Here is a 144179-nt window from a genome sequence, read left to right on the forward strand (position 1 = left end):
TACTCAAATAACTTGTTCAGGAGGCCTGGTATTCCAGATTGGAAGAAAGATAGTTCAGGTATCTGACAAATGGCGCTTATCAGACTGAATGGAGTCAGCTGGGCAACTCACCTTGGCACACATAATTAGTTGGTAGGTTTTTGTGCAGACTCCTACAAATTCACACATACACGGAATTCAATATGAACCGTAATTAAAGCAGAGTAAAAAGACAGACTGAAATAATTTTATTTATAAATAATCACTCTCCATGTGATGTTTGCATTTTGCTTGGTGAGATTTTCTGTAATGTAGACATTGGATTCTTTCAGTTGGGCAATTTTGTGCTTGGCACTTGTGAACTTCAATATGACCATGCGGTTGTCACTCACCCTACCTCCAGTTGCACTTCTCTTTGGAAGAAGTCGGCAGTAATCTACATTTGCCATATCCAGTGATATATTTTTTGTTGTAAAGAAATCCACCACTTGTCATTTTCGTCTCCACCATCTGTTCCATTTTGATGCCTCACCAATGCAGCATAATTTTTGGGTGAGATCTTGAGCCCAGAGACGACCACATCATTTTGCTTTGTTGGTTGACATCTTCTAATTTGTTGGTGATAATTATTATCAGCTGGGCTTTCTTAACATTCTCAAGTTCGAGAAATGCAATTTCTTCTATCTTCGTTTCTAATGCGAGCAGTCACGTCTCCATTGTTGTTTCCAGCTTTTTCACAAGAGCAGTCAGTGAAGCTTCCATAGTCTTCATCTGATCTTCCATAGTCTTCATCTGGTTGTTGAGCATTTCCGAAGACTCAGCCGTAGCATCGTCCTTTTTTGTCCCCATAGTTTCAAAAAATGTTTTCAAAAGGTTTTACTGTGTCTGTGTGTCAGTATGCTGTTATCTCTTCAGTTGCAGCTATAACAACTGGAAGCAAGCACAGGTAGCAAGCACACGGCGACTGGCACAGGAGGGTGGCGTACGTGGACAAGCTGAAAAGGACTCACTGGCGTGTGGTGCTTAAAAAGGGGAATTAATGAGCCGAGAGCAGGTGTGGCGATTATTAACAAGGGACAGGTATCAGGCAATGAGCGCTGATTGCTCTGGGGGTGTGGCAGTGACTGGTGTAAACAGAAATGGGGCACTGACCAGGCTAGAGGAGCTGGAGCGTGACACAATCCTATGAATCATTGTATAAATAAGTTAATAAATCAGACTACTATCGTCATCTTAAAAAACGTTTTAACAGCAACCCCTTCGGGCATCTTATCAGGATGCCTCCTGGACGCTTCCACAGCGAGGTGTTCCGGGCATGTCCCACCGGCAGGGGACCCTGGGGACGACCCAGGACGCGATGGATAGACTATGTCTCTCGGCTGGCCTGGGAACGGCTTGGGATCCCCCGGGATGAGCAGGATGAAGTGGCTGGGAAGAGGGAAGTATGGGTGTCTCTCCTAAAGCTCCTACCCCCGCAACCCGACCCCGGATAAGCGGTAAAAGATGGATGGATGGATGGATGGATGGATGGATGGATGGATGGATGGATGGATGGATGGATGGATGGATGGATGGATGGATGGATGGATGGATGGATGGATGGATGGATGGATGGATGGGTTTGTGGGTCCAGTTTGGTCTCCAATTGCCCATGTATGACTAAATCTGATGCATTATCATGATTGTTGTTATTATTATTACATCTAATATAAGGGGAGATTTTGCAGTTTACATGTCAATATTATGCAGGGACACCAGTGAATCTATTCCAAGCACGACGTACGCGTACTGCACCTCCGATTGCTCTGATTTTAATACAAATGAAGGGTGGCCCAAGGATTAGCCGGGAAAGACACATCCCACAAACGCCATGTTATGTCCCATTCTACCTGTGCTAAGTCTAGCAAAATACTAAATCAAAGAAAATTTCACCAATGTTCAGCCATTTGTTTTAGACAGTAATACCTTAATTGAACCGGCGTCATTTGGGGACATTGATATATGCTGCGTACCATCATCACCGTAGCCATAATAACCAACATTTGTGGTCTGAAAGAAAAATTACGAGGGAAATACGTATGTATATTCATCAAACAAAAGCAGTCAAAGAAGCTAAGTCATTGTATGACTTACTGCTCATACCATGTGTTTGAGCCAAATGGAGCGAATAGCTACACAGGGCTTGTTAAGATTTATAGTAGCCTATATTAAAAGGAATATATTAGTCTGAAAGTAAAGTCCCAAGGGAAATACCTATGTACCGTAATTTCCGGACTATACGCCGCACCGGACTATAAGCCGCACCAGCTAAAATTCAGGGATATTTGAGGTTTTTTTTCTTACATAAGACGCCCCGGACTATAAGCCGCACGTGCACATGAGTTTTTTACAAAGAAAGACAGTACACAGAAAGCCGTAAAAATCCATAAATACGCCGCGCCGCCATTTAAGCCTCAGGGTTCAAAGTAACCTTCTGAATAAAATGCATTAAAAGTTCACATTCATTACAACTTGTTTTTGGTGAGCAAAATGTCAGAAGAATTGAATTTAAATGCTGATTGACTGGGTTTGAATACAATGCAGATGGTCCAAACAGCGCCACTGCTTTGTGTAATCTCTGAGTCACATGGCAGCGTAAGAGAAAGGGTTTAGAGCCCTTTGACGCAGGTCACCTAGCGTGCATTCATAATAGTCACAAGCAACACAGCCAGAATAAGCAGCAGCCATAGTTGTGTTTCAAAATAGTATTTTTGTTGTTTTTTCTTCAAGATACCGCACAACAGTGGTCCACAGCCTTTTTACGAGTGTATAAAAGTGATCAAGTCATCACAAAAATCACGAAAAAAAATCTTATATAAGCCGCACCTGACTATAAGCCGCAGGGTTCAAAATTTTGGAAAAAAGTCACGGTTTATAGTCCGGAAATTACGGTATATACAGTAATCCCTCGCTACATCACGGTTTGTTTATCGCGGTTTCACTACATCACAGATTTTTTTTCCAAATTAAAAAAAATGTAAAAGTCAAAATAAAATTTCTAAATTGAGGGATTATGGCACAAAATTTACCCACACGCCAGCAGAAGGCAAGGCGTGCCCACACAATTGCCGTGCGTCCACTTGTACCTTTTTATAAAAAAATATTATAATAATAAGAGTTATAAAAACATATTTACAGTGTTGTACCTTATAAAGATTTTTTTACAATAATAAAAGAGTTCTAAAAACATATTTACAGTATGTACAGTTGTACCTTGTTATAAAAAAATTATAATAAAAAAGTTGTTCTAGAAACACATTTACAGTATGTGTTAAGAATTCTCCATGTTATTTATGTTATTCAGCCGTGCTTTGATTTGAGGTAGGGTGATTTATTATGAAGGCCGTTTTCAGGCGATACCACTTTTTTTTTTCTGTTTTACGTTCGTGTACATATGTCGGTTACAGTGGTACAGGAGTCATTGACGATGTAATTGGGTCTTCTAACAAGAGAAATGAACGATCACATGTGTTTAGCCTTTAGGACAATGTAAAATTGCTACAAATGTTCGTTTAAATTCCTTTAGAAGTCCGTTTTCGTGTGTTAGCACGATCGCAAATTAGCATCTTTCCGCTAACTCGTTAGCCCGCCCAGTACTTCTTGTTAATATGTTACACGCACACACGTATAATATTTATATTTTCAACATAATTTTCTATGTTATTTATACTATTAATGTATTATTTACATGTTTGAAACAATTATTTAATGTTCTAATAATAAAATGTGCACTTAATGGTTTCATGTACATTTATTGATTTTTGGAACCAATTATCCGCGATTAATGAGGGATTACTGTACACCAAACAAAAGGAGTAAAAGAAGTTAAGTCATTGTATGACTGACTGCTCATACCATTTGTTTGAGCCAAATGGAGCTAATAGCCACACAGTAGCCTATATTAAAAGGAATATATTGATGAAATTACTGCATTGGAAATACATTGTTTCTTATGTTGTTAGGATTTGTTAATTGTTTCATCTCAGATGATTTTTGTGCAAAAAGTGTGTGTTTGTGTGTGTGTTTATGTGTGTGTTTTGTGTGTGCGCGCATATGTGCACGTGCGTGTCAATTGCTGGCAGATAATCCAGACAGGAAATAAAAGCTGGGTGGGCTTCTATTGCCTTCTGTCTCCTCCACTCAAGATCATTGGCAACAGTTACCTGATCCTCATAAAAACAGTTTATTAGCCACTCTGAAGTCAACTAGGTGTATGTTACTGGGTAAATACCAAAAACGCTTATCAATATGTATGCTTATGTACTTTTATTCAATGAGGTGTGAGCATATCTGTTTTCTAGCTAGGCGGGACTTTTTGGAACTCATTTATTTCAACAGCAAGACTTGTAGTGTGTGTTATAGTTCTGTGGACAACATGAGGCTCAAGAGAGTCAACACCGTGCGAAAGTTGTTCATTCATGCAGACATGCAAAAGCACCTATGTGCACACGCGCACGCACACATGCATACCCACATCCACCCACCCAAACACACACACACACACACACGCACATGCGCACATGCGCGCACACACACCAAGAGAGCAAAAAAGCAAAAAAGGCACGTCATTCCACATAATTTCGTCTCACATAAAAAATTAACTGGTCCATATGTGTATTTGTCTTTTTACTTGACTTTTTGAAAAACTTATAATAGTCATTGAAAGTTTCCCTTTAGTAAGCAACAGAGGTGGACATTCCGTCCCAGTGACGGAAAGGTCTGTCTGTATGTACGCGCCCGAAGAATGAGGGACAAGAAAGTAAAAAAAAAAAAAAAAAAAAAAATGACGGACTGAACACGGACGGAAGTGTTTTTTCATCTGTCCATGTTACGATTTGTCGCTTACTTGCCTTTGGAAGGAGTGAAACCACAGGTGACCGACCATTTTACATTGCCTATTTTGAAATCTGCCTAGTAATTTGAATACATTCCAAGGCATTTTCATATTATTTTCTGTCTCCACAGCGAAAATTCAACTGTGTTTGCCCTGCAGTTATACCAATAAGTATTGGAAATGCGTTACATCCACATTTCATCTGTAAGAAGTTTTTTTTTTTTTTTTTTTTTTTTTTTTATGACTGAGTGCTTCTCAATTTTTCGCCTGCACCATGTTGTCAGAACCATTAACAACAAAATGAAAGCAAAGCTTGTCGGGACACAATTTCTTCAAAGTTTAAATCTAATTTCTGGAGGGCACAATTCGCAAGACTGAGATATTACTGTATATAATAATGAATGCTCAATGCAACTGGTGCAGTTGGTTCTTTGAGATGCTCTCATTCCTCCATACAGGCGCCTGAAATGCGCACTTAGAACAGAGTTTATACCCCCAAAATTAACAAAGGTTGGCAGTAATAGTGCCAACATAAAATGGCTGTCCTCTGGTTTCAACCACAAGGGGCCTATTGTTAGTCTGCTTTATATACTATGCCTGTGTCCCTACTAACTAAAGGCCTCCTGCGTTTATACGGCCACATTGCATGACATTGTGTTGTGCAGCACCTCTGCAATATATACCGTATTGGCCCGAATATAAGATGGTGTTTTTTGCATTGAAATAAGACTGAAAAAGTGGGGGTCGTCTTACATTCGGGGCCTAGACATTATACCCATTCACAACGCTAGATGGCGCCAGATATCTTCAAAGTGAATGATGAATTTACCGTATTTTTCGGACTATAAGTCGCGTTTTTTTTCATAGTTTGGGTGGGTGGGCGACTTATACTGAGGAGCGACTTAGTATGTGAATTTTTTGATAAATAAAAAAAAAGTGAAACCGCGATAAACAAATCGCGATGTAGCAAGGGAGTACTGTAATTTGAATTGCAAGTGATGTCAGCAGCGCGGCGCGGCGGTTGTTTACATAAAGGACAAAGATTAGATCACGGGATGATGAAGATGACGAAGGGCCCCACATACTACCGGCATCATTGGCGGCTTTGTTTGTAAGTGACATGGAGGATGAAGGGTTTGAAGGATTTAATGATTTGGAGTGACACAGAAGGTTTGAAAAACTATTATGGCTAGGAAGTCGGGGCCGGTGCTCGGCCGGTGCTCGGCCGGGTGGCTGTCCGGGGACGGTGGATGGGGCGCGGACATGGCTTTTACGCATGCCCGGTCCTATTCTATGGAGCTCTCTTCCACTTCCGTTGCTGGAAGTGCCACCTCCGGGGATGGAAGTCCACGCCGCTACACGCCTGGAAGTCCACGCCGGTGCTTGGGGCCGCGTGGCGGTGAACTATTTTATGTTATAGTTATTTGATATATTTTATTTCGTGTAGCAACTTGTCTATGTTTTTATTGTTACAGTTCAGTAGTTGTTGGCTCGTTGAACTCTTGTTTTGTTAAATAAAGAGCCGTTTACCAAACCCACATCTTTCCTTGTACTTTGTTAATGTCACATCTCGTCCCCAACTGCTCCACTATGTGTCTGTTGTCTTGGTTTTTGTCTGTGTGCTCGCCCCTCCCCTCCTGTGTGCCCATGATCAGTGTGATTATTCCCACCTGCCTCTCGTTACCTGTCGTGTATATAAGTCCTGTCTGCCCCTCACTCCCTGTCGGATCATTGGTTGTGGTTGTTCGGTGTTGGATTTACGTTGAGTGTTCCTGTCATGAGGTTTTTGGTTCCTGTTGTCGTCCGGTCTTGCTGTCGCCATGTCCTGATGTCATCTGGTTTCACGTCCCGGTCAGTCATCCATGTTATTGTGGTTACGTCGTGTCAGTTTGCCTTTTTTGAGTTCACCAATAAACCCTGGTCCAAGCTGTACTTGGTCGTCCTGCTCCATGCCCCACCCGACCGTGACAGAATGATCCGACCACCAAAACGACCAGCGCTTGGATCCCCCTCCACCACCAGCTCCCGCTGCGACGCACGATCCACGTCTGAGCAGGTTCCAGCGCCATGGGCTCCACAGCTGCCGTCTAACTTGCTCCCGCAAAAGCGGACCCGCGGCTGCCACCAGACTTCGCTCCAGCGACTCCGGACCCGCGCCCGCCATCAGACTCGCGGCCACCATTGGGCCTCACCCCGGCGTCACTGGACCCACGGCCGTCGTCGGACTTCGTGCCAGCAACGCCGGACCCGCGGTTGTCGCCGGACTTTGAGCCAGCTGCACCTGGCTGCACTCCCACTGCTGCGGCGCGTGATGGCTCCTGCCGCTACGCACAGCCACGCCTTCTGAAATGCCGCCGATCGCGGTACGGACTGTCAGAGTTGCCGCCGATCGCGGTACAGACTTCCAGAGTCGCCGCCAATTGCATTCTATGTTTGGGTTGCCGCCCAAGTGCGGTTCATGTTTGTGTTGCCGCAGATTGCGGTTCATGTTAGGGTTGCCGCCCGAGTGCGGTTCAGGTTAGAATTGCCGCCCGAGTGCGGTTCAGGTTATGGTTGCCGCCCGAGTGTGGTTCATGTTATGGTTGCCGCCCGAGTGCGGTTCAGGTTAGGGTTGCCGCCCGAGTGCGGTTCATGTTCGTGTTGCCGCCCGAGTGCGGTTCAGGTTATGGTTGCCGCCCGTGTGCGGTTTATGTTAGGGTTGCCGCCCGAGTGCGGTTCAGGTTAGGGTTGCCGCCCGAGTGCGGTTCATGTTCGTGTTGCCGCCCGAGTGCGGTTCAGGTTAGGGTTGCCGCCCGAGTGTGGTTCAGGTTAGGGTTGCCGCCCGAGTGCGGTTCATGTTCGTGTTGCCGCCCGAGTGCGGTTCAGGTTAGGGTTGCCGCCCGAGTGCGGTTCATGTTAGGGTTGCCGCCCGAGTGCGGCTCAGGTTAGGGTTGCCGCCCGAGTGCGGTTCAGGTTATGGTTGCCGCCCGAGTGCGGTTCAGGTTAGGGTTGCCGCCCGAGCGCGGTTCTGTTCCCCAAGTCGCCGCCCGAGCGCTGTTCGGTTCCCCAAGTTGCCGCCCGAGCGCGGTTCGGTTCCCCAAGTCGCCGCCCGAGCGCGGTTCGGTTCCCCAAGTTGTTTGGGGTTTTTTTTGGGGGGGACGTCGGGAGCAGTCCCTTGTGGAGGGGGTTCTGTCACGTCTCGTCCCCAACTGCTCCACTATGTGTCTGTTGTCTTGGTTTTTGTCTGTGTGCTCGCCCCTCCCCTCCTGTGTGCCCATGATCAGTGTGATTATTCCCACCTGCCTCTCGTTACCTGTCGTGTATATAAGTCCTGTCTGCCCCTCACTCCCTGTCGGATCATTGGTTGTGGTTGTTCGGTGTTGGATTTACGTTGAGTGTTACTGTCATGAGGTTTTTGGTTCCTGTTGTTGTCCGGTCTTGCTGTCGCCATGTCCTGATGTCGTCTGGTTTCACGTCCCGGTCAGTCATCCATGTTACTGTGGTTACGTCGTGTCAGTTTGCCTTTTTTGAGTTCACCAATAAACCCTGGTCCAATCTGCACTTGGTCGTCCTGCTCCATGCCCCACCCGACCGTGACAGTTAACGCTACAATATAGTAGTTATATACTAGATCTGTGGAATAACGACGCGGCTGACGTCAGGGCACACGCGCGACGTTGACAAAGGACGAGGAATTTGATCGATGGATTTAATGATTTGGAGTGACACTAATGGTTTGAAAATATTATTGCTTATATAATAGTTATTTGCTATATTATTTCTATATCGTTATATGGGCCTGTGGAATATTTTGAAGTGCAAGCGCCTTCAACGGCACGCACCCATTGTTGACATAAAGGACAATCGATGGATTTAATGAATTGGAGTGACACAGATGGCTTTATAAACGTGTTATTTATTTAATAGTTATTTGAATAACTCTGAATGTTACGTCAGGCCCGTTCTCAGCTCTTCGTTTGTGTTTATGTCACGTTAGCATACCTATTGCCTGTTGTTGCTCGTTCATGTCTGTTCTTGGTGTTGGATTTTGCCAAATAAATTTCCCCCAAAATGCGACTTATACTCTGGAGCGACTTATATATGTTTTTTTTTTTCACGTTATTGTGCATTTTATGGCTAATGCAACCTATATTCTGGAGCGACTTCTAGTCCGAAAAATACGGTAACTCCCTAGGCCAAAGTGAACCCCTGTCCCGAAAAATAAAAATAAAAATAGCAGAAGCAGTTTGCAATATTTTATTGCAATGTTTTTCCTTATTCAGATTTGTTTCAAGACTACAGTTACAGTTAGACTTTACTTTGCTGGTTAATATAATGGTTATTGCAATTTTGTTATTTTATCACAGTAGATTGGTTTATTTGCATTTCAAAAAACAGAAGCCATTCATTTACAAATGTGATTGCACTTTAGTTTACATATTTAAATGTTCAGATATTGCAATGTAATAATGTAACAGTTTTTGCATGATTTGAATGAGGCAAAATCTCTACAGACCACTCTCACCCAGGTTGCAGTCTGTTTGAACTACTCCCCTCCGGACGGCGTTATAGAGCTCTGTACGCCAAAACCAGCAGACACAGAGACAGCTTCTTCCCCCAGGCTGTTGCTCTGATGAACTCACACCACTCTTAGAGTCTCAGAGTCACTGCTGTGCAATAACATCCTGCTCCCCACACCCTTTTTGAATTGTCTACACTATTTGTACTATGTGTCCTCTCTGCATCCATTGCAGCCTGGTCATCCTGGAAGAGGGATCCTCCCATCTGTGGTCTCTTCTCAAGGTTTTTAATTTCCCCTAGTTGGAGTTTTGAGTTTTTCCTTGCCCTCCTGAGAGTTTAAAATCAGGGGATGTTTTGTCATTTTTAACACGTCCTGAGTGTTGTTAGTCACCTAAATGTTGAACAGAGGCTGTGATGTACCGAAGTCAAATTCCTTGTTTGGCACGCCCAAACATGGCGAATAAAAATTATTGAATCTTGAATATATATATATATATATATATATGTGTGTGTGTGTGTGTGTGTGTGTGTGTGTGTGTGTGTGTGTGTGTGTGTGTGTGTGTGTGTGTGTGTGTGTGTGTGTCCACGTACAGTGTGTGATGAGCAAAAAAGTCAAATCACAGAATACCACTCTGGTTCAGATCAGGGGCGGGGACGTTTTTCACAATCACACCCTTACAGGTCTCTCTGTTCTTGCCTATGTGAGCTCTGAAATCTCACAGAAGAACGAGGAAGTCCCCAGGGGGTATGTTTTGTTGGAACTTCTCTGCCAGCTCAGGTTCCTTCCGTGCCAGAAAGGAACGTTCCATATCCCTTGAGCTAGCTTCTGTAGCCAGAAACCATACCACCAAGGTATGCTTCTTTGCACTCTGCCCAGCTCACAAGGCACCCGAACACTATGGCCCCTCTCATAGGTGGTGAGCCCTCGGGAAGTGGGACCCACTTTGCTTTTTCGGGCTGTGGCCAGCTGGACTTCATGACTGTCGGCTTCAATGGGCCCTCGCAATCAAGCCCCACCACCAGGCCTGTCTCCAGAGGGGGGCTTCGATGACCCGGGTCTTGACAAAGAAAAACTAAATCCATTTGTATCAATCATCATTCGGGGTCTTTTGAGCCATCCTATATCTGGTCCCTCACCGAGGACTTGATTGCCCCGGGTGAACCTACCAGGGGCATAAAGACCCACACAATTTTGGTCCTAGGATTGTTGGTACCCACAAATCACTCAACCACTGAAGGTATAACACTGAATATCACTGCAATGTTATGTAGAAATATCAATGTATAATATAACCTACATGTTGTGTCCATATACTACATGTATACAACATATTTCTTATAATCTCACCCATATCATAAATGCTGAGTCTGCATATTTACTCATTCTTGTGCGGCTTCTCTGGAGGTATCCTGACTTCTTTTTCTAGCCTTTAACATGTACGTACGTTGTGTTAATTGGAAACTCTAAATTTCCAGAAGGTGTGAATGTGAGTGTGAACGTTTCTAAGTGTCTGTGTCTCAGTCCTATGGTTGATGAATTGTAATCTGTCCCAGGCAGGGTTGTTTCCAGACCCCTGGGGGCTAAAGGCAAGAAAGACCATGATTACCCACCACCCACATCCCCCTGCCTGACCCCCCCTAAAAAAAGAATCTTAAGCAAAGATACAAGATATACTGAAGTAACCTACTTGCAAAATAACAAATAACTACCACAAAAAATACAATTGTGTCACGATCAGCGACATTTGAGACCTGTACTAAAAATTAATGCATTAAAAGACGTTGATGCATCATGTTAACATTTTATTTAATGTAACATAGCCTATATCAGAAAATTCAAAGAGGCACATCTTATTTTTCTGTGCCAAACAAATTTGTTTAATGAATGGTGTCTATGTGCAGTAAATGTTTGTGTTTGGACTGGAAAAAATACTTTACTACCTTGGAGGTAAACATTCGCACATTACACTCTCCTGTTTGTCATGCTCAGATTTTTTTCTGTTTGCTTCATTCTATTGATTTGCTCCCAAAATGTCATTGTGGTGTCTGTTTAGAGTTGTGTTGATATAATGACACAATAATAACTGTCTGTGGGACGTGGGTTCCATCCTCCCGCAATGGATAGTTGTTTAAGAGTTGCAGACGGTGTGTCACATTACTGCAGCGCTAAAGTGATGCTTTGTCATTGATATGGTCCAATGTCAGATGTCTCCTAGGTCCCCCTTCAGCATGGGGCCACGAGGCAATTACCTGCCCTGCCCATCCCGTTGCAGCACCTATAGGTTTGTTGTTGGCCTTCTGGATTAAAAAAAGACAACTAAAACTGTTTTTAGTACAAGGTATTAAATAGAAAAATCTATGTACAGATTCAAGTTTCAAAGGAATACAAAATCATCTCGTGCAAGAGAGAGAGAGAGAGAGAGAGAGAGAGAGAGAGAGAGAGAGAGAGAGAGAGAGAGAGAGAGAGTCAGACAGACAGACAGACAGACAGAGGGAGAGAGAGAGAGAGAGAGAGAGAGAGAGAGAGAGAGAGAGAGAGAGAGAGAGAGAGAGAGAGAGAGAGAGAGAGAAACATATGGTTCCTGATGACAACTATTTAAAAGTGTCTGACTGGAGCCAAAGAAAATTATCAGACATACACACACAGACACGTACACGCACACACACCTCATTCCTCTATTTCAGTTTTTTTTTTCTCAGCAGTCTAAACAAGTCTGTTATCTTTGCCCCTTATTAGATAATGGATGACAACAGGTCACACGACCCACCCTAACAAGGTCGCTACTAAGAGCGACATCTTAATGGCACCTCAAAACACTGCTAACGGAAATGACACAAGTAATAGAGGTAAGTACTTATTATTCTTCCACAAACACCAAAGGTCTTATTTTTCCATGTTTGTAGTTTGATTTAACCTATCTTTAGAAGTTTATTGAAGAACATGGAATTTTAATAATTCTGGGATGGCAATTGCAAACCATTAATTAATCAACCATCATTATCAACTATGGCAGTTGCTGTAAGATCACTATTCATTTGAGAATTTTTCCATAAACACCTTTTTTGCACTAAGATAAAATTGATCAAGCTACTGTGAATAATAACACAACTGCAATAACCCAGAAATAAAATTTATCGGGGATCACCAACCTGGTGCCCACGGGCTGCTCATATGATCCTTGTGGGCCTCTTTTAAAAATAGGAATGAACATTGGGATTTGTAAGGAGATAAAAATAAAATTGATCAAGCTACTTTGATTAATAACATAACTGAAATAACACAGAAATACAATGTATCTAGGATCGCCGACCTGGTGCCCACGGACCCACAAGGATCACATGAGCAGCCCGTAGGGCTCTTTTAAAAATAGGAAAGGAGATTAGCATTTCTAAGGAGAAAAAGATAAAATTGATCAAGCTACTTTGATTAATAAAACAACTGCAATAACGCAGAAATAAAATGTATTCAAGATCCAAGATTCAAGAGTTTTTATTCGCCATGTTTGAGCGTGCCAAACAAGGAATTTGACGTCGGTACATCACAGCCTCTCTTTAACATTTAGGTGGGGTTATTATGAGAAATGATGAAAATGGTCGGAGCATTCACCAATAACAATACGTATTATTAATGATGAATAACACTATAATACTGTATCATGATTAAAGGTAATTTGAAAACATTTGTCATATCAGAACTATATATCCAATTTGCAGCCCTTCACAATAATCAGGATTCTCTGCTTTACTTGAATACTGTTGTATTGTTAGATTTTATAGAAACGTGGGGGGTCGTATAGTCACTGTACAACAACAACACTAACTGTACAAGGAAAGAATACTTACAATATATCAGAATGTGGTGCAAGTAACAAACACAATACAAAACAAATGTTAAAAAAAGATTGGTTCACAACAATTTGCAGGTTTTTTGATCATTGATTGTGCCACACACAGAAAGACATAACCACACGCTCAGTGCCACGGCTGGCGCCAGTGATTACGCTGTTAAACAAAATACGTTTCCTGAGTTTTGGTTTGATGGATGCCATCATTCTCATGGATCTAAAACAGGTAAATGTGCCCTCTCCCAACCTTTAGCCCTATTATTACCACTGACTTTACCCACCCCCATGAAATTCCTTTGACCCTACGGAATGCTTCTGCAGAGTTGTGTCTGTGTGTGTGTGTGTATAAGTGTGTGTGTGTGTGTGTGTGTGTGTGTGTGTGTGTGTGTGTGTGTGTGTGTGTGTGTGTGTGTGTGTGCGTGTGCGAGTCTGTGTGTGCGTGTATATATGTACTATATATTCTACATGTATGTGTGTGTGTATATATATATATATATATATATATATATACATATATATATACATATAGATAGATAGATAGATAGATAGATAGATAGATAGATAGATAGATAGATAGATAGATAGATAGATAGATAGATAGATAGATAGATAGATAGATAGATAGATAGATAGATAGATAGATAGATAGATAGATAGATAGATAGATAGTGGTGGGCTGTCTATATATATATATATATATATATATATATATATATATTTATTTTTTTATTTTTTTATTTTTTTTCATAGTTTGGGTGGGGGGGCGACTTATACAGAGGAGCGACTTATATGTGCATTTTTTCAAAAATGTTCAAAATAAATAAAAAAAAAGTTAAACCGCGATAAACGAACCGCGATGTAGCAAGGGATTACTGCCATTTGAATTTCAAGTGATGTCAGCAGTGCTGCGCGGCGGTTGTTTACATAAAGGACAAAGATTCGATCACGGGATGACGAAGGGCCCCACGTACTACCGGCATCATTCGCGGCTTTGTTTGTAAGTGACACGGAGGACGAAGAGTTTGAAGGATTTGATGATTTGGAGTGACACAGAAGGTTTGAAAAACTATTATGGCTTTTACGCACGCCCGGTCCTACTCTACGGATCTCTCTTTCACTTCCGTGGATTAAAGTCGGGTGCCGGCGCTCGGCCGGGTGGCTGTCCGAGGACGATGGATGGGGCGCTGACATGGCTTTTACGCACGCCCGGTCCTACTCTACGGAGCTCTCTTTCACCTCCTCCATAGATGGAAGTCGGGAGCCGGTGCTCGGCCGGGTGGCTGTCCGGGAATGGTGGATGGGGCTCGGACATGGCTTTTACGCACGCCCAGTCCTATTCTATGGAGCTCTCTTCCACCTCCGTGGCTGGAAGTGCCACCTCCAGGGATGGAAGTCCACGCCACCACACGCCTGGAAGTCAACGCCGGTGCTTGGGGCCGTGTTGCGGTGAACTATTTATGTTATAGTTATTTGATATATTTTATTTCGTGTAGCAACTTGTATATGTTTTTATCATTACAGTTCAGTAGTTGTTGGCTCATTGAACTCTTGTTTTGTTAAATAAAGAGCCGTTTACCAAATCCACGTCTTTCTTTGTCTTTTGTTAACGCTACAATATAGTTATATACTAGATCTGTGGAATAACGACGAGGCTGACGTCAGGGCGCATGCGTGGTGTTGTTGACAAAGGACGAGGAATTTGATCGATGGATTTAATGATTTGGAGTGACACAGATCGTTTGAAAATATTATTGCTTATATAATAGTTATTTCATATATAATTTATATATCGTTATATGGGCCTGTGGAATATTTTGAAATGCAAGCGCCGTCAGCGGCGCGCACCCATTGTTGACATAAAGGACGATCGGTGGATTTAATGATTTGGACTGACGCAGATGGTTTTATAAACGTGTTATTTATGTAATAGTTATTTGAATAACTCTGAATGTTACTCAGGCCCGTTCTCAGCTCCTCGTTTGTGTATATGTCACGTTAGCATACCGTATCGTTTAGCCTGTTGTTGCTGGTTCATGTCTGTTCTTGGTGATGGATTTTGACAAATAAATTCGCCCCAAAAGTGCGATTTATACTCCGGTGCGACTTATATGTGTTTTTTTTCACTGTATTGTGCATTTTATGGCTGGTGCGACTTATACTCCGAGCGATTTATAGTCCGAAAATTACGGTATATAGACAGCCCACATTTATATACTATATAAAAACTTTTTCCTCACTCCCCGTGGGTGGTCTCTTTTTCCCTTCAAGCTCGGGTCCTCTACCAGAGGCCTGGGAGCTTGAGGGTTCTACGCAGTATCTTTGCTGTTCCTAGTACTGCACTTTTCTGGACTGAGATGTCAGATGTTTTTCCTGGGATCTGTTTCAGCCACTCCTCCATTTTGGGGGTTACTGCCCCTAGTGCTCCAATGACCACAGGTACCACTGAAGTCTTCACTCTCCAGGCCTTCTCCAGCTCTCCTTTTTCCTAATGTTACCATCATTTGGGATGGCTATGTCAACCACAACGGCTTTCCTCTGTTCTTTGTCCACCACCACAATGTCCGGTTGATTCGCCATTACCATTCTGTCTGTCTGGATCTGGAAGTCCCAGAGGATCTTGGCTTGGTCATTCTCTACCACCTTTGGAGGTGTTTCCCACTTGGATCTTGGGACTTCCAGTCCATACTCTGCACAGATGTTCCTGTACACTATTCCAGCTACTTGGTTATGGCGCTCCATGTATGCTTTACCTGCCAGCATCTTACACCCTGCAGTTATGTGCTGGATTGTCTCAGGACCTTCTTTGCACAATCTACACCTGGGGTCTTGTCTGGTGTGGTAGATTTGGGCCTCTATTGCTCTGGTGCTCAAGGCCTGTTCTTGTGCAGCCAGGATCAGTGCCTCTGTGCTGTCCTTCAGACCAGCTCTTTCTAGCCATTGGTAGGATTTCTGGATATCAGCCACTTCAGCTATGTTTCGGTGGTACATCCCATGTAGGGGCTTGTCCTCCCATGATGGTCCCTCCAGCACCTCATCTTCCTTTGATGCCCATTGTCTGAGACATTCACTGAGCACGTGATCCGTTGGGGCCTTATCCCTGATGTACTTATGGATCTTGGATGTTTCATCTTGGATAGTGGCTCTCACGCTCGCTAGTCCTCGGCCTCCTTCTTTACGGCTAGTGTACAGTCTCTGGGTGCTGGACTTGGGATGGAACCCTCCATGCATGGTTAGGAGCTTCCGTGTCTTGATATCTGTGGTCTGTATATCGTATGTTAATGGAGCTGTAGTGTATCCTTCAGGCAACACTTTTGTGTTGGCTTGTGTTGATTTCTAAGACATGGGGCCAGCTGAACATTCTTCTGCATGCAATGATGAACTGAGGGTGACAGCAGCTTCCAGGAATAACTGATGAGCTGGGCTTTATCCGGTCAGAATATTCCGAATGGGATACATGAAGCATTTCTATTCCGATTGAGTTTTTAATCCAAACAAATGCATCCATGTAAACGTGGGCCCTGTCTCAAGCAGTCTAAAATCAACTTAAAAAAAAGTATTCAATTTGTTCTGAATGTGTTTGTACATATATGTGTATGCGTGCGTGCGTGCGTGTGCGTGAGTGTGTGCATGCGTGTGTGTGTGCTTGCGTGTGAATGCATGTGTGTATATGGGGGTGAGAAAGAGAGAAAGAAAAGTGAGACAGCTGGACTCTGTCAAGACTGACGAGAGACATTCCTGTTAGTGTAGCATAACCTTCTACTACTTTGCTGATAACACTGGCACCTCTCTCTGTCACACACACAGACACACAAACACACACACACATGCTCTTATATCTTCTGCACTGCACAACCACTACTAATGCCATGGGAACCAGACTTTGTGTTCATTTATTCCACCGTGCACTTGTGATACACACACACACACACATGCACGCACACACATGCATGCATTCACAGACATACGCACAAACAGGGCTTGTATGTTTCAGTGACCTCACTGTGGAAAGAGTTTAAGATAGCATTTCGTATCTATTGTACTCACACACTAACATGCTCTTGTGTGCCTACAAGCACACACAAATACACAGATTAGTGATTAAATAAAAAAACAACAACATGAGTTTTACATTATGGAATGTTGATTGTTAAGTGATGTTATGTAACAGTACATTATGTGTTGAAGTTGGTGTTGATAACATTGTTGCTAACACTTTATTATTTTCTCTCTCTCTCTCTCTCTCTCTCTCTCTCTCTCTCTCTCTCTCTCTCTCTCTCTCTCTCTCTCTCTCTCTCTCTCTCTCTCTCTCTCTCTCTCTCTCTCCCTTCCTCCCGTCCCGTCCCCCCTTCCTCCCTCCCGACCTACCTACCTACCTACCTACCTACCTACCTACCTACCTACCTACCTACCTACCTACCTACCTACCTACCTACCTACCTACCTACCTACCTACCTACCTACCTACCTACCTACCTACCTACCTACCTACCTACCCTAGCTAGCTAGCTAGCTATCAGACATGCACAAGGTGGCCAAAGCAGCATCACATCATCCAATACCTGAGATCATAACACAATACATATTGTGGTTATGTATATAAAAGTCAAATTATCTATATATCAAAATAAAACATGTAATTTATAATCTGTTAATAGATTTATGACACTAATAATATTAGCCACAGTTTGTAAGAATTAGCTAAGGATTTAGGCCAGAGGTGTCGAACTAATTTTTGTCACGGGCCACATCATAGTCATAGTTTCCTTTGGAGGGCCAAAACTGTTAAAATATTTTTAAAAATGAATGGAAATAAAAAATTACTAGCAATAACTATTTATTTTTAAGTGAACTCAATTTTTAATTTAGTATTGACACATGAAGTTGATGCACAATTTGTCTTCGCGGGCCACATAAATTGATATGGCGGGCCGTATCTGGGCCCCGGGCCTTGGGTTTGACACCTATGATTTAGGCCATTGATATGATATTGATACTGACTTGGTACTGATATTATTGCTATAAGGATCGATCTGACTGCAAAGACACAAACCTTTCTTCTTGTATTTCTTACTGGTTGCTTCTATTTGTCTTTTTTGCGACTGTTTTTCATGTGTGCTTTCTGTGAGTCAACTAACATGTTGAAAAGGCCTTGTGTACAGAATATAGCCCCTGGCAAAGAGTCCTATTAGAGAGAGATATGGGAGACATCCAGAAAGAGGAGCAGTGCTGACCAGCTGCCTCAATGATGATGTCCAGACAAGACTCTGGACCATCCTTAATTCAATTAACATATACCAATGGGCCCAGGGGTGTGTACTTTGGTGTGTAGCGTTGTTGGAATCTGATTGGCGCTTAGCCCTTGTCTCTGGCCAAAGAAACAAAAGGTTAACTGAATTTGGTCAAGATGTGATTGATATGTCCCATTTTACTGCCTTTGTTTTTGTGCATGAGTGTATGTGTAATTGTTTACATTCAGGGAAGGAGGGATCTCTACATATAAGTACTTCAACATATCACAAGCATTAGCCTATGATGCATATGTTGGTGACTTGTGAAAGTACAGACAGACCTGACAGGGTACTTCAGCTGCAGAGAGGCTGCACATTTCTCTTAAATCAACCACGGAGAGGCTAATCCTTGTGATGGGTTTAAGTAGTCATAAGTAGAGATCTTCATGTAAATTTTGGTGCCAATTGATATGTAGCTGTTTTTGGACATTTTGAGTAATCGTCTACAATGGTTTCCTAAGGGGAAATTGTGATCGCTTCCTTCCTTCCTTCCTTCCTTCCTTCCTTCCTTCCTTCCTTCCTTCCTTCCTTCCTTCCTTCCTTCCTTCCTTCCTTGCTTCCTTCCTTCCTTCCTTGCTTCCTTCCTTCCTTCCATAACGTCATCAACCAAGGCAGAGAGGGAAGGGGTGTGTGGCCCTATTCCTCATTAAAAGTGGGCGATTTTAAATGCATTCATTGTTTCACAATTTCTTCAAAATGAATGGGTAAAACAGATCCTCCCACATCCCAAAAACATGCTTGGTAGGCCAACTGAGCACTCCAAATTGCCCATAGGTGTGCGTGCGGGTGGTTGTTTGTCTCTGTGTGCCCTGCAATTAGCTGGCAACTGGTTCAGGGTGTCCCACGCCTACTGCCCGATGACTGCTGGGATAGGCTCCAGCATGCCCGCGACCCCGTGGGGACAAGCGGTATAGAAAATGGATAGATGGTTATTTTTGCAAAAATTTTTTCATTTCCCTGATTAAAAAAAATTATATGAACCAATGCTAGTTAGTGAAAAATAAACCACCTTCCCTTTACTGGCCCTTTAGTTTTGAGTTTCATGTTGACAATTGGGCAATTGCCATTATAAGCAAAATTAACCAGGAAAAACTCAGAGGAATTTAAAAAAAATGCTTAAAACATATTCATGCCTAATTTGTGTTTACTACATCCAGCTGACAACGAAATACCTTTGGTACCACAAGATTTATTGCGTGAGCAGTTCAGGTAAGTATCCCCATTAAAAAAGAACAGTTACTAACCTGACCCTAACATGCTCGGGTGTCGTGTGTGCGTGTGAGTGTGTGCGTGTGCACGCGAGTGCATGTGTGTATGTTTGTGGGGGTGTGCGTGAGCGCCTGCACTTTTCTTATGTTGTAAAACTACTGTGGTGGTCAACCATATGATGCTGCTGTTGAATATCTTTTAGTTTGTTCTTTTAGTTTGTTCGACAACTTCAAACATCCAATGTGCTACTTCTCTCACTATGTTTAAATTTAACTTCATCATAACAGTCTATTGTCTTTCTGTAGTGGCCCAGTTGAAATATCTAATATGCCTCATGTGTATTAAATTAGGCTCGGGAGGAAGTTGTTCACCACACTGAAGCCTGTTTTTCCCCAAGGACTAAGGGATGCTTTAAGGTACAAGTGTAAAGGAAATGTCGAATAGCTTTATTGTAGACACAGTACGTATTGTAGACACTCATGGCAGTTTGGGATTTAGGTTGGGATGTGAGTCACAGTAATTTTTCTCAGTTTGAACCTCATATGTTCTCCCTGTGATTTTATTTGAAGGCTGAAAGGCTCTATATTCACTCTTAAGTTGAAAGGTTTTTGTTTTCCTGTGACCTTATGTGTCATGTTGTGGCATGATTTGGCAAGAGCATTGGCGAGATAAGTTTGTTAGTTTGTTTGTCTATGAAGTGTTTGGTTCTTTAATTTACTGACTAGACAATAAACAAGAGAGAGAGACAGAGACAAAGTCAGAGAGAAAGAGCGACAGTAGCAGAGAAAAATAAATTGAATATGCAGCTAAGTCTAGGTACACACATAAAGCCAATAATGCTTGTGCTAATTTTGCCCCTAGTCATAACTTCTTTCGGAGGGCCATTATGACTGTCAACCCAAATAAATGTATGAGCACCTCATATTATATACAGTAAAAGCTACAAAACAAACTGACAAATAACTCGTTTTCAAATCACACAAGTAACAACTGATCAAATATTTGAAAAAAAATACACTATATTATTAAAAGTGAAGACAATTTGCAATTCTAGTAATGAGACATGAATTTGATGCACAATTTGTCTTCATGGGCTACATAAAATTATGTGGCGTATCTGGACCCCGGGCCTTGAGTTTGACACCTGTGCACTAGTCTAATTGTGATATTCTGCTTGATTAAATTTGCATTGCTAGAAGAAGAATTTAGTAGCTATATTCACCCGTTCTCGTCCATCAAAAGACATACATACATACATCTTCGAAGGGGGTTTATTTCACCTCCTGCTGGTCAAAGTGGGAAACCCATACGGACTCAATCACAACTGTATTTCTTCAAACTCATCAGGATCAGATTATTGCGTCAAACTAAATCTCGAAGACACGATTTTTTTAGAGCTAAATAAACCCATTATTTATTGTACCAGCAGCACTTGTGTTATAGCAAAATGAAATGTTTTTTGTATTTAAAAGTTTTTATTATCTCTCTGTTCCAAACAGAAAATTTCTGAAAAAGACTATGTTGCAAAGTGATGCTCAACATCAGGGATACCTCTTTGTACTTAAAAGGCCTTTGTCTTATATGTTTGTATGTCTGTGTGTGCAAATGTGATCAGGAATTCATTAGCTGAGAGGAAGCTCGATGTTGCAGTCTGTTTTCTGTCAGTCTATCGCACGCTGATTTTTCCCAAGGCCAAGAGGATATCCCATTACGTGCGCGCAGGCGCACACACACGCACGCACGCACACAAACACACACGCGCAAAACTGACGATGTAACCACACGTGGAAAGAGACTTAAAGTACAGTAGAAGAGAACTAGTTGGCACAGGCAACATAAGTACAAACTAGAAAGGGGGGGGGGAAACATTTCCAACACGTCAGATAAGGTAAACATGATGCTCGGGAGATATATTGTAATATTTTCGTAAGATAATTACAAAGGTTATGGAGAGGGGACAAAGACTATCCATCTCGTAAAATACTTAATAATAATAATAAAGTTGCAGTAATGTTGTTGAAGTAATCATGGATATGTTACAAAACTCCACACCAGAAATTGACGACACAATTTGTCGTATCAACCCCGATCTAACCCAAAATATATACGGGACTAAATAAGATAAATAAACGGTGATGTAGGCACTCCGGCAATTTTGAAAATAACCTCCATTGACAAATCTATTTATTTGTGCCGCCTAGAGCTACAAAATAATGTTATTCTTGGACATGGGGCACAATTTATGTGATTTATGCGTTCATAGTAGAAAAAACATGTAACTTTCTTGGGAGGGGTGGGGAGTGGTGGGTAACTGCACTTTAGCAGGAAGAGAATATACAGTGTAACGGTGACTGCATGTGGGATATAACCTCTGTGCACTCACCTCATTTATCTGCAAGGAAACTGTCTTCGGCGGCGCACTTGCTGTTGTTGGTTGTTTAAACGGCTGAGCGTGTTTTTGCACCTTTGTCAATCATAATCCAGATATCTCTGTAGAACCTCCCAGCACTCTGCAAGGATGTCTCGGCACCTCAGGACTGGACTGGAGGTAGGTTTGAGAGACAAATAGCGAGCGATTTTAAGCAATAGTACAGCGATCAACCAACTAACTAACAAACTAACAAACTAACTAACTAACTAACTAACTAACTAACTAACTAACTAACTAACTAACTAACTAACTAACTAACTAACTAACTAACTAACTGCGTGCATACACATACGTACGTACGTATGTACGTACGTACGTACATACATACGTACATACATACATACATACATACGTACATACATACGTACATACATACGTACATACATACATACTACATACATACTACATACATACGTACGTACGTACATACATACATACATACATACATACATACATACATACATACATACATACATACATACATAAATTGGCGCATTAACTGAATGTTTTCATTTGTTACCTTTGCACATGCTTCGCATGCAAAGTCGCAGGAGAGAAAAAATACGTGGCTGTCACATTTTCATTTTGCTCTTCTCGGCGTTCTCATGTAAACATTTGTTGTCACAGCTTTTAATTTGTCGTTATTCGCTAACTTAAGGAGATAAGGGAAAGAGGATCAGGAATGAGAGCGGGTGTGCGTGATGAATACCAACTAAAAGTGGCCTAATAACTATAATCGCTCCGATTAACAATTTTGTCTACCTTGTCAACTTACCCGGAAAGTGGGCCTCCCACATTAAATAATTATTAGGCCTACAAATATGTTCACGAAATGCTGTCTTTGGACCAATTTAAAGTGCAACAAAACAGCAGCATAAACATATACTAATACTAATCACTCTCTTAACTGATTGTGAATTCAAAGCTGATTCTGATTATTTCAAAGGATTTAGTATGCGCCAATTATTTGTTTCAGTTGAATATTTTTCATAGGCTACCACTTGTGAATAAATCGTAATTAGGCCACTGTAAGCTATTTTGTGCAATTACATAGGCTGCATACTACAGCCATGAAGCCGTACATTATTGTATTTTATTTTTCATTTGAATCGAACGTTGCAGATCGCGCGGTTGCTCAGTTTTTTTTACTCCAGCCATGTGATTGCGCATATTTCAAACAATATGCAGTAGCTTATTTTGGCTGCAGGCCTACCATATGTCATCCACTGCACTTTCCATAAATCACACCTGTATGTTCTTAAAAAATTATAATAAAATAAACTATTTTCACCTTAAACCACCCATATACAAAGTCAGGCCCGTGGGCCAAATGCGGCCCGCGTCTAAATTTAAACTGGCCCGAAGCACTGTGTCATAAAATCAATAATAAGTGGCCCGCTGGCACTGTCGCGGGGACCTACGCGCCCCAGAGCGAGCCACAGAAATGAAACTCGTACTCACGGGAACGCGCACATGAGCCATCGCTCATGATCGGTTGCGAGCGTGTCTCCTCCGTCCCTTCCCAGTTCATGCGCACACAAGTGTCCGTTTGCAAGATAATCAGTGACACAGACACTTCCTCATTCAAATGTCCACACACCAAGGTCTAAGGCGACGCTAAAACCAGAGACGCTGCAAGTGACGCTGCACAGGGAAAGGCAAAAAAAAAAAAACCCAAAAATACCACGGACTACTGGTGAGAGCTGTCTACTTCTTACTAACTCGACACACTACCACGCGTCTGCGCCGCCCACTCACAGTGATCACAAACAACAAAAATACTATGGATTATTATTTTGTGTTTATGAAGTCATTTGTTGCGTATGAAGTTGAAATAAAAAAGATAAAATGGAGAATGATTTCATTTGGATTAAAAATCGGACATGATGCAACCTGGCCTGTTTACTGCAGTCATAAACACCAATATCACCCTTCTTATTAATACAACAATAACAATAATAAAACAAACTTAATACATCTAGTAAAAAAATCATTCAACTTTCATAAAATTGTTCATTTGATTTAATTTATTATTTTAATCTTTAACGTTTTTTTTTACATTTACCTCTAAAACTATTGACCCTTAACATCTGTTAACTAAAAAGAAAACCTCAGACCTGCTGTGCATTTTTAAAAGTGTCAGATATGAAGGATGGCAATGATGAATTCTTCGCTGCGTAACATGTGCGAGAGGCAAAATAATCATTGATGTATTTTGGTTTATTATAAGAAGGTGACCGCACGATTATTATTCAGCGTTTGTCTACCTAATACATTGATGATACTACATCCATTAATTACGTTAATAGATATAGTAACATCATCAATGTAGTAGGTAGACATGCGCGTGGAAGAGTGTGCAAATGCACCCGTTCGTGTGAACGAGTGTAAGCGCGTGCGAGAGTGTGTCTCTGCGTGTGTGTGTGTGATTATAGTCTGCACAAGAAGAAGGGGTTAAAGTTATTGTTCTCCCATTTTATATATTTTGCAGTTAGATGCTTGCTGTGGTGTTCATTCCCCATTTTATTTGCAAGTCACCGGACAAATAAAAAAAAACGTAGTAGCAATGTAGGGGTTGAGGCTCTCCAAACTACCCTAAAATTATGAAGAGCGAGACACAGTGGCTAAGGGCTCAAGTCTCATTCAGAGAGATGCTTGTTTGCGTCATGGCTCAGGTGCTCTTGAGCAAGGCAATACTCGTACCTGCACCGGCTCCAGGGGTTCAGCCAGTGCTATTCGATGTCCCGTTCACTGCACTTGCATACGTGTGTGTGTGTGTGTGTGTGTGTGTGTGTGTGTGTGTGTGTGTGTGTGTGTGTGTGTGTGTGTGTGTGTGTATCCACGCGCGCAGAGACAGGAAATCCAGATGCAGAAAGTAAAAAAAAACTGCCACGGTTTGGCTTCATCTCGAGGTGCTTCGATTCAACCAGCAGGTAAGACTCACATGCTCAAGCTTGTTTACCTGCTGGAGAAACACCAGTGGCTAAAGCCAAACTCTGAACCTGAAATTTGGGTCACACAGTGGTCGTCTTGTTAGCACATCTGCCTCACAGTGCAGAGGATGCGGTTCGTTCCATCCCTTGTGTCTTGCTTTACAGCTTCACAGTTATTAAAGGACAAATGGTAGACAAAGTGTATTCATATGAATGTTTCAGAGATTTCTTGTTTATTATAAAAAAAAAAAAAAAAAATCATGTCCTTGTCTATTAGAGATATATTCTGTTTCCAAATAGTTATGTGCTATACGGTGGTTATTGTTGGTCTTATTTATTGGCTAACATTAGGCAATAAATGTCAGTTTGTCAAAATGTGTTGCTTCTATTTAAAAAAAAAAAAATGTTTTTCTGGAGTAGATAAAATTAAATCATGTACCAATGTATGCACCTTATTAGCTGGTAGGATATGTTTATAATAAACAATTTCAAAATACTCACCTTTAGATACGGCATTTAACTGTTAATTTCCCAACAAATTGAAATTCAAAAGTGATGAATAAGAGTGAGATTAATTTGCCACAAGACAGCATCTTGGAAGTGTAAATAGTTGTCATAATGACAATATACCAGTTAGCAAGAGCCAAGGGTTCATAGAACAAATGGGGTAAAAAATGTTTAACCCTTCATCTTTGCCCACCAAACAAGGGGCTAAAGGAAGAGAAGAAAGGGGAGAAATGGGATTGAGCAAAGTCTGACAATTACTTCTTTTTCATTAACCAGGATTTTGGCACCCTCTTCAGGCATCTTGGGCACTGAATAGGGTGCCCAAGATGCCTGAAGAGTTTGGGTTTGTATAGAGGAGAAAAAGAGGCAAAAATCCACATCAATGCTGGGATATCAAAAATGCTCGTTATTCATTCGCACGCGGGGAAAAAAAAAAGATAACACAAGCCCAGTAGAGAGTTTTCTTATTCACACATGAGCAGCAGACTCAACCACACTTCACTTTGAATCACAAAATAAGTTGTGTAGACCAGGAAATGAGTGTAGTTTGCATTTTTCTCCCCCTCATGTCTGGCCAATAAATGGCGGGAAATCAGGTGACAACTTATACACAGGCTCTAGTTGATGACACACCTACATAAAGGACCAATTTCCCTTTCATTTGTTACATCGGGTTCCAAAGAAAAAAGAACTGCTATGAGGTGGGGAGTTCTCTGTATAATCAGTTACGCAGAGCTTTGTGCTCTGGCTTCTATGTCTCAACCCATGTCAGATGTTGTGCAACACACAGCGGCAGATGGCAGAGCCACACTACATAAGTGCAGGTGTTGTCATTCATGATTTATTAGTTTAAAAGAAGTGCAAAGACACAACGTTGTTAGATTACTTTTTTTTCTCTGTCTGCCCTGTGTTCATCCACGAGTAGATTTACTGCAGTGAGAGCAGCTTCAGACAGCCAAGAGTGGAGAGCTTGTGTTTTCATCACAGACAGGAAAGAAGGAGGAAATTGAATGAGGTGAGAACTGAGCATTATGGGAATGGAAAAATATGTTACAGGCGACGAGACAGACAAGGAAAAAAATTAAACGATGTATACGTTTGATAATATACAAGTGACAAATGATTTAAATAGAGGTTAAACATATCCAAAAAGCTAAAAATTAAATACAATTTTAACATTTCATAGATTATGAAGAATTTAAATGCACAGAACCTCCAAAAATATAGTTGAGACTACTAGAGCTGCACTTACTGCAGGAGCTCTGGGCTAGAGGGAGCACAAAGCAGGATAAGATGAAAAAGCCCTTGTTTCCACTAGAGACACACTTTTCTGGGAGATCCACTCCAGACCATTCTTTTCCATCATAGAAGTCGTGAGTTGAGACACTTCAAAAGCTGTCATGATTGCTCATGGCAACAGTTTTTTTACTTAATACAGCCTGCTTTACAGATGCCAATCAGGCAGTAAACTCTCAAGGGGCATTTGACACGTCAGTTTTGATGTCTTGAATGCATTTGCTAGAAAAAGGAATGGCATTATCCATTAAATGCACGTGTGCCAAATATTGTGATTTCTTTTGAAGATATCAGAAACAATGAGCGATAATACAATGAAAGGTGTAATAACAGAATATTTTCTGCAGGTTTGTTTATAATAGAAAAAAAGAACCGCAGCCTCTTAAAACTGCTGGTTTAACTATTGCACTGAGTCGGGTTTGGTATTTTACTAAATTTGGGGTTGATTTGCAAAAGACTAACCCAATTTGCTGGATTATTTTGTTCAAAATTGTTTGTTTTGTGCAAAAAAAAAAAAACCCAGCAAGTTGGGTCAATTTACAAGGAAAGACGTGGGTTTGGTAAATGTCTCTTTATTTAACAAAACAAGAGTTCAACGAGCCAACAAGTACTGCACTGTAACGATAAAAACATATACAAGTTGCTATACGAAATAAAATATATCAAATAACTTTTACATAAATAGTTCACCACCACACGGCCCCAACCACCGGCGTTGACTTCCAGGTGTGTGGCAGCGTGGACTTCCATCTCCGGAGGTGGCACTTCCAGCCACGGAGGTGGAAGAGAGCTCCATAGAATAGGACCGGGCGTGCGTAAAAGCCATGTCGGAGCCCCATCCACCGTCCCCGGACAGCCACCCGGCCAAGCGCCGGCCCCCAACGTCTCTCCACGGAGGTGAAAGAGAGCTCCGTAGAGTAGAACCGGGCGTGCGTAAAAGCCATAATAGTTTTTCAGACCTTCTGTGTCACTCGAAATCATTAAATCCTTCCAACTCTTCGTTTTCCGTGTCACTTACAAACGGAGCCGCTAATGATGCCGGTAGTATGTGGGGCCCTTCGTCATCCCGTGATCGAATCTTTGTCCTTTATGTAAACGACCGCTGCGCCACTGATGTCACTTGAAATTCAAATTACAGTAATCGCTTGCTACATCGCGGTTCGTTTATTGCAGTTTAACTTTTTTTTGGGGGGGAATTTTGAAAATTTGTGAAAAAATTCACATGTAAGTCGCTCCTCAGTATAAGTCGCCCCCCCCCCCAAAACTATGAAAAAAAAAACCTGCGACTTATAGTCCAAAAATTACGGTATTTAAAGGCTGGACTTAGTATATAAACCAGCCTCAATGGTGGATGTGGGTGTGTGTGTTTGTGTTAGCATTAATTGTGTGTTCGTGCGTGTATACATGTGTGTTTTTGCCTTTGTGTCAGCCCATCCTGATGAAGTGCAGAGACTTTGAGCTCAGGAGGCCATCCATCATCTCTTTCAGGCTTAAGTGTGCCTCTCCAGACGGAGACGCCACCAGACGACGACCTGGGTTCACCGCTGTGGGTTGGCCAAAATAAACATCAGGCCCTTCGTCGTCATCATCATCAGTATCGGTATAATTGGATCAACATCATTATCATCAGAAGAAAAAGCACAAACAGTGCTAATTGCTCATGTGACTTCCGAGATATAGCACAAAACCCATGAATTCAGAACGCACCAGGAGGTGACATTAATAGTCATAACTGAGTAATTTTACCTTCTTTTTTTCTGGTATGAGTACTAATATTTGACACCCTATGCCATTTTGCTGACTGTGTATACTGAGACAAACAGTATTCAAATTTACTAAAATTATCGTCAGCCCAGATTATGTTTTACTGTATATCATATCAACATTTTAATTTTTTAAATCACGAGCATCCCATTGTGAAGATGATCAAAGCATAGTCAATGAGAAAAGATAAAGATACCAAGCTTAATTTTTAAAATGAACAAAATAAACTGAAGGGAAAGGTGTGTCTGTTTGATGTTAGGTCACGTAGCCTTGCCCTCGACTCTCCTCTCATTTGCTGTGCATAAAATCACATATTGCCCTGATGCTCTCACTCTCACACGCTCATGCACACACACACACACACACACTCACACACACACACACGCACGCACGCACGCACGCACGCACGCACGCACGCACGCACGCACGCACACACACACACACACACACACACACACACACACACACACACACACGCAGAGGTTGAGTGTCAGAGGTCATATTGTGTCTGGACAGGATTTAGTTTCGGGCTGCTTGATCTAGAACACACGAACACATACAATGCACACACACGTTTGTAATACAGGCCTCCAAATGGGGTACACAAGGTTGAACAGCCTTACTGAGAAATTATTTACAGCAGAACTAAGGTGCAAGGATTAAGGACCACCCCTGCATGTTTGTTTCATTTATATCTACATCAGCTACATCAAATATATCATCTACTAGACATTCAAGTTTGAAAACATTCTACAAAATTCTACATTCTAAACAAATTTTTCATATGCTACATATCTTAGCTAAGGTATAAAAGTACAGAAACTACAAACATGTTAGCAAATGCAAGATTTAATAACTAGTTACATATTTGTGTGATACAAAGCATTCTAAACAAAAAAACACCACATAAATGTCTTTCATAATTTCAAAAAGCTATACTTCATTAAGAGTTTGTCTTTATTGGATCGTCAACAAAATGAATGTAATTGCAAGTAAGCCTTGCTTTTCAATGAAACCAAGATGGTATTGACTTCAATGACTTGAAGAGGGAACAAACAAAGGGGGGGGGGGCTACATGGCTATTGACCTTTAATGTAAATGTTAAATAATTACTATATTTTCCGCACCATTAGGCGCACTTAAAAACTTAAAATTTACTCAAAAAACCACAGTGCGCCTTATAATGCAGAGCGCCTGATATATGGATCAATTGATGAATTTGTTGATCCATACTGGTTGTACACAGCGCTTTGCCAAAATGTTTCAGTACGTTTTAGTACGACTAGTAAATTACAAGGTCGCATCGCTTCCCAGCATTACGGCAACGGTGGTCAGGGGGCATCACTGAATAGCTGTTGTTCCCGTGAGGCTATTTCATTTCAAAATAGGCTGTTCCGTTAATGTTTTCGAATACGTTTACGGATCAATATCCAACGGAATCATAAATAAGCAGCACCAATGTGTTAATCAGTCTTTAGTCGGTTCCGATCACTTTTATGGGAGAGAGTTTGAGAAACGTGATTGTTTACAGCAGTGTTTCCCAACCTTTTTTGAACGAATCGTTCACTCACGAGCCAACACTAACAGCAACACACACATAAATTGAGTATGTGCCGATGCCACAACATGAAATCTCAAAATTCTCCGATTTGCCAAGCATGCACGATTAGCCTTGCGGAAACTGACCTGTGGTTTGGTAATCCTGTTTACAATTCACTCGGTATTTAATGTTGGACAATTTCCCACGGAACATCTCTCACGTGACACCGGTGTGCCGCGGCACACTGGTTGGGAAACACTGGTTTACAGGGGGCTGCCACGATACTTTGCTGAGGCTCATGGGAGTCTGCGAGCTGAGACTCATGGGAGTTTGCTGGCGGCTAATGCTATAAAGATAGCTGCTATACGCACGCGGCTATTTCGTTTCAAAATAGGCTGCTTCGTTAATGTTTCGAGTAAATTTCCGGATCGATATGGAAGGGAAACATAAGTAAGCAGTACCAATGTGTTAGATCGAACTTTAGTCAGTTCCGATCATTTTACAGGCGATAGTTTGAGAAACGCGATTGTTCATTGGGCTCATTGGTTATTGGCTAGTGGATGCATACCGCAACCCTAGTCAACCTCAGTTTGTTGCAGTATAGCTTCTATTTTATGCGCCTTTTAATCCGGTGCGCCCTATATATGAAATGATTTCTTAAATAAAAAATTCAATGAGGGTGCGCCTTATAATCCTGTGCGCTTTATGGTGCGAAAAATACAGTACTTCTCAACAACATAGTGTAAGATCTATTGTCAAGCTAACATTATTGATGATCAATGAAATATCTATTGCTAATAGTTTTAAATTAGTAGAAGGTATAATAATCTTATTATTGACAAATTCATTAATTAAAAATTCTAATCCATACGCGAGTATGGACATTTCTTAAGTATGGTCCTCAGTTTTGATTTGTGAAGTTTTGTTTTAGCATCTAACAAAGTATATACAGTGGAGCCTCGGTTTTCGAATGTCCCGGTTCTCGAACAAATCGGTATTTGAATAAAAAATTCGAGATATTTTTGCTTCGGATGTCGGACGAAATTCAGTTGTCGAACCTTGCGAGATGAGCAGAGAGGACCCGCATGCCAACTGGCTCCGTTCATTATTACGTTCTCGTTACTCTGAGGATTGCATCAACTCTAATCATGCCTCCAAAGGAAGCAAGTGGGAGCAGTAAAGCCATCCTAAAACACAAAGACGCTCCTAAAGCAATGCGACACTGAGCACCCGGCGCACTGCGGTTGCGCCATCAGACCAAATTAAGCTCCCTGCGCACTGAGGTCCACTTAAATTTTGGAAAGTACATTAGGACTTTAAAAATATTTTCTAAATTTTAGCGACTCCTCTGTCACAATAATGCGACCAGCGCGGTGCAGTTGCGCGGTCGTCGGCGCGCAACGGTTGTGCGTTCGGCGGTGCGGTGCAGTTGCGCGATCAGACAAAATTAAGCTCCCTGCGCACTGATGTCCGCTTAAATTTTGGAAAGTACATCAGGACTTTAAAAATATTTTCTAAATTTCAGCGACGGCTCTGTCACAATAATGCGACCAGCGCGGAGCAGTTGCGCGGTCGGCGACGCGATTGGACAAAAATTCGCAAATGAAAAAATGCTTAAAAAAGGTGGGGTGTTTTTGGGGATTGGAACGGATTAATTATTTTCATTATCTTAATGGGAAAATATGATTCGGAATTTGAACGATTCACTTCTCGAATAGCCTTCTGGAACGGATTGTGTTCAAAAACCGAGGCTCCACTGTACTTAAAAAAAGTATCTTAACTTACAACTGATCCTGTTTTTACTGCAATTTTGCTCCAGGGGTAATTTTCTTCTAGCTTTAAACAATAAAAAAGTACATACCAACATTACTACAAAGACATTCTAACGTTCTCTGTGACGTTGGTTACAGTTATTTTATCTGTAATTGAAAGTAACATTTTTGAGATACTTATGGCATGGAACTGAACTACACTATGACTGCAGTTCAGCAGCCATATTTTCAAATATGTTAAGATTGAAAAAGGATTATGCACTAATTTACAGGTAGCACAAAGCTTCTAATTGAGCCATTGCACTGATAACAACTGCAGAAAATCCATCCATTTATTTTATAAACCTCTTGTAATCATGAGAGTCGCGAGTGAGCTGGAGCCTTTACCAGCTCACCTTAAATGAGAGGTGGGGTACAGCCTGGACACCATGGTGTACTGTATAAAATGTCAGCTTTACTGTAAACAACTCAAGTGTGTTATGTGTGCGTGTGTCTGACGCGCGCGCGTAGGGACGCACGCACGCAAATACGCATAGACCCGCACACGCACGCAAAATCTAGTGGCTCATATTTTTGGGTTAAATATAATTGTCCAACCGGTGATTATGAAGCAGTCAGTAACAATCTGAGGGCAGCTTTCTAGTTCATCCTTCCACCACTTAGTCATAATACTTCATCAGTGCAATGTAGAAACTTATCTTCATGGTTTTAATTAAAATCATCCTGCTCTATTACAAAAATGTCAGAGCATTCAGTTAATTTTGGTGGCAGCATCTCTCCCACAGTACAGTGGTAAATTTGATTTGTTTGAAAATTCTGTATAAATATTCCAAACATTCCAGAGATATTATATAGGAACCAAAACACAGATTCCTATTCTTCAGTGCATTGTGAGAATTGCTAATAAATAGCTGGTGAAGTGAGCTATGCAGCCACATGGCCAATTAAATATATATTGTCATAAAGATGGCCCACAAAGTCATCCGAGACATTATGGGCTGCTCTACGAGTGTTCCTGATGAACTCCCTCTTTGACATTTTGTTTTTGACATGAGGACTGGTCAGATCAATGGACAGCAGGATGAGACTGTAGCATAGCACATACACAGCATCTGCAAAGAACATAATAGTACACTGTAATATCTGTCTAGAGGAAACCAAAGATAGAACATTGTTGGCATGGCCATAAATATCAAATGTTACATTCTCAATGTTAAGCTCGTAATAGTACATGATGCTGGACAATTTAGCAGGCTATAACACACCAGTAAATAACTGACTGCACAACTCAAGTTAAACTCAAGAACATTAAAACAAACCCAAATTTGATTTAAAATAAATGTAAAGACATACTTTTGGAATTATTTTTGTAATTCCATCTCTTTGCTTTATATGACATTAATCTTGTATATTTGTATATTACATGTGTTGTTTAAACTATGTAAAAATTCACTTTTATTTAGATAGGAAGAAGTACAGAAACATACGGAAATGTATTGCTTGCAGAATGCTGAAATTCTGCTCTTCTACATTTACATTTTAAAATGTTCCCAAAGTAAATTGTGGCTATAGGCAGCAGTAAATTGAGAGATCAGTGAGGACCAACCATCAATCCTTGATCCAGTACCATTACACTAATCCCACTAATCCCACAAGGAAACCCAGGCAGTATTAAAGTAAATTCCAGCATGCTCTCGTGAGAGTAGCAGTAGCACATTAGGTAGATACATAGTCCATTGATATTTTTGAAACTGGAGATTTGTTGCTGATGCTGTTAATTTGTGGCTATGGGCCATTAACATTTTTGAAACTGAAGATTTGTTACTGATGCTGTTAATTTTTGGCTATGTTGTGCCTCTAACCAGAAAAAGCCATTTTACATAGCCTAATAAATTTGTTTTTGTATTAACATTTAATTTTAGCATTCCCGAAACTTAAAAGTCATAACACAGCCACAATTTAATCTGTACATTCACACGCATGCACGTTGACAACAATCTCAGCCAAATTTACATTTAGCTTGTGGTTGTGGAATGCATTCTGTGTTCAGAGGCTTATTTAATGGATATCTCAAAAAGGTTAATGAGTAATCAACAACTTTCAACAGTAAGTGTATTTCTTAACACATATTTTTTCATAATTGTGTTATTTATTTATACCAATATGCCTAAAACAACACAATTACTGAGCTGAAGCATTTATTTTAGTTGTTTAATGGTGTGTGTAAACTAACCAGGACTGAGCCCCAGCTCCCGGACAAGACCAGGGTTACAGGTACAAAACCTGTGGCTAAATTTGGTGATGAGTGTTTCCAGATACTCTCCTCTCTCCTCTGGTGCATGAATATGTCTGAAGAAATCCCTCAGAGCATTGGGGAGGAACTGGTTACTGAAGTTGTGAAGAGTCACTAGCTCGTCCAAAACATCACGCCTGCAAATACACATAAGATACAATATCCAAGTGTTTTTATTTTAGGGGAAGGGTACTACGTAAATATTGGAATTGTGATAACTGCATTTGGTTGCCATTACCTTATTCCGACATCAGCTGACAAAACATCATAAGCCTCCTGTTCATGAATGCCGATGGCAAACTTAAACGCCCTGACTTTTGAGCAAAAAAAACAAATAAAAAATTCTCACTAAGGGGCGAGTGTTTCTGAATGCAGCGAAGTTTGCATCCATGTCAGGCTTTGTTTAATGTTGCAAATGTTCGCCAAAGGTTCGCCTGTACTTTCTTGTCACAAGGGAACTATGAACATGTTATAAATTTCCTTGCATGAAGAAAAATGCAAAACGTTCGCCAATGTTTTGTGAACATTTGCAACCGTGAATGATCCCTGAAACAACGCTGATGTGAACACAACATTCGCTGCATCGAAAACACTCGCAATTGTTGCTGAGGGGTAACTTATTTCATTTTTTTAAATTGTTGTTTCAAAGTCAAAGTCAAAGTCAGCTTTATTGTCAATTTCTCCACATGCCAAAGACACACAAAGAAACCGAAATTTCGTTCCCCCCTATCCCACGGTGACAAGACATGGCTCACAACAGACAAACAAGTAAACAAGTATAACAAAAGCTTGCTGAATTGTTTGGTGCTTCTACAGGAATATTTATATGTATTCTATATTTTCAATGTCAAGTCAAGTCAAGTTTATTTGTATAGCCCTAAATCACATAACGAGTTTTTGCTAAAATAAGCGCATCTTTATATTTCAGGAGGCTGTCCTTCCATGCCTGATGGAAAACCTCAAGTTTGGTTAAACGCCATCTGCGCTCATGCTTTCTACATAATTGTTTAAACGTACGTGTTTCATCTGTGAACCACGGAGTTGGCCATCTACGGCGAGTTTTCAGACGTAGCGGTGCCACAGAGTCGATGGCTTTTAATAATGTCGCATTGAATTCATTTGTAAGATTATCGATAGAGCCACTGTACGCGGGAAACATGGCGGTTGCCGGCGACAGTAACTCAGATAGCGCAGTTGCAGTCATGGAGTTAAAATTACGGCTGCTATAATTCTGATTGCTCTCTTGTCTTTGACAAGGAACTAAAATTTCAAATTTTATTAAAAAATGATCAGACAGAACAGCAGTGTATGGCAGTACTGTTATATTTGAGGTTGTTAGTCCTCGGGATAATACCAGATCTAAGGTATTTCCATTCTTATGCGTTGCTGCCTGTACAGCTTGCGTAAAACCAAACGTATCGATTAAAGTTTGAAATGCCGAAGTCAGTGGTTCCGACGGTGAATTCATATGGATGTTGAAATCACCCATGATAACTATATTATCTGCATTTGTCACTAGATCAGCCACAACTTCTGAAAATTCATCCAGGAAGCCAGAGTAAGCCCCGGGTGGGCGGTAAATAACAACAAGATAGAATGACGGTAACGCAGTGGATCGCACAATGAGAACTTCAAATGTTTTAAATACGTGAATTGAGCGAGGCCTAAATCTAAGCTCAGAATTTGAGATGAGGGCGACACCCCCACCCTTTTTTCGAGGACGAGCCACATGCGAGCTCACAAAATTTGGAGGCGAGGCCTCGTTAAGTGGCAGCAGTTCATTAGGTTTTAACCAGGTCTCGCAAAGACCAAAAACGTTTAGATTATGTTCCGTGATAAGGTCATTAACGAGAACTGCTTTCGTACGAAGTGATCTAATATTCATAAAACCGAATTTAAGTGTAATTGGTTGATCAGGGTGCGTATCTATCGAAGGAATGTCATTATTGTCATTATTGTTTGTTATACAGTGATCCCTCACGACTTCGCGGTTCGGTAATCGCGGCTGCACTGCAGCGTGGATTTTTTTCAGCCCCCCCAAAAAATAGTTGCGATAATAAGAGTTCTAAAAACATATTTGCAGTGTTGTACTTTGATATAAAATAAGTTGTTATAATAAAAGACGTTTGAAAACATATTTACAGTTGACTTGTTATAAAAAGTTGTCACAATAATAAAAAAGTCCTAAAATCCTATTTACAGTATGTATACTTTAGCTACATATACATCTACAAAATGCGCTATGGTAACTTGTGACCACTAGAGGTCCCTGTTTAACCAAGGTTAACAACAGAACGTCACATCTACATGTTACACACACCCACACACGTATAATATTGATATTTTCAATATTTATACAATATTTTCAGTATGTTATTTATACTATTAATGTATTATTTACATGTTTGAAACTATTATTTAATGTTCTAATAATAATGTATGCGCTTAAATGGTTTCATATACATTTATTGACAAAAAATGCGGATTTCACTTATCGCGGGGTGGTTTTGGAACCAATTATCTGCCATAAACGAGGGGTTACTGTACTGTTATAATATAATTATCATATAAACACTAGCATCAGATGATACTTGCTGTTGAATTGTTTAAGAAGTGATATCATTATTATTGGAAACATATTTGCAATTGTTACCAATTAAATATGAATAATTTAAAATATTTTAAAATAATTTAACAGAGTAATTTAAACTAATTACCGTATTAGCCCGAATATAAGACGACCCTGATTATAAGACGAGCCCCTCTTTTTCAAAACTCAAGTTTGAAAAAATACTTTTTGAACACCAAATTTAATTTTTTATACAGAAAATAATTACAGTACATCTGAAACAAATGATTATAATATATTCGAGAGACAAAGCATGTTATTTTGCCTCATTCAAATCATGCAAAAACTGTCCATCACATCTTAATATCTGAACATTTAAATATGTAAATTAAAGTGCAATCACATTTGTAAATGAATGGCTTCTGGTTTTTTGAAATGTAAATAAACCTACTGTTTCTCCATTTTCTGTTATCTCTTCTCTTATTTATGTTCTCTTTTCTTTCTTACCGCTATTTTTTATTTTTCTTCTTTGTGACAGGGGTTCGCTTTGGCCTGGGGAGTTAAGTTCAGCATTCACTTTAAAGATATCTGGCGCCATCTAGCGTTGAGAATGGGTCTAATGTCTAGACCTCGAATGTAAGACAACCCCCACTTTTTCAGTCTTATTTCAATGCAAAAAACACGGTCTTATATTTGGGCCAATACGGTAAAATTCTTACAAAATATGCTTACCAGTTAATGTCAGGCACAACGTGCTTATTTTTTTAATGACAGTTGATAATTATTGATCTGGACTAGTGGGTGCATAATATGCTCGTGGATAAAACTATCCTCAAGGTCTACATGTCTCTGTGCCTGTGCGGCACCACAATGTCTACATTTTCCGTAACGTACACCAAAAATTTGGTCCACACTAAAACACATGGAAGAAGCTGGAGTAACCAACAGTGTTGTCTACTTCACAATTATTTTTTGTTTTGTCTAATGTATGTAAAACGTCCACCCCAAACAGTTGTTTTCCATAGTTTATAAAAAATAAAATGAAATTGTTTTCTACTTCCAGTGGTGAAGTATTGTTCGTTCGAGACGTCACGTAGATGGCGTCACAGCAATACCGGAGAGATGACCCACATTCGACATTCTTTTTTTTCTAGTTCCCCTCATTTGCTTCCTACAATTTCACTTTTCTTTTGGGAGTGTACTATCTTTAGTTTTGTGTAATCCGCAAACAATTAATCATTGCCAGTTTCGATCACGTCACTGCTTAGAATTCATTCAGCAGGGCTTTGTTGCTACCGTCGTTCACCGGCCAGTCCTCTCGCCCGGTTAGCATTAGCCTGAAGCGGCTCGCAATCTCACTTGGATTTCGTTTGAAAATTCATTGATGGGTACGAACTCTGATCAACCTATTAGACTCAAAATCAGTTTTATGAATATTACAAACCGGATTCGGTTGAAGTTGGGAAATTGTGTAAAATGTAATAAAAACAAAATACAATGATTTGAAAATCCTTTTCAACCTATATTCAATTGAATACACAACAAAGACTACATATTTAATGCTCAAACTCATAAACTTCATTTTTCAAATAATTAACTCAGAATTTCATGGCTGCAACACGTGCAGTAGAAGTTGGGAAAGGGCATGTTTACCACTTGGTTACATCACTTTTACAGGGGTTTACATTTCCAAACTTTACGCTATGCCGCCCCCCAAAAATGAGGGCTACGATGAACTCAAATCATCCATTGACTTGATACGGCAAGACCTGACCACACTCTTAGAGCAGCAAGCCACCCTGCTCCAGCTAACGTCTGAACTAACCTTTCCTTTTAATAACACTCAATAAACGTTTTGGAAGAGAGGAGACTAATTCTCTTAGCTGTGGAATTCTTTCCCATTCTTGCTTGATGAACCGCTTCAGTTGTTCAACAGTCCAGGGTCTTCCCTGTCGTATTTTACGCTTCATAATGCGCCACACATTTTCAATGAGAGACAGGTCTGGACTGCAAGTGGGCCAGGGGAGAACGCTGAACGAAGCCACGCTGTTGTAACACATGCAGAATGTAGCTTGGCATTATCTTGCTGAAATAAGCAGCGACGTCCATGAAAAAGACGTCGCTTGGATGGCAGCATATGTTGCTCCAAAATCTGTATGTACTTTTCAGCATTTATGTTGCCTTCACAGAAATGTAAGTCACCCATGCCATGGGAATTAATGCACCCCCATACCATCACAGATGCTGGATTTTGAACTTTGCGTTGTTAACAGTCCTGATGGTCCGCTTCCTCTTTGGTCCGGAGGACACGACATCCAGTGTTTCCAAAAACAATTGGAAAAGTGGACTCATCAGACCACAAAACACTTTTCCATTGTGCATCAGTCCATTTTACACGAGCTCGGGCCCAGAGAACCCGGCGGCGTTTCTGGATGTTGTTCATAAACGGCTTTTGCTTTGCATGGTAGAGTTTTAACCCGCACTTACTGATGTAGTGACAAACTGTATTTACTGACAGTGGTTTTCTGAAGTTTTCCCGAGCCCATTTGGTAATATCCTTTACACACTCATCGGTTTTTAAGGCAGTGCCGCCTGAGGGATCGAAGGTCACGGTCATTCAGTCTTGGTTTCCGGCCGTGGCGCTTACGTGCAGTGATTTCACCAGATTGTCTGAACCTTTTGAAATCCCTAAATTCCTTGCAATTTTGCTTTGAGAAATGTTGTTCTTAAACTGTTCAACTATTTTCTCACGCAGTTGTGGACAAAGTGGTGAACCTCACCCCATCCTTGCTTGTGAATGACTGAGGATGTTTGGGGAGGCTCCTTTTACCCAATCATGATACCCACCTGTTCCCAATTAGCCTGATCACATGTGGGATGTTCCAAACAGGTGTTTGATGAGCTTTTCTCAGTTTTCTCAGTATTTTTTGACACCTTTCCCAACTTCTACTGGACGTGTTGCAGCCATGAAATTCCAAGTTAATTATTATTTGGCAAAAAACAATTAAGCTTACCAGTTTGAACATTAAACATGTTGTCTTTGTAGTGTATTCAATTGAATATGGGTTGAAGGATTTTCAAATCGTTGTATTTTGGTTTTATTTACATTTTACACAATTTCCCAACTTCAACCGAATCCAGTTTGTAGAAAGCGCTACTAGTTAAGAACCTCATTGGAGACCATAATCTTAACATGATTGTTTTTAGCGACGCCTTGTGAAAACCTAATGAATTGCTGCCGCTTAATGAGGCCTCACCTCTAAACTTTGTGAGCTCTCATGTTGCGCGTCCTAGTAAGAAGGGTGGGGGTGTAACCCTTATCTCTGATTCTGATCTCAGACTTCGCCCTCACTCAAATAATGTATTGAAAACCTTTGAAGTTCTCGTCATCCGATCCACAGCCTTGCTGTCGTCTTATCTTGCAGTTATCTACCACCCACCCGGCGCTTACTCTGGCTTTTTGGATAATTTTTCTGAATTTATGGCTGACTTGGTGACCCGTGCTGGTTATATAATAATTATTGGCGGGTTTAATATTCATATGAATTTACCGTCAGAACCTCTCGCTCTCACTGTGACATTTCAGATAATAATTGATACATTGGTTTCACACAGGCAATAAATGTTCTGTATTTTCCACACAATAAGGAAAAAAACAAATTGCGCTTTCTAATGCAGAGCGCCTTATATATGGATCAATTGATGAATTTGTTGATCCATACTGGTTGTACACAGCGCTCTGCCAAAATGTTTCAGTACGTTTTAGTACGACTAGTAAATTACAAGGTCCTATCGCTTTCAGCATTATGGCAACTGTGGTCAGGAGTGTCACCGAAGTAAGCTACTACTGGTCGATCGCATGCCATTTAAAAAAAAAAAACATTTTTCTATAGCCTAGAATCCATCCCATCGCTTGATTGACATACAGGTAAGCCTGTCGAGAGGCAATTACAGTGAACCGCCCACCCTCACCGCAGCAAGTTTGGCTGCGCATATACAAGTCCGGCATCAAAACTAACAAGCTAATCAACGCATTACACGCGCGCACTCGCTTTTTTCTTTTAAACTAAAGAAAGTTCATGACCATCAAAAATGTGGGGTTGCAGGACCAAGTAAGAAGCCAAACCGTATTACTTTCATACGGAATGGGCGCTGGATTTTACCTCATTGACTGGGTTGACATTCCCTGTAGCACAGCTCCATCTAGTGGATCCAGAACGCAACCCTAGTCAACCCCAGTTTGATGCAGTAGCTTCTATTCTATGCGCCTTTTAATCCGGTGCGCCCTTTAAATGAAATAATTTCTAAAATAAAAAATTCAATGAAGGTGCGCCTTATAATCCAGTGCACCTTATAGTGCAAAAAATACTGTATACTAAATATTTTAGATTTAGCATTATCCCGAGGCTTGGCAACCTCAAATATAATGGTACTACCGTACACTATTGTTATGTCTGATCACTACTTCGAAGTGAAATATGAAGTTTTGGCTCTGTCAAAGTCAGGAACGCAATCGAAGATGGTGCAGCCGTAATATTAACTCCGCAACCTCGACTGCGCTCTCGGAGTTACTGCCTTTGGCAACTGCCTCTTTTCCCTCTTATATTAGCTCAATTGATAATCTCACAAATTATTTCAATGCTGCTTTGTTAAACGCCCTCGATTCAGTAGCGCCTTTATGTAAAACTCGCCCTAGAAGGCTCACTCGTACACTTAAACAATTATGCAGGAAGCTTGAGCGCAAATGACGTGTAACTAAACTTGAGGTTTTCCGTCAGGCATGGTGTGACAGCCCGTTGAAATACATAGATGCGCTCGTTTTAGCAAAAGCTATTTTTTTCTCTCAAATTATCGGTCTCAATAAAAATAAACCTAGATACCTATTTGACATTGATGCAAAGCTAACACAACAGCAGCCGACCGGCGATAGTTCCCCCCACTCAGCCGACGATTTCATGGAATTTTTCCGCTTGGAAGATTAAATCCATTAGGAATGAGATCATGGTGACAGTTAAAAAAACACAGAACAAGACCTGCGATTACCGAAATTATTATAAATAAGGGTGAAAATCATGTGGCAACCCTCTCTGATTTTAAAACGGTGTCCCTTGAAAGCCTCACAGAACTGGTTAGCGCGGCAAAACAGACAACTTGCTTACTCGACCTGCTTCCTGGCAAACTCGTTAAATAACTGTTTCAGATTGTAGGACCATCCTTCTTAAATATAATTAATTTGTCTGTCTCCTCTGACAATGCGCCAAGAGCCTTTAAGACCGCAATCATTCAATGATTATTTAAGCGACCAAACTCGGACTGTTTCAGTAATTATAGGCCTGTTTCAAATCTCCCGTTCATTGCAAAAATTCTCAAAAAGTCATAGCGCAACAACTTAATGATTATAGTGGTACCTCTACTTACGAATGCCTATACTTACCAACTTCTCGAGATATCAACCAGAGCATTTACTTACAAACCAATTCTCCACTTCTGAAATGACGCACCAAACTGGTCGGACACAAATGACAAAAAATCGGCCTCTCCATCACAGAGGTCATCTCAATTTTGAGAATATTTTCCAAGCGTCAGCTGTCACACAAACTGTCCGAGCCTCGCTGGTTCCCTGGTCGGACTCAAATGACGAAAAATCGGCCTCTCTGCCCTGGATGTCGTCTCAATTTTGAGATTATTTTCTAAGTGTTAGCGTTGGCTGTCACACAAACTGTCCGAGCCTCGCTGGTAAACGAGGGTCTTTTAGTGACCTCAAGGCCCAAAAAAAGTCCGCAAGGTCAAGCGCTTTCTCAATTCGGGGTCAAAAGCTTTGGAATTCTCTACCGATAGATATCAGAGCTGTTACCTCAGTAGAAGCATTTAAGACACGATTACAAATACATTTTTATGCTATGGCCTTTAATTAACCTGTGCTGGCCAATTCGGCTGCAGTTTGTCCTCTCTGTTTGTTGAATTATGTTGTTCAAAAGATAGTAGAGCCACAGTCCTTTTTATTTAATTAAATGTTTATTCATTTATTCAAGATATTTTGTTGTTTTATACTTCAATGCGAATGTCCCATATCCTTGAGAATTGAAAGATAAATTGCACTTAAAAAGGATGTACTCTAAATGTTTTTGCTCTAAAAATATCAGTTTATCAGTTGCATTTAGAAACAACAATGAAATACTGGTTACCGTGATAGTTTCTGGGTGAGTATAACGTCCGGAAAAATGTCTTATTGTGACAGGCCTACCAATAAACATTGTAAATAAAAACAGTACACAAACTAAACTGAAGGACTCGATTGAAAATATCCTCCCAGGGCAAACCATAAACGGAGTGGGGGCTCCGACCAGAGACACAGGTGCACTAGTCAAGGATAAGAACAGCAAATGAAAAAAAAACACTGAAAAGTAGCCGGGGTCTGGGGGCCGCATGCCCCCCCCCCCCCTCCCCCCTAATTTTGTCCGATCGCGCAACTGCGGCCACCGCCGAACGCCCAAACGTAACTCGTCGCCGACCGCGCAACTGCACTGCGCTGATCGCATTATTGTGACAGAGCCGTCGCTGAAATTTAGAAAATATTTTTAAAGTCCTGATGTACTTTCTAAAATGTAAGTGGACCTCAGTGCGCAGGGAACTTAATTTAATCCGATCGCGCAACCGCAGCACGCCGGGCGCTTACTGTCGCAGTGCTTTAAGAGCGTCTTTGTGTTCCGAGTTGTAAAATGACGCTGCTCTCGAGCCATGCCCATCTGAAGCAGTTCCTGATCCCGTTCGCCCCACGATTCACAAAAATGATACTCCCGACGGAAAAAAACACGGAAATCCGCGGACGATTCTCATCCCTGACTAGTGCTGGTCCTGTTCGTAAATGAATGGGAGTTGAGCGCATTTAACCTTTCCGACCACACCCACTCTCAGACGAGTGCCAGGGCATCCGAATGAATTTTTGAACGCACATTAAATATCGTTTATGAAGCTAGGTTGGCTTATCTACCACCAGGCAAGTTTTCTGGGGGAAACCCTGATAAGAGTATGAACATAATGCATTAATATATTTAATTTAATGCAAATGTCAGATGCAAGGTTTACTTTGCCTATTAGGTCATTGTTGGGTATATATACATATATTGAAAAAACATCATATAGTAGATGTCAACTTTGCCTGCAATAAACCTTTGCACAAATACTTTTTTGTGGACATCTTTTGTGTACATCTCTCTGCTTACCTCTCATCCAGGTAAATTCTCAGCATCTTCCAGTTGAGCCGTCTAGTGTAAAAGATGAATTTAGCTTGCTCTGTGGGATGATCTACAAGTATTCCTTTAGACATGAAATAAGAGATACCCTATTGAGAAGGCAGGAAAGGGCCACAGAGACAGGGAGATCATAGATTGGCCTTAGTACTTTTGAAGATCTAGACACACGCGTGTGGTGGGGGTCTGTGTGACTTATGATCTTTGATGTTTGGCATGCATTACCTCCTGTGGGTTTGCGTTGAATGTAAGGCTCCCTTCATCTAGTTGTAGATATAGTCTTCTATATGAGAAACCAGCAGGCAGCCTTCTGTTGTATATGGAGCAGTGACCCCATGTGGACTTGCAGAGCCTAGAAAATCAACACGGGAGGATTACCAAAAAGACTCATTAAGAAAAAAAGCAAGAAAGACATTTATTGCAAACATATGGCAAAGTACCATCACAGACACCAAACTTAAATCTCCTTACCCCTGCCACAGATATTCATCATTGCCTAGGTCCTGCCATACACACCCGGCCAGACACAGATCGGTAGCATTCAGATACGACAATATGGTTATTCCCAACTCTGGTGGGAGCATCTCCAAATCTATAAAACCATTTTGTGTTTTACCTACAACAATAAAGAATTACAGAGCACATTTTAATAAACATAACAAAGAATTACAGAGCACGTTTTAATAAACATAAGGCATATACAGAAAATTATAGAGCAAATTTGAATAAACACAAAGCACATACGGAAAACTGAAAATGTTATTTACACATTGTCATACACAGTCTTATGACATTCAGTTCGGCAAGCATCAAAGGATTGAATCTGGGCGAAGATTGTGATTTTCTGTTGGGCATCGATGACGTCACGCAATATGTCAAGTTAACTCTCGAGAGTTAGAGGGACATTTTTTAATCTTTAATGTCTTGTACACAAATCGTTATATGTATGCAGTGCCTACAAACCAATCAAATCTAAAATTAATGTTCAGACAGAATAGTGTGAGTTAACAGTGTTAGCCAAGGTAAGACTATCGGAGTATCGCTTGATTTTGATGCAACAGATATGCCAGACAAATGTTAACTGTCATGGTCGATTTTAGGTTCTCTCGATGCGTAGCCCGCGTACTATGACATACTCAACGATTGGTTATTTGCCGTTTAAGATTTCCACGAAAATGCTGAATATCTGGCACGTCAGAATCTTTGTTGGCCTTGCCGCATAGTGTGGCATGTCCTGCAGCGATTCATCTGATTGGACTTTGCACTTCTTCACCCATACACATCTGCACAGTGCCTTAGGTCAGCGGTCTTAGATGCTATTAGAGGTACAGAGAACTATGTGAAAGCTCAGTGGGGATCGAGCCCATTCCATTGCCTGGCCCACTTTTTGGAATGACCTCCTGGCTTAACTTCAGGCAAGCTGAAACATATACGTATTCTATTTTTTCTAAGTATATAATTTAAAGTGAGATGTATACAGTGAATTTGAATTGCCAAGGGTTACCTATGACCAGGGATGATAAAATTCATCACGTAGGTCCAAAACGACACTTCACATACAAGAAAGCATGGAGTGAAACAGCTGCAGCTCTGGGATGTAGGCTACTGTTGAGTTTTTTTATCAGCTTATCTATAAATATGCATTAATCTAAGTGAATGTGAACAGTAACTTGACAAACCCCCGTGATCCTGTGGTCTTTTGGGTGTAGTGTTATGGACACGTACAGCTCACGCGTCACAGTCGATATGAACTCAGCGTAAATTATATTAGTACAGTGGAGCCTCAGTTTTCGACCACAATCCGTTCCGGAAGGCTGTTCGAGAAGTGAATCGTTCGAATTCCGAGTCATGTTTTCCCATTACAAATAATGGAAAAAAGTTTAATACATTCCAATAAAAAAAAAAACGCCTTTTTTTTTAAGCATTTTTTCATTTGCGCATTTTTGTCTGATCGCGTAACTGCAGCGCACCGCCGAACTCGCAACCGTAGCACGTCGTCCACCGCGCAACTGCACCGCGCTGGTTGTATAATTGTGACAGAGCTGTCGCTGAAATTTAGAAAATATTTTTAAAGTCCTGATGTACTTTCCAAAATTTAAGTGGACCTCAGTACGCAGGGAGCTTGATTTGGTCCGATCGCCCAACCGCAGCGCGCCGGGCGCTCACTGTCGCATTGCTTTAGGATCGTCTTTGTGTTTTAGGATGGCTTTACTGCTCCCACTTGCTTCCTTTGGAGGCATGATTAGAGTTGATGCAATCATTAGAATAACGAGAATGTAATAACGAACAGAGTCAGTTGGCATGCGGGTCCTCTCGGCTCATCTCGCGAGGTTCGACAACCTAATTTCGTCCAACATCCGAAGCAAAAAAATCTCGAATTTTTATTCGAATGCCAATTTGTTCGAGAACCGGGACGTTCAAAAACCGAGGCTCCACTGTACTTTGAAATTGCTCGTACAGTAAATATAGGTTTGATGAGCGTAGTCCTGGTATAGATTGGTCTCAGAGGTTACACAGTACACATTTAAGTCATTAGTGAACAAAAGCAACAGTTTATTCAAGAAAAAGGAAAGTAACGCTATAATTATGCAAACCAATCAGTTAAAATGCAAAGCAAAGGACTGTTTAATAAGATAAATAAAATGACCGAGCAGTATTGTTAGTATAAAATATTTTCATCCTACCTCCTCTGCGTGTTTTCAATAGATGGTAGATGTCAGGGCCATAACAATGTTGAGGCATTCTTCGAAGTGTGCCGCCATCCCTCCCTGGGGAAATTGTTTTTATTTACAAATCTCAGTTACATATCTTGAATTTACATTTACAGATTAGATAACAAACCCTTTGCCAATGAATTTAGGATGTGAAAATGTAAATAAAAACAGAATGCAATGTTTGCAAATCCTTTTCATTTTGTATTCAATAAAATACGAAAAAAAGACAAGACATTGAAAGTTCAAAATGATAACTTTTTCTTTTTTTTTTAAAATATTCACAAATTTTGAGTTTGATGCCTGCAACATGTTCCAAAAAAAGCAGGGACAGGGACATGTTTACCACAGTTCTACGTAAACTTTCCTTTTAACACTCAATAACTGTTTGGGAATTTAAGTGGATTTCTCAATTCTTGCTTAATGTACAATTTGAGTTTGTCAATAGTCTGGGGTCTCTGTTGTCCTAATTTACGCCACACAATTTCAATAATTGAGAAAAAGTGTGTGATCCGTAGACTGATCAAAGCCTTTAATTGTCAATCATCTATATCCGGTTAAGGAATGACAACCTTTCCTTATCCAGTACTGGTTAATGAATCTCATAATTTCCTGGATAATTTCTTTCAGATTAATCTTTATCTGTCCAGTAAACTTTAATAAATTTGAGATTGTCGCTGTCCCAACATAGTGCATCAATAGTAACCAGCACTGCACAAGTCATTGCAATTTAAAACTAAGAATTTACCTGGATGTCACTATTTCCACACAGAACTTAGTTAAGTTTTGTAAAAAAAAAAAAAAAAAAAAAAAAAAAAAAAAAAAGTGACAGCATTTAAATATGACACACAGAGACACAAGTATTAATGCCCTTATATTAATTGTAAAGTGTATTGCGGCAAGCACTCCACTCTGGAAACTGAGTGGCTAGATCATATGACACGCCTGTGCAGTGTCGCTGCATTCTGTTCATCGGCATCACAAAAACAAAACAAAAACATCAAGAATGATGCTCTGTATTATAAGACAAAATTTGGTAATAATAATAATAATAAATTATACTTATAGTGCACCTTACATTTTTTTTAAAAATCTCAAAGTGCTACAGAAAATGCCTTTTTAAAAAGAAACGTCTTAAGAACGTTTTTAAAAGTGTCAACCGACTGCGGTGCTCAAAAAACTCAGACTCATGAAAATCATTTGATAACCAAGCTAGCCACGGTTCGTTCGTTCATTCATTCATTCATTCATTCATTCATTCATTCATTCATTCATTCATTCATTCATTCATTCATTCATTCATTCATTCCTATGGAAATGTGGATCGGAATGCCGACAGAGGACTAATATAGCATCTTGCTTTGTTCAGCAGTGTCATAAACCTTCGATGGCCGCAAAGAGTTTCAGAATGGGCAGCGGGTGCTGTCTAGACTTGTTGACATTCAAGTTTGATTACTGCAGTAATCTCAAGAGTCAGTTTTGTAGGACATTGACATCATGTTTCACTCAATGCACTGCGCCAAACATTAATAAAGCTCCTTTAGCAGCATAGAAAACACGTCACTCCTTTGAGTAAATGCAAAAACCACACTTTGAAAATGGTAGACATAGTAGACAATCATTTTTGCTTTCGACCGATACAATACATATTGATATACAGTAAGGTCTAACGATTCGGCATAAAGCGATATATCACTCTTTTAAAACAATAGAATTTGATACGATGAAGGAAATTTCCATGTGATATTTTTATAGCCTCTAGTAGCGATGGGTTTTCTGTCGATAATATACGTATATGAATTAAAGGTAACTTTTCATTGAGTTTTATTTTCAAAGTTAGTCACCTTCACTTACTCCAAAGAGTAAAAATCAACAACCTTACAATAACCTACTGTATTTTCCGGACTATAAGGCGCACCGGACTATAAGGCGCACCTTCAATAAAGGGCCCATTTTAAAACTTTGTCCATATATAAGGCGCACCGGACTATAAGGCGCACTATTAATGCATTAACTTTCTGAGACAGTCCTGTATAGGGGCCGACCATTCGCACCAACATTCCACGAACCATTACCATTGTGAATGAACTTGTAAATACCGTATTTGCCGGTGTACAGGTCGACTCGGTGTATAAGTCGACCCCCTAAAATTCGACGGAAATTTACGATTTTATGATATATCCTTTGTATAAGTCGAGCTCAATTGTTGCATTATATTAAACTTCAAAATTCAATATGCGAAATTTATTGACGAAATGTGTTCAAATTCCGGGAGGCCGTGCGCATGCGGCTGTTTATAAGCACCGCGGAGGAGATCGCGGAGCCTCATTGGACTTCCAGCGGCCGGCGAGCTCGCGCACGCCGCCCGGCACCAACGGGAGGCCGGAAATAGCTCCAAGCCAAGCGGATCGGCACTTTATAAGCACCGCGGAGGAGATCGCGGAGCCTCATTCGACTTCCAGCGGCCGGCGAGCTCGCGCACCCGCCCGGCACATCCGGGAGGCCGTGCGCACGCGCCAAGTGGCCGAAAATAGCCCCCGCCGAGCGGATCGGCTGTTTATAAGCACCGCGGAGGAGATCGCGGAGCCTCATTCGACTTCCAGCGGCCGGCGAGCTCGCGCACCCGCCCGGCACATCCGGGAGGCCGTGCGCACGCGCCAAGTGGCCGAAAATAGCCCCCGCCGAGCGGATCGGCTGTTTATAAGCACCGCGGAGGAGATCGCTGAGCCTCATTCGACTTCCAGCGGGCCGCGCACTCGCGCACGCCGCCCGGCACATCCGGGAGGCCGTGCGCACGTGCCGAGTGGCCGAAAATAGCCCCCGCCGAGCGGATCGGCTGTTTATAAGCACCGCGGAGGAGATCGCTGAGCCTCATTCGACTTCCAGCGGGCCGCGCACTCGCGCACGCCGCCCGGCACATCCGGGAGGCCGTGCGCACGCGCCGAGTGGCCGAAAATAGCCCCCGCCGAGCGGATCGGCTGTTTATAAGCACCGCGGAGGAGATCGCTGAGGCTCATTCCACTTCCAGCGGGCCGCGCACTCGCGCACGCCGCCCGGTTCAAATTTTCTAAGTGCAACGCAAAATGAGATGCATGAGAAACGGCCTTGGTTACCATCACATTTGAAGCGATGAATACGAAGTTAAATTTTATGACTCAGTGTATAAGTCGAGGTCGATTTTTTTTGGTCGATTTTGGATCGAAAAAGGTCGACCAATACACCGGCAAATACGGTATGTAACTATATCCTTTGCAGATAGGTTGATATTGCAAATGAGAATCTGTTGTCAATTGCACTACCAGAAAAGTTAATAATAACAAATTAACAATTTTATGAAAGTTGAATGAATTTTTTATTAGATGTATTAAGTTTTTTTTATTGTTGTTATTGTTGTATGAATAAGAAGGGTGATAATCCAAATCAAATCATTCTCCATTTTATCTTTTTTATTTCAACTTCGGACGCAACAAATTACTTGATAATCACAAAATAATGATCCATAGTCTTTTTGATTAATGATTCATAGTCCTTAGTGGGCCACTTATGATTGATTTTATGACACAATGCTTCGGGCCAGTTTAAATTTAGACGCGGGCCGCATTTGGCCCGCGGGCCGGAATTTGGTCCATATACAAGGCGCACCGGACTATAAGGCGCATTGTCAGCTTTTCAGAAAATTTGAGGTTTTTAGGTGCGCCTTATAGTCCGGAAAATCCGGTAGTTCTCTTACTATTGTAGCATAAACAAAGTGCAACAGAAATAGCTAGGTTGATTTTTTATACACTAACTTACATTACAATAAGCTAGTTCTTTTAACAGTGGGGCACAAAAGTATTTAGTCAGCCACCAATTGTGCAAGTTCTCTGACTTACAAGATGGCTGACATTTTCATCATTTGAACTATGAGAGACAAAATGAAAAAAAAAAAATCCAGAAAATCACATTGTCTGATTTTTTAAATAATTTGCATATTATGGTGGAAAATAAGTATTTGGTCAATAATGGCCTCGATCTGGGGCTCCACACACTCACTCTGTGGGATCAAAATAATCACCAGAATGGTGAACAAAAATCCCAGAACCACAGGGGGACTCCAGATCAAGGCCATTATCGACCGAATACTTACTTTCCACCGTAATTTGCAAATAAATTCTTTAAAAATAAGTTAAGAGGGATACTGCTGCCACAGCTCCACAAACTAGTACTTTATATTGTTGCTCCACCAGTGAATTTCTGTTCCCTTTTTTGTCATTGTGTGTTTGTTTTTTCTCCTTTAGCGGTCTCTCGTCAGAGGAGGATCACTGTATTCCTATTAGTCAACGCCGAATTAGCAGTCAAAGGATTTTGTAGTTTATGTCACATTGTTCAGCAAGACAACATTTCTGACATGCCAGATTTTCATCGTGGTGGTCGTGAGCCGTTGCAGGTGCCAACCGTCCAATCATGGATTTTGTCACACTACACGGGCTGCAACACATCAAGACAATTCAAAATTGGCCACGACAAGCTACGTTTCTCTGACATGTCTGTCGGCTCATTATCGGGCTACATTCGTGCAGTCTGACCTTGGCATAAGACTATAAGATACTCAAAATCATAAAGAAGCATGGAGAAAGCATGTATTGTCGAGCTCACGATGGAGTATATGGCCAGTGTTGTGCAAAGTAGGAGACCATTACCCTCGTGAAAATCCCTTGCTACAGGAACGCACAGGCAATGAGTGAACAGCGGAAACCGTTGTCGTGCAGCAGACAGTAATAGCTTGTTTTCAATAAAAACATGAAGAACACACTTTTGAGTTTGTCAATTTCCATCTTTAGAAGCGAGGTTCTTTCATTTTCTTTTTTAATAACTCACTCATGTTCTGCGCGAGGCGTGGTCAATGACCATTCAAATAGTAGAAAAATTCATTAATTGCACGAAAAATTAATGACGAGTATGTGAGCACCATGCAAGGAGTAAGTGGAAGCATACAAGAATTGATTTGCCTGACCTTTTCTGTCTTCTGGGGTGTACTTTTAGCAAGTGTAGAAAATTAGAACAGGTTCCCCTCCCTAGCAAAAATAGGAGGTCAAAAATGCGACTTGTCCTTCGGTGTGACTTACATAAATAGTTTTCTTCTTTATTATGCGTTTTATGGCTGATGCCACGCATTTTTCGGACTATAAGTCGCGGTTTTTTCATAGTTTGGGTGGGGGGGTCGACTTATACTCAGGAGCGACTTGTATGTGAATTTTTTCGCAAATTTTCAAAATTCAAAAATCCGTGATGTAGTGAAAGCGCGATAAACGAACCGCGATGTAGCCAGTGATTACTGTCATTTGACCTGCAAGTGACGTCAGCAGCACGGCGGTTGTTTACATAAGGACAAAGGATTCTATCACGGGATGACAAAGATGACGAAGGGCCCCACGTTTGAAGGATTTAATGATTTGGAGTGACACAAGGTTTGAAAAACGTATTTATGTTATGGTTATTTGATATATGTTATTTCGTGTAGCAACTTGTATATGTTTTATCGTTACAGTTCAGTAGTTGTTGGCTCGTTGAACTCTTGTTTTGTTAAATAAAGAGCCGTTTACCAAACCCACGTGTTTCCTGGTACTTTGTTAACGCTACAATATAGTTGTATACTAGATCTGTGCGGCGCGCACGCGGCGTTGTTGACATAAAGGACGAGGAATTTGATCGATGGATTTAATGATTAGGAGTGACACAGATGGTTTGATAATATTGTTGTTATATGATAGTTATTTGAAATATACTTTATATATCGTTATATGGGTATGTGGAATAATTAGAAATGCAACTTACGAGTCCGACGTCAGCGGCGCATATGTGGCGCATAAGCGGCATTGTTTACATAAAGGACGATCGATGGATTTAATGAATTGGAGTGACACAGATGGTTTGATAAACGTGTTATTTATGTAATACTTATTTGAATAACTCTGAATGTTACCCAGGCCCATTCTCAGCTCCTCGTTTGTGTATATGTCACGTTAGCATACCCTATCGTTTAGCCTGTTGTTTCTGGTTCATGTCTGTTCTTGGTGTTGGATTTTGACTAATAAATTTGCCCCAAAGGTGCGACTTATACTCCGGTCCGACTTATATATGTTTTTTTTCACTGTATTGTGCATTTTATGGCTGGTGCGATTTATACTCCGGTGCGAATTATAGTCCGAAAATTAAGGTACTCCGGAGCGACTTGTAGTCCGGAACACAATACTTTTTCTTGACTTACCTGAATTAAATAATTTTGTCAATATCAGTTTGCTGACAGGAGCAGATGCACTTCACCATAGATACACACGTGTCAGGGTTACCTTGCTCTTGTCTGGCCCCTCCCGTGTCAGCCAGTCGGTCAACAAGCTCTTCCTGAAGCTGCTGTTGTTGTCTGGGTGGCAGCCTCCACAGTGCCTGACCCATCTGTATGGTAGTAGTACCAGGCAGGTCAGTTATAGTCCATGATGCACAGTAATCCATTATCTGAACCGCAAACCAGGCTTTACTGTTGTGCCTATAATGGCTGTCTGAAGCCTGTCCCAGCTGACTTTGGGCAGTGGGCAGGGTAGACCCTGAACAGGTTGCCAGCCAATCGCAGGGTACACATAAACAAACAACCATCTACTCTTGTCTTAGTGTGCCATGCGATTCGCTGGCAACTAGTTCAGGGTGTCCCCCTGCTTACTGCCCAAAGTCAGCTGGGACAGGCTTCAGCACAACTGCAACCCTTGTGAGGATAAGCGGCTCGTTCAGATGATGGGTGGATGGACAGTCTGGAAAGGGTTACAAAGCCATTCCTAAAGCTCTAGGACTCCAGTGAACCACAATGAGAGCCATTGTCAACAAATGGAAAAAACATACAACAGTAGTGACCCTTGCAGAAACGGCTGTTCTACAAATATTACAGTGATGACTCATCCAGAAGGTCACAAAGGATCTCAAGATAATATCTGAAGAACTACAGGCCAAAGCTTGGTTCAACCTTGATGAGTCAACAATAATAGAGAGACTGGGCAAAACAAACATCCATGACAGATGTCCAAGGTGAAAACTAGACCCAAAGAAAAGGCAAAAAGAGAGAACCAAAAGAACAGGACAAAGAAAAACACACAAAAAATATCAGAATGCTTCCAAACGCATTTGGAAAAATAATCTACAGACCGATGAGACAAAAGCTGAGCTTTATGGAAGGTGTGTAATTGTATCTAATTATTACGTGCGTCAATGTGACAGCATTACATCAAAAGAACATCAAACCAGCAGTCAAACGTGGTTGAATTGTAACGTTCCATTGCTGCTTTGCTCATTTAGGACCCGGACAACTAACTTATTGACGCTGAATGGTTTGCCATCAGTTTGTGATTTCAAACTGAAGCCCACTTGCGCTGGACAATGATCCAAGTCAATTTCGGGATGGATGATTTAAAAATTAAGAAGTTTTTTGAGTGGCCTGGTCTGGACTTCAAATGCAAAAACCCATTGGTAAATTAACAAAATATCCTGCATAGAAGAATATCTTTTCAGGGGTGTGAAAGTCTCATTGGCAGTTATACTTAACACTTGATTTCAGATGTTGCTCCTGAGCGTGACCCACTCCATTATTAGATTTAGAGGTTAATAACATTTCCCCAATAGGTCAGGTAGCTTTGAATATTAATTTCTTTTTAATAATTATAAATCATTTATAAACTGCATTTTTCTTTACTAGGGTTACTTAGTTTTAATATTTACATACATTTGATTACCTTAAAGCTTAAATATTAAAAAAGAGGAACCTACAAAGAGAATTTCGAGAAAAGAACAAATACTTTTTCATGGTGTTGTACAGAGGAGGCACGGTGACGCATTGGTTAGCACGTCGGTGCATTGCTTAGCACGTCCGCCGTACAGTTCTGAGGGTGTGGGTTCGATTCCACCACCGGCACTCCTTGTGTGGAATTTGCATGTTCCCCCCGTGCCTGCGTGGCTTTTCTCAGAGAACTTTGGCCTTCTCCCACATCCCAAAAAACATGCATGGTAGGCTGAATTACCATAGGTGAGTGCGAGTGAGGATGGTTGTTCGTCTCTGTGTGCTCTGCGATTGGCTGGCAACCGGTTCGGGTGTCCCCCGCCTACTGCCCAATGATTGCTGGCATAGGCTCCAGCACGCCCACAACACTTGTGGGAACAAGCAGTACAGAAAATGGATGGATGGTATTGTACAACAATGTGAAGATTTTAACTTATACTGAGGAGCGACTTATATGTGAATTTTTCACAAATTTCCCCCCCCCCCAAAAAAAAAAATAATTAAAAAAAAAGGTGATACCGCGATAAACGAACCGCGATGTAGCAAAGGATTACTGTAATTTAAATTTCAAGTGACGTCAGCGGCGCGGCACAGCGGTTGTTTACATAAAGGACAAAGATTCGATCACGGGATGACAACGATGACGAAGGGCCCCATGTACTACCGGCATCATTAGCGGCTTTGTTTGTAAGTGACACGGAGGACGAAGAGTTTGAAGGATTTAATGATTTGGAGTGACACAGAAGGTTTGAAAAACTATTATGGCTTATACGCATGCCCGGTCCTACTCTACGGAGCTCTCTTTCACCTCCGTGGATGGAAGTAGGGGACCGGCGCTCGGCCGGGTGGCTGTCCGGGGATGGTGGATGGGCTCGGACTTGGCCTTTACGCATGCCCTGTCCTACTCTACGGAGCTCTATTTCACCTCCGTGGATGGAAGTCGGGGGCCGGCGCTCGGCCGTGTAGCTGTCTGGGGACCGTGGATGGGGATCGGTCCTATTCTATGGAGCTCTCTTCTACCTCTGTGGCTGGAAGTGCTAATTCCGGGGATGGAAGTCCACGCCACATGCCTGGAAGTCGACGCCGGTGATTGGGGCCGTGTGGCGGTGAACTATTTATGTTATAGTTATTTGATATATTTTATTTCGTGTAGCAACTTGTATATGTTTTTATTGTTACAGTTCAGTAGTTGTTGGCTCGTTGAACTCATTTTGATAAATAAAGAGCCGTTTACCAAACCCATGTCTTTCCTCGTACTTTCTTAACGCTACAATATAGTTATATACTAGATCTGTGGAATAACGACGAGGCTGACGTCAGGGCGCACGCGCGGCGTTGTTGACAAAGGACGAGGAATTAGATCGATTGATTTAATGATTTGGAGTGACACAGATGGTTTGATAATATTATTGCTTGTATAATAGTTATTTAATATACAATTTATATATCGTTATATGGGCCTGTGGAATAGTTTGAAGCGCAAGCGCCGTCACCTGGCATTCTTGACATAAAGGACGATTGATGGATTTAATGAATTGGAGTGACACAGATGGTTTTATAAACATGTTATTTATGTAACCACTAAAATGCGACTTATACTCCGGAGCAACTTATATGGGGTTTTTTTTCACATTATTGTGCATTTTTTGGCTAATGCGACCTTTGTTACGGAGCGACTTTTAGTTCGAAAAATACGGTATTTCATCTCCAATAAAAACAAATAAATAAAAATCAAGAAAACAGTACATTGGCAATTTTAACTCTTTTTCTATGCTATCAAAATGGAACCATTTTTGTGCTAAGTTATCATTAAGAAAAACAATCTACAATTTCCCATTAGTATGTTTAAATGGTCGAGAGTATTGTTTTCAGAATTGGAACTACGTAATCTATTAGTTATAGTGCTGCATAAATATATACCGCAGCTCCCAAGTGACTAACACGTTTCAATTAAATTGTTATTACTGTGACTATTACCATAATTTCCGGACTATAAGTCACATTTTTCTTTCATAGTTTGGGTGGGGGGGGGGCGACTTATACTCAGGAGCGACTTATATGTTTTTTTTTCACAAATTTTTACTTGATCATTAAGACATCACTTACTTACAAGTATAGTTGACCACTTCCCATGTTATTTTTAGTATAGTTGATCACTTCACATGCTTTTATATCTTTATCCTGAACATATTCAAAACATGAAAAATAGAGAAAACATCAAATAAAGCAATTAACACTTTAAAGCATCATATCCAAGTCCACTGTCTGCTGTATGTACACTTGCTCCATTTTTGCTCCTCTTATATTTATTATTATTATTTATTATTATTTGTTTATTTGTCTTATATTCAACACTCTTATTTATTCATTGTTTGTGCCTTCTTGTTTTTTTTTTGTGTGCTTGTATGCATATGTGTACTATCTCATCGAGGGATAGTGGAAACGTAATTTCAATTTCTTTGTGTGTCTTGGTACATGAAAAAAAAAGACAATAAAGCAGACTTTGACTTTGATAAAACAACCAAATAAACAAAACCAAAAACTACATCTGAAAAAAATATATTTTCAGACGAAACTGGATGAGGGCGCTCTAAATTTCACCGTTGGCCGTGACTCAGCAACTGGGTGGGCTTAAGAAAAATGGCACCAAAAAGAATATTTTGCAGGTTACAAGCTTCAAGTTGTAAAATATGCAGCTGAAAACAGTAATCGAGCAGCAGAAAGAAAGTCTGGAGAACCGTGATGTACCAATGGATTACTATTTCAAGTGACGTCAGTGGCACGGCGTGGCGCAGCGGTTGTTTACATAAAGGACAAAAGTACCCAAGTAAGGACTACCAGCATCATTAGCGGTGATCATTTTCTAAGTGACACGGAGGACAAAGAGTTTGAAGAAATTAAGGATTTGGAGTGACATAGAAGGTTTGAAAAACTATTATGGCTTTTACACACGCCCGGTCCTACTCTACTGAGTCGGGGGCCGGCGCTCGGCCGAGTGGCTGTCCGCGAACGGTGCATGGGGCTCGGACATGGCCATTACGCACGCCCGGTCCTATGCCATGGAAGTCCACGCCGCCACACGCTTGGAAGTTTGTTTTGTTTAATAAAGAGCCGTTTACCAAACCCACGTCTATCCTTGTACTTTGTTAACGCTACAATATAGTTATATACTAGATCTGTGGAATAAAGAGGAGGTGACGTGAGGGCGCACGCGCGGCGATGTTGACAAAGGACGAGGAATTTGATCGATGGATTTAAAGGATTTAAAGTGCACGGCTGGTTTGATAATATTATTGGCTTATATTATAGTTATTTGAAACATAGTTTATCTATCGTTATATGAGCCTGTGGAATATTTTGAAGTGCAAGCGCCCTCAGCCGCGCGCACCCATTGTTGACAAAGAACGATCGACGGATTTAATGAATTGGAGTGACACCGATGGTTTTATAAACATGTTATTCATGTAATAGTTGTCCTTAATCACTCTATATGTTACGTCAGGCCGGTTCTCAGCTCTTTGTTTGTGTTTGTCACGTTAGGATACCTATCGTTTAGCCTGTTGTTGCTATTTAATGAAATGGAGTGACACCGATGGTTTTATAAACATGTTATTCATGTAATAGTTGTCCTTAATCACTCTATATGTTACGTTAGGCCCGTTCTCAGCTCTTTGTTTGTGTTTGTCATGTTAGCATACCTATCGTTTAGCCTGTTGTTGCTATTTAATGAATTGGAGTGACACCGATGGTTTTATAAACATGTTATTCATGTAATAGTTGTCCTTAATCACTCTATATGTTACATCAGGCTCGTTCTCAGCTCTTTGTTTGTGTTTGTCACGTTAGCATACCTATCGTTTAGCCCTTTGTTGCTCGTTCATGACTGTTTTTGGTGTGGGATTTTGTCAAATAAATTGCCCCCCAAAATGCGACTTATACTCCGGAGCGACATATGTTTTTTTCACTTTTTGGGTCATTTTATGGCTGGTGCGACTTATACTCCGGAGCGACTTATAGTCTGGAAAATACGGTAATTTGATTTGTTTATTTCGACAAGTACATAGTCAACACACTCATTACAACTTCATTTCACATTTTGTTTTCCATGCCTTTTCAAAAAGGGAAGTGGGTTGAAGTTCTGCTCATCTAGTCCCATCCCAATTTCAACCAAGCATTTCACTGCCAGACACACAATCTACATATCTACAGTACTACCTATACCACCACCATAACCAATAAAAAAGGAAGAAACAAAAGAAATAGAAATTTGACACAGGATAACATGATTTGAATACAGAAATGACAAGTTAACTGGAAGTTTGATAACGATTGATAGCAGTTTGATTTGAATACAGCAATGACAACTTAATTGAGTTATAACTTTTACTAACAGTTTGATTTGAATACAACAGTTTACAAATGAATTTCGAAAGAGTTGGAGTCACAATCTCAGAGGCTCTCTGTCCCCAACAACAGTCGGCACCTTCACTGACCAATCACAGCTAATCGTCTCCCATGCTGGCCTCCTGTAGCTGGACCATTTTCTTATTGAGTTCAGACATCTCAAGACGGAGCATTCCATCATTCCTCTGGCCTCTCAGCCTTTCCCAAAGCTGGAAGTCGCTTGTTTCCAAGGGCGCCAAACTTTATTCCTTTCAGTTTATTTTACAGGTGCAACCCCATGAGGGTCAGAGAAAGCCAGCCGGTGACGAAGAAAATCAAGATGTACACATCTTCCGTGTACAACACGTCGAGGCACATGATACGCCATGTGCGTCAGCTGTCCATTGTGTACCCTTGCGAGAGGTACCGTGGGGCTCCCCAGCTCTTGGACATCGAGTGGAGATGGTCTGGTCGATTGCACTGAAGCTCCCAGTGCACCCCCAAGACTGCAACTCACTCTCATTTATGTATACATGCTCAGCAATTTAACATTCCACAATATTGTTTATATATTTTGGTATCAGCATTTGACAACAGTGTTCAAGAGCTTTTGTATCAACATTTGCATACATCAGCAGCACAGGCCTGTATTGTAGCTATAATACAAGATTTCAAAGCACAAGTCACAATAGATTTAATATGGAATGCGTCTCATGTGACGTATTGTATTTTATATCTGTAGGCTCATTTAGTTTGTTCCAGTATTTGACGGCCGCCACTGGTAGTGCATGGCTCCTTAATGTTGTGCTTATTTGCAGGTGTTCAGATATCAACAGTTCTCTGAGCGCAAGGTTATTTTGTCTCAGTCTGATTATATTTTGTATGTTAGTGTATGCCCAGTTTAGCTTTTCATTTTTTTTCTTCAATATGGAAATTCTTTATGATGTGTGTGCCGTTTGTTTTCATAGTTATAAACAGAAAAGTCTGATTTCGACTGTTACACATTCACAAACATTTTCAATCACCATTGACAGTGTTTCAAAAAACAATATTGTTTTCAACATAGCTTGCGACTCAATCACCTGTTTTGTTGCTTCTGCATCTATGAACTTGTTTATATTAGTCCAGGTGGAAACCCGTTGACTGTAATTTCTTTGATCCATGTTTTCGGTATTGCAATGACGTTGAAAAGTTTGTCCAATGTCTAAAGATAGTCCTGTATTTTTTCAAAGTTGGCATTTAACTCCTGCTGTTGAAGTTTTCTTACCATGTTTATGAAGTTGTTAAATTGATCTTCCAAGTAGTATTCACATTTGTCTCAATTTGTGTATTTCTCCAGCTCATCCATTGCATTGGTCAACACTGGTTTAGTGTTTTCTGGGAATGATCTATTCAGCTTTATGTAAATTTTGCAGCTTGTCATCCAAGTGCTTTTTATTTTTCCTTACATTTTCAGTTGACGAGCTCACCATGCAATGTTGGCATTTTGTTTGTTGAGATTTTTGGTGATGTAGATATTGGATCCTCTTAGATTCTTTCACTGTTTCAGCAGAGCAACTTTGTGCTTAATACTTATTAACAATATATTGTTGGTCCATATCTTCTACTCTGTGAGAATTTTTATCAGCTGGTCTTTCTTGGCATTCTCAGCTTTGAGAAATGCAATTTTTTCCATCTTGGTTTCTAATCCAATCAATCGAGTCCCCATTTCCATAATACTCTTCTTAATGTCTCTGATCTCCCCTCCAGAGTGCCTTTGGGATTGTGACTCCAACTTTCTCGAAATTGATTAAACGGTCACTGTTGTATTCTAATCAAACTGTTAAAACATATTTTAACTACATCAGCTTGGCATTGCTGTATACAAAAACTTATACAAACTTCCAGTTTGTTATTGTTGTATTAAAATCATATTCAAACTTCCAGTTTATCTGTTTTTGCTGTATTCAAATCATTGCTGTATTAAAATCATGTTCAAACTTCCACTTTAGTTGTTATTGCTATATTCCAATCATTGTTATTGCTATATTCCAATCATGTTATCCTGGTCAAAGTTCTGTTTTCTTTTGTTTCTCTCACTTCATGATGATGGTAGTATTATGAGTAGTACTGTAGTAATCTAGATTGTGTGTCTGGCAATATTGCAATTGGTTGTAATCAGGATGGGACTAAATGAGCAGAATTGCTTCAACCCACTTCCCTTTTCGACAAGTCATGTAAAACAAAACGTGAAATGAAGTTGCAATAAGCGTGTTGTACTTGGCAAAATAAACAAAATAAAATCAGTCTTCACGGCCATGGCTCTGCCTCCTTCGCCAGAAACGTCAGCTGTGCTGCATAAACAATCCTCCACTGTTGTAAAAAGGAACGTTGGAAGTTACAGCACCATGAGTAGGTAGACGCGTAGTCTCAACTCCCGTCCAATTGAAAACGACTTGCACGTCACATGTACATTCTATTTGTAATTCTATTGGTTATAGACGCTATCACTCGCTCTCAATTTGATGACTTAGCATCGTAAGCTATCTATCAATAAATTGTTTCGATTTATGGAGCGTTTTCTGTATCAAATGTAATTTAGTTGGTAAGGGGTATTTAGTACGAATTGGGACGTTTCTGTAATGAATGGTAGATTACATTAAAACATGAGACACCTACCTGAGTTCAAAGATTCCTGTTAGAGGCTCACAGCTCGGCTTGCACACGAGCACAGCAGTTAAAATTGCTTTGGTGTGAGATTTATTCGACATTCATTCAGCCACATAAGAATAAATAGACCCAAGACTCCGCGATTAAAGCAGACGTTTCTTGGTTCTTGAGGAGTCCTCCATTCTGCCGACAACACCATTATCTGATGTCAGCACCCCCCTCCCCCCCCCCCTTTTCCTAGGTTATCACAACTACTAAAAATACCGTAAATTAAAAAAAAATGTAATAAATAAAATCTATATTTTTGAAATACACATTATTCAGTTAAAACCTATTTGAACAACGATACAATATTTGAATTTAAGATAAACATCACTAAACGGCACGTGACAAGAGGAGCCAATAGATTTTGGTCTGTTGGTAACCCCGGTCGAAACAAAAATTCAAATTCCGCGTTGTCATTCAGACACGGTGAAAAGACTCGGTTAACCTAAAATAAAGCTGCTAAGGTAAGCACTTTGGTTGGTAACGTTATCATATGTGCTATTTTATGTTAGAAACTATAGCTGCAGAAAATGACAAAACGCTATTTATTGACGTTGTACAAGGCGAGAATGCTGCCCACTGGTGATGTGCAAGGCTGTCTTCGTAAATTGGAAACTCTCTTACGAATCGTAAAGTACCCTGGACATATCGACTACAATGGGTAAGATGTCAACTCTTTATCTTGTCTTGGGGGCACCGTTCCCATAAAACGACTTTCAAAAGTTTTTTTTTTTTTTTCACATTGAAGGTTTGGCGATTTTACAGCATACAATATATATTTTTAATTGTGTTTATTTTCTTGATGTGGCCAAATCTCTTTGGCATAAAGACATTACATTAATCATTACCGACTTTGATTGCACGGTAACCGGGTTGAAGCAGTGTTTAATACATTGATTTCCATGTTTTCATGTTATCTTCTGTCTGTATACGGTGCAAATTTGTGCCGCCAGAAACTAAATTTGAATAAGTTATGTTTTAATTTGAATCGATAAACTTGAATTATTGCATTGAAAAACAGAATTTGAATTTCGGCAATTGAATATTTGTTAGTTTTGAAAAACGCATTAAAACAACGGGAAACACAAAAAGACTAAATATTAAATATTAAATAAATACACTGTTTACAATCCATTCATTGGCATTTATGTCACCACCAAGGAAACAGCAGTAGTTCCTCAATGACTAATGTTAATTGTTTGACTAGTATCACTTGATCAAGTCTCTTCTATCATTTCATTCTAATAAATAAATAAAAACAAGTGTCATTTCTGCTGATATCATATCAGAATGATGTCTGCATTGGACAGTACTCTAGGCTTCAATATTGGTATCGTATCAGAAGTGGAAAAGTTTAGAATTTGACTTTTGAGATTCGCACAAGACATGTTCTCAAACTTACATTACAGTAAAGCTCATTATTTTATTTTATTTTTAAACAATTTCAGTTTTTTATTCAGTTTATTTAGGTTGCTATCTACATTTGCGCATAAAGACCACTTTGCTCGTTTACCTTTGATAATTTTATAAAACAGCAATAGGTACAGATGATTTGATACAGGTGATCTGAAATGTTACTTCAAAAGTACAAAAATATAAGCGCTCATGAGGTGTGGTATAATTCTTTATAGAATAACTGAATTACCGTAATGGCCCGAATATAAGACGGCCCTGATTATAAGATGACCCCCTCTTTTTCAAGACTCAAGTTTGAAAAAAGATTTTTTGAACACCAAATTTAATTTTTATACAGAACATAATTACAGTACTTGGGAGCTTAAGATCAGGGGATGCTTTGAGAATAATTGTCAATTTTTGTCTACGTGAAGCCCTTTGAGACTGCTTGTGAATTAGGGCTATACAAATAAACTTGACTTGACTTGACATCTGAAACAAATGATTATAACAATATATTCAAGAGGCAAAGCACGTTATTTTGCCTCATTCAAATCATGAAAAAACTGTCCATCACGTCTTAATATCTGAACATTTAAATATGTAAACTAAAGTGCAATCACATTTGTAAATGAATGGTTTCTGGTTTTTGAAATGTAAATAAACCAATCTACTGTGATAAAACAACAAAATTGCAATAACTGCATTAACCATCAAAGTGAAGTGTAACTGTAGTCTTGAAACAAATCTGAATAAGGAAAAACATTGCAATAAAATAATGCAAACTGCTACCGCTATTGTTGAGGAGCCTGAGGACTTTATAGGGCAGACCCGGGCAAAATACGGCCCGCAATCTTTGTGCATCTCTGTCCGGCCCGCAATCATAAATTACTTTTGATTACAACTTAATAAATAAAAAATAATCAGTGTCGCACATGCAATACAACTGTGCTGCTTTTATTTTGAAAGCCGTCGCTTTTCCGTGTAGCGTGCGTGCATGTGAGCTGTGCGTGTAGGTGAACAGCGCGAAGTAATGCTGCCCTCAAAATGTGTGCTGACGCGAAGAAAAGAAAAGTTGACAAGGAGTGCTGTGTTTTCAACAAAACATGGACTGCCAAGTATTTCTTTACAGAACTGAAAGGTAAAGCCGTGTGCCTGGTTTGTGGCACACAGGTCGCTGTGTTTAAAGAATATAATTTGAGTCGCCACTACACGACCAAGCATGAGGAAAAATACAGAAATCTGTCTAATAAAGAGCGCGCAACAGAGACTGATGCATTGCTAGCAAAACTGCAAGCCCAACAAGGACTTTTTATCAAACTTCACACCCACAGAGATGCAGCGGTCAGGACAAGTTTTGTCATTTCCCGCAAAATTGCCAGAAAAAGTAAGCCGTTTACTGACGGAGAGTTTATTAAGGAGTGCTTATTGGACTCTGTTGCACTGATATGCCCGGAGAAAAAGAGCGCATTTGAGAATGTGTCACTCTCCCGACGTACCGTAACAAGGCGGGTTGAGGACACATTGATATGTTTCTATAAATGTGTTGTAATTCACAGTTTGAGGAAAAGTTAAAGAAGTTAAGAATAAATTGTACTGATTAACAATTTTTTATTTGACCTATACACCACAATTTCACATAGCCAAATATAAATATGAACAGAATAATTGTAGTCTTCTAATTACCAGTACCAGCTATTTAAAATAAATAATTTAGTGCATATTACAATGGAATAAAGTTGAGCAGGTTTAAGTTATTGTTGGTGTGGCCCTCTGACATAACTCAGGTTTTTCATGTGGCCCCTTGTAAAAATTAATTGCCCACCCCTGGTATAGGGGGTTGGCTCAGATGGTTACCGTATTTGCCGGTGTACAGGTCGACTCGGTGTATAAGTCGACCCCCTAAAATTCGACGGAAATTTACGATTTTATGATATATCCTTTGTATAAGTCGAGCTCAATTGTTGCATTATATTAAACTTCAAAATTCAATATGCGAAATTTATTGACGAAATGTGTTCAAATTCCGGGAGGCCGTGCGCATGCGGCTGTTTATAAGCACCGCGGAGGAGATCGCGGCCGGCGAGCTCGCGCACGCCGCCCGGCACCAATGGGAGGCCGGAAATAGCTCCAAGCCGAGCGGATCGGCACTTTATAAGCACCGCGGAGGAGATCGCGGCCGGCGAGCTCGCGCACGCCGCCCGGCACCAACGGGAGGTCGGAAATAGCTCCAAGCCGAGCGGATCGGCACTTTATAAGCACCGCGCAGGAGATCGCGGCCGGCGAGCTCGCGCACGCCGCCCGGCACCAACGGGAAGTCGGAAATAGCTCCAAGCCGAGCGGATCGGCACTTTATAAGCACCGCGCAGGAGATCGCGGCCGGCGAGCTCGCGCACGCCGCCCGGCACCAACGGGAGGTCGGAAATAGCTCCAAGCCGAGCGGATCGGCACTTTATAAGCACCGCGCAGGAGATCGCGGCCGGCGAGCTCGCGCACGCCGCCCGGCACCAACGGGAGGTCGGAAATAGCTCCAAGCCGAGCGGATCGGCACTTTATAAGCACCGCGCAGGAGATCGCGGCCGGCGAGCTCGCGCACGCCGCCCGGCACCAACGGGAGGTCGGAAATAGCTCCAAGCCGAGCGGATCGGCACTTTATAAGCACCGCGCAGGAGATCGCGGCCGGCGAGCTCGCGCACGCCGCCCGGCACCAACGGGAGGTCGGAAATAGCTCCAAGCCGAGCGGATCGGCACTTTATAAGCACCGCGCAGGAGATCGCGGCCGGCGAGCTCGCGCACGCCGCCCGGCACCAACGGGAGGTCGGAAATAGCTCCAAGCCGAGCGGATCGGCACTTTATAAGCACCGCGCAGGAGATCGCGGCGCCTCATTGGACTTCCAGCGGGCCGCGCACTCGCGCACGCCGCACGGTTCAAATTTTCTAAGTGCAACGCACAATGAGATGCATGAGAAACGGCCTTGGTTACCATCACATTTGAAGCGATGAATACGAAGTTAAATTTTATGACTCGGTGTATAAGTCGAGGTCGATTTTTTTCGGTCGATTTTGGATCGAAAAAGGTCGACCAATACACCGGCAAATACGGTATGCTCTTTTCGCCCCCGGGTGTCTGTCAGAACACAGGAGGAAAGACGTGGTTCAGTTTTGATTGCTTTACTGTATTAGTGGCAAAAAAGAAACAGGCACTGTGGCTCATAGGGCCATACAGGCAAACTGGCAAAAGGGTATAGGCACATGTTTGGTCGTAAGGATGTGAGAGCAGGTGTGTGTAGTGTACATGGGTGAGTCTTTGGGTGTGTGAATGTGATTCTTGTGTGTGATTATTGTATGAAGCGTGTGTGGGCTGTGTGTGTGTGTGTGTGGGGGGGGGGCGTTCTGCAACAGACAGAAATACAGCACGTAAGTCAACGCTCAACTTCTGACGTCACACAACACTAGAAGACCGCACACATTACATAACTAACTGCAGGTAACGGTTCCGCTATACTAAATAACCATAAATGAAATACTCTCGGCAACACACCAAACATAAGTCATCGAGACAACAAAATACATTTGCTGGCGACCGTTAGTCGCCGTGCCGCTGCGTAACGGCGACTTGTACGATGCGAGGCAAACTTAAAGGAGCGCACCGAAGCTATCAATCAAACGGCGCACACGTGAAACAAACCGTGATCAGACAAACGGCACAACAGTAGACAGTAGTAACAATGAAATGTACATGTATACTGTATTTTTCGGACTAAAAGTCACTCCGGAGTATAAGTCGCATCAGCCATAAAATGCACAATAAAGAGGAAAAAAACACATCTAAGTCGCACCGAGTTTAAGTCGCAATTTGAGGGAAATTTATTTGACAAAATCCAACACCAAGAACAGACACGAACGAGCAATAACCGGCTAAACGATACGGTATGCTAACGTGACATAAACACAAACGAGGAGCTGAGAACGGGTCTGACGTAACATTAACAGTTATTCAAATAACTATAACATAAATAACACGTTTGTCAAACCATCTGTGTCACTCCAAATCATTAAATCCATCGATCGAATTCTTTGTCCTTTCTGTAAACAACGCCACGTGTGCGGCACGGTGCACCACTGATGTCAGACTCGTCGTCAGTTGCAGTTCAAATTATTCCACAGGCTCATATAATGATATATGATGTATAAAATATATATTTTTTTCCTCTCAAACAAGGTCCAGTGGAACTTTGAACGTGGAGGAGTTCAAGAAGATCTTTTTTTGTCACTTTTGTCACTTTTTTTGCCACAGACGATCCATTCCTGTGCAGTTTTTTTTTGTTTTGTAACTTTGTTGCCACTCCATTCCTGTGCAGTTTAGTGAAAGGAAATACAAGTAAGCGTACCCGATCTAAGCAGATCGGGAACCCGCGAGTTTGTTAGCAGACTGCTAACAGCTGATTTACTGGGGAACAGCTGATTGAGCTGTCAAAGAGATAGCTGCGACCAACGTGAGCAATATGGGGCCGAAAAAAAAACCTAACCATGTCCACGGAGGAGGGCGAGGACATAAAAAGGTCACTTGACTTCCTTTCGGAAGAAGTTTCTGCTGTAAGGATGCAGCAGAAAAACATCTTGGCACTGGTGGAAGAGGTAAAGATGCTCCGTATGCTCAATGCTGAGAAGGACACGCGGCTTGCCTACCTTGAAAGTCGGGTAGCGGACATTGAGCAATATACATGAATAAATGACATTGTCATCACGGGAATAGCAATTAAACCTATATCTTATGCAAGGGCAGTGACGGCAGGTAACGATGGCTTTGAGCAACATGCAAGCTCAGCCGAGCAACAGGTAGCTGAGTTTCTGCAAACTAAAGGAATAACTATGGACTCCAACCAGGTTGAAGCAAGTCATCCACTGCCCAGAAGAAACAGTAATGACAAGCCAGCAGTCATTCTGAAATTTGTCAACAGGAAGCACAAAGTTGCACTTCTAAAGCAGGGTAAGTTGCTCAAAGGCACAGACATCTACATCAATGAACATTTGACAAAGACCAATGCGGATATTGCAAAGAAAGCACATCACTTGAGAAGAATGAAAAAAAATACAGAGTACATGGACCAGAAATTGCAAGATATACATCAAGCTTAATGGATCACCAGAAGAGGCCAAGATACTGATGGTGAGGAGTATTGAGGAACTTGAAAAGCTCGAATAAGTATCCTCAATAGAAAATCAACTGGAGTGGACTTGGAACTGAATGGAGGTAACAACACAAAACACAAACATAATGCTCAGGGACACTACTCAACCTACATCAAGCAACAATGGACATGTAACACAGTGGATACAAGAACATGAACAACTCCAACTAACGTTTGATTACAGTGAAAGCAGCACTCTGGTCATAGATCAGGACATCGACCCAGACAATAATTTCTTCTCCACCACTAACGACACATGTTATTATTACAGCAATGATCAGTACAATAACAAAAGATAAGCTATCTATTATCCATTTCAATAGATAAAATGGAGTCTACCGTAATTTCCGGACTATAAGTCGCGTTTTTTTTTTTCATAGTTTGGGTGGTGGGGCGACTTATACTCAGGAGCGACTTATATACTATGTTTTTTTTTCAAAAATTTTTACTTAATCATTAAGACATCACTTACTTACAAGTATAGTTGACCACTTCCCATGTTATTTTTAGTATAGTTGATGACTTCACATGCTTTTATATCTTGTTGGATTTTGTCCACAATTTAGGGAGCGCGTTATCTGCGCCTCACGGCAAAAGCCTTTGTCAATCACCTGTTATCCAATTTACTCACTGCGTGCTCGTTTGATTTCTTCAGATTTAGGAAAATGCAAAGACACTGAAGCAGAAATTAGACTTAGACAGATTGGTTGAATTCAATCACAATTATTGTTCAAAAAGCTCTGTTTTCAGGAAAGTACAATACAGCGCTGGGCCCTTCAAGGGCGGAAAGTCTCCATTCAGAAAAGGCAAAGTCCAAGGTTGTTAGATCAGTTTTATATTCAGTAGCACATTGTGGGCTGGGATTGATGGGCGATGAGTCTTCGGGGTGGGGCAAGTTCGAAGGAGAGTCTGCTTCCATGGGAGTGGTGCTGGTTATGGGCGACTCGGTGTGTTGGTGGGGGGCTGTTGGTGTGTGTGTGTGTGTGTTTGGAGGGGGCTGTTGTCTTCCATCCCGTCTCTCGGCCTTGGCGATCATCTTTGGCCGAGTTCTCGGGTGGCTCCTTCTGGCACCCACTGGTTTTATCTCCACGTGACCTTCCTGTGAACATTCTTCTCCAATCTTGGACATACACTGTCGTACCGCATTCAACCGTATCTTTTCTTTGTTAGACAAACTATTTCCCTCTGTGCAGAGCGTTCAGTAGTAATCAAAAACTGGCGTCTAGCATTAGTCAAAACATAAGATACAATCAAGTACTGAACGGTCAAGACGACTCTGGCCGTGTCCATGATTCAGAGAAAAAACATCAGGCATGCATTCCACAGTTCCTTAAGGGTCATTAAGCTATTTAGGCAATATATCAAAAGTCATTTGTTATTTCAAAGTCCTCAGAAATATATATATCAGATCATAAAGTTATAAAAACCTTTCTCATCACCACTTATCAAAAATGTCTAGTTATGTCTTCTTTATTGATTTGGTGTGTACGTATAATTATATGCTTCAAATGTTTCTTTTATTTATTTAATATGTGAATATACTTGTCTGCTTATGTACTTTATTCAATGAGGTTTGAGCATATCTGTTTTTGTAACGAGGCAGGACTTTTTGTATTTCGACCTCATTCCTTCAATCTTTATCTTGAACATATTCAAAACATAAAAAATAGAGAAAACATCAAATAAAGCAATTAACACTTTAAAGCACCATATCCAAGTCCACTGTCTGCTGTATGTACACTTGCTCCATTTTTGCTCCTCTTATATTTATTATTACTATTTATTATTATTTGTTTATTTATCATTTATTCAACACTCTTATTTATTCATTGTTTGTGCCTTCTTGTTTTTTTGTTTTTTTTGTGTTGCTTGTGTGCATATGTGTACTATCTCATCGAGGGATAGTGGGAACGTGATTTCAATTTCTCTTTGTGTGTCTTGGTATATGAAAAAAAATCGACAATAAAGCAGACTTTGACTTTGATAAAACAACCAAATAAACAAAACAAAAAACTACATCTGAAAAAAAATATATTTTCAGACGAAACTGGATGAGGCTGCTCTAAATTTCACCGTTGGCCGTGACTCATCAACTGAGTGGGCTTAAGAAAAATGGCACCAAAAAGAAACTCATATTTTGCAGGTTACAAACTTCAAGTTGTAAAATATGCAGCTGAAAACAGTAATCGAGCAGCAGAAAGAAAGTTTGAAGAACCGTGATGTACCAATGGATTACTATTTCAATTGACGTTAGTGGCGCGGCGCGGCAGTTGTTTACATAAAGGACAAACGTACCCACGTAAGGACTACCGGCATCATTAGCGGTGATCATTTCTAAGTGACACGGAGGACAAAGAGTTTCAAGGAATTAAGGATTTGGAGTGACATAGAAGGTTTGAAAAACTATTATGGCTTTTACGCACGCCCGGTCCTACTCTACTGAGTCGGGGGCCGGTGCTCGGCCGAGTGGCACGGTGCATGGGGCTCGGACATGGCCATTACGCACGCCCGGTCCTATGCCATGGAAGTCCACGCCGTCACACGCTTGGAAGTTTGTTTTGTTTAATAAAGAGTCGTTTACCAAACCCACGTCTATCCTTGTACTTTGTTAACACTACAATATAGTTATATACTAGATCTGTGGAATAAAGACAAGGCTGACGTCAGGGCGCACGAGTGTTACTGTCATGAGGTTTTTGGTTCCTGTTGTTGTCCGGTCTTGCTGTCGCCATGTCCTGATGTCGTCTGGTTTCACGTCCCGGTCAGTCATCCATGTTACTGTGGTTACGTCGTGTCAGTTTGCCTTTTTTGAGTTCACCAATAAACCCTGGTCCAATCTGCACTTGGTCGTCCTGCTCCATGCCCCACCCGACCGTGACAGTTAACGCTACAATATAGTAGTTATATACTAGATCTGTGGAATAACGACGCGGCTGACGTCAGGGCACACGCGCGACGTTGACAAAGGACGAGGAATTTGATCGATGGATTTAATGGATTTAAAGTGCACGGAAGGTTTGATAATATTATTGGCTTATATTATAGTTATTTGAAATATAGTTTATCGTTACATGAGCCTGTGGAATATTTTGAAGTGCAAGCGCCCTCAGCCGCACGCACCCATTGTTGACAAAGAACGATCGATGGATTTAATGAATTAGAGTGACACCGATGGTTTTATAAACACGTTATTCATGTAATAGTTGTCCTTAATCACTCTATACGTTACGTCAGGCCCGTTCTCAGCTCTTTGTTTGTGTTTGTCATGTTAGCATACCTATCGTTTAGCCCAGGTATGGGCAAACTACACATCTGGCCCACGGGACCGTTTAATCCGCCAACCCTAAATAAATTGTATTGTTAAACTTTTTTTGGGGGTCATTTTGCCTGCAATGACTGCATTTCTCCAGTAGATGGGGAACAGCTCGCCTGCGCATTTACTACCGGAAGCCGTGTCAGAAAGCTCGGTGCACACTCACAAGTGCGTGTACGTACTCAGTAGTACGGAAATGGCGCACTCGCGCTCTATTTGTATCAGTGTCGAATTTAGAGCGCGGGCTGTGACGACAGCATTCTTGTAATTTGCGCGCCGAGCTTTCGGATACAGTTTTACGCTAAAGCCACCCACAAACCTTCCCCTGGAATCCTTCCATTAAAATGAGTCGCACAAGGAAAAGCAAGGTGGACATTGAGTGCCGAGTGTTTAAAAAGAGTGGCCAATTTGGCTCGACGTACGCGACGTGACGTTCAGCCACATGAACATCAACATCAACCCGTCACAGATCTAGGTAAACGGACCAACACATCGGATCTCTCCTAAGAATTGCCACAACAAATTTTACTCCAGACTATGACACACTAGCAAAAAAACGGAAACCAACAACACTGCTCCCACTGAAAATGAAGGGAGGCTTTCAAGTTTGTTGCAAAAAAAAATGCATTTTGAATATGATCTGTACAAATAGCAGGGATTGTAACTAGCAACCATTCTCATTTTCAAACAATGCAGGATGCTCAAGGACATTGATGCACCACCTGTTTGTGACTAATCTTAACCTGTAAAGTTCTTAAGGCTTACTTTAAGGAAGTGTTTCCCGTTTCCTCACCTGTTACCAGGTGTTTGTGAGTTCAAACTCTGCTCTGATTTTCAGATACCCCTCACCGTGTTGCCGTTTTGATTACTTTATTTGGATGTATGCTTTCACCGATTCTTCAAGATGATATATTTGGTCAGAATGTTTGCCGTTTGATGTGATCTCATAAGATAAACATCTTTCATTAATCTGACCTGCAGGCACTGAAGTGATGGAGACTGTTATTCATAATAACAGTGTCGTATTTTATGAGAATCGCTGATAGCAGTTTTTTAGGGATGTTTTTTTTTTTAATGCTGTTAATAAATGCATTTGTTTTCAAAAAACTTTTTTTGAATATCCATGCTTTACTACCTACTAAAGGCCAAAACCTTTTATGCAATGACCTTTACAGGTCGTTTATATTACTTCACACAAACACTACATCCATCTGCTCCTGGTTCAGCCCCCCGGTCAAAATTTAGAACCCAATTCAAGTCAAAAAGTTTGCCCACCCCTGGTTTAGCCTGTTGTTGCTATTTAATGAATTGGAGTGACACCGATGGTTTTATAAACATGTTATTCATGTAATAGTTGTCCTTAATCACTCTATATGTTACGTTAGGCCCGTTCTCAGCTCTTTGTTTGTGTTTGTCACGTTAGCATACCTATCGTTTAGCCTGTTGTTGCTCGTTCATGACTGTTTTTGGTGTGGGATTTTGTCGAATAAATTGCTCCCCAAAATGTGATTTATACTCCGGCGCGACTTATATGTTTTTTCACTTTTTGGGGCATTTTATGGCTGGTGCGACTTATACTCCGGAGCGACTTATAGTCCGGAAAATACGGTATATAAAAATTTTAGTAGCATTCGGGCTTACTTAAACACAATCAAACAACCATTTAATATAATAACTATTTCTGAGACCTGGATTACGACTGAGAAGGGAATGCACTTTGAGATGGAAGGCTATGAATTCATACAAAATAACAGACAGAGTAAAGGTGGGGGTGGTGTTGCAATCTATGTTGATTTGAATATGAAATTCAAGATTGTAGAGGCTATGACACAGGTGGTGGACAATCTTCTTGAATGTCTCACGATACAGATTTGTGTTGAAAAGAAAAAAGACAATATTATAAACTGTGTCTATAGAGCTCCTGGTTCTAGCATTGAGACATTCACAGAATGGATAGAAAGTGTGATTATACAAAAAGGCAACAAAAATATTTTTATTTGCGGGGATTATAACATTGATTTATCAAATCCAAATAAGCAACAAAATATTGATGATTTTTTAAATTTAATGCATAGCCTGAGTCTCTTTCCTACAATCACTAGACCCACGAGAGTAACATCACAGAGTGCTACTCTGATAGATAACATATTCACCAATATAATAGAAAACAGGACAACAAGCGGGTTATTAATTACTGATATTACTGACCACCTTCTAGTGTTCACAGTATGACAATAATTCCAAATCTGAAATTGGGGTGTATAAAGAACAAAGAAGAATTAGGACAGATGAGACAATTGCTACTCTAAAACATGAATTAATGGTGAGAACTGGGATGCAATATATAAAGAAAAAGATGTAAACAATGCATACCATAAATTGATGACTATATTCACTTCATTATATAATAAGCATTGTCCAATCAAGGAATATAATAAAAAAACTAAATATAAGAACTGTCCATGGTTGACGAAAGGCTTAAGAAATGCTTGTAAAAAGAAAAATTTACTCTATAGGAACTTCATAAAACCGAGAACAGAAGGGGCTGAAGATAAATATAAGAGATATAAGAATAAATTAACCAATATTATAAGATTAAGTAAGAAAGAATATTATAAGCATGAATTAGAGGATAACAAAAATAATATCAAGGGGATATGGACTCTCCTAATCCACATTATTAGAGAAGGTACCGAACAACACAAATTACCAAAATATTTTGTTATAAATGATACTGAAAATTATAATATGGAAGAAGTGGCAAACAGTTTTAATCAGTTCTTTGTAAATGTTGGGCCTCAAATAGCAAAAAACATACCGATTCCAGCGCCAGATGTAGGCAACAGAGATAAATTAATAGAAAGGAATCCTCACTCAATGTTTTTGAAGGCAGTTGATGAAAATGAAATCATTAACATTTTAAAACAATGCAAAAATAAAACATCTACCGACTGCAATGCGATTGATATGATGTTAGTTAAGCAAATCATTGAGGGGATTTCAAAGCCACTTGTGTACATCTGTAACTTGTCATTTTTAACAGGTACATTCCCAAAGAAGATGAAAATTGCTAAGGTCATTCCTCTTTATAAAACTGGGAGCAAACACAACTTTACAAACTACAGACCTATCTCAATATTGCCACAACTCTCAAAAATATTGGAAAAGCTTTAACAGTAGAATGGATGGATTTTTGGAAAAAGATAAATTATTTGCAGAGAACCATGGTTTTAGAGTAAACAGATCAACAGCACAGGCATTAAAGGAATCAATCGAGGAAATCACAGATGCAATAGATAACAAACGACATGCAGTGGGAGTTTTCATTGACCTCAAAAAAGCTTTTGACACAATTAATCATAATATACTATTCAATAAATTAGAAAAATATGGGATAAGGGGAATTGTATTAGACTGGATAAAGGATTATCTGCGAGAACGGCAACAGTATGTAAAGTTGGGTAATCACTGCTCTGGATATTTGGACATAGCTTGTGGTGTTCCACAAGGGTCAGTTTTAGGCCCTAAATTATTTATTTTGTATATAAATGACATGTGCAAAGTCTCTAAAGAACTAAAACTCATCAATTTTGCAGATGACACAAATATCTTTTGTTCAGGTGATAACATCCAACAAGTGGAATCAGTGTGAAATGACAAAAATAAAAATGTGGTTCGACTGGAACAAATTATCATTAAATGTAAGTAAGACTAAGTTTATGGTATTTGGCAAAGCGAACATAAAGATACGAATAGAAATAGATGGGACTGAAATTGAAAGAGTGCAGGAAAACAAATTTCTTGGGGTTATAATAGATGACGGGCTGAGTTGGAAGCCACACATCAAAAACGTAAAATCTAAAATTTCAAGAAGCATGGCAGTCATATACAAAGCAAAAGAATTACTGGATTATCATTCACTTCGTACACTTTATTGTTCTCTTGTCTTGCCCTATTTGCATTACTGTGCTGAGGTTTGGGGGAATACTTCTAAAACTTCACTACAGCCACTTATCATTCTGCAGAAAAGAGCAATAAGGACTATTCATAAAGTCAACTACTTGGAACACACAAATCCACTTTTCATACAATCCAAACTATTGAAATTCACTGACATAGTATCTTATCAAACAGCAATCATCATGTATAGGCCAAAAGCAAAACAACTACCAGAAAATATCCAAAACTTATTTAGGAATCGGGAGGGAGGTTATAAGTTAAGTTTATATTTTGTTTGTTTGTATGGACTTATATGTGGCACTTTAGAGTGTTATTTGTTTTGTTTTTTCTTTTTTGTTTTGAATGTTCAAAATAAAGATATCAATCAATCATATATAAACTATATATCAAATAACTATAATATAAAAAACAATTTTATCAAACCATCTGTGTCACTCCAAATCAATGAATCTATCGATCAAATTCTTCGTCCTTTATGTAAACAACGTTGCGTGTGCAGTGTGCTGCTGACGTCGGACTCGTCGTCAGTTGCAGTTCAAATTATTCCACAGGCCCAAATAACGATAAACTATATATCAAACAACTATAATATAAAAACAATTTTATCAAACCACCTGTGTCACTCCAAATCATTAAATCCATCGATCGAATTCTTCGTCCTTTATGTAAACAACGGCGCTTGTGCGGAGCGCCACTGACGTCGGACTCGTCGTCAGTTGCAGTTCAAATTATTCCACAGGCCCATATAACAATTTATGAACTATATATCAAATAACAGTAATATAAATAACAATTATATCGAACCATCCGTGTCACTGCAAATCATTAAATCCATCGGAATCTTCGTCTTGTCACTTATGTTGACTCCGGACCTACGTGCGCCACTGACGTCAGACAAGATATATCAAATAAATGTAATATAAACAACAATTTTAACGAACCATTCGTGTCACTCCAAATCATTAAATCCATCGGAATATTCATCCTCTGTGTCAATAACAAAAAAAGAAAAAAGCTGTTGACTCCAGACCTTTGTGCGCAGCTCCAATTATTCCACAGATCTACGTATATAACTATATTGTAGCGTTACCAAAGTACCAGGCAAGACGTGGGTTTGGTAACCGGCTCTTTTTTTCACAAAGCAAGAGCTCAACATATGTATGTGTGCTCCAAGCAAGTGCCCTGGATCGCAGCAAGTAAATTAATTTGATTTGTCAGTTTATTTTGTGCCGAGCCGTGCTGAATGGCCCTCCCCACCAGTCCAAATTGCTGAGACAAAGTCCATTGTGTAATTCATACATGTCCTTCCAGATGTTGTCAGTAAAATGCAATTCTGATGTAAAATCACCAAAATACATAGAGCAGCTCTCAAACGTTACATTAATTAATGCATGTTTAACCTGAAAATATGATTGTATTCTGAATATTGTTAGTTCCTTTTGTTTGATGTATGTCATTTCTTCCTGGTGGTTTTATTTAATAATTTCAAATCCATTTCACATCAGGCTTTCCAAAGGAGACCCCTCAGCCTTTCTGCCAATATTGAGCTTCTGTCTCACCACATTCTCTCCAGCTTTTGCTGAACAACTAATGGCAGCTGGACTGGAGATGGCAACCAAAAGTGACCTGAGATTCACTGACACACTCTATAAGGTACCCCTCTCTGGCACAGCAGGTTTGGCAGCTTATGTATTTATACTTCTTCAGTTGGTCACACCAGCCACATCATTTGGTCACACTCCTTTTGCATGCGTGCGTGCGTACCTACCACCTCTTCATCTCTGGAGGTAGATTGGGCTCAAACGTTTTGTATTTGAAAAAACAAAACTCGTACTTGAAAAAATTATAAACTTTAAAACTGAAAATAAATGTGTTGAGCTTGAATCTTGAAAAATAAAACAATTTATTCAAAATAAAAATAATATGAAATGGTTTTTTTTTGAGTTGAAAATAGTTTTGGTCCGCTATGGTAATATTTTTGAATAATAATTTTTGAATTGTCTTTTTTTTTTTTTTTTTTTCAGTTTTCACTTCCTTTTATTTTTCAAGGTTTTAGCTCTTTTTTTTTCTTTTAGGTGCATGTTTTATATTTTCACGCTTTGTGCTTTCTCTAATTAATTAATCAGCATTCTACCTCTCCTTTGCATTCATCATTTCCACATCAGTGGTTGCTTTTAACCCGAGTCGCACCTGATGCAATGAAATTCTGTAATATATTAATTTCATATTTATCTGTCAAAGTTTTAAGATGGATTCCCTTCCTGGCACAACTTTCTGCAATGATTTTGTCTTGGAACTGGCCTACTCTTTGAACAGGCTTGTGCAACAAAAAAAAAAAAAAAACTGAAAAAAATATGATGTGGCTGATATTTTAACTGTATGCAAACGTGAATGCCCTGTTCCCAATTTTGATTTTCTACAAGTCACGTCTTTTCAGCTTGACAATTTCTTTGTCAAGGTTCTGCGAGATATCTTTCACTATAAGCCAGTAGTTTCCAAGCAGCAGTTCCTTCAGAAGGGCTTTGTGCAAAGAAAAATTGCTACCCTTTGTGACATCATTGATTTGGTCCTGAAGAGACACAGAGATCTTAACAAGGTACAGTGAACATTCAAATTCATCTGAATGTTGTTGACAAATTGTATTGTTTGCTGAGTGCTGCGTATTAATGCGTGTGACATTTCCAGGGAATGCTTAAAATGTACAATGCTGTATATGAGTCAATTATATTTAGAAAACAGAGAATTAAATGTGTCAATAGATTAGGTATCATTAGTTTTTTTTGTTAATATTGTGATGCCAAACCAGTATTTTTAAAACAGTACCTGTGCCTGATCCAACAACTTAAAACAAAAGACATTGACTTTCAGAGGTTTTTATCAACAAGAAAAAATACTACTGCAGGTACAGTACCATCCAACAGTTTACAGGTAAAGTGCACTTTAAATACTAAATAACAAAACTACAACTCTTCCTTGATTCGAGAGGGGAAACAACACTTGGTAGACTGCTGGTTAGCAGATGGCAATGAGCTAGTATGCTACAACTCTCAAAGCACTTTTTAATTAATATAATAATTAATATACTAATTATTATAATTAAAATAATTGATATATTATTAATTTTTAAGCACTCCCAAACCTCAAAGGGTTCTGGTCTCAATCAGACTGTTAGAGTGGTGCTCACTCTAACTTATTTTGCAAACCCTAACACAGACCCCTTTGATGGCCCAAAATTGAGTGCATGCCCATCTTGTTGCTTGAAGTGACCCCAACTCACTTGCTCTTTAGATGTGAGTCGTATTTTAGTCAGCTACTCCAGATGACAGCTCGCGTAACAGAAATCGGTTATATTTCCAGCCCATTTGCCAGAAAGCTGCATTACTAATGATAGTGGCGGCTATGCATTTCACACCTAGGCCTGCAATAGTGCTCCGTCTGAATCAATCCAACCCTTAATAACTAATTTATAGCTATGAAACATCTACTGCAGGTACAGCTGCGACACACATAAAAAAAAAAAAACACCAAAAATAACCTGATAAAATTGCAATATTATTTAGAAATATATAGCAACATTTTACTCACCAAAAATCTTGATTATTTGTACACAAAATCCATCCTCCTTTCTTTCCTCAAGGATATTTCAATTTCTCTGTTGTGCAGATTAGCCAAGCGTTTCAGTTCCATCAAGAAGTCCTTTTCTATCACCATCGAAGCTAATGCTGAAAGTCGAGCCTGCCCTGTCGTATTTCTGGCATAAGTTTTAATTCGTTTTAGGGCTGAGAATGTCCGTTCAACAGAAGCAGTGGACACGGGGATGGTCACCGCCAAACACACAAATGTGTATAGATGCTGTTAGAGATTTGCTTACTCCAACTTATTTTGCAAGAACCACAAGGAGACAGGCAAGTTCTTTTAGACACCTGCAGGTGGAGAGTTCACTCGCTACAGGAATGAAGTCTAAAAGTCTCCTCCCTGCAAGGGCATATTTATTAGGAGGAACAGAGTGGGGGTGGGAGTGGACAGGTTTGGTGAACCCCCGGCCTCTGATAAGATCAGAGCAGGGGGTGTTTTACACTATTGTGGGAAACAGACTCTGCATTGTGAGGGCCAGACGTGATTGATTTAATTATTACATTGTGAGGGCCAGACGTGATTGATTTAATCATTACAGTCTACATTCCAACATAATCATAGGATCAAACTAACCTGAAAACCCTAACATCTCCCTCCTGATTTATCATATGATTATGCCACCCCAAACAACAACGATAAGCAAGAAAAAAAACATATATATACGTATAATGAAGAAAGTAGAATGGTAAAAATAAAAACAACAAACAATGATAGCAACACTTTCCAGTGAAGATGAGGCATTACCTCAACACCCCAGATCAAACTTATTGTGTAAGCGAAAAACCTGCTGGCCAGATGTTATTAGCAGGAAAATTCTTACACGGCCCCGTTGCCACAGGCGGCCAGAATGCTATGAATAACAAAAAATAAAAAGAAAAACACAGAAACAGTACATCATTGTATCCATCACTTGCGAAGCTTTTCGATGGTCAAATCAACAAGTTTCCGTAATACATGCTCAACAGAACAGCATCTACGCAATCCACGTCTCATTATCATTATCACAACTGTCACGTCTAAGAAGTTGTATATGTGCCCGTGTTTTCGTCAGCTGATGATGTTCTAGTCTATAGGTGAGGTCAGTCACACACACCGGCGCACACACTCGTGTCCAGTTGGCAGGCAGCATCGGACAACTCCTGTGACCACAAAACCATGATCCGTACTGAACAGGCACGTGCACTCATAGGATGCAGGTGAGGCAGTGCCTCTGAACTTCTGAATGAAGTAGGTCCCGTCCGATGGTGCAGCCATGTTGGTAGTAGAGCCCTTACACCTTGAAAACGGCTCTCTCATCCTGGCACACAGCGGTGATGTCCAAAGCTCCCATCCAGTTTCCTCCTGGAGAGCAGTCGTCGTTAATGCATTTGTGGGTCCTGCAACCTTGGGTGCAACATGTGTAGTCAGCAAGACTTGGAATGGTCCCTCCCGTCGTGGCTGGCCCAGTTCCTTCCTTTGATGACCTCGATGTAGACCCAGTCTCCTGGATTTATGGGGTTGTCGACCTGTGAGGAGGAAAGATCAAGCGGCAGTAAATTTGTCTTTGACACAGTTTGAGCGTCCTGATCATATAATCTGCCAAGGACTGCTCTTCATCTGTTGTTTGCAACTCTCGTAGTCAATTGTAGTGCCCATTTAACTGGCAAATAGGAATGTTTGCGGGAAGAGTTTGAACACTTCCTAATGATTCCCTTTAACCAAAAACTATTTATGACAGGGGCGTTCCCATTTATTGCCTCCTGGTTTAAAAGAGATTGTCTTACCCATGCCTTCTTTCTCCTCACACGCTCGCATCCACACAGGGTGTGAACACACACACACACACACGCACACGCACCCACGCAGACAAAGAGATTCTAATCCATCTCTCATGTAGCTTCTCTTGATAGAATCTCCTATCGGTAACTGTATAGCAGACGTTTTAGCATATAATCCCATACTCTGCTCTCTCACTTCTACTTTTCCATGTCGGTGCAGTCGTAGGTGGCCCCTATTGCAGTCATTGTCTTGTTAACTGTTGCCTTGTGACTCCTATGCATGATTGTGTGAATGTTAAAAATTGAACGTACCTAACTTTCTGACCATCCAACCTCCACTGTGGTGCAAAAAAACTTACTATTGTATTGAGTAGGTACATTGAGCAACCTAGCTTCCTCCTGACTGCCAAATGTCCTGTTCTAAAATTTATATAACTCGACCTCTACGTCTTAAGCTTGATGAGCCAAAATATAAGATCTTGCTCTTGTTTCCTACCGTTTTAGTCTATTTGTTTTATCCAAATCCGTTCAATCTCTGATTATAATCTGTAGCCCTACGTATTTTTCAAATTTTTATTTATTTATTTATCAAATCTCCTCAGTTCTGTCAAACTCAGTGCACAATGAACCTCCCTTCCACTTTGAACCAAGCTTCACCAAATTTGGGAACGCCGTAGCAAGGAGTGCGATTTGGTTGTCAGACACTCCAAGTCCATATCTTTTTGCCGCACTTCACCCTATCAAGTTGGTGTTCTTTTGTTGTTGCTTCAGAGTGACCCCATCCATCACTCTTGAATGAGTCCATTGTTCAAATGAGTCAATTTTCATCATTGTGAGTTCCTCCGCTTTTCACTGTCTTTTCTCGTCCCCGAGGATGTTGTATTTCCTCCGGAGTGTACTTGTCCTCCTCCAAGCACAACAGCAGTCTTTTCTTGTCCTTCGCCAAAGGTCAAAGGTGCTTCAGAGCCAGGCACCATTTTGTGGTTGTTCACGGCTGCAGGCGAAGACTCGGATTGGGTTTCAGGGGCCCTGACACTGAGAATGACAGGCTGGTTTGAACACTTGTAAGACTATCTCCAAATGTAGCTGCTTCCATCAATTTGCTGGTAATGTTTGTTTACCAAACTTCAAATTCTTCTAATAACAGCGGTCTCGTTTTTATATCGTAAATCCTGCAACTCATCCTATTTTTGAGCTACATTTTATCTATAGTTCCAATTTAATCAGACAGTATGTTGTCTTCAGTATCATTATTGAAAACCAACTCATCGAGGTCTGCTTTCCACATCAAGCCCTGATCTGTATGTCTTGACCTATCACATGTTATTGTCATGCTTGCTCAAAAATGTGACTTAGAGTATGGTGCTGTGAATTCTCAATCTCCCCAATGAAATTGGATCCCACCTCGTAGTTCTTATCGTTCTCATGTTCCTGTTAGCCTGCAATTGTCCAAATCAAAAATGTTTTCTTTTAACTGTCTTTCTTTTGAACCTCTAAATCTCTCGTGTTGCTAACCTATCTACACCAGAACAAAAAAATTACCACAATATAACACCTAATGTATTCGAAAATTCATTGTCATAAAGTGTTGTATTATTACTATCTTCCACTATCTGTCCTACTCACTCCCCCCCCTTTTGAGGCCTGGCAACGCCCATGCCTCACACCTTGACAAACTTTTTGGGAGAATGTGTTCTTTACTACATACGATTCCATCATTATTTAATTTGACTTACTTTCCAAAACGCTTCTCAATTTCTCAGTTCACACATCTTCTACATGTGTTACTGGTTCTCCATTTTTTTTCTAGTTAATTATCAATCCAAAAGCTACGCGTTTCTTCCTAACATTCAACCTGCTCAAAATCACTCTTTCATCAAAGTCGCTCTACTAATTCTCTATAGTAGTCGCCAACGACTTCAACCATTCAACCTGTAATTTCTTTTCATTCAGGCTATCATTCATCAATGTTCATTTGCATCTCACACGCAGTCTCCAAAAAGGAGTCTTTCTATCACATTGGTCCCAATTCATCCACCACCACACAACATTCATATATCATTTTCAACTTAGCTTTCCTGGTAGAACAATCCACCAATTCAAAAAAAACTTAACTAAAACAAACAACTGGCAAATTAATCTGAATTTTTTCTTTGTTTTTAAATTTGAAGAACTCAATCTCTCAGATTTAGCTTGCATTTATCTTATAACACAACCAATCAATTATTCCTATTAAATGTAGCATTGCAAAATCTTAAATTCACAATTTAGCTTCTTCCAATTCTTGAAAGCATGTTCTGTCATTTTTTTTTTTTTTTTTTTTTTTTTTTCCGAATTTCTCATGTGGGCTCGACACTTTACATGCACTAGTGTGGATTAGTTTCTGCTCGCAAACAGACTTCTCTCTTTTTCCTCTCATTTTTATCTTTCAAAATTATTTCTGTTCTGCGGTGCAAATTGGATAGACCACAGTCTAGCAAAATTTTTTTTATACTAAAACTTTAGCCAATGTTCATCATTTTAACATATACGCACACACATGCACAGCTCTCGCATGCAAAAGGTAGTTCCCAGCAACAATGATTCGTCACAGGCTGGCCATTTCCTGTGGTCGATCATGAGCTGGTCCCTCCCATGCACACGAGGACAGCACATTCTAATTTTATTTATTTATCTTCTAGAAGCAAGTTGCATTTCTTTACCACTTGATTTGCATATTTTAACTTCAGTGTAACACAATTTGATCCCTATTCATTTGTAATTGGGCCTACAAACAGCATTGTCATACTTCTTGTGTGAACAGGATTTCTAATAATCTAAAAAAAAAATTCTAATAATCTGACAATGACATGTTTTGCTGTCATATGGGCATCTATTCTTTCTTTCTCTGTATGAGCATAAGCGGTCAAAGAGGAGGAAGCTTGTCATGCTAAAAATGAGGCTTTTCCTCTTTTCCTTCCTTGTACTCCATACATTTTCTTCCACTTCAGCATGTATTGCATACAACAAAGAAATCTACTTGCCATGAACTTCTCGTTTTAAAGAAGAGCAGAGCAAGAGATTTACCGTTCTTATTTCCCATCTTAATTTTAGTAGTTTAAGGTTTTACAATTTTTTTCAATTTTTTTTTTTTTTCTTTGAGGATCCTCAATGCAGGTTTAAATTGACCTTTCAACAAATTACTAGCCTGTTTTATTGCCGTGGATCAACGCTAGAACTGCTTTTTAGTCAATTTATCCTACCGGTCACACACTCAATCACACAAACTCCAGCGCTTTTTTAGGCCTATCCAGGGATGGGTGTAAAACCCTCCCAAACAGCTTTGGAAAAACGGACAAAAGAAAAAAATCTACGCCCTTCTTCAATTAAGAAAAAGAAGCTCTGTTTTTCTTAGCCCGTTTCTTCCACTGGGACTTGAACCCAAGCTATTCTTTGGCTTGGAAAAACATACAAAGAAAAATCTACGCCCTTCTTTGATTAACAAAAAAGAAGCTCCGTGTTTCTTAGCACGTTCCTTCCACTGGGACTTTAACCCAAGCCAGATCCCTCAGCTCGGAAAAACAGACAAAGAAGAGTCTACACACTTCTTCGATGAACGAAAAAGAAGCTCTGCCTTTCTTAGCCTGTTTCTTCCACTGGGACTTGAACCCAAGCTATCTCCCGTGCACCTCTATGTGTTACGCGTTTAACAACACAACACAATTTCAAGAACTTACTTGTCCCCTGGTTCGTTGCACTGCCGGGTCCCGTCAATCCACCTCTGTCAGACGAAGGCAGACCTAAGATGCTGGCCCAGCGAAGAATTTCCTTCCCAGGTCTTTCTTTACCAGGTCCGGCTAATGGACGCTGGCCCGTCGACGGTGTACAGCGCGTCGTCCTCCGTCAGCCAGATGATGGGTATGAGGGTCCCGGGTTTCGGCACCAAAATGTTAGAGATTTGCTTACTCCAACTTATTTTGCAAGAACCACAAGGAGACAGGCAAGTTCTTTTAGACACCTGCAGGTGGAGAGTTCACTCGCTACAGGAATGAAGTCTAAAAGTCTCCTCCCTGCAAGGGCATATTTATTAGGAGGAACAGAGTGGGGGTGGGAGTGGACAGGTTTGGTGAACCCCCGGCCTCTGATAAGATCAGAGCAGGGGGTGTTTTACACTATTGTGGGAAACAGACTCTGCATTGTGAGGGCCAGACGTGATTGATTTAATTATTACATTGTGAGGGCCAGACGTGATTGATTTAATCATTACAGTCTACATTCCAACATAATCATAGGATCAAACTAACCTGAAAACCCTAACAGATGCCCCATGCTCTCATTCAGATTTTTTTGCTGAAGGAAGTCAAGGAGATCAATGGGAGATTTTCCTGCAAAATCATCCAGTCATTACAATCAGTTCTGTTCTTAGCCGAGGCAGATCGAAAAGTGTTCCGTGACTCTGTGCTAAGCTGGAAAAGGCTGCATGCGGGAATTTTTTCTGGTATTCCCGAAACTTCTGGGGGTCGAGCAGGGTGACACAGATCAGTTTTTTGTGGTTTTGAAATCTGGTCTGTGTCTGGCAATATTGTCCAGAATCCTGCCATGGAGTTGGCGGTAGTCCGCGCGAGGATCTTGCGCTGGACCTCTTCATGCGCTCAGAGCATTAGTCTAATGACAGCACGCATCAGCACAAAACTTAACAGAATAAAGGCACACAAATGAGTCACCATCAGACATTTTTTTCAATCACAATAATAATAGCATTAAATATATTTGAGTTGACAGCTTGGGAACATTAACTGTAATAATACACCCTTAAAATGCTGGGTTAAAATAGGATAGACCCAGGAAGTTGGGTCAAATTGACCCAACTTTGGGTTGTTTTGCAAAAATAACCATCCATCCATTTTCTGTACCGCTTAGTCCCCACGGGGGTCGCGGGTATGCCGGAGCCTATCCAAGCCGTCATCGGACAGTAGGCAGGGGACACCCTGAACCGGTTGCCAGCCAGAGACACACAGAGACAAACAACCATTCGCACTCACACCTACGGACAATTTGGAGTGCTCAATCGGCCTACCAAGCATGTTTTTGGGATGTGGGAGGAAACCGGAGTGCCCGGAGAAAACCCACGCGGGCTCGGGGAGAACATGCAAACTCCACACAGGGAGGGCCGGAGGTGGAATCGAACCCGCACCCTCCTAACTGTGAGGCGGATGTGCTACCCAGTGCCTCACCGAGCCACCTGCAAAACCCACTTTGAATAATCCAGGTCGGTCAATTTTTTTCAACCCCAAATTGGGGCGTTTTAAACCCAGCATTTTTAATGGTGTAGCCTACAATGTTCTCTGCTACCCTGGGTTTTTGTGTGAAATGTATGTACAGTAAATCCCCCTGCAATATGTGGGTTGTGTCCCAGAACATCCATGCTGTACATGATCACTGCAATATAAAAGTACACATCATAAAATGCACAACACTTAAAAAACTTTTTAAAAAATCTGCTCTTCTAATGCACTTTCAAAATTATTTAAACACACTTAAACATGCCTACAGTATGAGATGACAAGATCAATGAATAACACAAAAATATTGTGCAAACAATGTAACGTGTACTCAAGACGACAATGATGTTCCAACCCTAAAATAGAGGTGTCTCCTTTATATAAAATTGACAAATTTGTTATGTTACTTTATATTATGGTCACATTAAAATATACTGCACATAACAGTAATACAAAAACTCTACCTACATTTTTGAAAACCGACAAAAGAACCAGTAAGTATCAAGATTTTGTCTCCAACTCTATTTGTCGTTGGTCCTCATTGCATATAAGGTTAATTAATTAAAATTAAAGGAAATGTCAAAACTCAGTAATCTGATCCTCTTTAACGTCCTGCCATGCCTAAAATGCATACGCAGAGAGTTGTTCTCTTAATTTACTCATTTTGTCTATAAGCATCTATTTTACTAGATTGCATTGAGCTTTATGGTTTGTTCTCTCAGCCCAGACTCAGAAATCCTTTCACACACAAGGACACAAGAGGAGCAGACCGTGCAAAATTGAATATGCCAGATACTGTAAGTATACAATATAATGATGTAATGCAGAAGCACTGATCAAACTCAATGCAGTAGTACAAAAGTATGGCCCTTCTGTTATCAGATAGACACTACACACTGTACGTTGTCAACTAGACAGTACAGTTGACAGTTACTAGACATACACCACCCCTCAAAAAAATGTGTATGTACAGTATATAATTATTTTAATTTAACACCCTATTGTCCAGTCGGTTTTCAAAATGCCTTCCTTATAACAAAGTCAGATTTATGACACTCTCAAAAAGTGGAACACCTACATTTGCCTGCATTTTTAGCAAAAGACTACACTATGATAGCATCATCATACTCTCTCGCACTCAAGAAAAACGTGCACAAACGTACTCAATACAGCTAAGCCTCAATTTTATGTGGACTTTGGGGTCCAGAATTTGGGAATCGCGTTAACCCGAAAGCACGTAATCTAGAAAGTCTTGTGTTAGGTTCAAAGTGCTAACTGAATATCTGAATAAGAGAAAAGGGTCAGCAGACAAAAAACAAGTGAGGCAGAATATTGAGTCTTTTCTCGCGAGGAGTGCAATCAGACTTACAGCAATCCGACTACACTAAAAATCTGTTTTACACTCCTCGCTCTTTTTATTTGGAATGCCCTACCCACAGTGTGAGACGATTAGCCCTTAAGGGGGGGGGGGAGAGATTGTGGCTTCGTCTCGTAAGAAACAAAAAGTAACGCACAAAGTGTTGCGTGCAGATATGGCTATATCAGCAAAACAGTTTAAGCGATATTCTGAGAGATAAAAAGAGAAAGTGTCGTTCTTTAACAAAGATCAGAAGGTTCATGACGCATTGTTTGACGTGTTGTTTTCACGATCTGTTCTGGTGGACGCTGAGCTGTCAGCAGCATCTTGTTTGACACAACCGTCATCTCGCCCCTGACCCAGCCGTAATCCTTCTGTTCTGTTGTACAAGATAAGAATAAGCAAGGCAAAGCAGCAAGCATACTGAACAGTAATATTGTGAATAAGTACTCATTAGAGAACGCATGATAACATATATATACAATTTTTCTAACATCTTGACTTTCTTGAAGACTTATACTCAGGAGCGACTTATATATATATTTTACTTGATCATTAACACATCACTTACTTACAAGTATAGTTGACCACTTCACATGTTAGTTTTAGTATAGTTGATCACTTCGCATGCATTTATATCTTTATCTTGTGCATATTCAAAGCATGAAAAATAGAGAGAAAAAATCAAATAAAGCAATTAACACTTTAAAGCGCTATATCCATGTCCACTGTCTGTTGTATGCACACTTGCTCCATTTTTGCTCTTCTTATATTATGTTATTTGTTTCTTTATTATTTATTCATCACTCGTATTTATTCATTGTTTGTGCCTTCTTGTTTTTATTTTTTGTGTTGTTTACTTGTATGCATATTGTGTACTATGTCTTGTCACCGTGGGATAGTGGGAACGTAATTTCGATCGCTTTGTGTCTTGGCATGTGAAGAAATTGACAATAAAGCAGACTTTGACTTTGATGAAACAGCCAAATAAACAAAACAAAAAACTTTATTTTCAGACAAAACTGGATGAGGGCGCTCTAAATTTCACTGTTGGCAGTGACTCATCAACTGGGAAGGGCTTAACAAAAATGGCACCCAAAAGAAAACCCTATTCTGCAGGTTACAAACTTCAAATTGTGAAATATGCTGCCGAAAATAGCAATCGAGCAGCAGAAAGAAAGTTTGGAGTTAGTGAGAAACTTATAAGGGATTGGCGAAAAGCGGAGGCCACTCTTAGCGAAACGAAGAAAACGAAAACAGCTAATCGCAGGCTAAAAGCTAAGTGACCACAGCTCGAAGAACGAGTTTGTGCATGGGTGCTTGAACAACGTGCTGCTGGGAGAGGCTTATCAACAGTGCAGTTGCGTCTCCATGCCCAGGTATTTGCTAAAATCATGAATATAAATGAGTTGTATGAGAGAAATGTAGTGAGAGGATCTTCTTCTTGTTATCGCTTCATGGAACGCAATTACCTCTCAATCCATGCCCAGGTGCTGGCCAAGGAGATGAATATAAAAGATTTTAAAGGAGGACCTTTTTGGTGTTATTGCTTCATGCAACGCGATCGCCTCTCTATCAGAGCAAGAACATTGATGTCCCAAACGCTCCCAGCGGACTTCCAAGTAAAAATCAACTGTTTCCGTGAGTTCATTAAGAAGCATGTAAGTGAGCATAACGTGACATCAGATCATATTATTAACATGGACGAGATCCCCCTCACGTTCGACATTCCCATGGGCCGAAGTGTTGCAGAAAAAGGGCAGAGGAGTGTTAATATAGAAACTACTGGTCATGAAAAATCGCACTTGACAGTGGTGCTGGCATGTTGCGGAGATGGCTCAAAATTGCCACCAACGGTCATCTTTAAACAAAAAACAATGCCCAAAATCCAATCCCGCTCAGTTACTGTCGCCGTAAATGAGAAAGGGTGGATGGATCAAGAAATGATGAACTTTTGGCTTACGAAGTGCTACACTAGGCGTCTGGATGGCTTCTTCAGAGCGAACAAAGCTCTGCTTGTGATGGACAGCATGCGAGCGCATATCACGCCACAGATAAAAGAGAACTTAAAAAGCCTCAACTCCATACCTGCCATCATCCCTGGATGCTGTACTAAAATACTTCAGCCACTTGACGTCTCCGTGAATGGGAGCTTTAAAGCAGTTCTGCGTAACCTGTGGGAGCAGTGGATGGTGGACGGAGAACACAGCTTCACGGTGTCAAATGCACCTCTTTTATAAGGTGCCCCCGGCTTCCCGGTAACGGGTTTGTTTTAGCCGGGTTCGGAGATTCGTCCGTAATCCAACCACCCGAGTTAAATTAACTCAACCGGAATCAATCTGATTTCTGTACGACGCCAATCCCTCTCAAGTCACCCGAAGCTCGAGCCGAGTAACTCAATTCGAGGCAAGACTTCGAAGTGACCGCATCGTATTGATGGCTCCCCGCTACTGTTTGAAGTTTTTATTATGTTACGGATATTTTTAGATGTTTGTTTGTTTGTTTATTTCGAACATTTAAAGAAATACAAGAAAGAAAGTAACAATACTGAAAATAATAACTCCATATTACAATAGAGAAGAAAGAAAAGAAAAAAAAAACATTGCGTTATAAATTTTCACTTTATCATAAATATCTTATTTGTTCAAAAGGGAGTAGAAGGAAGCCTAGGCTTATCTAGCTCTACCCCTTGTAACCACGTTTGCTTGATTCCGTCTAGATTTGTCCATTTTCAGATATGTTAAAGACATACATACATACATACATATAGATATTATACATACACACACTCATACATACATACACCTCCTTTAGATAAATACAAAAGCAGTTTAAACACCTCACAGCATGCTACGGTATCCCATCAGTATTTTGCCTTTATACATTTTTTTAAACTGAGGTAAAGAACTACAATTCTTTAGTTCGTCACTGCTGGCGTTCCATAATTCCACACCTTTAACTGTTATACAATGCAACTTTAAAGTTGTTCTCACCAAATCTCTTTTAAACATAAGTGTTCCTCTTAAATCATAGGTACTTTCCCTCCACTCAAACAACCTCTGGATACTGTTTGGTAATTGATTATTTTTTATTTTGTACATGAGTTGGATGGTTTTAAAATCGACTAGATCATTGTATTTCAGTGCATTCAGTTTTACAAAAAGAGGGTTAGATGGTTCTCCGTAATCAACATTATTTACAAGTCGTGTAGCTTTTTTTGTAGAATGTAGATTGGATCTGTGTTTGTTTTGTATGTGTTGCCCCAAACCTCCACACAGTACATAATGTATGGGAGTATGAAGGAGCAGTACAAGGAATATAATGATGTTTGGTTTATAAGATCTTTTACTTTATACAATACTGCCAGTGATTTTGAGATCTTTGATTTGATATACATTATATGTGGTTTCCAACTTAATTTTTTATCTATTAGCACTCCAAGAAATTTTACTTCTTACTTCTTTGTTAAGACCTCAGGGATTCGTTTGTATAGCGCACCCTAGCACTAGTTTTGCCGAAGTAAATGTTGATATGGGTCCGTTCTACTTGGTCGCTCAAGCAGCGAGCCGACCAACTTGTTTATCCGAAAGGGAATCAAATTAATAAAAGTGTGACCATAATAGCATTTAAGAAGAAAGTTAATGTACTTTACATTATTAATTCTAACTTCTTATACGTAGATCCAGCACTTAACTGTCGGAGTGCTTCAACCCACTCGATCGCTTTAAAAAGAATAATAACTCTCTTAAAACGAATCAAAATGTCCTACTCTAATTAGATTTGCCCTGTAGTTAATTTGGAAGGCAAGTCTATTTTTCGATCGTGTCCTATTTAACTTTTGACGCGGCCCGACAAAGTTAGAAACGGGCCTGCGCCCGACGGACAAAAAAAAAAAAAGTACTTTTATCCGTCACCAACTCAAATAATCTGATTTAACCACCGTCGTTATTTTATTTAGAGGAAGTAAATTTTCAAACGAATTATCATTTAACGAAATTTACTCTTCCCTTAAATAATTACGAAGGCCATTTAATTCTCTAATATGTCCGGAGTTCATTTTTACGCGGAATTCTCTAAAATGTGCGGAGTTACTTTTATTTATTACGGTCCTATGTTATACCATAATAACCACCCGCACATTAATCAAATTGTCAAATCAACCCCAAACAATCGATTGCACATTCCGTACAGATTAGCGCACAACGAAGTAGATGAATATACAAAACACATTTATTGAAGAAACATGAAATAGACGTGCAACATTCCTGGACGTCATTGGATGGATCGACAAAGCGTGGGCTTCGGTTACACCCAAAATCATTTTGTCAGGATTTAGAAAATCTGGAATAATTCCAACTGAAACTGACGAGGAGTCTGACATCAGCAACAGAGATGAATAGGGGCCCCACGTATTACCGGCATCAATCGCGGCTTTGTTCGGAAGTGACACGGAAGACGAAGAGTTTGAAGGATTTATTGATTAGGAGTGATGCAGAAGGTTTGGATTTTTTTTTTTAATTTTTGTTATAGTTATTTGATACATATTTTATTTTGTGTAGCAACTTCTATATGTTTTTATCATTACAGTTCATAGTTGTTGGCTCGTTGAACTCTCGTTTTGTTAAATAAAGGGCCGTTTACCAAACCCACGTTTTCCCTTGTACTTTGTTAACGCTACAATATATTTATGTACTACATCTGTGGAATAAAAGGAGACGCAAGTGACCCACGAGGCTGGCATCAGCTGCTCACGCGCGGCGTTGTTGACATAAAGGACGAAGAATTCGATCGATAGATTCATTGATTTGGAGTGACACAGATGGTTTGATAAAATTGTTGTTTATATTATAGTTATTTGATATATAGTTTATATATCGTTATATGAGCCTGTGGAATAATTTGAACTGCAACTGGCGACGAGTCTGACGTCAGCGGCGCACCGTGCCGCACAGGTGGCGTTGTTTACAGAAAGGACGAAGAAATCGATCGATGGATTTAATGATTAAATCACAAATGGTTTGATAATATTGTTTATGTGATAGTTATTTAAAATATAGTTTATATATTGTTGTATGGGCCTGTGGAATAATTTCATCTGCGGCGCGGCATACGGCATTGTTGAGAAAGGACGATCGATAAAAGACGAAACATTTGATTGATGGATTTAATGATTTGGAGTGACGCAAATGGTTTGATAATATTGTTGTTTGTGATAGTTATTTAAAATAGTTTATATGTCGTTGTACGCGCCTATGGAATAATTTCAACTGCGGCGTGGCACACGACATTGTTGACAAAGAACGATCGACAGAAGACGAGAAATTTGATCGATGGATTTAATGATTTGGAGTGACACAAATGGTTTGATAATATTTCTCATGTGATAGTTATTTCAAATATAGTTTATATATTGTTGTATGGGCCTGTGGAATAATTTCATCTGCAGCGCGGCACACGGCATTGTTGAGAAAGAACGATCGACAAAAGACGAGAAATTTGATCGATGGATTTAATGATTTGGAGTGACACAAATGGTTTGATAACATTGCTTATGTGATAGTCATTTAAAATATAGTTTATATACTGTTGTATGGGCCTGTGGAATAATTTCATCCGCGGCGCGGCACACGGCATTGTTGAGAAAGGATGATCGGTAAAAAACGAGAAATTTGATCGATGGATTTAATAATTTGGAGTGACACAAATGGCTTGATAATATTTTTTTATGTGATAGTTATTTAAAATATAGTTTATATGTCGTTGTACGGGCCTATGGAATAATTTCAACTGTGGCGCGGCACTCGGCATTGTTGAGAAAGGACGATCGATAAAAGACGAGAAATTTGGTCGATGGATTTAATGATTTGGAATGACTCAAATGGTTTGATAATGTTTATATGATAGCAATTTAAAATATAGTTCATATGTCGTTGTATGGGCCTGTGGAATAATTTCCACTGCGGCGCGGCACACAGCATTGTTGACAAAGGACGATCGATGGATTTAGTGAATTGGAGTGACATAGATAGTTTTATAAACGTGTTATTTATGTAATAGTTTTTTTAAATACCTCTGAATGTTACATCAGGCACGTTCTCAGCTTCTCGTTTGTGTTTGTCATGTTAGCATAGCATCGTTTAGCCTGTTGTTGCTCGTTTATGTCTGTTCTTGGCCTTGGATTTTGTCGACTAAATTGCCCCCCAAAATGCGACTTGTACTCCGGAGCGACTTATATGGTTTTTTTTTTCACTTTTTTGGGCATATTATGGCCGGTGCGACTTATACTCCGGAGCGACTTATAGTCCAAAAAATACGGTATGCTTCCCCAATAGATGGGGAAGCACCCGCCCGCGCATTTACTCCCGGAAGCCGTGTCAGAAAGCTCGGTGCACACTCACAAGTGCATGTACGTACTAAGTAGTACGGACACGGCGCACTCCGCGCTCTATTTCTATCAGTGCCGAATTTCGAGCGTGGGCTGTGATGTCAGCATTCTCGTAATTCACACGCTGAGCTTTCAGATACAGTTTTACGTTAATGCCACCCACAAACCTTCCCCTGTAATCCTTCCACTAAAATGAGTGGCCCGAGGAAAAGAAAGGTGGATACTGAGTGCCGAGTGTTTAAAAAAAAAAGAGAGGACAATTTGGCTCGACCTACGTGTGTGAGCAGACGTTCCGCCACATGAACGTCAACAAAGCCCGTCACAGCTCTAGGTTAACGGACCGACACCTCGGCTCTATCCTAAGAATTACCACAACAAATTTTACTCCAGACCATGATGCACTAGCAAAAAAGGGAGACCAACAATACTGTTGATTTCTTTATTACTTTATTTAGAAGTATTCTTTCACTGATTCTTCAAGATGATGTATTTGGTCAGAATGTTTGCCATTTGATGTGATTTCGCCTCATTAGATAAACATATTTCATAAATCTGACCTGCAGGCGCCAAAGTGATGGAAACTATTATTCATAATAACAGTGTCGTATTTAATGAGAATCACTGATAGTAGTTTTTCGGTGAAATATTTTTTTAATGCTGTTAATAAATGCATTTGTTTTCAAAAAGCTTTTTTTTTGAATATCCATGCTTTACTACCTACTAAAAGTACAAACCTTTTATGCAATGACCTTTACATGTCATTTCTATTACTTCACACAAACACTACATCCATCTGCTCCTGGTTCAGCCCACCGATCAAAATTTAGAACCAAATTCAGCCCGCCAGTCAAAAAGTTTGCCCACCCCTGGTCTCGACCCCAAATGTAAGACGACCCCCACTTTTTCAGTCTTATTTCAATGCAAAAAATACCGTCTTATATTCGTGCCAATACGGTAGTTACCTTGCCTCTGCATACTCCTGGTGGGTTTGTTCCATTGTGCTAATGTACAACCTTTGCTACTATTGCTGCGGTCACTTTAAGAGAGATGGACAAGGGGTTGACAGGAGGGAGGAACAAGGAGAAAAAGAATGACACACCGTTGCGTAATCAAAAGTAGAAGCTGCCTCTTGTCTTTTAGCACTGCAATTTCTACAATATTGTCCATTTAAAATACGCTAAAAAAAAATTTGGGGTCCCGGACCAAACCGAGTTAGACAGATAGTCGCGTGGAATCAAAGCGCATAAAATCGAGGCTTAGCTGTATGAGGCCTTTCATTTTTTTCACTTTCATTTATGTCATCAAATGAGAAGTGAAAACAAAAGCAGCGAAAAATATTTATTTTCCGCACCATAAGGTACACCTAAAACCTTTAATTTTCTTAAAAACCAAAGGTGCACCTTTTAATAAGGTGTGCCTTTTGTGTGGACAAAATTCCGAAATCTGTAAATGTTGTTGTGTGGCTGCTACCACAGGAACGTAATATGTCAGCAAACAGTATGTGTTACACAAAATACGTAAGATGACAGCAACATAATACGTTGAGTACGTTTCTCCACTGTGCATGTGCAAAGCAAACAGCATTTGGACCCTCTAAAATGTCATCAACAAAAGAGACATGCTTACGAGGCACAATTCAAGTTTTTAGGAAAGCCGAAGAACAACATGACAACGAATTTGACTCTGAAAATGACGAGAGGGAACTTGTTATGTTTAATGGCGAACTTGCCCAACTGTTTAATTCGAATACGGAAGATGAGGAATTTGATGGATTTGCGTATGAATACTGTGCAGTTACCCCCCCAGACAGCAATGCAACTGGTGAGGACGCTCTCAATGGTGCCACGGTAGAATGTAGACAGGACTGCCTGAGGAGCACATGCACGCCTGAACTTCCGCAGGAAGTACAGGCGGCGCTGAGCTTTCTTTGCCAGTGACGAGGTGTTTGCGGACCAGGAGAGGTCATCACTGATGTGCACCCCCAGGAACTTGGTGCAGCTCACCCTTTCCACCACAGCACCGTCGATGATCAGCGGCAGGTGTGTTGTGTGACCCTTCCGGAAGTCAACAATGATTTCCTTGGTCTTATTGACGTTCAGCAGGAGGTTGTTGTCCCTGCACCACGTGGTCAGAAGGTCAACTTCCGACCTGTACCGAGTCTCGTCGCCCTTCGTGATGAGACCCACCAGAGTCGTGTCGTCAGCAAACTTCACGATGCGGTTGTCGCTGTAGGTCGCAGTGCAGTCATGCGTCAGCAGGGTGAAGAGCAATGGACTGAGCACGCAGCCCTGGGGGGCCCCCGTGCTCAGCGTGATGCTGGCGGAGATTTTGTCGCCAACACGCACCACCTGAGGCCTCTGACAGAGGAATTCCAGTATCCAGTTGCAGAGGGAGGTACTGAGGCCCAGCTCGTCGAGTTTGCAGATGAGTCGCTGCGGCACAATGGTGTTGAAGGCAGAGCTGAAGTCCACAAACAGCAACCTCACATATGAGTCTCCAGGTGGGTGAGGGCCGAGTGGAGGGCGGAGCAGATGGCATCCTCAGAGGACCGCTTGGCACGGTACGCAAACTGGAAAGGGTCAATGGTGGGGGGGAGAACGGACTTGATGTGCTCCATGACCAGCCGCTCAAAGCACTTCATGATGATGGGCGTCAGTGCCACAGGGCGGTAGTCATTGAAGCAGGATGGTGCAGGTTTCTTCGGCACAGGAACGATGGTGGCAGCCTTGAAACACGAGGGGACGATGGCCTGCTGCAGGGAAACGTTAAAGATGTCCGTGAAGACACCCGACAGCTCCCCAGCGCAGTCCTTCAGCGCTCGACCCGGGATGTTGTCAGGGCCCGCCGCCTTACGGGTGTCAATAGCGGCAAGCGCCCTCCTCACACCGTCGGCAGAGAGGCGCAGGGGCTGCTCGTGTGGGGGGGGAGTGGTCTTCAGCGGGCAAGTGCTGTTCTGGGCGTCGAAGCGAGCAAAGAAGCGGTTCAGATCGTTTAGCAGACGGACGTCGCCCTCACAGCTCCTCGGCGCGGGCTTGTAGTCCGTGATGGTCTGAATACCCCGCCAAAGGCTACGTGCGTCCTTGCTGTCCTTGAAGTGGGTGGAGACCTTGCACGAGAACGCCTTCTTCGCTTCTTTGATGCCTCGGGACAGGTCGGCCCTCGCTGTCCTCAAGCCAGCCTCATCCCCCGCTCTGAAAGCCTTGTCCCTGGCCCTCAACAGTCTGAGGACAGCCCCCGTCAGCCACGGCTTCCAGTTCGCGCGAGTGACGACGGATTTCGAGCAAGTCACATCGTCGATGCACTTCGTGATGTAAGAGGTGACAGAGTCAGTATACTCCTCTATGTCCGTCCAATCGTTGTAGGTGGCTGCCTGCTTAAACAAGTCCCAGTCAGTAGTGTCGAAGCAGTCACGAAGTGCATCGGAGGCACCCTCAGGCCAAACTCGAACCTGCCTCCGAACCGGCCTGGATGCCTTTACCAATTGTCTGTATGCGGGCAAAAGCAAAACGGTGAGATGGTCAGAAAGCCCCAGATGGGGGAGGGGGCTGGCTTTGAAAGCTGCCTTTTGCGCCGAGTAGACTAGGTCCAGGAAGCTGTCTCCACGTGTCGGAAAAGGAACATGCTGGTGAAGCCTCGGGAAAACAGACTTCAGGTTGGCATGTTTGAAGTCTCCAGCGAAGATGGTGAAACCGTCAGGGTGCGCTGTTTGCTGTTCACTGACAGCCTGGTACAGTTCACCAAGCGCCGCGATCCTGTCTCCTTCGATGTTGGAAGGCGGGATGTAAACCGCGACTAGCAGAATCGCGGTAAATTCCCTCGGCAGATAAAAGGACGGCACTTAATGATCACAAACTCCACAAGCGGCGACCAGTGCTTACATACCACCACAGAGTCCCGGCACCATTCTTCTCGGATGTAGACGCATAACAGAACTTGAAGGCCCTGCAGCGCATAGTGAATACGGCTGGTAAGATTATTGGAGCTTCGCTCCCCTCCCTGAAGGACATTTACACCTCCCATCTCGCCCGCAAGGCAACCTCGATTGCCAGAGATGTGAGTCACCCGGCTCACTCTTTGTTTGACCTTCTGCCCTCTGGGAAGAGGTACAGGAGCCTGCGCTCCCGCACCGCCAGACTCGCCAACAGCTTCTTTCTCCAGGCTGTTAGGGCCCTGAACTCGCTACCCCCTTCTGCGTAGCGTGCGGCACTGTTGCGCTATTTTCGGGAATGTCTGCTGTACGCGCACTTGCTCCTTTTTTTTCTGCTCCTCTTATTTATTTATTTATTTATTGTTGTGTTATTTATTCATTATTTATTCAGCACACTTTTGTTATACTTGTTTACTTGTTTGTCTGTTGTGAGCCATGTCTTGTCACCGTGGGATAGGGGGGAACGAAATTTCGGTTTCTTTGTGTGTCTTTGGCATGTGGAGAAATTGACAATAAAGCTGACTTTGACTTTGATTACAACCGAACTCACTGTCTGACTCCCGGTGTTTTTTTTGTTGTTGTTTTTTTTAAACACTAAGTCATGTCATGCATGTGCCCTATAATGCGATGCGCACTATGTGTGGACTAAGTACAGAATAGCACCCGCAATTGAGTCTGCGCCTTTTAACATGAAGCGTCTTATGGTGCGGAAAATATGGTATGTATATGTATATTAATGACTCATCATATCTTTTGTTTCAGGTTTGTGAATCATATGCAAAATATGACACATTGGCATGTCAAAGTGCAGTGCAGGCCTTGCATGATGAAGCATACTCATCCAATTTGTCTGAAAATGAGAACATGGGCCTGACAGAAAAGAAGCAGGTGGAGGATGACATTCAACATGTAAGAAATTTCTAAAGCGCAACACACCTACTCAAAAATGGGCTGCATCCAATAAATTTGTAAATAGAGTAAGTATGTCCTAACTCATGCATCTCATTTGGTATGTCTTTCAGTCTTCTGATATAGAGCAAAAGATTTCTGTCATGGAAGGTCAAGTTGAGAGTCTTCTTTGTAGTCTTCAAAGGCTTAGTACAATGGAAGCCCGTCTGGAGGAGCTAGCGAGCAGGACTAACACAGAAAAGGTAATGACACTTACCGTATTTTTCGGACTAAAAGTCGCTCCGGAATATACGTCGCATTAGCCATAAAATGCACAATAAAGTGAAAAAAACATTTATAAGTCGCTCCGGAGTATAAGTCGCATTTTGGGGGAAATTTATTCGACAAAATCCAACACCAAGAACAGACATGAACGAGCAACAACAGGCTAAACGATAGGTAGCTAACGTGATATAAACATAAACTAAGAGCTGAGAACGGCCCAGACGTAACCTTCAGAGTTATTCAAATAACTATTACATAAATAACACATTTATAAAACCATCTGTGTCACTCCAATTCATTAAATCCATCGATCGTCCTTTATGTCAACAATGCCGGGTGACGGCGCTTGCGCTTCAAAATATTCCACAGGCCCATATAACGATATATAAATTATATATTAAATAACTATTATGTTAGAGATTTGCTCACTCCAACTTATTTTGCAAGAACCACACGGAAGACAAGGCAAGTTCTTTTAGACACCTGCAGGTGGAGAGTTCACTCGTTGAAGGAATGAAGTCTAAAAGTCTCCTCCCTGCAAGGGCATATTTATTAGGAGGAACAGAGTGGGGGTGGGAGTGGACAGGTTTGGTGAACCCCCGGGCCTCTGATAAGATCAGAGCAGGGGGTGTTTTACACTATTGTGGGAAACAGACTCTGCATTGTGAGGGCCAGACGTGATTGATTTAATTATTACATTGTGAGGGCCAGACGTGATTGATTTAATCATTACAGTCTACATTCCAACATAATCATAGGATCAAACTAACCTGAAAACCCTAACATCTCCCTCCTGATTTATCATATGATTATGCCACCCCAAACAACAACGATAAGCAAGAAAAAAAACATATATACGTATAATGAAGAAAGTAGAATGGTAAAAATAAAAACAACAAACAATGATAGCAACACTTTCCAGTGAAGATGAGGCATTACCTCAACACCCCAGATCAAACTTATTGTGTAAGCGAAAAACCTGCTGGCCAGATGTTATTAGCAGGAAAATTCTTACACGGCCCCGTTGCCACAGGCGGCCAGAATGCTATGAATAACAAAAAATAAAAAGAAAAACACAGAAACAGTACATCATTGTATCCATCACTTGCGAAGCATTTTCGATGGTCAAATCATCAAGTTTCTGTAAAACATGCTCAACAGAACAGCATCTACGCAATCCACGTCTCATTATCATTATCACAACTGTCACGTCTAAGAAGTTGTATATGTGCCCGTGTTTTCGTCAGCTGATGATGTTCTAGTCTGTAGGTGAGGTCAGTCACACACACCGGCGCACACACTCTTGTCCAGTTGGCAGGCAGCATCGGACAACTCCTGTGACCACAAAACCATGATCCGTACTGAACAGGCACGTGCACTCATAGGATGCAGGTGGGGCAGTGCCTCTGAACTTCTGGCTGAAGTAGGTCCCGTCCGATGGTGCAGCCATGTTGGTAGTAGAGCCCTTACACCTTGAAAACGGCTCTCTCATCCTGGCACACAGCGGTGATGTCCAAAGCTCCCATCCAGTTTCCTCCTGGAGAGCAGTCGTCGTTAATGCAGACGTGGGTCTTGTTACCTTGGATGTAACATGTGTAATTCACTCCAGCTGGTCTCTCTGTGTAGGCCACTTGTGGTATTGTTCGTCCTTTAACAGTCACATTGAGATTTGCCCAGAAGTGTTCATCATAGGCACCGTGTTTCGCTTCAGTGACATTCATTGCTCTGGCCTCCAAGCGAACTTGCGTGGAGGAAGGGGGGAGTTTCGAACACACATAGCATCCCTCCTGTGTGTGAGCTCTCACAGTGAACCTGACATATCGGTACCAAGTGTTGGTTTCGTATGGGTTTGTGGGGTCCCATGACCAGTCTTCAAAGTTCTCATCATGTGACCATCGTTTACCACGGGCAACATTGTCATTTGGTCTGTTCAGATGAGTCAATAGACCATAGCACGCTCCAACCACAACGCAGCAGAGGATCCATCTGGCATATGGAGCCCCGTTGCTACTAGGATGGCAGAGACACTGGGACATCCCCTCGCCTAGCGGAGTGGGGATCGATGAATTCTTCACCAACATTGAGACGCCTCGCCCTAAACGACAGGGCCCCTTTGTAGTCAGCCTTCCCCACCACTCCGAATTAGGGGTCCAGCACTCTCTGCAACTTGCAGTGGCTGAGGTGAATCCAGCTGGGCCGTTGAGAGATTTTTACCGCCGTGGGAGTAGCAAGCAAAACTTGGAACGGTCCCTCCCACCGCGGGCTGGCCCAGTTCTTTCTTTTGATGACCTTGATGTAGACCCAGTCTCCTGGATTGATGGGGTTGTCCACCTGTGAGGGGGAGAGATCAGGCGGCAGTAAATTTGCATTTGACACATCTTTCAGTTTGAGCGTCCTGATTAGATAATCTGCCCAGGACTGCTCTTCATCTGTTGCTTGCAACTCTCGTAGTCAATTGTAGTGCCCATTTAACTGGCAAATAGGAGTTTTTTTTTTTGTTTTTTTTTTGTTTTTTGTTTTTTTTGAAACAAGCTCTACAAAAAAAAAATGTTTGTTTTGTTTTGAAAATATTTTGAATATGAATCAAATCCATATGTTGTATAAAGCTGACTGACCTGCCCCACTATCCCTCCTCTTGAGCCATGTGACGCGCACCATGGCTCAATATTGCAGCCCATTTGCATAGGTTCTTTGGTAGGGTAGGTCATTTATAGATGCCATTCTCTAATCTTGCCCCTGTTTTGACAACTAGCTTAGCAAGTAAATGGATGGCCTCCCCGAATGGGGAGCGACTCAGCTAGCAAATGATTAGACATTTTCACTTTGTTGTAGTTTCTTTAGTTACTTTTCAATCGTTTTCTCATTGTTTATCACAAGAATCTTAGAAATTTGAATACAAATCAAAACGTATGTTTTATTTTACTCAATTGTATGATTTAGAGAATCCATATGTAGTAAAGTTTTGTAGTACTACATATGATTTCATCATCATTTAGTTTGACTTTCTTTCCAAAACGCTTCTTAATTTCTCAGTTCACACATCTTCTACATGTGTTACTGGTTCTCCATTTTTTTTCTAGTTAATTATCAATCCAAAAGCTACGTGTTTCTTTCTAACATTCAACCTGCTCAAAATCATTCTTTCATCAAAGTCGCTCTACTAATTTTCCATAGTAGTCGCCAACGACTTCAACCATTCAACCTTTCATTCAGGCAATCATTCATCAATGCTCATCATATGTATCTCACACAATCTCCAAAAAGGAGTCTTCCTATCACATTGGTCCCAATTCATCCAAGCTCACCACACAACATTCATATATCATTTTCAACTCAGGTTTCCTGGTAGAACAATCCACCAATTCAAAAAAACTTAACTAAAACAAACAATTGGCAAATTAATCTGAATTTTTTCTTTGTTTTTAAATTTGAAGAACTCAATCTCTCAGATTTAGCTTGCAATTAGAATTTTGCATAATCTTATAACACAACCAATCAATTATTCCTATTAAATGTAGCATTGCAAAATCTTAAATTCACAATTTAGCTTCTTCCAATTCCTGAAAGCATGTTCTGTCATTTTTTTTTTCCGAATTTCTCATGTGGGCTCGACACTTAACATGCACTAGTGTGGATTAGTTTCTGCTCGCAAACAGACTTCTCTCTTTTTCCTCTCATTTTTATCTTTCGAAATCATTTCTGTTCTGCGGTGCAAATTGGATAGACCACAGTCTAGCAAAATTTTTTTATACTAAAACTTTAGCCAATGTTCATCATTTTAACATATACGCACACACATGCACAGCTCTCGCATGCAAAAGGTAGGTCTCAGCCACAATGATTCGTCACAGGCTGGCCATTTCCTGTGGTCGATCATGAGCTGGTCCCTCCCATGCACACGAGGACAGCACATTCTAATTTTATTTATTTATCTTCTAGAAGCAAGTTGCATTTCTTTACCACTTGATTTGCATATTTTAACTTCAGTGTAACACAATTTGATCCCTATTCATTTGTAATTGGGCCTACAAACAGCATTGTCATACTTCTTGTGTGAACAGGATTTCTAATAATCTAAAAAAAATTCTAATAATCTGACAATGACATGTTTTGCTGTCATATGGGCATCTATTCTTTCTTTCTCTGTATGAGCATAAGCGGTCAAAGAGGAGGAAGCTTGTCATGCTAAAAATGAGGCTTTTCCTCTTTTCCTTCCTCCACCCTTTGATTGATATTGTTTTGCAAAACGACACTCTCGTGCGAAGTGTCCTCGTCTCCCACAGTTCCAACAGTTGTCAGAATCTCGTGGGGGTTTTGAATTATATGGCGGCCTGCGACCTTGTTGGCCTCTACCTCTCCCTCTGCCTAGCTGGGACCCTTGGAAGAAGACTGTTGTATCTTCATCTAGTTCATCATCATCATTATCTAGATGAAATACATCAGAACTTTTGCCTTTTTTGATCACCTTTTCAGCATGTCTGGCCCATTGCATAGTTGTTGTCACACTTGCAACATCCACTTCCACCAAATGTTTCCTCACCCAGTTGCCTATTTCAGGGCGGAAATTAGTGAGGAGCGCATTTTTAAGCTGTTGTTGATAAGCACTCTCAGCTGTATCATTGAATGGGATGCCACTATGTACCCAGAATTCTTTTTCAAATCTCAATTGAATGGCGGCCTCATCACTTTTCAACTTTCTATCTTTTGTCTTTTGGATTTGTTCTCTTCTTTCTTGTGAAGCTTTCAACCACATTTTAGCACTTCTACCACTTCTTCCACATTTCAAATTTCCTTGTACTCCATACATTTTCTTCCACTTCAGCATGTATTGCATACAATTAAGAAATCTACTTGCCATGAACTTCTCGTTTTAAAGAAGAGCAGAGCAAGAGATTTACCGTTCTTATTTCCCATCTTAATTTTAGTAGCTTAAGGTTTTACAATTTTTTTCAATTTTTTTTTCTTTGAGGATCCTCAATGCAGGTTTAAATTGACCTTTCAACAAATTACTAGCCTGTTTTATTGCCATGGATCAACGCTAGAACTGCTTCTTAGTCAATTTATCCTACCAGTCACACACTCAATCACACAAACTCCAGCGCTTTTTTAGGCCTATCCAGGGATGGGTGTAAAACCCTCCCAAACAGCTTTGGAAAAACGGACAAAAGAAAAAATCTACGCCCTTCTTCAATTAAGAAAAAGAAGCTCTGTTTTTCTTAGCCCGTTTCTTCCACTGGGACTTGAACCCAAGCTATTCTTTGGCTTGGAAAAACATACAAAGAAAAATCTACGCCCTTCTTTGATTAACAAAAAAGAAGCTCCGTGTTTCTTAGCACGTTCCTTCCACTGGGACTTTAACCCAAGCCAGATCCCTCAGCTCGGAAAAACAGACAAAGAAGAGTCTACACACTTCTTCGATGAACGAAAAAGAAGCTCTGCCTTTCTTAGCCTGTTTCTTCCACTGGGACTTGAACCCAAGCTATCTCCCGTGCACCTCTATGTGTTACGCGTTTAACAACACAACACAATTTCAAGCCTTTAACTTACTTGTCCCCTGGTTCGTTGCACTGCCGGGTCCCGTCAATCCACCTCTGTCAGACGAAGGCAGACCTAAGATGCTGGCCCAGCGAAGAATTTCCTTCCCAGGTCTTTCTTTACCAGGTCCGGCTAGTGGACGCTGGCCCGTCGACGGTGTACAGCGCGTCGTCCTCCGTCAGCCAGATGATGGGTATGAGGGTCCCGGGTTTCGGCACCAAAATGTTAGAGATTTGCTCACTCCAACTTATTTTGCAAGAACCACACGGAAGACAAGGCAAGTTCTTTTAGACACCTGCAGGTGGAGAGTTCACTCGTTGAAGGAATGAAGTCTAAAAGTCTCCTCCCTGCAAGGGCATATTTATTAGGAGGAACAGAGTGGGGGTGGGAGTGGACAGGTTTGGTGAACCCCCGGCCTCTGATAAGATCAGAGCAGGGGGTGTTTTACACTATTGTGGGAAACAGACTCTGCATTGTGAGGGCCAGACGTGATTGATTTAATTATTACATTGTGAGGGCCAGACGTGATTGATTTAATCATTACAGTCTACATTCCAACATAATCATAGGATCAAACTAACCTGAAAACCCTAACATATTATATAAGCAATAATATTATCAACCCATCTGTGTCACTCCAAATCATTAAATCAATCGATCTAATTCCTCGTCCTTTGTCAACAACGCCGCGCGTGCGCCCTGACGTCACCCTCGTCGTTGTTCCACAGATCTAGTATATAACTATATTGTAGCGTTAACAAAGTACGAGGAAAGACATGGGTTTGGTAAACAGCTCTTTATTTAACAAAATGAGTTCAACGAGCCAACAACTACGGAACTGTAATGATAAAAACATATACAAGTTGCTAAACGAAATAAAATATATCAAATAACTTTAACATAAATAGTTCACCGCCACACGGTCCCAAGCACCGGCGTCGACTTCCAGGCATGTGGCGGCATGGACTTCCATCCCCGGAGGTGGCACTTCCAGCCATGGAGGTGGAAAAGAGCTCCATAGAATAAGACCGGGCGTGCGTAAAAGCCATGTCCGAGCCCCATCCACCGTCCCCGGACAGCCACCCGGCCGAGCGCCGGCCCCCTACGTCCATCCACGGAGGTGAAAGAGAGCTCCGTAGAGTAGGACCGGGTGTGCGTAAAAGCCATAATAGTTTTTCAAACCTTCTGTGTCACTCCAAATCATTAAAGTCCCAAAGTCCCAATGATCATCGTCACACACACATCTGGGTGTGGTGAAATTTGTCCTCTGCATTTAACCCATCCCCATGTGATTTTGATCCATCCCCTGGGGGAGAGGGGAGCAGTGAGCAGCAGCGGTGCCGCGCTCGGGAATCATTTGGTGATCTAACCCCCCAATTCCAACCCTTAATGCTGAGTGCCAAGCAGGGAGGCAATGGGTCCCATTTTTATAGTCTTTGGTATGACCCGGCCGGGGTTTGAATCCACAACCTTCCAGTCTCAGGCCGGACACTCTACTACTAGGCCACTGAGCTGGTCAAATCCTTCAAACTCTTCGTCCTCCGTGTCACTTACAAACAAAGCCGCTCATGATGCCGGTAGTACGTGGGGCCCATCGTCATCTTCGTCATCCCGTGATCGAATCATTGTCCTTTATGTAAACAACTGCCGCGCCACTGACGTCACTTGAAATTCAAATTACAGTAATCCCTTGCTACATCGCGGTTCGTTTATCGCAGTTTCACTTTATTTTTTTTTTTAATTTTGAAAATTTGGGAAAAAAGTCGCTTCTCAGTATAAGTCGCCCCCCCACCCAAACTATGGAAAAAAAACGCAACTTATAGTCCGAAAAATACGGTATTTTATACCTGTAGGCCTATACAGTGATTTATTCAACAGACTTTAAACCCGATTATTTTATTGAGCTGATGATTGTATGGTCATGTAAACACACAGCATAGTGTGCTATTCAATGTATACTGATGGAAAAATACTGTTTTGCTCATAAGGCAATGAGTCGATCCGAAGTATAACTTCCAATATCAAAATATTCATCATGAGAAAAAAATCATATGTAAGTCCCTCTGGAGTATAAATCACATTTTTTGCAAAAAGATTGAGACGAACAGTAGAGCTTGTACTTGCACACAAAATCCACGTTCCCTCGTCATTGGTGCGTTTGGAATTAGGACTATTACAAATAATTAGTGCTCACTGCTTCATTCCAACCGTTGGGATACTCAGAACGTTGTTCAAATGTGCTGATGAGTTATTCAGTATTCACAAGAAAAGGAGTGCCGGAGCCTAGTTTCATCACGCAGTACAGAAATATAGAAATAGTTCAAGCACAAGCTGTTGATAGTTACTCTGCAGTTGGAAAAATTGTGAGTGGAGCACGCTTTGCGTCTCTGAACTCTCAGAGCGGTGTTAGGCTATCAGAGTGAATTTTCAAACGCTTCCAGTGTTGAAGGAAGTGAATGAGTTCTGGTTGGACAAAACTTGCGCTTTAGACTACTGAAAACTATGAAAATATAATTATTTTTAGGTTGAATGGCTTACCTTAACTTGTATTCCTGGTCACATTGAGCCCAAAGTTAAACTCCTGATCAGTTATTGCGCCTTTTAATGCTGTAAATGCTTGTTGTTGCATAAGGAAACCGCAAGCACAACTCGCCATATGGCAACTTAGTTGCCATGACTACTCTACTTTTTCTGCTTTCATTTCTTCAACGTTTTTGATGGTTGACAAATACTTTTGGTGCATTACCGCCACCTTCCTTTGCATGCTATAATGAAGGTGGCCATGGGAAGATAATGAATAACCACCACTACTTGTACTTCCAGTTCTTGCTGCATTTTGTCAGTTTGCAAATACTTTTGGTGCATTACTGCTGGTGGAAATTAAGTGGCAGTTGTGCACAGAAAGTCAACACAAATAGGGAACATGGATTTTGTGTGCCAGCCCCATCTCTAATTTTAATCTATACAAGTCACACCTGGGTATAAGTTGCAGGACCAAACAAACCAAGAAAAAAAACAGACTTACAGTTCCAAAAATACATAAATCAACCATCATTCATTCAATTCAATCAGTGTGTTTTGGTGCCATCATCTCACCTAAACTCATACTGTTATGTTGTTTCAGAAGGAAGGAGAATTGATCACAATATCAAGAGAGAGCTGGGAAAATCTAAATGGTCGAATCCTACTACTGGAAACCAAATTTGAACTTGGCCACACTAAGGTAGGATGAGCACTTCTGAACAGATTTGAGGTCCTGCTCTTTTTCAGTGTGCTTTATCGTTTGTGTTTTAATTGATTCCAATATAGTACATTATTTTATGTCACGCCTGAAAATAAATTAAATATTCACTTTGTATGTCAGTTTTGTATGCACTGCGCCACATAAGAATAATAGAATTAACATGTAGACTGGAAAAAAAGCAGCTACCCCTCCTTGAATGACCAGCAGCCGCCACTGATTTGCAAATATAGCGCTCTGTTTGGATTTTAATTCCTCTGAATAGCGGTTGGTAGTTTGTCACTCAAAGAGCCTATTGGGTGTTTTGCGTGCCTCTGCCATTTTTTTCCCCATTGAATCATTGGGCACAATGATTTTGCCTCACAAAATTGTTGCAGAACAACTTGACAGGACTAGGAAAAAAAATTGAGCAATTCTGTTTAGCTAAGATTCCTGTGTCCTCCCATCAATTTGACTGTTGCCTCTGAGAGTTATTGTAACATTAGCACTTTATTTTTGTTATAGTCAAGTGCTCCTCCACCATCCGAGTTATCTGCCCCATTCTACTCTTTCGCCTCCAGTTCTGATGCTTCCAAGGTGAGACCAGTAAGCACTGCCATCACTGTGTTGTGGGAAAGTATCGATCTCCATTATGTACACACGAAGCCTAGAAAAAAAAGTAATGAAAAAAAAAACTTTTTAATTATTGTTTTTCTTATTACTAATTCAAACCAAGCAGGCATGTAAATGCAGCTATTGTATCTTATTATCTGGCTCGGGAACATCTGTTACCCAGAATAAATCAGTTCAGCTCATGTTTCTTTCCTCTTGTTTGTCCAGGGTGATATAAAAGACAGACTGGAGAGGATCGCCAACATGTAAGTGATGACTTTACAAAACCACCATGATAAGATCTTTACAGTAGAACCATGACCTGTTCATGAGCCAAAGTAATTTTAAAATGAATAAATGAATGGAAACGAAATATATCAGCTTCCAGCCCCTGAAAAAAGTTGACTTTGCGTGGCGCCAGAGCTGTCGCCTGGTGAGTGGCGAACGATTGGCCCCTACCCATGGCCTTCAGAGGTTGGCAGGTGCCCAGCTCCGCCAGCAAGCGCTCACAAGACACTGCTGGAAATGTAACTCTTTCCAAAGATGATTAAAAACGAAAAGATACGTAAGTTTCTCTTAAGTGGCACACGAAGAGAACTAGTTTACACTATGTGAAGAGGCGCAATATTGCATGGATTCTGTTTTTGCGAACCAAAATACAGTCTGTGAGACAAAGAAATATTGTTTCAAAATTGTACTCAAACTGATTTATTCTTCAAAATGGATTTTGTGGACCAAGACTGTACCAACATTTAATTTAAAAACATTTAAAAAGGAAAACATACATTTCTCTTAAGTAGGTGGCACACGAAGAGAACTAGCTCACAATATGTGAACGAGCGCAATATTGCATGGATTCTGTGTTTTTGCGAACTGAAAAACAGTCCGTGGAACAAAGAAATATTGTTCGAAAATTGTACTCAAACTGATTTATTCTTGAACATGGGTTTTGTGGACCAACACTGTACAAACACTGTTTTTGAGTGTTCCTTTTTCTTGACATTTATAGGTTGAAGAGTACCTCAACTCTAATGAAGAGTACAGACTCACCCACAACACCTTACAACTAGATTGATTATTTTCTTAAGTCAAATTAACTTTATTCACAGGAGGCCCACACTTCATCAGTCGAGTTTCTGTTTGTGCTTGGCCTTTGGTGATAGGGGAGGCATATTTATATTTTTTTGTTGGGAACAAAACTGAAAACTAAGTTTGGGTTATTTCCGTTTCGCAGAATTCAATAATTCTATAATCTGTAATAAATAGTAGTAATAGTAGTAATAAGTAGATGACTGTTTAGCACGTCTGCTTTAATTCATAGTTAGCACTATCTGGAAATTAATTGATTGTAAATTGTTTACGATGATTTGTCTTTTGTATATATTTGTTTGATTTAGTAAAAGTTTTTGGGCCGTTTTATGAAGGTTTCTTCTTTATTGTTCTTCAATTCTGACAAACTATTATGTCTTTTTTTTTTAAGAATCTATGACGACCAGTCAGAATGTCTATCAAACACAAAACGAGCTAGGCAATTTAACTTTACTGTCCATTGTATGGAGTGGCATATACTTAGGGACATTGGAGTATGATGGTGGTTAACCAAGACTTCTTCATGGATTTTATGTACATCTCAAATGACTTTTTTTTTTTGCTCTAAATGCTTACTGGACACTATTTATTCTATTTGTATTTAGAATAAATAAGATCTATGAGATAAATATTGTGTTGATAGTAGCTTACATAAGTATTATGTTCATTTTTAAAACACTTCATAAACAACCTATCAAAGTGCATTTTGTGTTTTGTAAAAAGAAGAGGACCATAAAAAGAGGGATTATGAAGTCTCCAAGAATTGATTTGGTTTGAGTGGTAATGTACAGATCGATGTAATCACGTTAAAGAACAGCGAGCATACCAGATCACGTCACATAAAAGCTAAACTCACTGTGACATGATGGAATAAATGATTTAACATATGCACACTAGCACTTAATACAAATGGTAATTGAAACCACCTTTTGGTATTTCAACAATATACCTTGGGAATATAAGTGAAGGGTAACGGCCCCAAAAATTGTATGTGTAAATGATTGGGATTGTTATGCAACTTGTGCAGACCTGGCTCAGATCATTTCATTTCAGATCATTTGAATCAGGTGCATTTAGATAGATCTTTAGAGTCTTCTGTTAACATAGCATGCATGTTTTTGGAATGTAGAGGAGGCAGGCCAGAGTACCATAGCTTGACATCAAAGCCTGTGATTGTAACGCAGACACTCTTGCAACCTACTCTATCATGCAGCCCTTTAATTGTACTTTTTCTATTAATTCTTAATATAATTGTTAGGTTACGGATTTTAGTTATTGATCTGACTCCAAATTGCGATCAACACTTAATACATAAATTGCTATGTCCTAATCCACACACTGGCGCACCTAACAATTTTGCGAGTTCGTTCTGTCAAAGAGAAGACCAGTAGATCAATTAGACCAAATTTACCAATTATTTATTCCTGACAAAGCGCACTAATACAGGCCTGGGTCCCGGGTCCCTCACACTAAAACTCGTGCGTTTTTGTGACCACCAAAAGACGACACATTCTTCCGGGTTGCCCATTTTTAAAGAAACACAATATGAATATTGAAGCATGCAAAATATTGTGAGATGATTGGTCGATGGCCATCTCCTCCCCGGTCCAGGTGTCGCTGAGGTCAGACGGTTGGGTTTTCCCCTCGAAGGCCGGTCTCATAGACGTGCTGTTGTTCTTGTTCCTAACCGACCTTGAGATGGTCTCCTCCGGTACTCCCTATCCGGGCCTATTCCACAACACTTCGAAGAAAACAAGTTCATGCAGTTTGCCTGCACATTCCTCGCCCCCCACCAATCCACACGAGCACTCTAATACTAGATATTAATATGATTATAAGTTTAACACAACCTTAAAAAATATGTTTGCAAACTGCCGAAAGCACATTTTCCTTTATTCCCTCTCATGACCTCATTTATGAGGTCATCACCCGTTACTTTAGCAAACAGCTACCAGCGCGCTGTCGATCCTTCCTTCCCCCCGCTGCTCATGTTGAGTCACCAGGGCATATTCGCCCATCGGTGGCAACGGGCCAACGGTTTTCTCGATCAACCGGACAGTGAGTGACCTAATACATGGAATACAACAACAATTGCATAAAATCATAATTGTAATAAAAATAGCTACAGCAACAAGCACAGACATGATGAGGCCTTTCCAGCTTCCGAACGTTTTCATCCAATCAGACCAAATATCGGTGTGTACGCCTGAATGATCTTTCATCTTTTTGTTCAGTGTCCTTAGTCCTTCCAACGCCCTGGTCAGTCGGCCTCCTGGTGCCGTGTTGTTTGGGATGAAAGTACAACATGCATCACCAAACATTCCACACACACCATGTTCCTTAGCCAATAGCATGTCCAACGCAATTCTATTTTGGAACGCCATTAACGACGTTGCAGCCAATTGTTCATGAACTGCGGCAAATGATTCAGCTGTATAATTACCCAGTCGTTGGACATTGTAATGAACGTAATTAATACGGTCTACATTTTTATTGGGGGTGATCCATAGGAAGATACTTTTGAATCCCGAGGACACTTGATTAACGAGTTTATACTTATCTGGCACACCCCGGGGCACTCCTATAGTGTCAATATATGTTGGATCGTCGTCGCTCAACCACGGGGGCAAAATGTCTCTTTTGGCTTGCTTCAGGAGCCCCGCCAGTGGGGACTCCAGGTTCCAATTGAGATTCTGTATTTAAATGGGGACAACCACCACAGGCATTATCAACGACACGAGGGCACAGATACCTGATGCATTCTTCGGCAAGCGATCCTATAATTTGTCATCTCCACACCACAACCAGATGTCACTGGTCTTCCTCTGCTCCTTCCATCATTGCTGGGTGAATTCTGGCATGTCCTGTTAAAGCTTGAAAGCAAGTGAATTTGGAAAAAAAACTTTGTATATCCCAATTACAAATTGAAACCTACTCACCCATTTCTATTTTACCACTCTCCCCCTTTGACACATTCACCCAATGTGTCATTACGTAACCTCTAGTTACCATCTGGGCCCCGGGACCATCACCCCAAGTCCTTGAAACTTGACTGTCCACCACACACACTCAGCAACACAAACAAAAATCATCGCACTGCTGTCAGTGAGCTTATAGCCCGGCTGACAGCGGACATTTGTACACACAAAAACAGACATCAAGTATCAAAATCAAAACAGTCATAAAATGAATCCTGGCGCCCGCGGATCATGTCCTGAAAACCACGTCATCAACAAGTTCATCATAAAAACCAAAAGGGCAAGGGTTAACATATTCTTGTAAATCCAACACAAACTTTCCACGAATGCAATCGACAACCTGCAAGAATGAAAACAAGTTACGCAAGCAACGCGCAATCCGCTCCTTGGCTGGTGGCTGATGCTGCAAAAAAAATCAAGTCACACAGAAAAACAAAGCAGAGCGTGCTATTGTCGCAAACACGTTCAAGCGTCAAACAATTGGTCACTGTCCACCTAGTCCGTCACCCCGTCGGGTGAGCTCAAAGTCGTCACACGTCAAATCGTCCAAAGTCTTGCTGTTCGATACTAGTTCTGTCTTGTCTGACCATATCACTGAAATGGGCCTTCTCCATCACACTGTTTTGTTGTCGATGGTGCCCCTGATTGATCATTGAGCCATGGTTCCGGTCAGAACTCATCACTTACCAGTTCCAGACCCTCCAGTCTGTACCACCCCTTCAGGTGAGAGGAATTTTATCCTCAATTGCAAACACATCACCCCAACTTCAGACCTCTCTGGCCAATCATACTGCGCACACACAGTCATAGATGATCACATGCGCACACACCCATCCACACACTCGCAGACACACACATCCGTCTCTATCACTCAGCTCTCCTCCCACACTAAGCAAAGTTAGTATGTTAGTGTGCAGGCAAACATTGACTCCTAATAGTAACTCTTCACATTTGGACATACTTGTCAACATGACCTATTGTAAAATCTCCAATTCAATTTTCCATAAACTCGCCCATCAGATTCATCGCAAATTGTCATATATGTCTATCTGGGGGGGACGACTGTGGGACCCGCGTGTCAGGGGAGCCTCCATAACCTCAGATTGCTCCTACAAACTCGATCTCTATTAATTATCCTAATTAAATTCAATAAAGATGGGTCCGACTATTCCCTCTGGATTTTTACATCATCATTTGGCTCTCCCCCTTTTTCCTGTTGTCTAGCTCAAATATGTTTCTCAGTCTGCTTCTCTTTATTGCCCCTCTTGGCGAGTCTAACTCGCCCCTTTTTCTCTTCCTAAAAATCCTGCCTGTCACACCATCCAGCACCTCTCCCTAGAATGGGCAGTTTTTAATGTAATTTACGTCATTGCTGTCCAGATCTTCTATCCTCAATCTCCCTTGCTGTCAATCCCTGTTAAAATGCCAAAATGCCCCTGTTCCTCTTGACCGAATCCAATTTAGTCCAAATGTCCTATTCTAAAATGTATCTAACTCGACTTCTACTTCTTAAGCCTGACGAGCCAAAATATCAGATCTCGCTCTTGTTTCTTACCGTTTTAGCCTATTTGTTTTATCCAAATCTGTTCAATCTCTGACTATGATGCTTTTCTCTGTAGCTCTACGCATTATTCAATTTTTATCAAATCTCCTCAGTTCTATCAAACTCAGTGCACAATGAAGCTCCTGTCCACCTTGACCCGAGCTCCACCCAGTTTGGTAACGCCACAGCAAGGAGTGCGATTTGGCCGTCGGACACTTCCAACACCCCTGCGTCCCAGAGGCCACACAGAGTGTCTTCCATGCCTTGGTCCGCCTCTTTCGGCCGACGATATTGAGGCCGTTTGATAGGCTGCGTCTCATCCATTTGGAGATCAATATGGGCCACCGAATGACAAAACCCGACATCAAATGAACCCTGGCACCTCAGTGTGTCGGGCAAGGCCGCCAGCATTACTTCAGCATCCTCATGATCAGTTAACTCCCTACCGTGTGTGCGGGACACCAACATCATCTCCAGCAATCCTGTGTCTGCCATGGGTTGTTTAATTTGGTATGCATTCTGAGACTCAGACCAGTACAAATTAGGAATGTGAGTTTTCCGCCAATCAGTCTGTTGCAACAACTGCTTGACCATTGAGCCCAATTGTCTGGCCTCGTGTCCTGGGGCAAGAGCCAGCGAAATGTGTGGCACCCCTTTCTCTGTCATTTTGAACCACTGCATTTGTTCATATGTCAATTCAGTTGCCGCTGCGACTCCCTCTTTACCAATCAAAATGCATGATGAAGTTAAATCCCACATGTGCCCTTCAGGTTCTTCAAACAAATCCCGATATACATCATCACTTTTTCGGTCATAATATAGAGTGCAATGCAAAGGATCAACAGGTGGGTGGTATGGCGCCAGTGAGCAGATCCAGGGCTTCCACAGTAGGTAGGTCGAGAACACACCGCCACCAGCAGGGGTCTCTGGCTCCAGCCTGGCCCAGTAGATGGTTGCAGTTTCTGCTTCTGCCGGTAGGGGCGCCATCAGCCACTGACCATGTTGTTGTAGCTGCTGTGAGCACTGGATGCTGACGCCATCTGGAAATTGAATAATCACTCCCTCTGGCCCACACAGAATTCTGGCTTGAACGGCTGACAGCAAGTCCCTTCCCATCAAATTGATCGGAGTGTCTGTGGAATGGATGTATTTGTACCACAGTCTACACCCTGTCCGGGTGATCACAGTTTCAAGTGGTTTGGTAAAAGGCAGAGTACATGGTTGTCCCGAGAAGCCGACTAAAGTTGTTGTTTTCTTTGACACTGAGGATACAGGAAGGGCAGTGCTTATTGATGAATAAGTTGCTCCTGTGTCCACCAGCAACTTCACAGGTTTTTCCTTCCACTGTCACATGAAGCATTGGCTCCGCCGGGCTACTGCTTTCCTGGCTCCCCGGGCAGCCCTATTCAAATTGTCCACACCAGAGATCATCATGTTGGTAGTACTGACCTCCGTGCGTTTTTGGGCGGGTGGCTCCGCGCGGTCGATACTGTGGGCATTCTTTTGCCCAGTGGTCGGTTTCGCCGCAGATGAAACATGCGTTGGGCGAATGGGGTTTGTATGCTGCCCTCCCCGGGTAAGCAGGTGCACTCCCTCCCCGGCCTCTGTATCCGCCCCGGAACTGGCCCCTTCCGCGCCCCACCACCTGAAGAGCCTGTGACATTTGCATTTCCTTTTTCTGTGATTTAGACTGTTTAACTTCACCATGCATTTTTGCCAACTGTAATTTCAACAACTGTTTAGATAATGCGTCTGTCTCGTTTTCAACTTTAGCTTGTGACTCAGTGAACATTCTGCAGTGATGCAAAAGATGACGTTTAAATCGTTCTTCGGCACAAACCAGAATGTCAGGATCTGACATTAGCTGCTTCTTCACATCTGGCGGAAGTCCATGCAGCAGCGCCGTTCGGAAGAGCACCGTGCGTGAGAGCCGGATGTCGACCTGTGGTTTCAATCCAACTCTCCACACATGTTACATAATGTTGTGCAGGTGACATTTTCACATCATAAGGAAACATAGTGGGGGCCAGATCGGTGGGTTGTGGTAAAGTCAATTTAATGTTTTCAAACAGGGGCGCTGCTACTTGTGGCAAGGGCACCTCCCTCCCCAGTCTCGTTGTGCCTGCTGCTTCCTCAATTGCCTGCAGTTGCACCAGGGAGCATGCTCCTGCCAACATCTGGCGCATGTCACCGAGTGTACAGCTCTGCCCACTCATCAGAGCCAAAAATTTGTTTAGCCACACCTTGCCTCCTCTGTGAAGTGGGGGCATATTTTCCATTATCGCGGTCACATCACGGAGCACCATGGGCTCGTAGTGCTGACCGCCCGATGTGGTCACCAGTAGACACATCAATTCATTTTTCTGCACCTCGGCCTGTGTCATCTGTCCCTGACCACTCCGCAAATTATATTTTCTCCGTGTCTCTCTCGCTCTCTCTGTTGCCCATTTTAACATCTGATCAATTTTCTTTTTTAGCTCCTCATTCTCAGCAGTAAGTCTATGCCAGCTTTCTCCTTTCGTCACATTGGACGGTTGAGGGCTCGTCGCCTCTCTTTATTTACTGCTTGTTCAATCAACTGTACAATACTCTGATCCGCCCTTTCGCCTTCGCCCTCGACATCCACTACCATCCTGCCACCCAGCGTCACCACCGGAGCCATTATTCCGGGGTCGCCGTACGGCGGCGGTCCAACATAGCTCACTCCGAGTGTCGGGGCACTCGGGTGTGTCACATCATGCAAAGATGGATAAATGCCCTTGTATTCATTTCTTTCCTTGTCTATTTTCACCGCTTTCGCTACCCTTCTTTCTCATGCTCTTGTTAGCCTGCAATTGTCCAAATCAAAAATGTTATTTTCTTTTAACTGTCTTTCTTTTGAACCTCTAAATCACTCGTGTTGCTAACCTAACCTAACCTAACCTTAAAGAAAGGACAAACAGATTACTCCCAATAGCTCCTCATTATTTACGAGTTAGCCCCCCTTTCTTGAACATTCTCTGATCCATGCCGTCTTCCTCCTCACACGCCTGCACCCACACAGGGTGTGCACATGAACGCACACACCGAGCGCGCACACAACCGCACGTACACACACACACACACGCATACGCACGCACAATCCATCTCTCATGTAGCTTCTTTGCCACTTTCTATCGGTCAATACCACTCACAATTTGCGCTTCCACATCAGCATATACATTCCTTCAATCTCACTGCTTCAAACATTCACTGAGAAACTCGCACTGTCCCTGCCCCGCCCGGGCTATAGCACCCCCCGTGCGAGGGGGTCGCGGCATCAATGTTGACTGGTTACAGGCTGGCCATTTCCTGCAACAATCATGATGCCGGCCCACCGCCCGCACGAGCATAGCACAGGCCCACGCGCACAGCCCAGACCCGCGACTACGCGCGAGTGCAGGCTCGCTCATCAGTCTCAACCTCTCAAAGGGCAGGCCAACTTTGCTGTTGCGCCCTTCATCATGTTCACATTCGACATCTTTCAATGTCTTCTACACAACATTTGTTGTCTCTTATTCTCATCCTAGCAAGCCACCGTTCTAGTAACTTTCTGTCACACACCTTATTTTCTCTACTGCCACACCTTGCTCATCTTAGTTTCTCTAACCAACTTAACTTAAACACATCATTCTTCCATAGAACACACATCACTCACACACACTCATATACACACCCACTCATGAGGATCCTCTGCGCGCACACACTCTCCCCCCAATTTGGTTCATTTTGGATGTTTTAGCGGTCTGATCTCTCACAGGAGGAACTGTTACCACCGGATATTTTTTGAGGAGGCCTCACTTCCCCTCGGGGATCTCTTTATTAACCCCAGCTATTTGAATACGATCGTCACCGCACCCTTGTCCGCCACGACGAAGCACTAGGTCCCTGACCTATCCTTAGTACGCGTAAGTCCCTGACTTTACCGTACACGTTACACACGTAAGTTCCAAACTTATTCACCGTATGTATCTTAACTTCATGCACACCTTATTTGATCTGAACGACAGTCTCCTATTAAATTTCATCTTTCAATTTGCAGCATTTCGACTTATAGTAACAGGTATTCTGCTTACCTTATCGGTGATGAGCTCAGGGTTTAGGAGACGTCGTACCAGCTCAACGTTGTGCGCTTATTCCAAACGGTTCGCCGACCGGGAGACAGTGTCCCTGACACTGTCCGGTGTTTTGGCTAAAGACCACGAGTTGTCAATTACCCTTCTCTTGACATCACGTCCGCGGTCACCAAGAAATTGTTAGGTTACAGATTTTAGTTATTGATCTGACTCCAAATTGCGATCAACACTTAACACATAAATTGCTATGTCCTAATCCACACACTGGCGCACCTAACAATTTTGCGAGTTCGTTCTGTCAAAGAGAAGACCAGTAGATCAATTAGACCAAATTTACCAATTATTTATTCCTGACAAAGCGCACTAATACAGGCCTGGGTCCCGGGTCCCTCACACTAAAACTCGTGCGTTTTTGTGACCACCAAAAGACGACACATTCTTCCGGGTTGCCCAGTTTTAAAGAAACACAATATGAATATTAAAGCATGCAAAATATTGTGAGATGATTGGTGGATGGCCATCTCCTCCCCGTGTCGGTGCTACCGCGGAGGTCAGGTGGTTGGAATTTCCCGCGAAGTCCGAGACACAGACGTGCTGTTGTTCTCATTCCCGAACTTGAGATTATCTCGTCCGGTACTCCCTGTCTGGGCCTATACACAACACTTCCAAGAAAACAAGTTCATGCAGTTTGCCTGCACATTCTTCGCCCCCCACCAATCCACACGAGCACTCTAATACTAGATATTAATATGATTATAAGTTTAACACAACCTTAAAAAATATGTTTGCAAACTGCCGAAAGCACATTTTCCTTTAAGCTGAAACTGATTAACAACCCCCTCTGCCACGTACCTGACCAAAACCTTATCAGAAAAGTTTAATTGAATTCATGCCATACCCTGATAAAAAAACTGTTCCTTTATTTTTTTTGAGCAGTGTATATTATTTAGTTTTGCATATTCAACCCTGTGCATCTTCGCTCCGCAATTGTGGTATGAAAAAGGAAACGTTAGTGTAAAAATTTGCTGGCTGAGAATGGATTGTTGGGTTTTCAGTTATTTATAATGAGGCAAATTGCTTCGGAACTCAAAGTTTCGCTTCTCAACGCTCCTTCTGGAACAAATTAGTGTCGAGAACCGAGGTGTATAGGTGAATATCCCCTAAATTAACACCCTGAACTAGATTTCTTAAAGGGAGAGCATTAATATTACTCAGCACGAGAGGCTGTGGGGCAGGGGGGTGGCGGAGACAGCCATAAGTCTCCCTGAAACACTCAGCAAATGAACCGATCATTTTAAAAACAACTGTACACTTAAAGAGAAAGCTGAACCGTTTAGCACATTTAAGCATGATTATATGGATGTGGCTGAACACGACACCAAATCGAGACCAAACTTTACTCATCAAGCTACCCTAATTGCTAGGGGGAGACAGTGGAGCCACAGCAAGAATTAAATTAGGTCAGTGATTCTGCAGGGCCAGAAGAGAATGCCTTGCTGGCCCTGCTTGATTGTAGGATCAGTTTGCTTGCAGATTGTAATGGGTATAATTTTTCCAAACAAAAATAGTCTCAGATTTAAGATTGCCTGCAGTGCTTGGTTTGTCATGTACTGTTAAGGCCTTTGTATTTTAACAATTTAGCAGGTAAGTCATGTGATTAGCCACTAGACGGCAATGTTTGAACGGAGGATGTTTTTTTTTTTTTTTGCAGTTTATTCCTCACGAGGACTGACAGGCAACGGCATATATACAGGGTGCCCCAGAAAGATGTAGACACCTTTTAGCAGCTGATAACTCAAAAGTTTGTTTTTTCTTTGCAGATTAAACCCATCGATCCAAATGATGGCACCCAGACTTTGAAGAAAGAACATTTATTTAAATATATATATATATATGTATATATAATTTGTGTGCGTGCATGTATCAGAATCAGAAAACCTTTATTGTCATTCTACATAGTACAATGAAATTGGAGACCTCCATCCAGTGCATGAGGTAGATACAAGTAACATAGTCAAGTAAACGAATAATAGAAAAGTAGATGAATAATCGGAAACAGTAGTGCGGACAAAGTGCAGTAGTCGTGCAGGAGGAAAGTGTCATCAGTGTCGGCTGGAGTTTAGTATGTATGTATGTATGTATGTATGTATGTATGTATGTATGTATGTATGTATGTATGTATGTATGTATGTATGTATGTATGTATGTATGTATGTTTTACACTTTTGACTTTATTAGACAGGATTTTGGGTTGTATAGTAAATCTTTGACACACAACTAGTCTTGGAACTTTCGCACATGGCTCCGATTAGTTTAGTTTACCTGTAAAACAAAACCCAGGGTGAACTTGCTTCCGGGTTATTTTAAGTAGAGAAAGGGATCAACAAATTGGCGGAACCAAGCGTAGAAAGTAAAGTTTTGTATCGCGGACCAGGTTGACCGATTATGGAAAGCAATTCGCGGCCGAAGACAGACATTTGCCACGGGTAAGTGTTTTATCTGACGAGAGACACCTCCGGAAACAATTCACGCATAGAATGGGGCTCCCCGTCAGTTGACTAAATACACGCTTTTTCTTGGAGGCACGATTTCCATGTTTGTAAACCTTTTAAGGCCGAATCTTGTCAATGGACTGATCTCTGCAGCTGCACAACCAAGAAGAGGGAAGACTACCTGGAATGGCCCGAGTACTTCATGGCTGTGGCATTCTTGTCAGCTCAGAGAAGCAAAGACCCGAACTCACAAGTGTGTATTGTGTCCCAACTTAAAACGATTCAGTTTTTGTTGGAAGGGCTTAAAGTTGAAGCCCTTCCAACAACAAACTGGTTAAGGTTTAAGTTTAAGCCTTAAACTGACATTTCAGGCTTTAGTTAACATGCACAGGCAAATGAAGTTATATTAATATATAATGCGGGTGCGTGCGCAAGCGTTCCAACAAGTTGGTTCCAAAGAAAAATCGTCACAAAGATTGTAAGTTTTTATACAGCTATAAAAATGAGTAAAATGGCATGATTGCACCAACCTTTTAACTTTAAAACTATATTGATGGATTAAGCCGTACAGATAATGGATGGATGAGATCGTTAAAGTCACAAATATATTTTTGGATCCGAAAAACACGTGAAAATCACGAATGTATTTGTGAATCTGAAAAACGTGGAAATCACAAATATATCTGTGGATCTGAAAAACAAAATTGTGGATGTATTTGTGGAAATAATATTGACACAAATCTCACCTCATAAAACATGTTAAGATTTAAATTCAGTTGCCTTGTGTGCATTAATTTGTTCTTGTCATATTGGCATAGCTTGCCTTTGTAACGTGGGCAATGGTGAAGAAAAATGAATAAGGACCAGGCGAGCATGACCGTCATTGCATGTTTTTTTTGTTTTGTTTGTTTGTTTTGTTTTTTAATACAGTCAAAACTCGGTTTTTGAACGTCCCGTTTCTCGAACAAATCGGAATTCGAACAAAAAAAATCTAAAGTTTTTTGCTTCGGTTGTCGAACAAATTTTGGAGGTCAAACCTCGCGAGATGAGCCGAGAGGACCCGAGAAAACCCGACCGCGCGGCCCGGATGCCGACTGACTCCGTTGTTGTTGTATTTTCGTTACTTTGACAAACCCCTAATCATGCCTCCAAAGAAAGCAAGTGAGAGCAGTGAAGCCATCCTAAAACTCAAAGACACTCTTAAAGCAATGCGACAGTGAGCGCCCGGCGCGCTGTGGTTGCGCGATCGGACCAAATTCAACTCCATGCGCACTGAGGTCCAATTTTGGAAAGTACATCAGGAGTTTAAAAATATTTTCTAAATTTCAGCGACGGCACTGTCACAATAATGCGACTAGCGCGGTGCAGATGCGCAGTCGGCGTTGCGCTGCAGTCGCGCGATCGGACAAAATTTCGCAAATGAAAAAATGCTTAAAAAATGCAGTTTTTTTTTTTTTTTAGTCTTGGAATGGATTATTTTTTTTTCTATTATTTGTAATGGGAAATATAGATTCGGAATTTGAACGATTCGCTTCTCGAACTGCTTTCTGGAAAGGATTGTGATCGAAAACCGAGGTTTGACTGTAATTCCTTACGTCATCTGGAACAGGTATTCATGGGAAAAAAGAGGCACCAAAATTGAAAACCAAAATTTATTATTATATTGGAAATTGGTGTAGTGTTCAATTTCTCGAATGATCCATAGGATAATCGGCTCCATAAAGGTTCATTAATGACAGCCCTAGTTATTTTTGTAATTACAGGTGGGGGCCTGTATAGTGAACCAGGAGAAGAAGATTGTTGGCATTGGCTACAATGGAATGCCTAACGGCTGTGATGATGATCAACTACCTTGGGCTCGGTCGGCGGCTGATCGTCTGGACACTAAATATCCCTATGGTAATGTGTTACTTGAACAAAAATGGACTTGTCATAACAGCATCAATTATTACATGACTTTATTCCAAGTGCTCACTCATGAGTGTCCGCTCTGTACTATAGTCCCTTGCATGGCCTATGTCACAATGACGTCAGGGTGCTAGCTGGAGCAGGGATCGCACGGCGTTTGCTACGTTGCCAATGACGATTTGAAAATGAATTTGGCGAGATAAATATTTCTCAGGTGTAGAGCTGATTTGTTTGATAAAACTCTCCTTGTGGAAATGGTCTCAAAAGCTGTCGTATTGAAATGAAAATGTCCGTTTGCGAATCAAACAATCCCACGTTTCTAAATGGGGCCAGTGATGCATATGATTGACGATTGTATTGTTAGAGATTTGCTCACTCCAACTTATTTTGCAAGAACCAAACAGGAGACAAGCAAGTTCTTTTAGACACCTGCAGGTGGAGAGTCCATTCGTCGCTGTCTGAACAGCGATTATCGAATGAAGTCTAAAAGTCTCCTCCCTGCAAGGGCATATTTATTAGGAGGAACAGAGTGGGGGTGAGTGGACAGGTTTGGTGAACCCCCGGCCTCTGATAAGATCAGAGCAGGGGGTGTTTTACACTGTTGTGGGAAACAGAACAACTTTGATTGCTTCCCCTGCAGCTGGTCAATCAAGCAGAGGAAGCAACCACTTCATCTTACTCTGCATTGTGAGGGCAAGACGTGATTGATTTAATCATTACATTGTGAGGGCAAGACAAGATTGATTTAATCATTACAGTCTACATTCCAACATAATCCTACGATAAAGATAACCTGGAAAACCCTAACATCTATCATCACAATATGGCTTTCAATCCAATAGCATCATTTATAGTATATTCCACATTGCAGTGAGGCTAGCAATGTATCGGCATTGCTACTAACATAATATTGATAAGCACACTGCACCAACAATGTCTCAGCACCTGAGCTGCAGCAAACAACAAACAAAGTTTAGTTTTCCATATCCGTGCCCACAAAAAAAGAAGCAAGATGACACAGCGAAACAAGCTTTTAACCGGGACTCAACTTGTCAAATAAAATCAGAGTGGTTCGACAAGTTCCCAGGGATATGACATGGCATGGAGAAAGGAATGTTTTTTGTAAAGCGTTTTTGAAAAGAAGCCATGGGTTTTTTAGTTAGTTTTATATTTATATTATATTACTAAACACAAACAGCATGATCGCACTTTAAGCTGGGTCTCCATAACATGGCTCATAGTGGTTTAAGAGGTTCACCACCCAAAAAGGCGTAATAGTTAACTCTAGTAGTGTATTGTTCATTTAAATTGTCATTTTATGCTGCTCTAACAAATGTATGAAACCTTATCTGTCTGACTTTTTTTTTTCATTGTTTTGAAAAAAATATCTCTTTTATATTTAAAATTACATCATAGTCACATACAGCACCAATTCAACATTGAAGACAAACTCAAAAGTGCTTCTTAATCAGCCAAACTCAGAACATACACAGGTGGATTATATTAATCACCGGGTTGTGTCCCACAGTGTGCCATGCAGAGCTAAATGCCATCATGAACAAGAACAGCGCTGATGTGAAGGGCTGTACCATCTATGTTGCACTGTTCCCCTGTAATGAATGTGCTAAACTCATCATCCAAGCAGGTTGGTAATGGTGTAATTTCTATTGGCTGATTGATGATGATTTTCTTTTGTTAGTGATGGATTTAAGTTGAAATGCTAAGAAAAATGCTGATTTATTTGGGGGGGGTGGGGGGGGTTAAGTAATGGTTAGTGGCTTTATGAAACTGTACTGAGAACTATTTTTACTCCCATAGTTAAATAGTGTAACAACAGTATTAAAAATGCTCTTTGCATGTCTAATAACATAGTTGTACAGTACCTTGAGATATGAGTTTAATTTGTTCCATGACCATCATTCAAACGGCATTCCCTATTGAAATGAATAGAAATGCAATTTATCTGTCCCAGCCATGAAAAAAAAACATTTATTTGTGTTATGTCATTACTAAAGGGTTAGAGACTATTTACTCTTATTTATTTTCTTATTTGTTTAATTAAATAATGTTTCTGAAAGTCAATATGACTTAAACATTTTTACAAGTATTTAAAAATACAATAAAGTGTTTAATAAACAATAAAGTGTATAAAACTACAATAAAGGTTAATAAAAGTCTCGTGTGAATATTGTAACAATATATTTACTCTGGTTTATTTTTTAACTAAGAATGTTTCTGAAAATCTGTTTGACTTTAAAATGTTTACAAAAGTGTTCAAAAATAGCAAAAAGCATTTAAAAGTACAAATACAATACAGTGTTCAAAAATACAATAAAGTTTCATAAAAGTCTTTTGTGGATATTGTAACAATATATTTTCTCAACATTGCGGATTTTCACCTATCACGGGTGGTCATGGAACCAATTATCTGCGATAAACGAGGGATTATTGTAGACCCGAGACAAGCTTCGTTCCTGTCTGGATGGAGGAAATCACACATTTGTTTTACGTCTTTTTACTTGCATGCAGCGTTTGATGACTTAAAGGACGGAAAGGGGTCTCCTCATACGTATGTCTGGGTAGTCAAGCAATGAGAGTAATAATAACAAGACCAGACTCTGGAGAGTCAATGCCAGTAATTAACATGAATATTACAACCTAAAGATCAATTACTAGAGCCCTCACTGGTAGAAGAGTGAAAAAACAGTCAAAGTCAGACATGTTGATTGCATTCTTCTACAAGGGAGGGACATCCTCTTATGCAAGGCTACCAAACAGCATGTTTAGGGATCCTGCAGTGTTGGCTTGATTCAGTGCACAAGATGAGGTAAGAGTTGGGGCAGGACATTTTGACAATTCCCTAAGCATCTGCTTGTTCCTGGCTGTGCCTTTTGTCGCAACCTACCACCCAAGCTGGCTCAGCGTGAATCCCCCCCATAACATCAAAATGCAGAGGGCAGGAAGCCCCCCAAAATGAACATGAAGTGCCCCAACATGAACAGGAAGTGAACTAGAAGTGCCCCAATTTTAACAGGAAGTTAACCGGAAGTGGCCCCAATCAAACCGGTAGTGCCCCCAATAAAACCGGAAGTGACCTCATATAAACCGGAAGTGATCTAGTATAAACCGGAAATGACCCAAGACAAACCGGAAGTGACCCAAATAAATCAGTTGACCTTAATGCTACCAGAAGTGCCCTCAATAAAACCAGAAGTGCTAAAGTAAACATTTGCTCTAACTTTTACAATTTTTGTCCGATTCAACCTGTTTCAACTTTAGAATTCCCAAGTGAAACTTTTAAACCCGTAGTTTTCGTTTCGTTACAAATTTCAAAAAAATTTGCCCCAATTTCTTTTTTAAATTCCCATTCATTCTCTATGAAACACTACTTTGAATGTAACTACATTTTTCAACCGATTCAACCCATTTCAACTTTAAACTCTTCATATTTTTCTTTCTTATTCCACAACTTCACACTCATGAGAAATTCCACATTTTTAATTGTGAAATTCCCGCCAATTTTTCCAAAATTTCGTTTTCCCTTCTAATTTCTACATTTTTCAACCGATTCAACCTGTTCCAACTTTAAAATGTTTATCTTTTCCCTACCTTTTCAAGAACTACCCACTTGACAAAAATTCCACATTTTCAATTTTGAAATTCACGCCACATTCTCCCCAATTTTTTCTCACGTCTTATTTCTACACGTTTCAACCGATTCAACCCATTCCAACTTTCAACCGTTCATCATTTTCCTACCTATTGCACAACTTCCCACTTACTAAAAATTCAAAACTTTCAATTTTGAAATTCACCCCAAATTCTTCAAAATTTTGTTTTACACTTCTCATTTCTACATTTCTCAAGTAATTCAACTCGTTTCAACATCATTCTGCAGCATTCCCTAAGAATTTATTCAGTTTCTTCGCCTTCACATGCAATTTCTCCAGAAATTGCATTTTCTAGTTGTGTATCGTTGCTTTGTCGCACTGACCTTCTGTCCAGGCATTAAGGCAGTGGTCTATCTTTCTGACAAATACCATGACACACCTGAGATGACTGCCTCAAGACGACTACTCAATATGGCATGTGTACAGTTCCAGTGAGTAACCATTTCTTGTGTGTGACTTTATAGTATACAGATTTGGTGGTCCCAACTTGTAAAACATTTTTCCCATAACGCCAACCCACCGTTTACGGTTGAGAGATGGTCTTCATAGTAGTAAACTAATGCACATAGAGACATAGTGGTGCTTTAACTGCCACCGGTGGCTACAAAATGGGGCACGTTCATATGTACAAAAAAGGCGTTCATACCTATACCCCAACATGTACAGGGAGTGAGTTATGAGTATTTGAAAGTACAATTTTTGCCCATTTTTGCATATTTACAGAGGTCATATTTGAATGATAATTTGATAAGATATTTTATCAAATTTTGGGTGTTTCATCTAGTTAACATGTTAAAGCTGAAAAGTCATTGAAAACGTTATTTCGTGACAATGTGCTCTTTACAAAGAACAATCATGGTGTTTTTGAGGGTCTGGACCTAGGCGAAAACTCGTGAGACTTGGCACACACATCACACCTGGCATAGCAATCAATATTTCAGCGATCTCTTATGCGGGTTTCAGAAATTGGCTCTACAGTGCCCTCTATAAATTGTTAATGAGCCAATCCTGGTTCTATGTTTCACCTAGATCTGTGAAAATTCTGTGACTTATGTAACAGTTCAAGACCTAAAAAAAAAGGCTCACCTTATGCTAACAGGAAGACTGCCATTTTGACATTTTTTTTAACTGGGCAGCATTTTTGGTCTTTTATAGTAGTCATATTTTAAGATTTTGTTTCTTTAAAGAAAACAGTGCTACAGTTAGGCTAGTAATTCTAGACATTTGTTTGTTTTTGTGTAAATCTATGTATTTACATCCTCCTGTCTTCTTGTTAGGCAATTCAAGCCGAAGAGGACCAAGATTACCATTGATTTTAATTCCATAAACCTCCCAACAGCGCTGGACAACTCAACAACGTGACTATCCAAATTTCTGATCAAGGCCAGCCAAAAAGCCAGAACATGGAAGAGAAAGTGTTGGATTTGTTATGTATATACTTTTTGAGCCCTGTATCTTTGTTTTTGTTTTTTTGACAAGATACAGATTACTTGCTTTTGCAATCTAGGTAACAAGAAGAGTTTTATAGATATTGTTTTCACATTTTTAATTGAAAATTAAATTGAGTTCCACCTACAAGTCTACATGTTTTAAGTTTAAAAATTATTCATCTTTTTTTTTTAATCCAAAGACATTCCCCAACTATGGCAAAGGAGAAATATTGTTAAGTTCCTGTCCATTTCACTTACAGTGGGGCAAAAAAATATTTCGTCAGTCACCAATTGTGCAAGGTCTCCCACTTACAAGATGAGAGATGGCCGTAATTTTCATCATAGGTACACTTCAACTATGAGACAAAATGGAAAAAAAAAAAAGTATTATGGAAGCTGACCTCAAAGTATGCTTTAAAACGGGATCTTGCCCCAATTATTCCATTTTGATCTCTCAGACTGTCCTGTCAACATTGTGAACATATTTTTTCCATGGTACAAAATGATGTGTCCAAGTTTGTGTTTTTCTTGACTACAGGACTCACAAACATTTGTTTTGAATGAGTTGAATCACTGACATTATGGCCCATACCCCACTTGCTTTGGCACTGTTACAGTTTTAGAACTTGAAGAAATGGAGTCGAAAAACAAAAAGTGCTGCCTAGCTACAAAAACAGATATCCTTATTGAATAAAGTACATAAGCAGACAAGTATATTCACATATCAAATCAATAAAAGAAGCATTTTAAGCATATAATTATACCTACACACTAAATCAATAAAGTAGACATAACTAGACATTTTTGATATGTGGTAATGACAAAGGTTTTTATAACTTTATGATCTGATATGTATTTCTGTGCACTTTGAAATAAATGTTTTTTTTGGTAAATTTCCTGAATACCTTAATGACCCTTAATGAACTGTTTAATCCATCCCTGATGTTTTTTCTAAATCACGGACACTGCCAAAGGCGTCTAAGAATGTTCAGTACTCGATTATATCTTATGTTTTGATTAATGCTTGATGTGTCGCCTAATGCTAGACGCCAGCTTTGGATTATTACAGAATATTCTGGACAGAGGAAAATGTTTTGCCTAACAATGATGAGATATGGGTGGAAGAAGAAGAGGAGCCAAACTGTGGAAATGATTTTTTTTCTTTTTTATAAAAAAATGTTGAAACATGCCAATGACTACAAAGTAAAATTGTCGCAAGAACTGATACTTTCGGTACCAACACGCAAAAAATACGTCGATACCTACTTTTTTGTGGTACCGTCTGAACCGAATGTTTAACTTTTCACTCGGGGAACTGTGTCGATCTTTGCCAGAACTGAAGGGGGCAGTATATACATGCGAGCAGCACGGAGCAGCAGTCAGCGGCGCTGAAGATGATTTTCGCTCATTCGTAACAATGGCTTCAGCAAGTGGTAGAGTAAGTCCAACACGCCGGCTTGTTGAGAAGCCAAGTCGATCAAAGAGTCGTGTGTGGAAATATTTTGCATTCGAGGCGGATGCAACCAGAGCAATTATAGAATCGAACAAGCCAACGTGCAAAAAATGCTCGAGGGGTTTCTACACCAAATGGCAAACACATAGACAAAGTGCGCAGACAAATGCTTAACTATGCAAAATTACGTTTGGGCACATGTTGAGGGGTGTGCGCAAGCCTTCTTGGCTATATATCAGTCTTGCTTGTTTTTATAGATGTGTGACTTAAAGGCTCCATGCCACTGTTGGTCCTTTTTAATGTATAACGTTTACTATACGGTTTAAGCAGTTTAAAAAAAAAAGTGATTTTAAAACTAAGTGGATTCTGTTGTTTTGTTGTTTTTTACCGTGGTACCGATTTAGTATCAAGAATCGTGGAAAATCACAGGTATTTGTGCAGACTACTGAAATTGTGGTATCGTAACAACCCTACTACAAAGTTGCACAATCACCATTTCCTATACAGTGGAGCTTCGGTTTTCGACCACAATCCGTTCCAGAAGGCTGTTCGAGAAGTGAATCGTTCAACTTCCGAGTCATGTTTTCCCATCACAAATAATGGGCAAAAAATTAATCTGTTCCAAGAAAAAAAACAAACGAAACACTTTTTTAAAAGCATTTTTTTTTCATTATTTTACACCATAAACTGCATAAATAAGTGAGTAGGTAATGTATAAATAAATAATATAAATAATAAACTGAATTAATAGAGTATGCTAGGCTGGGGAATGTATTGCCGTATCTGTAGCAACTCGCTTGTGTGTTTCATTCTAATGGTAAACGATATATTATTAAATTGTGAGGGGGGGAAAAAGCACATCAAAACATTTTTTTTTTTGTTTTTACCAATGTAAGACAACATTTCAAAGATCATGTGAAAGAAAACAGCAAAAACGTTTTCTTAATTTCAAAAAACGAAAACAAAAAAAACTGCAGAAATTGTAATGAAAGATAACATACAGTGTACGTACTATATCAAAGTTCGTGTGCAGCAAAAACAGCAAAAACATTTTCTTTTTTAATTTAAAAAACAAAAACAAAAAAACCTGCAGAAATTCTAATGAAAGATAACATACAGTGTACGTACTATATCAAAGTTCTTGTGGAGCAAAAACAGCAAAAACATTTTCTTACGTACAGTACGTATTTTTACAAAAAAAAAAAAAAAAAAAAGTTCATTGGTCCCTTCCTATAAAAACATCGGGAAACTCGTCTGTAGGTGTTGTCTCTCTCGCAAATCTTTTCAGTTGGGAAGACTCTACCACTGGATGTTGTTTCCTATCCTAAGAACCTAAGTGTAACTTGTTTCTGCCTTCTATTAAGAATGTAATAATGAACGGAGTCAATTGGCATGCGGCCTCTCGGCTCATCTCGCGAGGTTCGACAACTGAAATTTCGTCCGACATCCGAAGCAAAAAATCTCAAATTTTTTGTTCGAATACCGATTTGTTCGAGAACTGGGACGTTCGAAAACCGAGGCTCCACTGTATTTTCCATTAGTTACAAAAACACTGCCCCAATTGCAGAAGCACATTTCTCACATTTCCCTCAACATTTTATCCACATATGCTTATAGTTATTCATAAATACACAAATACCTAAATAACCGACAATAAAAGCTTCATTGATTATTAAGAATGCATCAAAAGGGCTATTTAATGCATTAAAATACAAAGTTTGAATTTTTTTCCCTTTATTTAGTGATCATGTAGGGATGTCCTATCCTATAGAGCAGGGGTGGGCAATTAATTTTTACAAGGGGCCACATGAAAAACCTGAGTTGTGTCAGAGGGCCACACCTACAATAACTTAAACCTGCTCAATTTTCTTCCATTGTAAAATGCACTAAATTATTTATTTTAAATAGCTGGTACTGGTAATTAGAAGAATACAATTATTCTGTTTATATTTATATTAAGCTATGTGAAATTGTGGTGTATAGGTCAAATAAAAAACAATCATCAATTAGTACAATTTATTCTTAACTTTAACTTTTCCTCAAATGACAAAGCCGCTGCATCTCTGGATGTGAAGTTTGATAAAAAGTCCTTGTTGGGCTTGCAGTTTTGCTAGCAATGCATTAGCCTCTGTTGCACGCTGTTTATCAGACAGATGTATTTTTTCTCATGCCTGGTCGTGTAGTGGCGACTCAAATTATATTCTTTAAACACAGCGACCTGTGTGCCACAAACCAGGCACACGGCTTTACCTTTCAGTTCTGTAAAGAAATACTTGGTGGTCCATGTCTTGTTGAAAACACGGCACTCCTTGTCAACTTTCCTTTTCTTTGTGTCAGCACACATTTTGAGAGCAGCATTACTTCGCGCTGTTCACCTACATGCACAGCTCACATGCACGCACGCTTCACGGAAGTGCGACGCCTTTCAAAATAAAAGCAGCACAGTTGTATTGCATGTACAACACAGATTTTTTTATTTATTCAGTTGTAATCAAATATAATTTATGATTGCGGGCCGGACAGAGACGCACAAAGGGCCGGATATGGCCTGCGGGACGTATTTTGCCCGGGTTTGCTATAGGGGATATGCACTGACGTCACAGATCAGGGCGGCCATTTTTGTTTGGGTGGCAAAAAGCCTCGTCCGCTGCCACTGGACGCGTGAGGATGGCGGCCTGGGTGGGTGTCGTGAGTGATTATTTCGTCCAGTTGGACCAAGAGATACATTGAAAAGTTGAAAAAATATAACATCCGTGTTGATCCGCTGTGGAAACCAAGTAAGAACGCCATCAGCTCAAGCGTAGCAAGAGCTTGGACAGCAAGCGCTTGGTCCTCTGATAAGGCGACTTTTCCGCCAGTATCATATCCAGACATTTATAACTATTCGATAGTTGTTTTTAAGACAAGCTTAATATCAAAATGGAAACTGGCGGATCCAGTTTGGTGTTTCAGGTGGCGCCGAACTGATCTTTGGGTGTATCCGCCTGTGGCTGTACCCTGTATCCGCCAGTGACAATGGATGATTCTGACTTATAATTGTAGATATGTATATATCTAATTATTAGAAACTAGCAATTGGACAAACATACTGTAATGAAGCTGTGTAATTATGCAACTCTGCCACCGATAAAATGTTTAAAAAAATGCCCCAGTACATGTACCGTAATTTCCAGACTATAAATCGCGTTTTCTTTCATAGTTTGGGTGAGTCACTTATACTCAAGAGCGACTTATATATGTTTTTTTTCAAAAAATTTTACTTGATCATTAAGACATCACTTATGTCAGGCAGGGAACAAGGCGGAGGACTCGGATGCAGAGTCTTTCTTTTCTCTGATTTATTCCAATAAATGATGATCAGAAAATCCAACTCAAGGCGCCTCTTGCGAGGGAAACACTCGGCAAAAAGTCCAAACAAAAAGCGTCGCACTCGGGCGAGAGAAAAAGGGCTATGGGGAACAAGGCAGTAACAAAAAGCGTCGCTCTGTGGCGAGACAAAAAGGAGGAATCTTACTGGTGTTCGGACGTCAAGGAATCGCTGGTGGTCGGGACGAGGCAAGACACACTGGCACAAGACAAGGGGAAGACACAGACTAAATACACACAAAAGGGCTGGGACGCAGGTGCTGACAATTAGCGCCAACCACGCAGGTGCACACAATCGGGATCAGGGAATACAAGACAACCGAAAACAGAGGAAGGAGACACGAACTGAAACGGAAGGGATGACAAAATAAAACAGGAAGTGAAGTTACGACACAGACAAGACAGAAATCCGGAAAAATAAACGTGACCGCATGACATAACCCCCCCCCCCCCCCCCCCCCCTAGGGCCGGATCCCAGACGGCCCAGGAGCCTCAGGGTGAGCTGCATAAAAGTCCTCAAACAGCCCTGGGTCCAAAATAAAACTAGGCGGCACCCATTGCCGCTCCTCAGGCCCATAACCCTCCCAGTCCACCAGGTACTGCCAGCCCCGGCCCCTTCTGCGCACGTCCAACAGTTCTTTCACCGTGTAGGCCGTCCCACCTCCTACCGTCCGCGGGGGCGGCGCAGGATCTGGCACCAACGGACTGTCCACTACTGGCTTGACCTTCCCGACGTGAAAGGTGGGGTGGACTGCAAGGGACCTGGGCAAGCGGAGACGCACCGGGGCCGGGTGCACGACCTTGGCGATGGGGAATGGACCCACAAAGCGAGGCGCTAGCTTCCTGGAGTCCCCCCGGTGGGGAAGATCCTTGGCGGACAGCCAAACACGTTGACCCCGCTGGTACACGGGCGCCGGACGTCTCCTTCGGTCAGCCATTCGCTTGACACGGTCCCCCTGGCAGATCAGCGTGGCCCGCACCGCCGACTAGACACGACGACAGCGGCGCACCAAGGCGTGGGCCGAGGTCACCGTCACCTCCGGCTCACTGTCAGGGAAGACTGGGGGCTGGTAGCCATACATGCACTTGAACGGTGACATACCTGTAGCCGTGGTGGGCAGGGAGTTGTGCATACTCCACCCAGGTGAGGTTCTTGCTCCACGAGGACGGGTTTTGGGAGACAAGGCAGCGGAGACCCGTCTCCAACTGTTGGTTGATGCGTTCTGTTTGCCCGTTCGCCTCTGGATGGTAGCCCGATGTGAGACTCACAGTTGCCGCTATGAGCCTGCAAAATTCTTTCCAAAACCTGGATATAAATTGGGGACCCCTATCTGAGACAATGTCCTTTGGGAAACCATGAATCCTGAATATGTGGTCCATCATTACTGTTGCCGTTCGTTTAGCGGACGGCAACTTGGGCAGAGCGATAAAATGAGCCATCTTCGAGAATCTGTCTACAACAGTGAGTATGGTTGTTCGCCCATTTGAGGCTGGTAGCCCCGTGACGAAGTCCATGGAGATGTCGGCCCACGGACGCGATGGAATGGGGAGGGGGTGTAGCAAACCCATGCGGGTGCCGTGGGAGTTCTTATTCCGGGCGCAGACGGGACAGGCTGAGACGTATTCCCTGACGTCTGCCCCCATGGAGGGCCACCAGAATCACTGCTGGACGAAAAACGGGGTTCTGCGCATGCCCGGATGACAGGAGAGTCTGGAGGTGTGAGCCCAATGGACAACTTGGGACCGTAATTGATGGGGAACGAACAGTCGGTTCTCAGGGCATCCACTAGGGGGTGGTTCGTTGCCATTGGCCTGCCGCACCAGGCCTTCGATAGGCCAGGCCACTGCTCTTACCACGCAACGAGGAGGCAGAATGGGTTCGGGCTTTTTGACTTCCGGACCTGGGCTGTAGACACGGGAGAGCGCGTCAGGCTTGGTGTTCTTGGATCCCGGTCTGTAAGACAGAGTAAAGTTAAATCGGTTGAAAAAGAGCGACCAGCGGGCTTGGCGAGAATTCAATCTCTTGGCTGTCTTAATGTATTCCAAGTTTTTATGGTCTATCCAGACCAGAAAGGGCTGCTGTGCTCCCTCCAGCCAATGTCTCCATTCCTCTAAAGCCAGTTTTACCGCCAACAGTTCGCGATCTCCCACGTCATAGTTCTGTTCGGCTGGCGTCAGCCATCTGGACAGGAACGCGCACGGATGGAGCTTGTTGTCACTTCTGGCTCTCTGGGACAGAATGGCCCCTACCCCTTGATTGGAGGCGTCAACCTCCACCACAAACTGTCGTGACGGGTCGGGAAGCGTGAGGATAGGAGCGGAACTGAAGCGGTTCTTGAGCTCCTGGAAGGCCGCCTCCGCTTCCGCCGACCAGCAGAATGGAACCTGAGGAGATGTTAGAGCATGCAAGGGAGCCGCTGTAGCACTGAAGCCCCTGATGAACCGCCTATAAAAATTGGCAAAGCCCAGGAATTGCTGCACCTTTTTGCGGGAGTCAGGGGTAGGCCAATCAGTTACCGCGCTCACTTTTGCCGGGTCCATCTTAACTTTGCCCGGGGCTATGATAAAACCGAGAAAGGATACGGTGTTTGTGTGGAATTCGCTTTTCTCGGCCTTAACGTACAGTTGGTGGTCAAGGAGCCGTCGCAGAACAGTCTCGACGTGAGACCTATGGGTCTGCAAATCCGGGGAATAAATCAGAATATCATCCAAGTATACGTACACAAATCGATCCAAACAGTCCCTCAGAACATCATTTATCATGGCCTGAAACACCGCAGGGGCATTGGTGAGGCCAAATGGCATTACTAAGTATCCAAAGTGTCCTCGATGTGTGTTAAAACCCGTCTTCCATTCGTCCCCCTCCCGGATGCGCACTAGGTGGTACGCGTTGTGCAGGTCTAACTTCGTGAACACCCGGGCTTGCTGTGATTGGTCGAACACGGTCGACATCAGGGGAAGAGGATACCGGTTTTTGATTGTGATCTGATTGAGTGGGCTGTAGTCAATACAGGGACGTAGGGTGCCGTCCTTTTTGCCCACAAAAAAGAACCCCGCACCCGCTGGCGACGATGATGGTCGAATCAACCCTGCTTGAAGAGAGGAGTCTATATACTCGTTCAGGGCCTGCTTTTCGGGTCCCGAAAGGGAATAAAGCCTCACCTTGGGTATGGTTGATGCCGGCAGGAGTTCAATGGCGCAATCATACGGACGGTGGGGGGGGTAGGGAGGTAGCCTTGGCCTTGCTGAATACCTCGGCCCATTGGTGGTAACACGCGGGAACCCCGGTCAAGTCTGGAGTTTGCGAGTCTGGAGCAGAAAGCACAGAGTGCGGGTTAGATTTGATACATGAATCGTGACAGTAGGACCCCCATCCCGTTATTTCCCCTGATCCCCAGTCTATAGCGGGGTTGTGGCGTTGAAGCCATGGATACCCGAGAATGAGGGGGTTCATTGGGGAGGTCACGACATGTAGTCGTATTTTCTCATGGTGGGGCCCAAAAGACAGCGAGACAGGTTCTGTGATGTGTGTTATCTCAAAAAGTGCCTGTCCATTGAGTGCCTTAGCGTTCACGGGAGTGTTCAGCAGGTCAGTCTTTATTCCCCATCGGCGAGCAAATGCCCAGTCTATCAAGCTTTCATCAGCTCCTGAGTTTATTAGCACGTCAAGTTCTATATCTTTTCCCAGCTGTGTAATCATGCCCTTGGGGAGAACTCGCCCCGGGGACCGAGCAGGAGAGAAGGCGCTTACCTTCAGGCTCCTCCTCACCGGGCAGGAGAGGAGGAGGTGTCCGTGCTCACCGCAGTAGTAGCATCTACCTTCCCGGCGTCGTCGTATCTTCTCCTCCTCGGTCAACTTTGCTCTGCCCAACTGCATCGGTTCCGACTCCTGGTCCTGCCGATCCCCGTCCGGCCTGGGGCGGGTCGCCTCTAGGACGGAAGGAGCGGCTACTGGCACGAAGGCGGGGGCGTTTCTGCTTCCGCGGTGCTTCCTCCACTCTTGCAGCCGGTTGTCGGTGCGGATAGCCAGCGCGATGAGTGCGTCGAGATCGGTGGGAAGATCCAGGGGAATTAGTTGATCCTGTATGGATCCAGAAAGGCCTCGGAGGAAGATGTCATACAGCGCCGTCGCATTCCAACCGCATTCCGCGGCCAGCGTGCGGAAACGGATGGCGTAATCTCCGACGGTCTCTTGTCCCTGGGATATCTGACAGAGTTGCCGAGCCTTCTCTCGGTCAGCGGAGATTGGGTCGAACACCGTACGCAGAGCCCCGACAAAAGCGGGGAGAGAGCGACAGGAGATGGAATCCATGGCCCATTCTGCTGTGGCCCACGTGCGGGCCCTTCCCGTCAGGTACGATACCATATAGGCCACCTTGGAGCGCTCAGTGGGGAAATCCGCCGGGGACCTCTCAAAATGCATCTCGCACTCAGTAATAAAGGCCCGGCTAAGGCCGGATTCGCCGGAGTAGCGTTCTGGAGGAGCCAGTCTGGCACCGCCGGTCATGGAAGCTACGGCAAGGGGAGTCACGGGGGAAGCAGCGGGTGTGCTGGAGGTCGCTGCTGGTCCCGCGTTTAAAAGCGAGAGCACGTCCTGCATTTGTTGACCCAGCTTTCCTACCTGGGCGGCGACCGCCCCTCTGAAATCTTCTTGGCTCTTTGCGAGCCCTCGGATCTCCTCGCCCAAATTGCCCACTTCCCTCTGGTGCTGGGCGAGCTGTGAGGCGTGGGAGCGCACTGCGGCGCACAGGTGCTCCGACTCTGCCGAGTCCATGTCTGGCCAGTGTGTACTGTCAGGCAGGGAACAAGGCGGAGGACTCGGATGCAGAGTCTTTCTTTTCTCTGATTTATTCCAATAAATGATGATCAGAAAATCCAACTCAAGGCGCCTCTTGCGAGGGAAACACTCGGCAAAAAGTCCAAACAAAAAGCGTCGCACTCGGGCGAGACAAAAAGGGCTATGGGGAACAAGGCACTAACAAAAAGCGTCGCTCTGTGGCGAGACAAAAAGGAGGAATCTTACTGGGAGTTCGGACGTCAAGGAATCGCTGGTGGTCGGGACGAGGCAAGACACACTGGCACAAGACAAGGGGAAGACACGGACTAAATACACACAAAAGGGCTGGGACGCAGGTGCTGACAATTAGCGCCAACCACGCAGGTGCACACAATCGGGATCAGGGAATACAAGACAACCAAAAACAGAGGAAGGAAACACGAACTGAAACGGAAGGGATGACAAAATAAAACAGGAAGTGAAGTTACGACACAGACAAGACAGAAATCCGGAAAAATAAACGTGACCGCATGACAACTTACAAGTATAGTTGACCACTTCCCATGTTATTTTTAGTATAGTTGATCACTTCACATGCTTTTATATATTTATCTTGAACATATTCAAAACATAAAAAATGAGAAAACATCAAATAAAGCAATTAACACTTTAAAGCACCATATCCTAGTCCACTGCCTGCTGTATGTACACTTGCTCCATTTTTGCTCCTCTTATATTTATATTTATTATTATTATTTATTATTATTTGTTTATTTATCATTTATTCAACACTCATATTTATTCATTGTTTGTGCCTTCTTGGGTATTTTTGTGTTGCTTGTATGCATATGTGTACTATCTCACAAGAGGGATAGTGGGAACATAATTTCAATCTCTGTGTGTCTTGGTATATGAAAAAAAATTGACAATAAAGCAGACTTTGACTTTGATAAAACAACCAAATAAACAAAACAAAAAACTACATCTGAAAAAAATTATATTTTCAGACAGACTGGATGAGGGCGCTCTAAATTTCACCGTTGGCCGTGACTCATCAACTGGGTGGGCTTAAGAAAAATGGCACCAAAAAGAAACTCATATTTTGCAGGTTACAAACTTCAAGTTGTAAAGTATGCAGCTGAAAACAGTAATCGAGCAGTAGAAAAAGTTTGGAGAACCGTGATGTACCAAGAGATTACTATTTCAAGTGACGTCAGTGGCACGGCGCGGCGGTTGTTTACATAAAGGACAAACGTACCCACGTAAGGACTACCGGCATCATTAGCGGTGATCACTTCTAAGTGACACGGAGGACAAAGAGTTTGAAGGAATTAAGGATTTGGAGTGACATAGAAGGTTTGAAAAACTATTATGGATTTTACGCACGCCCGGTCCTACTCTACTGAGTCGGGGGCCGGCGCTCGGCCGAGTCGCTGTCCGCGAACGGTGCATGGGGCTCGGACATGGCCATTACGCACGCCCGGTCCTATGCCATTGAGCTCTCGTGTCTGGAAGTCCACGCCGCCACACGCTTGGAAGTTTGTTTCGTTTAATAAAGAGCCGTTTACCAAACCCACGTCTATCCTTTTACTTTGTTAACGCTACAATATAGTTATATACTAGATCTGTGGAATAAAGAGGAGGTGACGTGAGGGCACACGCACGGCGATGTTGACAAAGGACGAGGAATTTGATCGATGGATTTAATGGATTTAAAGTGCACGGATGGTTTGATAATATTATTGCTTATATTACAGTTATTTGAAATATAGTTTATCTATCGTTATATGAGCCTGTAGAATATTTTGAAGTACAAGCGCCCTCAGCCGCGCGCACCCATAGTTGACAAAGAACGATCGATGGATTTAATGAATTGGAGTGACACCGATGATTTTATAAGCGTGTTATTTAATCGTTTTCTTTAATAACTCTATATGTTACGTCAGGCCTATTCTCAGCTCTTCGTTTGTGTTTGTCACGTCAGGATACCTATCGTTTAGCCTGTTGCTATGGTATCGCACGATCGATGGATTTAATGAATTGTAGTGACACCGATGGTTTATAAACATGTTATTTATGTAATAGTTGTCCTAAATCACTCTATATGTTACGTCAGGCCCGTTCTCAGCTCCTCGTTTGTGTTTGTCACGTTAGCATACCTATCGTTTAGCCTGTTGCTATCGTATCGGATGATCGATGGATTTAATGAATTGGAGTGACACCGATGGTTTTATAAATATGTTATTCATGTAATAGTTGTCCTTAATCACTCTATATGTTACGTCAGGCCCGTTCTCAGCTCTTTGTTTGTGTTTGTCACGTTAGCATACCTATCGTTTAGCCTGTTGTTGCTATCGTTTAGCCTGTTGTTGCTCATTCATGACTGTTTTTGGTGTGGGATTTTGTCGAATAAATTGCCCCCCAAAATGCAACTTATACTCCAGAGCGACATATATGTTTTTTTTCACTTTTTGGGGCATTTTATGGCTGGTGCGACTAATACTCCGGAGCGATTTATAGTCCGGAAAATACGGTATCTCTAAAGCTCAATCCAGCCTTGGCCCTATTAGCACCACCCAGCGTCCGCTGCTTTTTGCCACCCAAACAAACAGTCAGCCGATCTGTGACGTCACGTGCATATCCTCTATTATCATAAGTAGCATTATCATAACAGCCCTTACCAATCGCTGTCTCTGTCGTAGTTGCTTGTTGTTTTCTAAATGTGTAACAGAAACAAACAGGTGGGACGACCAAATGCGACACACTGTTTATTAGAGAAATTAGGTGAGCAGACGTGACGTTCCAGTAACAAGATGGAGTCGTGGTCAGTGATCGGGCGTTCGGTCAGGGCTGGCGGCGTTCGGGCTTGGTTGTTGGATGGGCGCTTGATCAGGGCTGGCGGGACCTCAGCATTGCATCTCTGCTTTTTGCAGACAACGTGGTGCTGTTGGCTTCTTCAAGCCGTGCTCACCAGCTCTCACTGGAGCGGTTCGCAGCAGAGTGTGAAGCGGTCGGGAAGAGGGTCAGCACCTCCAAATCTGAGTCCATGGTACTCAGTCGGAAAAAGGTGGAATGCCCTCTCCATATCGGGGATGAGATTCTGCCCCAAGTGGAGGAGTTCAAGTATCTTGGGGTCTTGTTCACGAGCGAGGGCAGGATGGAGCGTGAGATTGACAGGCATATCGGTGCAGGGTAGGCTGTAATGCGGACTCTGTACCGGCCCGTCGTGGTGAAGAAAGAGCTGAGCCAAAAAGCAAAGCGCTCAATTTACCGGTTGATCTACGCTCCTACTCTCACCTATGGTCACGAGCTATGGGTCGTGACCGAAAGAACAAGATCCCGGATACAAGCGGCCAAAATGAGTTTCCTCCGCAGGATGTCCGGGCTCTTCCTTAGGGATAGGGTGAGAAGCTCGGTCATTGGGGAGAGACTCGGAGCAGAGCCGCTGCTCCTCCACATTGAGAGGAGCCAGATGAAGTGCCTCAGGCATCTCACCAGGATGCCTCCTGGACGCCTCCCTTGGGAGGTGTTCCAGGCATGTCCCACCAGCAGGAGACCCCTTGGACGACCCAGGATGTGCTGGAGAGACTATGTCTCTCAGCTGGCCTGGGAACGCCTTGGGATCCCCCGGGATGAGCTAGATGAAGTGGCTGAAGCTTGCTGTAAACCTCCAATTATATCAATGGAAGCAAATGCATGCAAGTGTAAATGGGGGCAGTTGGTGTTTTTTTTCTTTTGTCTAACAATTTTATTTAATTTTTACATTTTACATACTGCCCTGCAATTGGCTGGCAACCGGTTCAAGGTGTCCCCCGCCTACTGCCGATGACTGCTGGGATAGGCTCCAGCACGCCGTGGGGACAAGTGGTATAGAAAATGGATGGATGGATGGATGGATGGATGGATGGATGGATGGATGGATGGATGGATGGATGGATGGATGGATGGATGGATGGATGGATGGATGGATGGATGGATGGATGGATTTTAGATAGTCAAAAGGTTCAGGTTAGTGCCCTCTCTTTGTCTTGCCCTGTTGTGCGACATTTGCATGTTCTACATGTTTTCCCCAGGTACTCCGGCTTCTTCCCACATAAAAAAAAGCAAAAAAAAAGCATTTTATGTTCAATGAAGACTATAAATGCAAACTAGTGTTTTGTTACGGAAACCACTTCTCACCTCAAGTCAGCAAAAATTGCCTCCAACTCAGCCACTATACATTGAGTACAAGCAAAATGTTTGGATGGATATTTTAATTCACAACAAGGTGTTTTAACATGGGCGCAGGTCTCGAACAAATAACACAATCCGACATGAGCGAGCATTTCATGTCGGTAAAATTCCCATCTTTTCACCTAGGCATTTGGACAGCATGTTTAAGCAAAACATGATAATATTTCAACAAATGTGATTGACGTTCCTGGTTGCAATTGTTTCAGAAAAGACAGGGCCAACAATAGCTTGGGAGGTGTGTTGAGGAATATGAAAATGCATGTACAAACCAGATTCGGTTGAAGTTGGGAAATTGTGTAAAATGTAAATAAAACCAAAATACAATGATTTGAAAATCCTATTCAACCTATATTCAATTGAATACACTACAAAGACAACATTGCTCAAACTCATAAACTTTATTTTATTTTTCGAATAATTAACTTTTCATGGCTGCAACACATCCAGTAGAAGTTGGGAAAGGGCATGTTTACCACTTAGTTACATCACCTTTCCTTTTAATAACACTTGTTAGATTTTGTCCACAATTTAGGGAGCACGCTATCTGCGCCTCATGGCAAAAGCCATTGCCAATCACCTGTTATCCAATTTACTCACTGCGTGCTCGTTTGATTTCTTCAGATTTAGGAAAATGCTAAGACACCGAAGCAGAAATTAGACTTACACAGGTTGATTGAGCTAAATCGCAATTCTTGTTAAGAAAGCTCTGTTTTCAGGAAAGTACAATACAGCGCTGGGCCTTTTGTGCGACCATGCTCAAGAGCAGAAAGTCTCCATTCAGAAAAGGCAATGTTCAAGGTTCTTTGGTCAGCTTATATTCAGTTGCACATGCCAGTGTGGGCCGAGTTTGATGGGTGATTAGTCAGGGGGTGTGGCAAGTTCGCAAGAGAGTTTGATTCCATGGGTGTGGGTGCTGGTTCGGTGAGAGCTGGTTCCGTGGGGTTGGGTGCTAAATATGGGCGATTCGATGTGTGTGGGGGCTGTTCTTTTCCTTTCCGTCTTTCAGCCTTGCCGATCATATTTGGACGGGTTCTTGGCTGTCTCCCTCTGGCACCTCTACCGGTTTTATCTCCAAGTGTCCTTCCTGTAAACCATTCTTGCACATACATCCACTTCGCCCACTGTCGCACACCGCCCATTCATCATTCTTTCAATTTTGTCCTTTTGTACGGAATTATGTGAGCTTTTGGCTATGACACCATCAATTTATTAATGTTCCCTGACTATGCAAAGTTTGTACTCACCACTTACCATGTTTTTGTTTGTTTGTTCTTTTGATACTCCATGTACTTTCTTACGTCATCATATTCTTAGTTTAATCATGCTTCCAACCATATCTTTTCTTTCAAAATATTTCCCTCTGTCCAGAACGTTCAGTAGTAATCGAAACCTGGCGTCTAGCATTAGTCAAAACATAAGATATAATCAAGTACTGAACATTTTTAGACGACTTTGGCAGTGTCCGTGATTTAGAAAATCATCAGGCATGCATTAAACAGTTCCTTAAGGGTCATTAAGCTATTCAGGCAATATATCAAAAAACATTTGTTATTTCAAAGTGCTCAGAAATACATATCAGATCATAAAGTTATAAAAACCTTTGTCATTACCCCCTATCAAAAATGTCTAGTTAGGTCTACTTTATTGATTTGGTGTGTAGGTATAATTATATGCTTAAAATGTTTCTTTTATTGATTTAATATGTGAATATACTTGTCTGCTTATGTACCTTATTCAATGACGTTTGAGCATATCTGTTTTTGTAGCTAGGCAGGACTTTTTGTATTTCGACCCCATTCCTTCACACTCAAACGTTTTGGAAGAGAGGAGACTAATTCTCTTAGCTTCTCATGTGGAATTCTTTCCCATTCTTGCTTGATAAACCACTTCAGTTGTTCAACACGGGGTCTTCCCTGTCGTATTTTACGCTACATAATGCGCCACACATTTTCAATGGGTGACAGGTCTGGACTGCAAGCAGGCAAGGGAAGAACCTGGACTCTTTTACTTCGAAGCCACGCTGTTGTAACACGTACAGAATGTGGCTTGGCATTATCTTGCTGAAATATGCAGCGGCGTCCATGAAAAAGACGTCGCTTGGATGGCAGCATATGTTGCTCCAAAATCTGTATGTACTTTTCAGCATTTATGTTGCCTTCACAGAAATGTAAGTCACCCATGCCATGGCAATTAATGCACCCCCACACCATCACAGATGCTGGCTTTTGAACATTTCGTTGTTAACAGTCCTGATGGTCCGCTTCCTCTTTGGTCCGGAGGACACGACATCCAGTGTTTCCAAAAACAATTGGAAAAGTGGACTCATCAGACCACAAAACACTTTTCCATTGTGCATCAGTCCATTTTACATGAGCTCGGGCCCAGAGAAACCGGTGGCGTTTCTGGATATTGTTCATAAATGGCTTTTGCTTTGCATGGTAGAGTTTTAACCCGCACTTACTGATGTAGTGACAAACTGTATTTACTGACAGTGGTTTTCTGAAGTTTTCCTGAGCCCATTTGGTGATATCCTTTACACACTCATGTCGGTTTTTAAGGCAGTGCCGCCTGAGGGATCAAAGGTCACGGTCATTCAGTCTTGGTTTCCGGCCGTGGCGCTTACATGCAATTTCACCAGATTCTCGGAACCTTTCGATGACATTATGGACCGTAGATTTCGTTTCGTTTATTTCAAACGTGGGGAAAAAAAAAACAAGATTACTCCACACAAATGAAAAAACAAAATTGAAAAGACAAAATATATGCATGTATACATACACCTACAT

At 41.5% G+C, this 144179-nt stretch overlaps 3 protein-coding genes and 2 long non-coding RNA genes across 16 annotated transcripts; 4 read left to right on the forward strand and 1 right to left on the reverse strand.

Annotated features, from left to right (window-relative positions):
- The first annotated feature begins 25972 nt into the window (after positions 1 to 25972).
- Positions 25973 to 28867, forward strand: LOC137840320 (uncharacterized). 2 transcript variants are annotated; one of them, XR_011086885.1, is made up of 3 exons: positions 25973 to 26389; positions 26491 to 26580; positions 28291 to 28867. It is a non-coding gene; the product is annotated as an uncharacterized lncRNA (long non-coding RNA). The 2 variants fall into 2 exon arrangements; XR_011086884.1 differs by having other exon boundaries at positions 28350 to 28867.
- Positions 28868 to 29456: 589 nt separating this feature from the next.
- On the reverse strand, positions 29457 to 61827 carry fbxo8 (F-box protein 8). Of its 3 annotated transcripts, XM_049721576.2 has the most exons (8): positions 61600 to 61827; positions 53090 to 53192; positions 46734 to 46817; positions 44521 to 44665; positions 44275 to 44401; positions 44023 to 44141; positions 34171 to 34367; positions 29457 to 33049 (listed from the first exon to the last, which is right to left on the reverse strand). In XM_049721576.2, the coding sequence occupies exons 2-8, from the start codon at positions 53190 to 53192 to the stop codon at positions 32862 to 32864; spliced, it is 963 nt and encodes a 320-aa protein (XP_049577533.1). In that variant the 5' UTR covers positions 61600 to 61827; the 3' UTR covers positions 29457 to 32861. The 3 variants fall into 3 exon arrangements, with proteins under 3 accessions (XP_049577533.1, XP_049577535.1, XP_049577534.1); XM_049721578.2 differs by lacking the exon at positions 53090 to 53192; XM_049721577.2 differs by lacking the exons at positions 53090 to 53192; positions 61600 to 61827 and adding an exon at positions 51754 to 51799.
- A 129-nt stretch (positions 61828 to 61956) lies between these two features.
- cep44 (centrosomal protein 44) lies at positions 61957 to 110077 on the forward strand. Of its 7 annotated transcripts, XM_049721567.2 has the most exons (13): positions 62052 to 62099; positions 62199 to 62296; positions 67253 to 68284; positions 68973 to 69040; positions 77001 to 77148; positions 77954 to 78091; positions 86872 to 86946; positions 98582 to 98728; positions 98842 to 98970; positions 107652 to 107750; positions 108273 to 108344; positions 108588 to 108625; positions 109369 to 110077. In XM_049721567.2, the coding sequence occupies exons 3-13, from the start codon at positions 68279 to 68281 to the stop codon at positions 109427 to 109429; spliced, it is 981 nt and encodes a 326-aa protein (XP_049577524.1). In that variant the 5' UTR covers positions 62052 to 62099; positions 62199 to 62296; positions 67253 to 68278; the 3' UTR covers positions 109430 to 110077. The 7 variants fall into 7 exon arrangements, with proteins under 7 accessions (XP_049577522.1, XP_049577523.1, XP_049577525.1 ...); XM_049721570.2 differs by lacking the exon at positions 68973 to 69040 and having other exon boundaries at positions 62062 to 62099; XM_049721565.2 differs by lacking the exons at positions 67253 to 68284; positions 68973 to 69040 and having other exon boundaries at positions 61957 to 62099.
- LOC137840321 (uncharacterized) lies at positions 78099 to 81527 on the forward strand. The gene is made up of 2 exons (XR_011086886.1): positions 78099 to 80204; positions 80328 to 81527. It is a non-coding gene; the product is annotated as an uncharacterized lncRNA (long non-coding RNA).
- A 9998-nt stretch (positions 110078 to 120075) lies between the features above and the next one.
- On the forward strand, positions 120076 to 128457 carry dctd (dCMP deaminase). 3 transcript variants are annotated; one of them, XM_049721590.2, is made up of 6 exons: positions 120076 to 120189; positions 120709 to 120808; positions 122319 to 122454; positions 123992 to 124108; positions 126469 to 126565; positions 127412 to 128457. In XM_049721590.2, exons 2-6 carry the CDS (start codon positions 120758 to 120760, stop codon positions 127494 to 127496), a joined length of 486 nt encoding a protein of 161 aa, XP_049577547.1. In that variant the 5' UTR covers positions 120076 to 120189; positions 120709 to 120757; the 3' UTR covers positions 127497 to 128457. The 3 variants fall into 3 exon arrangements, with proteins under 3 accessions (XP_049577547.1, XP_068506886.1, XP_049577546.1); XM_068650785.1 differs by lacking the exon at positions 120076 to 120189 and adding an exon at positions 120248 to 120549 and having other exon boundaries at positions 120677 to 120808; XM_049721589.2 differs by lacking the exon at positions 120076 to 120189 and adding an exon at positions 120258 to 120549.
- Positions 128458 to 144179: the final 15722 nt, after the last annotated feature.

The sequence above is a fragment of the Syngnathus scovelli genome, chromosome 5, assembly GCF_024217435.2.
Source record: "Syngnathus scovelli strain Florida chromosome 5, RoL_Ssco_1.2, whole genome shotgun sequence".
Lineage (NCBI taxonomy): Eukaryota > Metazoa > Chordata > Actinopteri > Syngnathiformes > Syngnathidae > Syngnathus > Syngnathus scovelli.

Excerpts from the sequence above, each read along its gene's own strand:
- cep44 (XM_049721565.2), top strand. The coding sequence starts at position 62,205 with ATGCTGCCCACTGGTGATGTGCAAGGCTGTCTTCGTAAATTGGAAACT. Across the intron at positions 62,297-77,000 it reads GGACATATCGACTACAATGG|GCTTTCCAAAGGAGACCCCT; the intron begins GTAAGATGTCAA and ends ATTTCACATCAG. Across the intron at positions 77,149-77,953 it reads TCACTGACACACTCTATAAG|GTTCTGCGAGATATCTTTCA; the intron begins GTACCCCTCTCT and ends TTCTTTGTCAAG.
- fbxo8 (XM_049721576.2), bottom strand. The coding sequence starts at position 53,192 with ATGGGTCAGGCACTGTGGAGGCTGCCACCCAGACAACAACAGCAGCTT. Across the intron at positions 34,368-44,022 it reads AGAATTTACCTGGATGAGAG|GCGTGATGTTTTGGACGAGC; the intron begins GTAAGCAGAGAG and ends GTGTATTTGCAG. Across the intron at positions 33,050-34,170 it reads GGAGCTGGGGCTCAGTCCTG|ATGCTGTGTATGTGCTATGC; the intron begins GTTAGTTTACAC and ends TGTTCTTTGCAG.
- dctd (XM_049721589.2), top strand. The coding sequence starts at position 120,509 with ATGGAAAGCAATTCGCGGCCGAAGACAGACATTTGCCACGG. Across the intron at positions 120,809-122,318 it reads GCAAAGACCCGAACTCACAA|GTGGGGGCCTGTATAGTGAA; the intron begins GTGTGTATTGTG and ends TTGTAATTACAG. Across the intron at positions 126,566-127,411 it reads ATGGCATGTGTACAGTTCCA|GCAATTCAAGCCGAAGAGGA; the intron begins GTGAGTAACCAT and ends TCTTCTTGTTAG.